Source organism: Narcine bancroftii, chromosome 2 (genome assembly GCF_036971445.1).
Source record: "Narcine bancroftii isolate sNarBan1 chromosome 2, sNarBan1.hap1, whole genome shotgun sequence".
Classification (NCBI taxonomy): Eukaryota; Metazoa; Chordata; class Chondrichthyes; order Torpediniformes; family Narcinidae; genus Narcine; species Narcine bancroftii.
Window position 1 is genome coordinate 368,354,889 of NC_091470.1, and position 144,179 is coordinate 368,499,067.

Sequence of the window (144,179 nt, forward strand, 5' to 3'; positions counted from 1 at the left end):
AGGATTCTTCAAGACAGGATCCATAAGCATTTGGAGAAGTACAGTCTACTCAAGGAGAGTGAGCATGGTTTTGTGAAGGGAAGGTCGTGTCTCATGAGCCTAATTGAGTTTTTTGAGGAGGCTGCAAAAGAAATTTATTAGGGTCAGGTGATAGATGTAGTCTGTATGGATTTTAACAAGGGATTTGACAAGGTCCCTCATGACATACGCGTTCAGAATGTCATGGGTTACGGAATCCTTAGAACTTTGTGTGGATAAAAATTAGCTTGCAGGTAGAGAGCAGAGAGTAGCAGTGGAAGGAAGGTTTTCTGCCTGGAGTTCAGTGACTAGTGGCGGGTGCCGCAAGGATCTGTTCTGGGACCCCTTCTCTTTATGGTTGTTAGAAATGACCTGGATGAAGAGGCGGGAGGTTCGGTCAGTAGGTTTTGCAGAAGATACGAAGGTTGGAGGAGATTACAAGTGGATATAGATAGGATGCAGAGTTGGGCAGAGAAGTGGCAGATGGAGTTCAATCTGGATAAATGTGAGGTGATGCACTTTGGAAAGACAAACCAGAAGGATGAGTACAGGGTTAATGGTTGGTTACTTAAGAGTGTGGACGAACAGAGGGACCTTGGGGTCCAAATCCATACATCTCTAAAGGAGGACACACAGGTTGATAGGATAGTGAAGGAGGCCTAAGGGACGTTGGGCTTCATTAATAGGGGGATTGAGTTCACGTTACAATTCTACAAATCTTTGGTAAGGACATACTTAGTGTTCATTTATGGTCACCTCATTACAGAAAGGACGTGGAAGCTATGGAGAGGGTGCAGAGGAGATGCACCAGGATGTTTCCTGGATTGGGAAACATGTCTTATGAGGCAAGGGACTTTTCTCTTTGGAGCATAGAAGGATGAGAGGAGACTTGACCGATGTCTACAAGATTATGAGAGGTGGACAGCCAGTACCTGTTTCCCAGGGCAGGATCAGCAAACATCAAAGGATATTGTTAAGGGATGGGTGTTTTTTATACAAAGTTGTAGGTGCTTGGAATGCCTTGCTGGGGATGATGGTGGAGGCTGAAACATTGAGGGTATTTAAGAGACTCTTAGTCAGACATGTGGAGAAAAGGAAAATAGATGGTTATAGATAGGGGGGGTTTAGTATTTTTTTAAAGAAGGAATATAATAGGTCAGCACAACATTGAGAGCCAAAGAGCCTGTACTATGTTCAATGTTTGCTTTAAGACTTCGGTACTCCAAGTGCACGGGAAAAATTCTGACTTGCGTCCATTTCGAGAGATGACCGATCCTTCGGTCCCAATAACGGTTGTAAAACGGGGAGAACCTATATTGTGTTCATTTCTGGTCGTCTCATAATAGGAAGGATGTGGAAGCGATGGAGAGGGTGCAGTGGAGATTCACTAGGATGTTGTCTGGATTGGAGAACATGTCTTCTGAAGCAAGGTTGACAGATCTCGGACTCTGTGGAGTGAAGAAGGATGAAAGGTGACTTAATACAGGTTCTTCGAGACTACGAGAGGCATAGATTCGGGCGGAATCAAGCTCCTTTATCCCGGGAGGAGAGTAGCAAACACCAGAGGACATCTGCAGAAGATTAGCTGAGGAAAATTTAAGGAAACATCAGAGCTAAGTTTTTTTTTACACAGAGAGTAGTGGGTGCCTGGAAGTCATTGCTGGGGGTAGCGGTGGAGGCTGGTACAATAGGGATATTTAAAAGACTCTAAGATAGTCTGAAGGATACAAACAATATGGAAGGTTGTGTGTGTAATATAGTGAAGGTTGAGTTTGTTGAACAGGTTGCTATTGGTAAGCACAACATCAAGAGCTGAAGGGCCTGCGCTGCGCTGTAATGTTGCAGGTGCTTCGTTCTACACTTGTTCAGTGGAACCACAGATCTGGGTTCAATCCTCGAAAACAGTGAGCAGATGGATTTTACAATGGTCCCATTGTTCTATACAATTACATTGCTACCACTTATCTATTTTTTCCCCCATACTCCAGATTTCTTTAATTACTTGGATTTAAATTCCTGCGCTGCCATGGTCGAACTCTTGTCAGACACTTAACCACTTCACTCCCATGGACTCATCACAGCGTTATTCCTCTTTTCATCGAACGCCACGTACCTTGGAGACATTTCTGTTGGGACCAACAGTGAAGCCCAATTTTCAGTAACCTTCTCCATTGTTTTCTCCACCAGCTTCCCCTCCCCCAATCCCCTAATTTCTCCAGTTCCTCCTCTCTTCTTTCCTCTCCCCCACCCTCTCTACCTGCCCGTCACCCAGACCTTCCTTCAGCTCCACACCTTAAAAGGGTGGTGCAGCAGGGTCAATTTTGTCATTTAAGGGGGGGGGTGGGATGAGTACATGGATGTGAGGGAACTGGTGGGTTATGGAGAGGGAGCAGGTAGGTAGGACTAGTGGAGTTCACTTAAATCAGTGCACTCTAGAGGGGTTTTAATGGCCTGTTTCTGTATTGTAATTGTTATATGGTTATATGGTATAAAGGACACTGACCTGCTGAGTTTTGCCAGCACGTGTGTTTTTACTTCAACAGATTTTCATGTTTTACTTCTTTCTCCTGCTCAACTCTGTGAAATCTCTTTGAGGGATGCGAAAATGCCCCCCTTCACCACAGTACAGGGCCCCAAACGGGCCTTTCAAGTGAAGCAACACCTCACTTATGTATCTGCAGGACTGATTTACTGCATCCGGAGCTCCCTTTGTGGCCTTCTCTACATCGGAGAGACTGGGCGGAGATTGGGAGATCGTTTCACTGAGCACCTTCACTCAGTCCACACCAGTGACAGGGATCTCCCAGTAGCCAACCATTTCAGTTCTATGTCACATTCCCACACTCACATGTCTGTCCAGGGCCTTATGTCCTCCCCACCAATAATACCCGATTTTCCATCTGGTCAACTCGCCAACCAAATGGCATTATCATCGACTTTTCCGGTTTCCCCTCCCCTTCCCAGTTCTCCTCCCTCCCTTTCCCCTCTATTCACCCAGCCATCCCTCCTTCCCTTGATCACTGCTGTACCATCCCTCCTTTCTCCACCTGTATCTTCCAGCCTTTGTGACCTCACCCCCCTGCCTACTCTTTTGTTCGGACTCCTGCCGACATTTTCCCGTACCTTGATGAAGGGCTCTAGCCCGAAATGTCAGTCATGTATTTTTACCTTTGCTCTATGAAGAACACTGATTGATCGGATGAGTTTCTCCAGCATCGTTTGTTTTTAACCTTATCTTCTCTTCTCCTCTAAGAGTCCCTCTTCAAGTTCAGGTTCAAGTTTATCATCATCTAATTGGACATATAAAACTGGATAAAAGGGCATTTCTCTGGACTACGGGGCACACATATACACACACAATGCATTTCACATAATATCACACAGATACATACACATATAATTGTAAATAAATAAATAGAAATATTTTGGGATGGTTTACTTGGTTACAGGACACCATTCATCAATCTGACAGCCTCGGGAAGGAGCTATATTCCCCTGCTGGGCTATGCTGATTTTGATGCTCCTGTACCTTCCTCTTGATGGCAGAGGTTCCTCAATAATTCTTTGAACCCTGTTTAAGAGAAGTTCCCGGTGAATGTCCTCAGTAGAGGAAAAGGAGACCCCAGTGATCCTCTCGGCTGTTTTGATGATCCTCTGTACGGACTTCCGGTCCTATGCTTTGCAGCTACCGTCCCACACAATGATGTAGGCAGAGAAGAGAGTTTCAATTGTACTTCTCAGCCCTTTGCCACTTCCTCCTATCACCTCCTGGTTTCTTCTTTTCCCATTTCTTACCCCCCAACCCCTCACCGCCACACGTGCATCCTTCTCCACCCCTCCCTTTTAATATGAGCGCCTGTCCATTTCTTGCTCTTCCTGATGGAGATCTTTCAGACTGAAACGTGAACTGTCGTTTGCCTCCCCAGACCTTGCCACGGGATGTGCCGGATTCCCCTGTAATGAGGCATCGTCAGTCTGGGGTCTCAGCGCCGGGGATCTCATGCTTTGGTAGAATTCTCTCATCTGGAAGTGCAGCTGACGTGTTTGCCTTCTCACCCCAGTTAGCCTGATGTCAGTAGTCGGGAAGACGTTGGAGTTGATTGTCAAGGATGAGGTTACGGAGTACTTGGAGGCTCATGACAAGATCGGCCATGGTTTCCTCAAAGGAAAATCTTGCTTGACAAATCAATTAGAATTCTCTGAAAAAGTGTCAAGCAGGCTGGATAAGGGAGATGAAGTCGATGTATGTATTTGGATTTTCAAGGTGCCGCCATGAGCCTACTGTGGTAGACCACTGTTGCATGTATTTGTCAGGTTGGGCACGCCCATTGGCCGGCTGTACCTATGGCCCCTCCGCACGGGCTCCTGTATAATGGTGACTGTCCCACAGCCCCTCCTCAGTGCAGGACAGTCAGACAGCATGGATGTGTCGTGGTTCTTCAATGAATACAAGCCTATTGTTTTCTCAACCTCAGCCTTTGAGTAGTTGATGGTGAATCATCTGTTTAACAAGATAAAACCCCATGGTATAACAGGAAATATACCAGCATGGAGAGAGCATTGGCTGATTGGCAGGAAGCAAAGTGTTGAAACGGAGGGATCATTCTGATTGGCTGCCAGATGCTCGACAGGGATTGGTGTGGGGGCCGTTTATTTTTATGTTGTGATCAGGGAATGAAATGGCTTTGTGGGATTGGGTAATAGGGGCAACAGTTAGGGCCATCCAGTGTTCTGACGGCAGGATGTGGGAAGTCAGGGACAATACATTTGTAGCCGATGACGTCACCTGCAAGAGGTGCATCCAGCTGCAGCTCCTGATAAACCGAGTTAGGGAACTGAAGCTGCAGTTGGATAAACTTGTGATTGTTCGGGAGGCAGAGATAGAGAGGAGATTTAGGGGGAAAGTTAACCCTAAGAGTCAAGAGTCAAGAGGCAGGCAGCTGGGTGACTGTTGGTGGTGAGAGGAAGAGGCAGAAGAAGCAGAGAACCCCTGTGGCCATTCCCATCAACAATAAATATACCGTTTTGGGTACTGTTGGTGGGGACGAACTACCAGGGACCAAGTTGTAGTGGTCACATCTCTGGACCCTCAGCTCAGAAAGGAAGGAGGGAAAAGAGGAGAGCAGCAGTGATAGGGGATTCGATAGTTGGGGGGGACAGATAGGAGGTTCTATGGGACAGATCGAGTGTCTTGGATGGTCTGTTGCCTCCCTGGTACCAAGGTCCGAGATATCTCGGATCGAGTTCTCCTGATTCTAAGATGAGCAGTCGGATGTCATGGTCCATGTAGGGACCAATGGCGTGGGTAGAAAGGATGAGGAGGTCCTGCTAGGAGAGTTTAGGAAGTTAGGTGCAAAGTTGAAGCACAGGGCCTCCAGGGTGGTGATCTCAGGATTGCTGCCTCGCCACGTGCTGGTGAGGTTAGAAACGGGAAGTTGAATCAGCTAAACACGTGGCTAAATAGATGGTGCAGGTGGGAGGGCTTCATGTTCCTGGACAATTGGGCTCTGTTCCAGGGAAGGTGGGACCTGTTCTGATGGGACAATTTGCACCTAAACTAGAGGGGGACTAGCATCCTTGAGGGTAGGTTTGCTAGTGCTGCTCCAGGGGATTTAAGCTAGATTGGCAGGGGAGGGGAACCCGAGTGTTAGTGAGGTGGAGGAAGGTAAGGGTCATGCAAGGACTACATGTAAAGACAGAAAGCAGAGGTTTGTACATGATAGAAATGAACTCACATGCATCTATTTCAATGCAAGGAGTATTGTCGGGAAGGCAGATGAGCTTAGGGCATGGATTTGCACGTGGGATTATGATGTTATTGCTATTAGTGAGACTTGGTTGCAGGAGGGGCAGGACTAGTAGCTCAATGTTCCGGGGTTCCAATGTTTCAAGCGTGATTGAGGGGGAGGGATGAAAGGGGGAGGAGTGGTATTGCTAGTCAGGGAAAATATCACAGCTGTGCTTAGAGAGGACAGCACTGTGGACTCGCCTACAGAGGCCTTATTGGTGGAGCTAAGGAACAGGAAAGGTGTGAGCACACTAATGGTCTTGTACTATAGACCTCCCAATAGGCTGAGAGAATTGGGGGCAGAAATCTGTCGGGAGATGGCAGACCATTGTAAGAAACAAAGTTGAGGTAGTAGGAGATTTTAACTTTCTGCATATTGAATGGGACTCCCACACTCTAAAAGGACTGGATGGCTTGGAATTTGTCAAATGTGTACAGAAGTTTTCTAAAGCAATATACAGAGGTACCAATGAGAGAGGATGCAATACTTGATCTCCTATTAGGGATCCAGGCAGGTCAGGTAGCAGAAGCCTGTGTAGGTGAGCATTTTGGGTCCAGTGTCCATAATAGTCTGGCCCTCAAGTTGAGGTTCTAAATTAGAGAAAGGCCAATTTTGTGGAAATGAGAAAGGATCTCAGAAGAGTCGATTGGAATAAGCTGTTTTTTGGCAAGGATGTGTCCAGCAAGTGGAAGGCCTTCAAAGGTGAGATTGAGGGTGCAGAGTTTGCATGTTCCTACCAGGATTAAAGGCAAAATTAACAGACAGAGGGAACCTTGGTATTCAAGGCATATTGGTGATGATTAAGAAGAGAAGTGTTTAACTGGTATAGGCAACAAGGAGCAAATGAGGTAATTGCAGAGTATAGAAAATGTATAAGAATACTAAAGGAGGAAATCAGGAACCCAAAAAGAAGGCACGAGGATGCTTTGGCAGATAACGTGAAGGTAAATCCGAAGGGTTTCTACAAGTAAGAGGTTAACAAGAGGCCAAATTGGTCCCCTGGAGGATCAGAGTGGTCAACTATGTGTGGAGTCTCACAAAATGGGAGAGATCTTAAACAGTTTTTTTGCATCAGTATTTACTCAGGAAACTGGCGTAGTGTATACGGGTGGAAGGGAAACAAAAAGTGTCATGAAACATATGGAGATTAAGGAGGAGGTGATTGCTGCCTTACAGTGAATAAAGGTAGACAAATCCCCTGGGTTGGATAAGATATTCCCTCAGACCTTGAGGGCGACAAGTGTTGAACTTGCATGGGCCCTGACGGATATATACAAAATGTTCTTAGCCATGGGAGAAGTGCCAGAGGATTGGAGAGTAGCTCATGTTGTTCTGCTGTTTAAGAAAATCTCAAAGGGTAAATTAGGTAACTATAGGCCAGTGAACCTGACGTAAATTATTGGCAGGAGTTCTGAGAGATAGGATATATAGATATTTTGACAGCATGGGCTGATTAAGGACAGTCAGCATGGCTTTGTGTATGGTAGGTTGTGTTTAACTAATCTTGGATGTTGTCTACATGGACTTTAGTCAGGCCTTCGACAAAGTCCCACATGGGAGGTTAGTTCAGAAGGTTAAGACACTAGGTATCCATGGAGAAGTTATAAACTGAATTCAAAATTGGCTGTGTGGGAGAAGCCAGAGAGTAGTGGTGGATGATGTTTCACAGACTGGAGGCCTGTAATTACTGGTAGGCCTCAGGGATCGGTGCTGGGACCATTGTTGTTTGTTGTCTATATCAATGATCTGGACGATAATTGGATCAGCAAGTTTGCAGTGGCACAAAATTTGGAGGCACTGTGGACATCGAGGAAAGTTTGCAGAGGGATCTGGACCAGCTGGAAAAATGGGCTGAAAAATGACAGATGGAATTTAATGCAGACAAGTGGGAGGTGTTGCAGTTTGGAAGGACAAACCAAGGTAGGACATACACAGTAAATGGTTGGGCACTGAGGAGAACCGAGGAGCAAAGGGATCTGGGAATACAGATGCATTGTTCCCTGAAGGTGGAGTCACAGATGGACAGGGTTGTAAATAAAGCTTTTGGCATCTTAGCCTTTATAAATCAAAGTATTGAGTACAGGAGTTGAGATGTTATGGTGAGGTTATATAAGTCATTGGTGAGGCCAAATTTGGAGTATTGTGTGCAGTTTTGGTTACCAAATTCAGAAAGATTAAATGAGTGCAGAGATTTATTAGGATGTTGCTGGGATTTCAGGAACTGAGTTACAGGGAAAGATTAAACAGGATAGGACTCTATTCCTTGGAGCAAAGAAGAAGGACGGGGAATTTGCTAGAGGTTTACAAAATTATGAGGGGTATAGACAGAGTAAATGTGAGTAGGCTCTTTCCACAGATTAGGAGGGATAAATATTTAGGGTGAAAGGGGAAAAGTTTAGGGGGAACCTCTTCACTCAGAGAGTGGTGGGAGTGTGGAACGAGCTGCCATCTGGATGAAGACTCAATCTTGAGTTTTAAGAATAAATTGGATAGATACATGGATGGGAGAGGTCAGGAGGGTTATGGAAAGGGAGCAGGATATTGAGACCAGCTGAACAATGGTTAGCACAGGCTTGAAGGGCTGAATGGCCTGTTTTCTGTGCCGTAACGTTCCATGATACGAAGATAGGTGGAGAAGCAGGTAGTGTTGAAGAAACAGGGAGGCTGCAGAAGGACTTAGACAGATCAGGAGAATGGTCGGAGAAGTAATAAATGAAATGCTATGTTGGAATGTAATGCCATTTACTTTAGTAGAAACAATAAATGGGCAGATTATTTTTTAAATGGGGAGAAAATTGAAAATACACAGATGGAATGGGACCTGGGAATCCTCATACCGGATAACCTCAAGGTAAACTTGCAGATTGAGTCAGAGGTGAAGAAGGCAAATGCAACGCTGGCGTTCATTTCAAGAGGTATAGAATATAAGTGCGGGGATGTGATGCTGAGGCTTTACAAGGCAGTGGAGACCTCACGTGGAGGATTGTGAGCAGTTTTTAGGCTCCCCGTTTAAGAAAGGATGTGTTGACATTGGAGACAATTCAGAGGAGGTTCACGAGAATGATTCCGGGGATGAAAGGGTTATCATTTGAGGAGCTTTTGCCTGTACTCGTTAGAATTTAGGAGAATGAATGAGGGGGGAAGAAATCACATTGAAATCTTTTGAACGTTGAAAGGTGTGGACAGAGTAGATGTAGAAAGGTTGTTTCCCATGATGGGAGAGTTGAGGGCAAGAGGGCACAACTTCAGGATTGAAGGGCACCTGCTGAGAACAGAGATGCTGAGGAATTTCCAACCAGAGGGTGGTGATTCTGTGGAATTTGTTGCCACAGGTGGTTGCGGAGGCCGGGTCATTGTGGGTATTTAAGGCAGAGATTGATGCGTTCTTGAAGGTTATGGGGAGTGGGGCTAAATGAGGAAATGGATCAGCTGAATTACCTATTTCTGCTCCTATGGTCTAAGGGTTTTTCTGGTCCTAGTTTGTTTTTCTTAAATTTTGGAGATACAGCGTGGTAACAGGCTCTTCCGGCCCACGAGCCCACAGTGCCCAAATACACCCATGTGACCCATCATTTGCTGATTGAGTTGGACAGTTCATGCATCTTTGGCTCTCTCAAAGATAGCTGCGCTCTTCCGAAGAAATATCCTAAATAAATGTTGCTATTCAGTTCAGAGGCCTGCAGCAATCCTTGTGTAACTGAAATTGATCCATGCATTGCAAAAATCCTTCCTCCCTTTGGGGGGATTTCCTCTCAGGAGTAATGAGCTCATCTGGGAACTGGCTTTGACATATACCCCAATGAAAGCATCCTGTCAGGGTGCTCCCCCAAGACCACAAGAATCACACACACACCATTACACACACACCCCTCCTCTCCATCACACACCCCCTCCCCTCCATCAACTCCATCATACACACCCCCTCCCCTCCACCAAGTCCATAACACACCCCTCCCCTCCATCCACTCCATCACACACTCCCTCTGCTCCATCGACTCCAACACACCCCGTCCCCTCCAACGACTCCAACACACTCCCTCCCCTCCATCGACCCCAACACACCCCCTCCCCTCTATCGCATCCATCACACACACCCCCTCCCGTCCATCGACTCTATCACTACCCCTTCCCCATCCACTCCATCTACACCTCCAGCTGCCATAGATAAACAGCCAATGTATTAAAAGTCCCATCCCACCCTGACCGCACACTTTTCACCCCCACCCCCCCCACCCATCAGGAAGAAGATTCACAAGTGTGAGATCACACATCCCTAGATTCAAGGACATTTTCTTTATTGCTGTAATCAGACTCTTGAATGAACCACACACTGACAATGCCATCTTCACTCTGTACCAACTGATCTCTTGGAAACTCTGCATTTCTGTATTGTGTTTCCCTTGTTGTACTGTATCTGAGATGTATAACTGGTCTGCTCACCAAGCAAGCTCCATCACTCTACCTTTGGCAGTCTGCCCCACCATTCCATCACTCCCACTCAGTCCCCCTCCCTGCCTTCTCCCCATAATACCCTGACTATTTAGATCCCTATCAATCTCTGCCTTAAATACACCCAATGCCCTGGCCTCTACAGCCACCTGTGGTAGCAATTTCCAGAGGTTCATTGGTTTCTGGCTGAAGAAATTCCTCCGCATCTCTGTTTCAAATCGGCACCCTTCAATCCTGAAGTTGTGCCCTCTTGTCCTAGACTCCCCCACCATGGGAAACAACTTTGCCACATCTACTCTGCCCAGGACTTTCAACCTTCAAAATGCTTCTAAGAGGTCCATCCCTCATTCTTGAACTCCAAGGAGTCCAGTCCAAGAGCCGTCGAACATTTGTCCTATGCTAAACAGTTCATTCTGGGAATCGTTCTTGAGAGTCTTCTCTTTACCCTCTCCCATGGCAGCATATTCTAAGTAAGGAGCCCAAAACTCCTCAAGTGAGGCCTCACCAGTGCCCTATAAAGTCTCAACAGTATGTCCCTGATTGAATCGTGAATTTGATCTCTCGTTTGTGCACAAAGCAGAATTGACCGTGTCAGAGGGAATGCTTACAAAAGAGGTCCTCCCATTTCTAAGGGAACCACACACATGAAAACAGGTCCTTCAGCCCATCGAGTCTGCAATGGCCATCAGTGACACTAATTGCATTCTGTTCTGTCTCCAGTGCGGTCTATGTAGAGTTTGCATGTTCTATCTGTAATCACATGGATTTCCTGGAATGCATTGCTGGGGGATGGTGGTGGAGGCTGGAGCAATGGGGACATTCAAAAGAGTCTTAGATGCAAGAAAAATAGAGGGTTTTGAGGTGTGAGGTAAGGAAGAGTTAGATTGTTGAGAAGGTTTAAAAACATAGGTCAGCACAACATCGAGGGCTGAAGGGCCTGTACTGTGCTGTAATGTTCTATGTTCCTCTGGGTGTTCTGGGTCCCTCCCTCAACCCAATTAGGTGTGGGTTAATCAACCCTCAGTGTAAAGGTGAGGGGTAGCATCTGGGATGAGGGTATGTTGTGTGGGGAGGAAAAGGTGGCCTCCTGGCCTATGTATTGTGGATGGTCATGTGTCCTCCCCATCTGAAACTTATTCGGAAGTCACACCACCTGTCAATCAAGGTTGGACTCTGGCTGCCCATTAGTGCACATCTTGCCATTGGCTAATTTAAATCACCTGGGGTCATTATCAGCTAGAAGCACAGATTATCACTGTACATAACACCAATACACAGCACATTCTTTCTCTCTGCCTTGTGGTCCAGGCCCTGGACATTGGTCCATGCCAGATTGCTACTGTGGATATTGCTGGAAGTGTCGTGGGTAAGGTGCGCACTACACTGAAGCTGAGCCATTAGTACCGCAATAGATTGGTATTCTCAGAGAGCCATGTTCCTGTTGATCAGGGAACTGGGTGTGTGTGTAAGAGTTCCTGTTTGTAGTGTTTAGCGGGTCGAGAATAGATCTACCATTGTCACAGTCCAACTGAAGTCCAAGGAGGTGAATATCTATATTGATGTACTATATTGTTGTTGAAGTAGTGATACAGTACCCCTCCATAAATCTTCGTCCGCGAAGCCAAGACAAAGAAAGATACAGTACCGTTTAACGTTCTTCCCTATTGGTCTCCCGAGTGTTAATAAAAGTTACATATGATGACCGTAATGAAAGATTTGCCATCAGCAGAAATTGCCTGATGCTCCTTACAGTAAGAGAAAAAGAAGCAAAACAGACCCCTTCAGAGTCCCCGGGTTGTCCGTGGATTCATCTCAAGGCCTCTGCAGCTGCTAGACTTTAATCCAAACCATTGGCGACCCAAACTCCAGATCTGAACCTCTGATGCAATCAGGAAGCTATCAACACCTCGGGAGCCCCTCTAGTCTTCACCACCCTTTCACATCCTGGTTCCAATATTTGGTTCTCGTGAGCCAGTCGGCAGTAGCCTGGCGTAAATCCTTTGACTGCCAGGTGCCAGCAGCCTGCAGCCTGCGTGGATTCCTTGCCTCGTGTCGCCGACGCCTCTGCCCTGTACACTAAATACACAAATCCTTTTTTTTCCTTTGTCTGCCCTGCAAAGGTACACAAAGAGCGGCCAGCGCCCGACCAAGAGGAGAAAGAGAAGCCAGCGAGCATCCCCTCAGAGGCACCGGGTGTCCACAGATCCTGCCACCCCTCCCTATTCACCCCCCCCCCCCCACTTCCTGTGCCCCCAGTAGCTCTGTAGCCACGTGGCCTCCTGTCTGGTCCCCCAGATCCAGAACTCTGGGTCACCCTCCGAACCCCTCGAAGCACTCAGCGTCCATGGCCTCTGAGAAGCCTACAAATCAGTCCTTTCCACCCACATCCCACTTTAAGTAATCCCTGTGCCATCAGTGCTCTGTGATTAGCAAGGGATTGCTTAAGGTGGGATTTGGGTGGGAAGAATAAATTTGAAAACCACTGTTTTAATTGTACCCAATGGACTCGTTATGTGCCCGGTTTCAGATCTCCAAAGGAAATGGGCCATTTTTCTCAAGCCAAATATTTCAGTAACAATTGGGTCTAGAGCAGTGATTCTCAACCTTCCCACTCACATCCCACCTTAAGCAATCCCTGACTAATCACAGAACCCCGATGGCATAGGGATTACTTAAAGAGGGATGTGAGTGGAAAGAACCACTGATCTAAATGAAGGATTTAATTTGCAAAGAACTTGGAAAAGAGCAAATGTCTTCACTGGGGATGAAAAAACCTTAACTGGCAACTCCTTAAAAATCGGTGATGCTTTGATGTTCTAATCGGCTGTATTATTTTAACAGTAGGAATAATTTTGGTATTTGCTTGGTAAACTCTGCCCTTCCCCCAGCCAGAGAGAACAATTAGGACAAATTAGTTTGTTAATCAATTGCATTTCTTTCCCAAATGAAAACATGCAAAGAATTGTCATATTTTAATTGAAAGATCCTTTGAAGTATACAGTCCAAATTGCTTCGTCTAATGTTATGCAGCAGGATATTGTGATAGGTTTTGACTCTAAGTGAGATTTCTGTCAGGGCGCATCTAAAAATAGTGTTGCCAAGGCAGGCTCTCTGCATCATTCCTGTCACACTCGATCTCCACCCGAGGTATTGGCTCCACCAACAGCAGAAGGTGCCAGTCTGTGGGGAGCTGGAGGAGTGTACGGGGGAGGGAAAGTGGCAATGGTTTGGAGAGGCGTGGTGGAGGGGGTAGTAGATGGCCGGGGGAGGGGGTGGACAGTGGAGGCTGCGGGGTGCACGAGAGGGCTGGGGAGAGAGCCAGTGGGTGGGCAAAGGGTGTTGTGGTGGGGGAGGGACTGAGAGGGGAGGAAGAGCAGGGGGTTAGGGAGATTGATGGAGTGGGGTAATAGGTGGTTCAGGGGTCCATGGAGCTGAGGGGCAGAGGAGGAGTGGAAGGGAGGGTGGGGGAGAGAGAGAGAGAGAGAGAGAGAGAGAGAGAGAGAGAGAGAGAGAGAGAAAGAGAGACATTGGGTGGAGGAGGAGTAGAAGGGAGGACTGGAGACAGAGGAGAGAGTCTGTGGGTGGGGAAAGGGGTGTTGAGAGCGCAGAGGGACTTGGAGGGAGGGAAGGGGAGGGGGTTGGGGAGATCGATGCAGCAGGACAAGGGGGCAGTGGAAGGTGTGGGGAGGAGGAGAAGGAGTGGAAGGGGGCAGGACATTGGTGTCATGGAGGGGATGAGCTTGCATGGAGAGGGAAGGGAGAGCGAGTACTGGATTGGACAGAAAGAGGGAATGTGTGAGTGAAGGGCAAGGGGCTTGGATGGGGAGAAAAAGTGGAGGAAGATAGAAGGGGAAACAGCAGAGAGAGAGGAGAGTGGATGGGCTGTGGCATGAAGGGGGAGATACTTGGAGGGAGAGGGGAGTGAAAGGGAAGAGAAAGTGGAGGGCTGGGTTGGTAGGCAGGAAGGTAAGGGAGAGATTCAAAGTTCCTTTATTGTCGTGAACACAAACACATCATTATTTGTCCTGTATAGACAGAGTCCAGCACCCCTGTCGAGACAAGAACAGGAGTCTCTCCACAGACATTGAAAATCCATAGATCCCATCTTCTCTGCCGATACTGCTCCCTCTTACACCCCCATGACCTCCATAGCCGCACGGACCCCTGTCCAGTCCAGCGGTGACATCAAGCTCCAGGCATCTGTGTCGCTCTCCTTGACCCCTCCCCCCCCCAATAAAATCAGGGAGCTATTGTCAGCACCCGAGGGCCTTCAGGAGCCCTCCTTGCTGGGCTCCCACGAGCCGGACTCGAGCAGCCCATGTTCTGTATGATTCGTTCGGCCTCCAAGCCACTTGCTGGTCCGCTGTCATGGTCTCTTCCCCTGTAGGACCCTTTCCCAAAGTTCTTTTCCTCAGTGTGGGGGGTGGGGGGGGGGGGGGTTGTTCTCCTGCTCTGGTGTCCAGGTACCCAACATTCCCTGTGTAAAAACCAATGAGCCTCGGAAATATCCCTTAAATTCTCCCACTCGCACTCTTCTACCACCACTATTTGTCTTCAATGGCCGAGCCAATTTTGAACCGTTTCTGCGGATCCAGTCTCTTAACCTTCTGGATCAGCCTATCACGAGGAACCTTGATCAAACCTTCGCATGGACAATGTCCACTCTTTGTCACATGATTGACACAAATTATTGCAAGACATCTTGGCACGTATGCCAATTGTTGCAGATGGTATGTTGCACCAGGGATTTTATTGGTTAAGGAAGATTTGTGAACAGGTCTGAGCAATGTAACATAGAACACAGATCAGGCCCTTCGGCCCACAATGTTGTGCTGACCTTTGTAAACCTATTCCACAACACTACTTCACACCCATAACCCATTTTTCTTAAATACATGTGTCTATCTTAGAATTTTTTAAATGTTCCTGTTGTACCAGCCTCCACCACCAACTACCCACCCCCCTCATCCAGGCATCTGACATCTCTCCTAAATGTTCCGCCACTCACACTAAATAGGTGCCCTCTGACATTTGCAACTTTCACCCCAGTAAAAAGTGCTGGCTGTCCTCCCTATCTAAGCCTCTTATAATCTTATCATGGCTTGACTTCGCGAACGAAGATTTAAGAAGTGGGGTGTCCACGTCTGCTGCAAGCTTGCTGGTGGCTGACAAGGCCAGTACGGGACAGACATGCCCGGCCGCAGTGGCTGCAAGGGAAACTCTGTTCAGGGTTTGGCACTGCTATTCATGGTTCTTCCTCCGAATCCTTTTGTCCTCAAGGCCAGTCCTGCGTGGGTTCCTGAAGGAGGAGACAGACTGGTGAATGGTGTGTCGCCAGGCTGCACGATTGGAGGCTGGAGCAGACCACTGCCGATGGTCAATGTGACAGGCACCAAGGGATTTCTTCAGCGAGCCCTTGTCCCTCTTTTTCGGGACCTTTCTGTCACGAAGAGTTTACCTTACAGCACAATCTTGGGCAGGCGATGATCCTTCATCCTAGAGACATTCCCTGCAGGTGTGTCTTCAACAGCCTGGTCTCGATCCTGGTAACCTCCACCTGATCGAGGACTTCAAGTCACTCCAGTGGATGTTGAGGGTGGTACGGAGGCAGGGCTGGTGGGAGCACTCAAGGAGTTATAAGTGATGATGGTAGGTGACCCACAATTCAGAGTGGTACAAGAGGGCGGTCAATGCAACATCTCTGTACACATTGAACTTTGGGTCTTTCCTCAGATGCTTATTGTTCCAGACTCTTGCACAGTGGCCAAATGTGCTGTTTGCCTTTGCCAGTCTGTTGTCAACCTCTTTATCAATCCTGGCATCTGACGAGATAGCGCACCCCAGGGAGGTGAACTGGTGGACTGTCTTCAGCTCAGTCCCGCCGATGGTAACACAGGGAGGCTGGTCCTCTTCCTGAGGTGTGGGCTGATGGAGAACTGTCTTCTTCAAAATGATTTTCAGTCCTAAGAGCTTGGCAGCCTTCACCAAGCAGGATGTTATCCGCAGCAAGGCTGTCTCTGTGTGGGCCACAAGGGCAACATCATCGGCGGTGAGTAGCTCTCAAATGAGTTGCTCCATTGTCTTGGTGTGGGACTGTAGTTGCCTCCAGTTGAACAGGTTCCCATCGGCACTGCATCAGATGTTCACACCGTCCTCGTCATCAAGGGCTTCTGTGGCCCTTTGGAGCCATAATCTTATACATCTCTATTAAGTCACTCCAAACAGAAAAACAAAGTCTCATTGGACTGATCTGGAATGTGAAGGTTTAGCTCACGGGAAAGGGTGTCGGATGATTCCTCAATGGAGTTGGATGAGAGGCAACCTCATTGAAACATGTACAATTCTGCAAGGTAGATACTGTTCATCATGGATGGAGTACAATCTCAAGTTGGAAATGGAATTGAATTGTTTGTTGCCATATACAGCAAGATACAGTGCAGAGCTTTTTATTTCCTGAGATATCCAGGCAGGCTAACTTGTGCTTAAATATAGCAGGTAGTGAAATAATAATGCAAAAGTGGAGGTGTAATGGTGAAGTCAACTGTGAGAAAGACAAATTCAAGTCTTCTTTCACCTGACTATATATGTACAACTAAACAAAAGAGCATTTCCCCAGACCACAGAACACTGACACACCGAAGCACACACACATGCAGACGTGCCCACACACACACCCACGCACACACCCACGCGCACACCCACGCACCCCCACACCTTAATCACATATATAGAGAAAGATCTATTTTAAAATTGATATCTACAAATATTTTGGGATTATTTTCTCAGTTACAGAATACTGTTCATCAATCTCACAGCCTATGGGAAGAAACTATTCCCTGCCTGGCTGTCCTGATTTTGATGCTTATTGATGGTGGTGGGTTAAAGATACAGTGTGTTGGATGGAAAGAGTCCTCTATAATGCTTTGTGCCCTGTTTAAGCCATGTTCCCATTAATAGAGGATAGGGAGATCCAGTGATCTTCAAGGGCATTATGATCATTCTCTGTATTGACTTCTGGTCTGCAGTGTTGTGTGTAGTTAAAATGGTTCAAATCTTTTATCTGTGAGAGGTCCATCTTAGAGCTAGATAACAACTGGAAAGAAACTGACCTTGAATCTAGAGGTTTGTGTTTTCAAGCTCGTGTGCCTTTTGCCTGATTGAAGGTGGCAAGTAGGGAGTGTAGCTGGGTGGGATGGATCATTAATCTTGAGACAGCAGAGTTAATATCGGCCGCCATCATGTCAGCTTTCTACAAGATCTCTACAGTTTTGCAGAGAAATAGATCGGAGGTTGATCCACAGGACCATAAGAGCGGCAGAGAAGATCACTGGAGTCTCCCTCCCGCACAACAATGTGATCTAGTATACTGTCTAGGCGCTCTCTATCCAGATGGCATTAACGAAGCTCTCAGATTTCTGCCCTCCCTCCCCTCCCCATCCCTCTGTCTTCTTTCCTCCAGCTCTCCACACCCCTTCCCTCTCCAGTCACAGAGCCAGACCCCCTCCCTCCCCTTATTTGCCAGTTGCCCTCCCTCCCTTATCTGCCTATTGAGATAGTCCAGATTCTATCCCCAATGTGTCTATGTACAGATGGTCGTGTAGGATGACTGTGATTGGCTGAGAGTGTAGCACCACCTACTGGCAGGTCTTAAAGGATTGCTCCGAGCCAGACCAGGTCATTCTGGACGGGTCGACCTACTTGTGATACGCTCCAGTCTTCTAGTTAATAAAAGCCTTCGTTTGGATCAACAAGTCTTTGGTTCTTTCAACGCACTCTACACCTATTACTTCCAGCCCGTGGGACCGCGCCCCCTCCCCCCACCATTTTGTTCGGACGCCATACCTTGATGAAGGGCTCGACCTGCCACATAAAGTACACTGTCTGACCTGCTGAGTTTCTCCAATGTTGTGTTTTAACTCTGGTGAGTGTTTATTGATTTGACAACAAGATACTTGACAATTGTGATTCCAGATTATCCAGAACTCTTGCAAGATCACAAAAAATATCATATCTTTGCTCAATATCTACATGATTGTTCACTTTTGCTCTGAGGTCACTTTGCTGATCCCTGAAGTCTCCTTCTGATCTTCCTCCTGTACTCTGTTTATCTTTAATCTTCTATTCTGCCTCAACAATCCTGGTCCGTCATCAATAGAGTGGCACGGTTGGCATAGCGCAACAGCTTTACAGCGCCAGGGATCGGGACCCAGGGTTCGAGTCCCGCGCTCTCGGTAAAGAGTTTATTTGTTGTCCCAGTGTCTGTGTGGATTTTCCCCGGGGAGGCTCCGGTTTCCTCCCAACGTTCGTAACGTACCAGGGGTGTAGGTTAATGGGGTGTAATTTGTCCAGCACAGTCTTGTGGATCAAAATGGCCTGTTACCAGGTGGTATGTCTAAATTTTTAAAAATTAATTTAAACAGGCTGTTCAGCCCACCAAATCCATACTATCCAAGGTTATTCACAGTTCTTGCACTATGGAGTGAATATTTTTTACCTATCTTTTGCATTTATCATCTACTCTTAATTTATTTTGATGTATACTATTGAGGTTAGGTGTTTTTTAAGCAAAATACCTGTTTGGCTGCAGCAGATGCTGGGGTCAAGTGCAACACAAAAGCGCAGGAGAAAATCAACAGGTCACGCTGCATCCGTGGGAAGTAAAGGACAACCAATTTTTGAGCCTGAGCCCTTCATCAGGTATCAGGAGTTTGTGGAGGTTTTGTATGATATCAGAAACCCTGGCAAATTTCTACAGAGGTTTGGTAGAAAATGTACTGACCGGCTGCAAACGGTTGAGTATGGGGACATCAATATCCCCGAGCGTAAAGCCCTGCATAAGGTAGTGGATGTCATGGTACAACCCTCCCCACCATCGAGAACGTCAACGGGGAACGCTGCCGTCGGAGAGCAGCAGCGATCATCAAGGATCCACACCACCCAGCACCCGCTCTGTTCTCGCTGCTGCCATCAGGAAAGAGGTGTAAGGGCCACAAGTCCCGCACCACCAGGTTCAGGAACAGCTGCTCCCCCTCCGCCATCAGACTCCTCAACGACAAACTCAATCAGGGCCTCATTTAAGGACTCTCACTTCGCACATTATTGGTTGTTTGTTTTCCCCTCTCTGTATTGAACAGTCAGTTGTTTACATTTTTTTATTTGCTTACAAGTGTACGCTGGATAGTTATATTTTGCACTTCCTATATGTAGTAATTCAGCCTTGCCCACAGGAAAAAGAATCTCGGGGTTGTCATTTAAATTTGTTTTAATTAAAATTTGGCCATACAGCACAGTAACAGGTCATTTTGGCCCATCACTCCCTGCCGCCCAATTTACACCCAAATAACTTACAAACTCCCCCACACCCCCATATGTTTTGAATGGTGGGAGGAAACTGGAGCCCTCGGCAAAAACCCGCACAGACATGGGGAGAAGGTACAAACTCCTTACAGACAGCGCTGCGTTCGAACCCTGGTCCCAGTTGCTGGCGCCGCAACAGCGATGCGCTCACCGCTACGCCAACCATGCCGGGGGTGGGGGGGTGGGGGGGTGGGAAGCAGGCAGGTGTCTGAATTAAAAAGGTTTGAAGAGAGAGGGAGGGAGGGAGAGAGGGAGAGGGAGAGGGAGAGAGGGAGAGAGGGAGAGAGGGAGAGAGGGAGAGAGAGTCATAGGTGGATACAGGCGGGAGGGTAGAAGAGAGGAAAGCTGAGATGTGATGGTGGGTGGGGGGGGGGGGGGGGGAGGGCCAGCTCTCTGAATACAATGGCAGAGTTGAGTAAAAACATGACACTAGAGCAACTCAGCAGGGCAAACAACGTCCTTTAGACAGCAAAGGTAAAAATACCCACTGTATCTTGATGAAGAGCTGAGTACGCTGCAGAAATGCCACCTTAAGCATGTCGTATGGGAGATTACCATCCAGATCCACTAAGACATCCTCCACTTCACAGGGCCATCTGCTCTGGAAGACGCTCCAGAAGTAAATGGAACTTCGTCTCCTGGCTCGTCACACTGAGGGTTAAAGCGCGCTTCAAGGATTGTGAACCTTGTAGGTGCATTATTAATAAAAGGGGAGGGGGGGAATCTTTAGTTTGACCTCCCCAACTACTCCTATAAGGGGTTTATTCTCATCAGTATCCATTTTAAATTAGAAGGTTCTGTGAACTCGCTTGTAACAGCACTGATTTACCACAGGTTACAAACCCAATGAAGGGTACGCTCACCCGTTCCACCGTGTAGTCGACTTTATTTATTCACTAGACACAACATTGCATCCTTCAACTCCCCGAACACCACCCAGCTGAATTCCTCTCACCGCCACACGGGTAGATCCTGACACTCTCACTCTCCTCCTCCTGCATCTGAGGTCCATCACCCGTACACTGACGCATAACACACCCGCGGTATTACTCCCACCCATCGCATCACTTGACATCAGTAGTGGCTCCCACCATAGTAAGCGACTGCTACAATATGACATTCCTAGCAAATTTCTACAGAAAGTGTGCTGACCAGCTGCATCACCGTCTGGTCAGGGGACACCAATACCCCTGAATGGAAATCCCTCCAAAGGATAGTGGGCACAGCCCAGGACATCACAGGTAAAACCCTCCCCACTGTCGAGAACATCTACGGGGAACGCTGCTATCGGAGAGAAGCAGCCATCAGCAAGGATCCCCACCACCCAGCTCATGCTCTCTTCTCGCTGCTGCCATCAGGGAAGAGGTGTAGGTGCCACAGGACTCAGCCCACCAGGTTCAGGAACAGCTGCTGCCCCTCCACCAAACTCAATCAGAGATTCTGATGCACCATCAATAGTCACAAAAGACTGGATTTGTGACACCGATAGGCTTTTATTAACTATAGACTGGAACAGCCGTCAACCTCATTGACTGATCGAGGCAGAGTGGAATGGGGACCATGCAAAGGGCTATGGGTAGGATTGGTCTCAGGAGGCGAGTCCAGCCGGCAGTAACAGTGGTTTACCACAGACTCACTTAATTGATTTTTTTTCTGTATTGCGCAGTGAGTTTGTTCATCTTTGTTTGTTTACGTGTGTACATTGAGTACAACCTTGTGCTCTACCAATAAGTAGAAATTCTACTCTAATAACAAATCTGAATTTTGGATGTCCCACTGTAGATCTCCAACAACTGATTTAAAAAAATGATACTTAAGCTACAACTATTGAGCAAATTCAATGACAACATGGACGCCAAAGGGTAAACATTGAGTTAGTGAATGTACTTGGTCATGTTGTAAACAAAATCAATGGAAATTAATTGTATTACAGCTTTATGGCCATAGGGGTGCATTGAAGATTGCAGCTTCACGCTGGAAGGTGCAGAGTTTGTATGTTCCTGTTTGGATTAAAGGCAAAATTACCAGGGAGAGGGAACCCTGGTTTTCAAGGGATAGTGACAATCTTCTTAAGAAGAAGAGGGAGGTGTAGAGCAGGTATAGGCAACAAGGAGCTAATAAGGTTCTAGAAGAGTACAGAAAAAGCAAGAAAATACTTAAGGAGGAAATCAGGAAGGAAAAAAGAAAGCATGAGGTTGCTATGGCAGATCATGTGAAGGTACATCCAAAGGATTTCTACAAATATATTGATAGTAAGGGATAAAATTGGTCCCCTAGAGGATCAGAGTGGTCAAATATATGTGGAGCCTCATGTAACGGGGGAGATCTGAAACAGTTTTTTTGCATCAGTATTTACTCAGGAAACTGACGTAGTGTATACGGAAGGAAGGGAAACAAACAGAAGGGTCATGGACATATGGAAATTAAGGAGGAGGAGGTGATCGCTGCCTCACACCGGTCAGATCTGATATTCCCTCGGACCTTGAGGGAGACTAGCGTTCTTAGCCACGGGTGAGATGGCAAAGGATTAGAGAGTAGCTCATGTTCTGTTGTTTAAAAAAGGCTCCTAAAGTAACCCAGGTAATTATAGGCTGGTGAGCCTGACGTCAGTAGTAGGCAAATTATTGGAAGGAGTTCTGAGAGACAGGATATACAGGTATTTGGACAGTCACGGGCTGATTAAGGACAGTCAACGTGGGTTTGTGTGTGGCAGGTCGTGTTTAGCGAATGTTGTCGAGTTTTCTGAGGAGGTTACCAAGAAGGTGGATGAAGGAAAGGCTGTGGATGTTGTCTACATGGACTTTAGTAAAGCCTTTGATGAGGTTCCACATGGGAGGTTAGTTCAGAAGGTGCAAACACTAGCATATCCATGAAAGGGTTGTAAACTGGATTTGAAATTGGCTGAATGGGAGGAAACAGAGAGTAATGGTTGATGATGCTTCTCAGGCTGGAGGCCTGTGACGAGTGGTGCTTCAGGGATCAGAGCTGGGACCATTATTGTTTCTTGTTTACATGAATGATCTGGATGATAACATGGTGAATTGGATCAGCAAGTTTGCTGTTGGCACTAAGATTGGAGGCGTCGTGGACAGCGAGGAAGATTTTCAAAGCTTGCAGAGGGATCTGGACCAACTGGGAGAATGGGCCAAAAAATGCCAGATGGAGTTTAATGCAGACAAGTGTGAGGTGTTGCATTTTGGAAGGACAAACCAAGGTAGGACGTCCATGGTAAATGGTCGGCCACTGAGGAATGAGGAGGAGCAGAGAGATTTGGGGATACAGGTACATTGTTCCCTGAAGGTGATGTCACAGGTGGGCAGGGCTGTAAAGAAAGCTTTTGTATCTCAGCCTTTATAAATCAAAGTACTGAGTACAGGAGTTGGGATGTTAAGTTGAGGTTCTTTAAGACATTGGTGAGGCCACATTTGGGAGTATTGTGTGCAGTTCTGGTCATCTAACTATAGAAAGGATAACAGTGAGATTGAAAGAGTACAGAGAAGATTTATTAGGATGTTGGTGAGTCTTTAGGAGTTGAATTATAGGCAAAGATTAAACAGGTTAGGACTTTATTCCTTGGAGCGAAGAAGAATGAGGGGAGATTCACAAGATTATGAGGTATAGGCAGACTGGATGCAAGTAGACCTTTTCCACTTAGATTGGGGGAGATAAATGCGAGAGGTCACAGTTTTAAGCTGAAAGGGGAAAGGTTTGGGGGAACATTAGGGGGAAGTTCTTCATTCAGAGACTGGTGGGAGTGTGGAACGAGCTGCCATCTGATGTGGTGAATGTAGGCTTGATGTTGTGTTTTAAGAATAAATTTGATAGACACATGGGTGGATGAGGTCTGGAGGGTTATGGAATGGGAGCAGGTGAATGGTACTAGTGAGATGATGGTCAGCACAGTCTAGAGGGGCCAAATGGGATGTTTTCTATGTTGTAGAGTTTTATGGTTCTAAGGTGAGACTATCATCCAAATAAGTTGTGATAAGTGTTCATCCCTTAGCTTTGCCTTCTGTTCGACCTGGAGACACGAGCGCTGATGGAACACAGAAGGTCGGTCAGCACCTGTGGAGGGAAATACACAGTCGACAATGTGAGCTAAGACCTGAATGAGTGGAGGGCGGGATAGTGCAAGTTCATTACCGTCTGATTGTGCATATTTCTTCTTTTCTTCTTTCTTTGGCTTGGCTTCGCGGACGAAGATTTATGGAGGGGTAAAGTCCATGTCAGCTGCAGGCTCGCTGGTGACTGACAGGCAGGCACAGTTGCAGCGGTTGCAAGGGAAAATTGGTGGGTTGGGGTTGGGTGTTGGGTTTTTCCTCCGTTGTCTTTTGTCAGTGAGGTGGGCTCTGCGGTCTTCTTCAAAGGAGGTGCTGCCCGCCGAACTGTGAGGCGCCAAGATGCACGGTTTGAGGCGATATCAGCGGTGGTCAATGTGGCAGGCACCAAGAGATTTTTTAGGCAGTCCTTGTACCTCTTCTTTGGTGCACCTCTGTCTCGGTGGCCAGTGGAGAGCATGCCATATAGCACGATCTTGGGAAGGCGATGGTCCTCCATTCTGGAGACGTGACCTACCCAGCACAGTTTGTACATATACAACTTGAAAAAACAGCGCCCCTCTAGACCACGGTGCACGGAGAAAAACCCACAGTACATAATGATCATGTAAATAATCAACATAAGTATTTGAGGTGATTTTCACGATTGGAGGATCCGATGCATTTGTCTCACAGCCTGCAGCAAGAAGCTATTCCCCACTCTGGCAGTCCTACTTTTGATGCTCCTGTACCTCCTTCCTGATGTTAGTTGGTTGAAGATACCGTGTGCTTGATGGAAAGGTTCTCCTCTCATTCCTTGGTCCCTCTACAGGCAACACCCCCCCTAAGGGAAGCCCCAGTGATCTTCTCGGCTGTTTTGATAATCCTCTGCACAGGTTTCTGGTCTCTAGCTTCACAACTACCGTCCTGCACAATGAGGCAGCCTGACAGGACACTCTCGATTGTGCTCCAGTGAAAGGTTGTCGGAGGTGTCGGGGGAGGGATGAGGTAAGGGCTCACAAGATATAGGTGAGGAGGGAATGATGGTCAGGTTCATGACAGAAACAGCCAACATGTTAAAAGTTCCATCCTTCCTGTACATGTGGCAGGAGATACAAGAGCTTGAAAACACCTACCACCAGATTCAAGAACAGCTTCTTAATGATGATGTGAACGAGTTTATTGTCTTGTCCATTTGTAGTGTAGATTGTGGAGGGTCATGTGACCTCTCTGACCAGATCATGGTGGGATTGTGGATTGCGGAGAGTAATGTGACCACTCGTTGGAAATCAGTTCACCTGCCAATCAAGGGTTTGCTCTGCCCACAGGCGAAGCTGATGCACGATTGGTCCTCGCAGGTTACATGGACGGGTCCTGCATTGAAAAAGCCGAGCACGTGCAGCCTATGCCCTCTCTTCTCTTTGTTTGTTACTGCTGCATGGAGACCATCACTGAACTCCAGGCTGCAGGCCACGGGCAGCTCCAGAGGGCTGAGTGCAATGGGCCTGCCCTGGATCCCAAGCCGTGGCTGATGCTGGAGACCAGGTTCATTTCCTATACTTGTTCGTTGTAATTAATTTACTGATGTTAGTGTGCTTTGCCTGCTAGAGATAGAGAGAGTTGGTGGTACTGTGTGCTTAACCCTAGCGTTCCCAATCGGGAGTTGAGAATGATTAGTAATAATTTATTTGCACCCAATGTGTAGTTATTTATGTATTATTCCTGGTTGGTCTGTGTAAGTGTGTGCCCTTTTCCCCTGTGCACGTCCACATGTCCAGATTTGATTCTCTTTGAACCCATCAAACCTATTCTTGAATACAAGACCTTTGTACGTAGAACATGAAGTGAGGGGGGGAGGACAGTTTAGGGGAGATGTCAGAGGTAAGTCTTTTACACAGAGAGTTGTAGGTGCCTGGAATGCCTTGCCAAGGGTGGTGGTGGAGGCTGGTACAATAATTTAATAGACTCTTGGACAGCCACATGGGCATAAGAGGAATGTGAGGGTGGGAAGGATTAGATCGTTGTGGAGCAGGTTTATATAGGTCAGCACAACATCGTGGACTGGTTGATGTTCCATGTTCTAAAATTCTTACCTGCTGCAGCTGAATAGTTACTTGTTAAAAAGAAGAACAACGACATAAGCAATTAGATAACAACTTGAATAGTGGATTTAGTTGAATGAGAAGAGAGAATAAATGCAGAAAATAATTTATCCTAATGCAAAACATGGTGACTTTGCAATTGTCAGTCCTTTTGTGATGTCGGAGCAGACCCTGATCAGTGCAATAAGGGGGAGCTTCAAGAGCCCGATGGCTGTTGGAAACATAGAGGGGCTGGTCTTCAGGCTTCTGCACCTTCTCCCCGAAGGAGCAACGTGAAGAGGTTGTGACCGGAGGGATGGGGGTCCTTTATGAGAGCCATTCTCTTTTTAAAAATATTTTATTTTAGAATTTTCATCTACAATGCAAACATTAAAAATAATTGCATAAATTATTAATCATCTATACATTTCATTGTCTTTTTAACCCCCCCCATCCCCAACCCCACCCTACTAATACATAATTCTTTGCAATGTCATATATAGATCTCTCTCAAGGCGTATCTAACATAAAAAGTAAATACATCAATTAATAATCATTAATACATTGCATTATATTCATTCCCCCTTAATAAAAAAATGTAAATGAACAAAAATTACTTCAAAAGCACTCAGCAAAACTTGCTGACATACATAGATATCTTCCAATAATTAAGTCTTACTTCTAAACAACTCCATCTATTCTTGCAATCTGAACACAGAAAAAGACCCAAAAGAATTATTATTACCACAATGTTATTATAAACGTGTCTTTCAAAAAAAATTAATTAACCTCTAATTAATATTTAATTGCAATAGAACTCTCTTGTTTGTAAATAATCTCATATGACAGCCATTCTCAAACTTTTTTCGGCCATGGCCCCCTTACGACTCTGCTCAATGTCTATGGGCCCCCTCCCCTGTGAAGCCGTCGTTTAGTTGGTTTGTTCCATTCTTCTCCCCTACCGACGGCATAAATTTTTCAAATTTAGACGTACAGAACAGTAGCAGGCCCTTTCAGCCCACGAGTCTGTGCCGCCCAATTTATATCCAATTAACCTACATCCCCCAGTACGTTTGGATCGGTGGGAAGAAACCAAAACCTCCCCCCCGCCAGGAAAAACCCACGCAGACACGGGGAGAACATACAAACTCCTTACAGGTAGTGCGGGATTCGAACCCCAGTCCCGATCGCTGGCGCTGTAACAGCGTTTTGCTAACCTCGATACCAACTGTGTATGGGTTGGTTTGACAAGATGGCAAAAATAAACAATTCATTTAATCCAGCACCTCACTGTGCTTCTTTCAAGCATTTTATTTTTGAAGATGCTTAAATCCTCCTTGTTTTCTGAGAAAGACGCCCTCACCTTTTGATTTTGAAGTGTTAATCACACAACTTCACGGTTTTATTGTTCACTGTTAAAACCTCGTCAGAGAAGGAGAGATCAGAAACTAATCCAAGATGATCGATTCAATCAATGCTTGCCTTCTGAGGCATTGATCGGCCGGACACTAGCTGTCAGAATCAATCATCGTCAGTCGTCATTTAGTCAGAGGGAAGGCAATGCTCCAATTACATTCTACACTTTGCTTTCTGTTGATCTCCAGGTTGCGGTAAGGTCACTTTGCTGGCTGTATATCTAAGGAGAATGAATCAATCCACTTGTCTTTAATCTCGACCGGTTTACAACTCATTCAAACTCACAAGACTCGTTCCTCCAGGTTCAGGAACATTTGTTACCCTCCACCATCAACCTCCTGCACGACAAAGTCAATCAGAGACTCATGAAAGAACTCTGACTTCGTGGTGATATGACCACCAACCTACTGCAGGGGCTGATCACTGTACCTGCAGGAAGACCACCTAAAGGGGCTGACTCCACGCGGCCAGCTGTCAATCAGCCGACCTGAGCCGGCCCCTCCTAAGCCAGTCACATGTGAGCTACCAAGGCTTGAACTGGTGTTCAGACTTTTACTGAAATAAAGCCTGTTGTACAATCTTTTGAGTTTGTGCTTGCTCGCTGCTACCTCAGCGCACCCGGGAGAGTGGGGAGTGGAGACGCAGCGCTGTTCTGAAGGGTTCAACTGCTTGGTCCTAAAGCAGGCAGCTCCGTACAGGCGTTAAACAGTCTGCTAAAGGAACACATGGCAAAATCCTGCAACCGTGGGGTCTTTCCCAAGTTGGTGACGCCCGTTCTTGGCAGCAGCCACGAGGGGCGGCAGACTTCGGAGGAGCAGTGGACCGGCGCAGGGCACAAGAAATTGAGATAATTTCCACCCCCTCCCTCCCAAGGAGAGAAGCAGAGGAGATGATCCTGCAGGACGGGTGACCATGGCAGCATCCAGCAAGGGGCTCAGCAGATGAAGGGCCCACACAGGCTGTAGGTGGATGGAGACTGGCTGATGGGGACCAGGTATCGAGGGGGTGCTGAGGGCAAGAAGGGCTCTGGAAGGGCCTCGGGTGCTGGAAGTTTGATGATTGTACTGGGGGTTTGTATCTGCAGCTCGTGGTTCCAATGGATCAAACCGAAGATTGTGTGACTGCAGAAGCTGCAGGAACGCGGGAGGCGAATCCACGGACACTTAGTGATTCTAGAGGGACTCCCTTTTAACGTCGCTTTCTCCTATTATGAGGGGCACCGGGCAATGCTCATGGCAATTCTTGGTTTGCCTTATGGCAGGAAAATGTTGAAGTACATCATAACATAACATAACATAACATAACAATTACAGCACGGAAACAGGCCATTAGGCCCTTCTAGTCCGCACCGAACCAAACACCCCTTTCTAATCCCACCTCCCTGCACAATGCCCATAACCCTCCATCTTCCTCTCATCCATATACCTGTCCAACCTTTTCTTAAATAATACAATTGACACCGCCGCCACTATTTCTCCCGGAAGCTCATTCCACACGGCTACCACTCTCTGAGTAAAGAAGTTCCCCCTCATGTTACCTCTAAACCTCTGCCCCTTAATTCTTAACTCATGTCCTCTTGTTTTAAACTTTCCTCCTCTTAACGGAAATAGTCTATCCACATCCATTCTGTCTATCCCTTTCATAATCTTAAATACTTCTATCAAATCCACTCTCAACCTTCTACGCTCCAAAGAATAAAGACCCAATCTGTCCAATCTCTCCCCATACTCCAGATGCTTAAACCCAGGCAACATTCTGGTAAACCTTCTCTGCACTCTCTCCACTCTGTTTATATCCTTCCTATAATTAGGCGACCAGAACTGCACACAGAACTCCAAATTAGGCCGCACCAACGTCTTATACAATCTCAACATCACCTCCCAACTCCTATATTCCATGCAATGATTGATAAAGGCCAGCATACTAAAAGCCTTCTTCACCACCCTATTCACGTGAGTTTCTACCTTCAGGGAACGATGTACCGTCACTCCTAAATCTTTCTGCTCTTCTGTATTCCTCAATGCTCTCCCATTTACCACGTATGTCCTGTTCTGATTCTTCTTACCAAAATGAAGCACCTCACACTTACCAGCATTAAATTCCATCTACCATTTTTCAGCCCACTTTTCTAAGCAGCCCAAATCCCTCTGCAATCCTTGAAAACCTTCTTCATTATCCACTATTCCACCTATCTTAGTATCGTCTGCATATTTACTAATCCAATTCACCACCCCATCATCTAGATCATTAATGTATATAACGAACAACAATGGGCCCAATACAGATCCTTGAGGCACACCACTGGTCACCGGCCTCCAACCTGACAGACAATTATCCACTACCACTCTCTGGCCTCTCCCTTTCAATCCATTTGACTATCTCAAAATTTATACCTAAAGACTGCACCTTCCTAACTAACCTTCCATGTGGTACCTTATCGAAGGCCTTACTGAAGTCCATATAGACAACATCCACTGCGCTACCCTCTTCAAAAAATTCAATCAGATTGGTCAAACATGACCTTCCTCCTACAAATCCATGTTGAGTGCTCCTGATCAGACCCTGTCTATCCAGATGTTTATAAGTACTATCTCTAAGAATTTTCTCCATTAATTTACCTACCACAGACGTCAAACTTACAGGCCGATAATTGCCAGGCTTCCTCCTTGAACCCTTTTTAAATAACGGAACCACATGCGCAATGCGCCAATCCTCCGGCACTATCCCCATATGTAATGACATTTGAAAAATTACCGCCAGAGCCTCTGCTATTTCCTCCTTCACTTCTCTCAATGTCCTGGGGAAGATCCCGTCTGGTCCCGGAGACTTATCCACCTTTATATTCTTCAAAAGCCTTAAAACTACACCTTTTGTAATCTCTATATTCCCCATATTTACCCAATTTGCTTTTTTTATCCCACATCTCCCAATATCCTTCTCCTTAGTGAATACCGAAGAAAAGAAACTGTTCAATATCTCCCCCATTTCTCTAGGTTCCACACACAGTTTTCCACTCTGATTTTCTAAGGGACCAATTTTGTCTCTAGCTTTCCTCTTACCATTAACATATTTGTAGAACTCTTTTGGATTAGTTTTCACCCTGCTTGCCATAGTTTTCTCGTACCTTCTTTTAGCTTTCCTAATTCCTCTCTTAAGATTCCTCTTACATTCAATGTATCTTTCAAACATCTCCTTAACTCCATGCTTCTTATATCTAATGTACGCCTCCCTTTTTCTTCGAACCAAGTTTCCAATATTCCTTGAAAACCACGGCTCTCTCAAACCTTTTGCCCCTCCTTTTAACCTAACAGGAACATAAAGCTTTTGCACTCTCAAAATCTGATCTTTAAAAGACTTCCATCTCTCTACTACATCCTGCCCATAAAACAAATTGTCCCAATGCACACCCTGCAAGTCCTTTCGCATCTCCTCAAATCTAGCTTTTCCCCAATCAAAAACCTCAATCCTTGGCCCTGATTTCTCTCTTTCCATAATGACATTGAAGCTGATGGCATTATGATCACTGGACCCGAAGTGCTCGCCAACACTAACCTCCGTCACTTGACCCATCCCATTTGCCAACAGTAGATCTAACACTGCTCCTTCTCTGGTCGGCACCTCTACATATTGTTGTTAAAAACTATCTTGCACACATTTCACCAACTCTAACCCATCCATTCCTTTCACAGAATGTGTTTCCCAATCTATATGTGGAAAATTAAAATCTCCCATAATTACAACCCTGTGCTTATCACAAATATCTACTATCTCCCTACAGATTTGCTCCTCTAGGTCTCGGTCCCCTCCGGGTGGTCTATAATACACCCCTACAAGTGTAACCTCTCCTTTCGTACTCCTCAGTTCCACCCAAATAGCCTCCGTGAACGAGCCCTCTAATCTATCCTTCCTAGGCACCGCTGTAATATTTTCCCTGACAAGCAATGCAACCCCACCTCCTCTTGCCCCTCCGACTCTATCACACCTAAAACAACGAAACCCAGGGATATTCAGTTGCCAATCACATCCCTCCTGCAACCATGTCTCACTAATCGCTACCACATCATACTTCCAAGTATCAATCCACACCTTCAGCTCATCCACCTTTTTTACAATACTCCTGGCATTAAAATATATGAATTTCAGGGATTTCCCAATTTTTAATCCCTGTTTTTCCTCATCTTTAAGAACAACATTAAGAACAACATCATGTTGTACTGATATGTTTTCCTCCACTGTAGAGTCCCTACCAGCTACTGCACATATGAGGCTGGCCCTAAGTCTCCTCCCCTTTTGCTCTGGTTATAAAGGTCGAGCTACAGGGTGTATTAAGAGCAAGAGGATAATGAGGGACAAAATTGGTCCCCTTGAAGATCAGAGTGGTCGCTTTGTATGGAGCCAAAAGAGATGGGAGAGATCTTGAATGTTTTTATTTCATCAGTATTCGCTCAGAGTGCTGAAGGAAGTAGCCCAAATTTTCCAAACCTCTTTAGATACTGGATTAGTTCCTGAGGATTGGAGGGTGGTCAACGTAATCCCACTCTTTAAGAAAGAAGAGAGAGAGAAACCGGGAAACTACAGACCAGTTACCCTGACATCGGTCGTAGGGAAGGTGCTAGAACCAGTTATTAAAGATGCAATCGCAGTACATTTGGAGAGTAGTGGTATCATCAGACGGAGTCAGCATGGTTTTCTGAAGGGAAAATCGTGTCTGAGTTTTTTGAGGATGTAACCAGTAAAGTGGATAGGGGTGGGGGTGAAAATCAGTGGATGTGGTATATCTGGACTTTAGTAAGGCATTTGATAAGGTTCGCAAAGAAGACTAGCATACAAACTTGAAAATGCACGGTATAGGAGGTATGGTATTAAGGTGGATAGAAAATTGGTTGATGGACAGGAAGCAAAGAGCAGGAATAAATGGTTTTTCTTTGGAATGGCAGCCAGTGACTAGTGGGGTACCACAGGGCTCTGTGCTGGGACCACAGTTGTTTACAATATACAACGACTTAGATGTGGGAATAGATAGCAATATCTCAATATTTGCAGAGGACACGAAGTTGGGTAGCAGGGTTGGTTGTATAGAAGATGCTAGGAGGGTGCAGAGTGATTTGGACAAGTTAGGCGAGTGGGTCAAGATGCAATATAATGTAGATAAATATGAGGTTATCCACTTTGGAGGTAAGAACAGGAAAGAGGATTATTATTTAAATGGTATCTGTTTAGGAAAAGGGGAGATGCAGAGAGACTTGGGTGTTGCTGTGCATCAGTCATTGAAAGTGGGGGTGCGGGTGCAGCAGGTGGTGAGGAAGGTGGATGCTATGTTGGTGTTCATAGCGAGAGGATTTGAGTACAGGAGTACAGAGATCATGCTACAGCTGTACAGGGCCTTAGTGAGACCACACCTGGAGTACTGCGTACAGTTTTGGTCGCCTTATCTGAGGAAGGACATCCTCGCCATGGAGGGGGTGCAGAGAAGATTCACTAGACTGATACCAGGGATGGAAGGACTTGCATATGAAGAAAGGTTGGATAGACTAGGCTTGTATTCTCTGGAATTTAGAAGATTGAGGCAGGATCTTATAGAAACATAAAATTCTTAAGGGTTTAGACAGACTAGATGCAGGAAGGTTGTTTCCAATGCTGGGAAAAACTAGAACCAGGGGTCACAGTTTAAAGATAAGGGAGAAGTTTTTTAGGACTGAGATTAAGAAAAATTTCTTCTCTCAGAGAGTGGTGGATCTGTGGAATTCTTTGCCACAGGAAGTAGTTGAGGCTGGTTAGATTTGGCCCTTGTGGCTAAGGGGATCAAGGGGTATGGGGAGATGTCAGGAACCGGGTTCTGATCAGCCATGATCATATTGAATGGCAGTATAGGCTTGAAGGGCCAAATGGCCTACTCCTCCTATTTTTCTATGTTTCTATGAAACCAGCACAAAGTCATGGGAAGGAAGGAACAAGCAGTGAGGTGAGGATCCTATACAGATTAAAGAGGAGGAAGTGCTTACTGCCTTAAAGCAAATAAGGGTGGATAAATCCCCAGGGCCTCACAAGATATTCCCTCAGACCTTGAGGAAGACCAGTGTAGAAATTGAAGGGGTCCTGAGTGAAAAAATCAAAATGTCCATAGCCACACGTGAGGTGTCAGAGGATTGGAGGGTAGCTCATGTTATTCCATTATTTAAAAGAATGCTCCAAATGTAACCCTGGAAATTATAGGTCGATGAGCCTGACATCAGTGGTAGGTAAATTATTGGAAGGTGTTCTAAAAGATTGGATATACAATTATTTGGATAGCCAGGGACTGCTTAGGGATAATCAACATGGTTTTGTGTGTGATGGGTCGTGTTTACCCAATGTGATCGAGTTTTTCGAGGAGGCTATACGGAAAATTGGCAAAGGAAAGGCTGCGGATGTGGTTTACCTGGGACTTTGGTAAGGCCTTTGACAAGGTCCCACATGGGAGGTAAGTCAGGAAGGTTCAGACTCAACCCATTCATGATGAAGTCGTGAACTTCTTCACACACAGAGGGTTGGGAGTGTGCACTGTATGTCCAAATTTCATTTAATTTGTAATTTACCTAGGAGGGCAAGGAGTAAGATAAATAGGAACATGTCCCACCTTTAGCAAACAGTGCAAATTTACTTTGGGAGTTAGAGAAAATAACTGTTGGTGCTTTTTTCCGGTGAAGAAAAATACAATGAACGTTATTACCAAAGTGGGTGTAAGATAATGATTCATGGTGTGTTTTACAACAGTACAATTTCTCCTAGGATTAAAATCTTTCTGCATGCTTACCTCATGCTGGGACAAAATGATTTCAGCCTGAGATTAACAAAATAGGATTTGTTCCCAGCATTGAATCCTTGGATGTTTGAGTCATGGGCGGCAGGGTTAAAGTAACAGTTAGCGCAACGCTATTACAGCGCCAGTGACCTGGGTTCAAATCCTGCGCTATCTGTACGTACCCCTGGTGTCTGCGTTGGTTTTCCCCAGGTGTTCCGGTTACCCTTCACAACGTGCGAGTTTTGTAGGTTAATTGGTGTATTTAGGGCAGCGTGGGCTTGTGGGCCAAAAAGCCTTCTTAAACTTCAGGCCAGGGCATCCAAGGTTATGGGGAGAAGGCCAGGGAGTGGGGCTGAGTGGGAAAATGGATCAGCTCATGATGGAATGGTGGGGTAGACTTGATGGGCTGAATGGCCTATTTCTGCTCCTATGTCTTATGGTCTAATGGTTACCATGCAGTATGTCTAAATTTAAATTTTAAAGAAGTATAAAATTCATCATGTTGTACTTCAAAAGCCATGGAGTTCATGTTCAAGTTTATTGTCATCTGTCAACCCAACAAAACAGTGTTCTCCGGTCCTCAGTACAAAACATGCAGACATAATACATAATATACAGGATAAATATACAGTACATTCTGCATATACAAATAAGTAAATAAATATTGTTTCATGAATATGCGAGTCTCGGAGGGTCAGTGTGAGTAGTTCCTTTGGCCGTTCAGCGTTCTCACTGCCCACGGGAAGAAGCTGTTCCTCAGCCTGCTGGGGCTGGCTCTGATCCTCCTGCCTCTCTTCCCCGACGGAAGCAGCTGGAAGATGCTGTGTGCAGGGTGGAAGGGGTCCTCAATGATTTTACGCCCTCTTCTATATGAAGTCACACCGTGGCCCGACAGCCAACTGCGTCCATGCCAACACAAGAACAAGGGGAGATTTAATAGAAAACTATGAGGGATATAGACGTAGTAAGTGCAAGCAGGCTTTTTTCCACTGAAGTTAGGTGAGAGAAGAACTAGAGAACGAGAGGGTCCTGTCCGGCTGCGTCATAGTGTGGTACAGTTGCTGGAGAGGAATGGATCAGAGGGCCATGAGAGTGGTAGAGAGGATCACTGGAGTCTCCCTCCCCCCATCGACATGATCGACCGGGATCGTTGTCTGAAGAGGGCGCGCAAAATCATCGAGGAGCCCTTCCACCCCGCACACAGCATCCTTCAACGCGGCCGCATAGGACAAACTTCAGATGTTTGAGAGCTGCAAGACGTGTAAAAGATATTACAACGCTGAATCTCTGAAATCAGATTCTCCAGATTCTCCAAAATCCTCAGTTATCCAAAATTTTTTTTAACGTTTTGTATAAATGAAGATATCGGAAACAAATCATAAATCCTCTTTTTTTGGAGCTGAACTGAACGGGGAACATCAGGTTCCCAGCACTAGCAACGCAGACTTTGAGCTCCCAGTGGTTGGGGGGGGGGGATGGGGACCTCAAGCTCCCAGGCAGGAACGGGGCCCTCAGGGTCCCGGCACGAGCGGGGCCTCGATGAGGAAGCGTCGGGGTTTGGCGGTGGCCAGCATATTTTGGTGAGAATTAAACTTCATTTTAATGCTTAAAAGGCCTTCCCTTGTTTTTTGTTGTTATGGATTCGCTGTTTTAAGTGGACTGTTTTTAAAAAAATGACCAGTTCTCCATAAAAAACTGTTTATCCGAAGTGGGCCCGGTCCTGACCATTTTGGATAATCGGAGTTGTACTGTAAATATATCTTTTTACTCTTACATGCACATTTTGTGACCAAAAAAAAATAAAAATTAAGGAATACACATACATATTAATATTAATTCATCGATGCAGTTTTTAAACTGCTAACTTGCATTAGTTTCAATAATCAAAATGGACTCATCGTGTGTCAAATTTTGCGGACCAATTTTTCGGGTAAAATTTGGTCGATTATTACACACATCGAACCTTTGTCTGCGGTAAGTACCTGAGTCGATCGAGGCATCAGGAGCTCCGGTGGGTGGCTGGGCAGCCAGGACCCAGGCAAGAGTCCAGGTTGGGATGTTGGGAGCTTCAGTGGACGGGCGGCCGGGTCATCAGGAGGTCAGGTGAGCGGATAGTCAGGAAGGTGGTGGGGTGTTGGGAGCTCAGATAGGCATCCAGGGCATCAGGAGCTTAGACGGGCAGGAGGCCTGGGTGTGGGGAGCTTGGATGGAAGGGCAGCCTGATCACACTTCGCTTATTCCACTGCTTGCAACACAGCCACACCAGCCACAACGCGCTCAAGTGATCGATAGCCACGCACACTAACATGACCCAGCCAAAATGCCTTCTCAAGCCAATCATTCCCATGTCATAGAGCTGCATGCGGCTCAAGAGCCATGGTTTAGCCACCCCTGCTACAGAACGATTAGCTTAACTTCATCTTCAGAGGTTGGGAAGCTACTGGAGTTCATTGTAAAGCATGAGGTTACAAAGTACCTGGAGGTGCAAGAAAAGATAGGCCAAGTCAGCATGGTTTCCTTGAAGGAAAATCAAGCCTGTCAAAACTATTGTAACGTTCTGAAGAGATCACAAGTAGGAGAGACAGGGGAGATGCAGTGAATGTTGGACTTTCAAGGTGCGAGATAAGGTGAGAGCCCATGGAATTGCAGGAAGGATCCTCTCATGGGTAGAGGATGGACAGGAAACAGACAGTAGGAATAAAGGGATCCTATTCTGGTTGGCTACCAACTACCGGGGTGCTCCACAGGGGTCAGTGTTGGGGCCACATCATTTTTTTGTTGTATATAAATGGTCTGGATTATGGAATAGATGGCTTTATGTCTAAATTTGCAGATGATTCTGAAATAGGTGGCAAGAGAGGTGGTGCTGAGGACACCGAAAGGCTGCAGGGAGACTTGGATAGATTAGGAGAACGGGCAAAGGTGACAGATGAAATACAAAGTTGGAAAGTGTACGGTCACGCACTTTGGTCGAAGAATTTGACGGGCAAACTATTATTTAGATGGGGAGAAAATTGAAAATGCAAAGGGACTTGGAGTCCTTGTGTAGGATGCCCTAAAGGATGACCTCCAGGTTGAGTCGGTGGTGAAAAAGGTGAATGTAATTTGGCATTTAATTCCAGAAGAATAAGGATGAGACTAGTGAGTCCTCACCTGGAGCACAGGGTACAGTTTTGGGCTCCTTATTTGAGAAAGGATGTGCCGGCGTTAGAGAAGTTTAGAGAAGATTTACTAGAATGATTCCAGGAGTGAAAAGGTTAATATATGAGGAATGTTGTCAGCTCTTGGACTGTACTCTTTGGATACAGCAGCATGAGAGGGGATCTCATAGAGGCTCTTCAAATGATGAAAGACCTGGCTAGAGTATATGTGGCAAGGACGTTTCCCACGGTAGGGGATATTAGGTAAAGGGGGCACAAGTTCAGGATAAAAGGGCATCAATTTAAAACAGAGATGCGGAAAAATTTCTTTACTCAGAGGGTCGTGAGTCTGTGGAACTTGGTGTCGTGGAAGTGAGGTTGTTGAGTCTATTTGAGGAAGAAATTGACAGGTATTTGATTAGTCAGGGCATCACAGGTTATGGCGAGAAGGCCGGGGAGTGGATGAGCTCATGATTAGAATGGTGGAGCAGACTCGATGGGCCATCTTCTTGGTGGTATGAAGATAAGGAAGCTGCGTGATGGATGGTAGGGATCCTCGATGATTTTTGACCATTATTCAAGCAACGTTCCGGGTGAATGTCATCAATAGAGGAAAGTGAGACCCCAGTGATCTTATCAGCCATTTACCTGTCTCAATAGATGTTGAGACTATTTCACCAAATCCACGCTTCAGAACTGAGAAACAGACCAACCATCTTTTGAATGTGACTAAACTGAGGTTCTTTCCACTCTCTGCATCTGATATTCCCTGATGCTGCTTGGAACAAATGCAAGAGCTTTGATCCCTTGGATGATTTGATTTTCCCAATCATCCCATTCAGGAGTATCTGCCCACGATCGCATTCCTGTTTGGGAGATCTTCCTGGGCACTCTTTGGCTGCCATGCAGGTGATCCTGTCTTTGTGGAAGAAACCACCAGAAGGCTTCACATTTAGTTTTTAGTTTAGTTCAATGTTCTTGTCATGTTCTGGGATACTGTGAGTAAGTTCGTTTTGCGAGAAGTCCAGCAACTACATAAGAACACTTTCAAAAAAGTACCGGGGAGTGTAGGTTAATTGAGTGTAATTGGGTAGCACAGGCTTGTGGGCCGAACAGGCCTGTAACCGTGCCGTTATGTCTAAATTAGAGTGCGGTTACGGAGAGATCAGTTGGAACAGAGCAAAGAATGCAGGATTTTAATATTTTGGGGTGCTTTCAGGAGTCTGGTAATGGTGAGGAAGAAACTGTCCTTGAATCTGAGGTTGCATGATCTCACACCCATGAATCTTCCAGATGGGAGAGGTGTGTGTGCGTGCGTGCGTGTGTGCGTGTGCGTGTGCGTGATTTTTCAGGTGAACCACTCACTTGACAAGGAATGCAACGAGCTGGAGCCAATGCCCCAACCCCACACCTTCCATCCGAAACATGGTACTAGGGACTTTGTACGCGTGTTCATCCAGCCATCCTCTTCACACCTTGAATACTTTTACCGGGTCACACAGTCCCTTCAGCCCTACTCATCCCTGCTGGTCAAGTTGGCAGTCTGGCCAAGTTCCAGTTGCCGACATTTGGTCCATATCCTTCTAAAGCCTTCTGAGCCATAAATCTGTCACAATATCTTATCGTCACAAGTTTCTCTTAAAAAGATCTGCGGGCATGTTAACCAAAACTCTTGCTGTTAACTCAGCAGAGGAGGTGCTTGCAATTTGAATCACAGCACCATTATTGAAATTGAAAAGGAATTATCCACCCAGAATAATTTCATTCAAACATCCCATCACACAGTTCTTTCTGGCTGACAAAAGAATCAGTCAGGTTGAAAAGGAATGCACCTCTGCTTTCTGATGCTTTTGTGCTGGGTCTGAGCTGGTTTGTTCATCTGTCAGTATTTCAAAGATGAAAACAGTAGGGTTCTTTGTCCCTTCAACACCTCCTCCCAATGTTCACCCTGGACGCACTCCGCCCAGCACACGCCCTGTTCTTGCTGCTGCCATCAGAAAAGAGGTGTCGAGGCCACAAGACTCGCATCATCAGGTTCAGGAACCTGAGCTGCTCCCCCTCCACCGTCAGACTCCTCAACAGCAAACTCAATCAGGGACTCATTTAGGGACTGGTACTTTGCACGTTATTTATTACTGAATATTTAGTTTCTGTATTTGCTCAGTCAGTTTTCTTTCTTTGTTCACATTTCTCTCTTTTGGAAGTGTTTACAGCAAAGATAAGGCAAAATTCTGCCTTGGTCCCTGGGTAAAAGAATCTTAGGGTTGTATGTGACGTCAACTTTGTTCTCTGAAAACTGAACTTTGAACTTTGAAAGGTCGCGACCTGAAGTGTCCACTTCCCTCCTCAGATGCTGCCTGACCCACTTTAATATATTTAAATGTTTTCATCATCGTTCTGACATTAGTTATCACTGAATATTTATTTTTCAGGAGTTGCTCTGTCATTTGCTTACATCTTTCTTTGCACTTATCTCTTTTGTACGCATATCTTGTCTTGAGTGGAATTCTTTGTCCTACTGAGAAGTGGAAATTCTGCCTGGGCTGGCCTGCAGGATAAAGGGATCTCAGGGTTGTAGGTGATATTAAATATGTTCTCCGACAATAAATCTGAACTTCGAACAAGTCTGAACATCGATAACGTTTCAACAGGAGCCGCACAGTCAGCACAGCGGTTAATGCAAGGCTATTATGTCTCCATATCTGCTGCTGTCTGTACGTTTATGCATTCTCCCTGGGTCCGCATGGGTTTCCTCCGGTTGCTCCGGTTTCCTCCCACCCTTCAAAATGCGGGGTTGTGGGACAATTGGGTGTAATTGGGCAGTACAGGATAGTGGGCTGAAAGGGCCTGTTATCGTGCTGCAGGCCTAAATTCAATTAAATTAAAATTAATCAAAAAATTTGGAGTTAGTGGCATCCACAGTATTCTGATTTGAACCATTAGGATCTCCTCTGACCAGAATCCCTGTTTGCATTCTCTCTGAACTTAAGCTGTTCATGCCGGGCATATCTTGAGTATGGCAGGTATGACACGTGCCTTGGGCGCCACTTGAAGGGAGCGCCATTGAGTATTTTCTGCCCCCGGTGGTCTCCATCACCGCCTCATTTCCCCCAGTGGACCCTGCACCTCCCCCGAGGACTAGTGGGGACCCATTGAAGGAGGCGCGATTCATCTAGACCAAGTCAGATTTCCCCCAACCCCCAGCCAGCGCCTTCTCCTCCTCAGCCAGCACCATTACCCCCCACCCCCGCCAGCACCAATCGGCCAACCCCCCCCCCCAGCCAATGCATGTTGGAGGTTTAGACTTGGAGCTTGGGTTGCTAGTGGATTGAACTGAACTGGATTCTTGTGTGACTGCAGAGGTTGCGGGAGAACTGGAGGCGAGTCCACGGACACTCAGTGACTCTGGGAGACTCTCTTTTGCTTCTCTTTCCCTGACTGTAAGGGGCGCCAGGAAATGATCATGGTAATAGCGAAGTTTTGTCAGCCTTATGGCAAACTAAAGGCTATTTTGTGTAATATTACATCTCTGTTTGATTGCATGGCAATAAATGGTACCTGGTCTGAGAAGCTGATATTGATACCATCTGGTTGGAGACTGCCAAGGCAGAATACAAGGCATTGCTCCTCCAGTTTGCCGATGGCCTCAGTTTGGTAGTGCATGAGGTCATGGACAGACCTGTCGGTTGGGCGACGGGGCATGGAATTGAAGTGGAGGTCCTTGCTATTGCAACAGGCAGAGCGAAGGTTCTCAAAAAATCTGTAGATACTGTGGTTGAAGTAAAAACATAATAAGCTGGAGAAACTCAGCAGACCAAACAATGACCTTTATGTCGTGGCTCTCCCTCGAGGTCAAGATGATGGTTTTCGTTTCTATAGGCTCTCAAGTGGATTACGAGTCCAATTTTGGAAAGTGGCCCACTGAGTGAAGACGCTTGTGTAACGTGTACTTGGTTGCACTCCAAGAAGCACACGATACTTCACAAATCACCCAACGAGTTCCAATGGCGCGGAAACCACAACGTTCGGAGCTGATGGACTTGTTGCAGCCCTCCTCCGTCTTCACAGCCATTGAGTTCAGAGTAGCTTCATCCGACTGTTCCACCATTGAGGTCTTGGTTGGGTTGTTCTTTGTCAGGGACCTCACCCTTGACCTTTCCGCCATGGGTGGCCCTACCAGGGGCACAGCTCCAGATGGTATCACTCTCGGGATCTCACAACCACATAGGCTTCTCCACCACGACAACATGGCAAGCCAGGGAGAAGACTTTGCTACATTTATGTACATAACTGACATTTTGGACTTGACCCCTTCATCAAGGTATGGAAAAAATGTCAGCAGGCATCTGAACAAAAGGATGGGGGGGAAATAAAGGGGAGGTGGCAAAGGCAGGATGGAAGATAGAGAATGACTGAGCGAGGAACATAGCCATTTATGAAATTGGCCACAAAATGATATCTGGATACCTCTTAAATGCTGAGAAAGTGAAAGATATGGTCCAGAGTGGCCAAGATATTCATGCACACGGGTCACTGTTCCTTGTCGATGCTACTAGCTGCACCTATTAGGATCCTTGTTACCACTTCTTCAACAATAAGCCTGAGAATTTTCTCTGCTACTACCGCACCAGCGACCTGGGTTCAATCCGATGCTGTCTGACAGGAGGTTGTACGTTCTCCCCATGACCTATGAGGTTCCCCGGTTTCCTCCCACCCTCCAAAAGCATACGGGTTTGACAAGTTAATTTGGGTGTAATTGGGCGGCACGGGGTTCAATGGCTGGAACTGGCTTCTATCATGTTGTGAATTCATGTGGACATACGCTGGCTTAATAGATTCATAAAGGCTCAGTGATGTCGTTGTCACAGAGGCGCAAACATCAGCTGAGGGAGCAAATGTTGATGTAGCTGTCCCCGCACCCTCTCCCCGTGCCATTCAATCACCCCTCTCCAGTAGGCTTCTCATTACCTTTGCACGAGCACCTTCTGTGGATTTTCATTGACTTATCTGCTCTTCTGGTGGAAGCCTGAGGTGAGGAGTCATCATTATTTGAGCTTCATCAGCTCCACTTCAAACCACCTGGTGTCTTGGTTGTCGTCTGCAGTATCTTCGCCATTTCTCCCTTGCATGGTGATGAGGGCTAAAAGAGGATATGAGGTGTCAAACAAGGTAAAGGAAACCACCCCCCCCTCCCAAGAGATATATTAGCAAAAAGAGAGCAAGGGCCAAAACCTGTAGACCAGAATGACACATGGAAGCAAGAGATGGTTTTTTGCATCTCTATTTACTTGGTGAGACAGTGTCTATAGAGGTCAGGCAACATCTGATTGTAGAAGTACATCCCAACGAAACAACGTTCTCTGGTCCTCGCTGCAAAATCACGCAAACGCACAACCAGACATAACACACATCAGACACACAATAAACATGTAGGACAAGTATTTCATCTCTACAAATAAATAAATTTTGGTTTGTGCAAATGTTGACAGGAGCAATAAATCCCCAGGACCTGATACAATATTCCAGCGGAATATTTAGGGAGGCTCGGGCAGAAATTGCAGGGGCCTGACATATTTATACAATGTCATTCACCATGAGAGAGGTGCCGGAGGATTCGAGGATGGCTAATTTTATTCCATGGCTTGAGAAACACTCCAAGAATAACCAGGTAATTATAGGCCACACATCAGTAGTGGGTGAGTTGTTGGAAGGTGTCCCTAAGAGACCAGATGTGTAACTACTTGGATAGACAGACACAGATTAGGGATTGTTCACAAGGCCTTGCGTGTTGTAGGTCACATCTAACCAATCTTATAGAACCGATCGAGGAGGTTACCAGTGAAGTTGGTGAGGGAAAGGCAGTGAAAGTTGTCGACATGGACTTTAGTAAGGGATTTAATAAGATCCTGAATGGGAGGTTGGTCAAAAAGGTTCAGTCACTCACAGGGGTGGCTCAAGAACAAGTGTTAGAGGGGGGCATTAGTGGGACCGGGGTGGGCTCAGAGCAATGCTTGTAAACTCGTTGGGTGGAGGATGGGTGTGATGTGGGTGGATGCTGAAGCAGGCATTAAACTTTCTAATCCGGACACATAACGCTCATTCCTGTGGCTGAGATTAATTTCCTTTACAATCATCTACATAGAATCCACGACATTTGTTGTCCTCTTCTTGTTCTGTAAAGACAGACTGGTTTAGTGCTCCGGTCAAGAAAAGAAAGAGTCCCTCCAGAGACAATGAGTGGCCGTGGATCCTGTCACCTCCTCCGATGACACCACCTCCTGCACCCCTCTGACCGTCGTAGCTGCATGGCCTCTTGTCCAGCGGGGAACCTGAGCACCAGGTGTTCGTCTCCCTCCTTGCCCCTCCCTCCCGGTTCCCTTTGTCCCTCGGTGTTATGCTGACCTATATATTCCCACCAAGAAATAAGCAATAAATTAAGTGCCTGTCAGACTGCATCGAGAAGGTATTTTGGTGCATACGTTCATCGTATATGACAATAAACTCAATATCAATATTCAGCAAAAGAAGGTGGGCAGGCGGGGGGGTGGAGGTTTACAGATGAATGCCAGTGGGTGGGGGAAGAAAGGAAAGGAGCTGAGAAGTGATAGGGAGAGGGGCAGGGTGGGGGGGGGGGGGAAGCTGAGAGATGCTCCATGACCTGCTGAGATCCCCCTGCACTTTTGTGTGCTGTTCCATTTCTCCAGCTCCTGCCATCCCCTTGTTCAACTCCGATCCACCTTTGACCGTGAAGATGAGATATCTGGCTTTGCGTTTGGCAGAACATAGAGTCAGAGCCCAGGACCCTGATGCATCCTCAACCAGTGCGATACACAAACACACTGGAGGAATTTAGCAGGTCATGTAGCAGCCAGACTAAGTAAAGGGGAGCCAACGTTAACTTGGTCAGGTCTAAACAGAAGCAGGCGGACGCTTGAATAAAAAGGTGGGGAGAGAGGGAAGAGCGATGAAGGGGAAGAGAGATTGAGCTCCTAGGTGGGAGGGTTGAAGTGAAATAACGAAGAAAGCTCACCAACGGCTATACTTCGTGAGGAGTTTGGGGAGGTTCGGTTTGTCGCCAGAGATTCTTGCAAATTTCTACAGAGAGCATTCTGACTGGTTGCATCGCTGTCTGGTATGGAGGGGCCAACGCGCAGGATAGGAAAAGACTACAGAGAGTTGTGAACTCGGCCAGCGCTATCACGGGCACCGTTCTCCACTCTGTCGAGGACGTCTACAAGAGGCGGTGTCTCAAGAAAACAGCCTCTATCCTTAAGGACCCCCACCACGCCAGGCCATGCCCTCTTCACTCTGCTACCATTGGGGAAAAGGTACAGGAGCCTGAAAACGAGCACTCAGTGGCACAAGGACAGGTCTTCCCCTCCACCATCAGATTTCTGAACAAACAATGACCCCCAGACACTGCCTCACTCTCTCTTCTTTTTCACTCATTTATTTATTTTTAAATAGTGTATTTCTGGAATGTTCTTTACAGCAATTTTTGCACCTGTGATACGTGTTAATGACAATAAATTCTGATTCTGATTCTAAGAAGTGATGGTGGGAGGTGGTAGCTCTCTAATGGGAGAGGAAAGGGGGTGGGATCAAGAAGAAAGGAGGCAGAGGGAGAGAGAAAGAGGTTCAACAGAAACTGGAGGAGTCGACGTTAATGCCGTCTGGTTGAAGAGTGTCCAGACAGAATATATAGTGTTGTGATCAATCATTATCTTTCCAACTCAACTGCTGATCTTTGCACCAAGACCCAGGTCCTCAGCTCAACGTTGCACAGGTTTCTACTGAGGTGACGGGTTGAGCAAATTTAAGTTCTTGGGGACCACTATCTCACAGTTTCTTTCCTGACCCAACACACCAATGGTATTGAGAAAAAACCACGTCAGCGCCTCTACTTCCTCAGGAGTTTGTGGAGGTTTGGTACGACACCAGAAACCCTGGCAAATTTTGACAGAGGTGTGGTGGAAAGTGTGCTGACCGGCTGTGGTGATACACCACTAGCCTACTGCAGGGGGCGACCACCGTACCTCCAGGAAGACACCGGGCCAGGTGTCAATCAGCCGACGTGAATGGACCAAACCCACCCGGCTGGCTTCTAATCATTCGCCTAGGATATAAAATTCTGGCAGGACTGGACAGAGTGGATGCAAATGGGATGTTTCCAAGGATGGGAAAATCCAGAACCCGGGGCCATGGTTTGAGGATAATAGGCAAACCATTTAGGACCGAGATGAGGAGGAATTTCTTGACCCAGAGGGTGGTGAATCTGTGGAATTTATTGCCACAGAGGGCAGTAGAGGCAGGTTCATTAAATCTATTTCAGAGGGAATTAGATCTATTTCTTCAGTATAGGGGTATTAAAGGTTACGGAGAGAAGGCGGGGACGGGATACTGAACTTTAAGATCAGCCATGATCTCGTTGAATGGCGGAGCAGGCTCGAAGGGTCGAATGACCTACTGCTGCTCCTATCTTCTGTTTCTATGTTTCTATAAGTCACATATGGTCCCTCTCGAGGTCAGTCACTCAGGAGCAGGGCACAGCTAAGCCACAGCAGAGACTTTAAGCTGAATAAAGCCTGTTGTTTCAGTCTTTGAATCTTGCGCCTGCTTAAAGTCACAACGGTGCGTCGCACTGGCTGCCTCACGGTCTGCTATGGGGACATCAATGCCCCGAGTGTAAAGCCCTCCAAAATCTAATGGTCACAGTTCAAGGACATCACAGGCAATACCTCCCCACCATTGAGAACATCTACAGGGAACGCTGCCGTCGGAGAGCAGCAGCGATCATCAAGGATCCACACCACCCAGCACACGCTCTGTTCTCGCTGCTGCCGTCAGGAAAGAGGTGTCGGTGCCACAAGACTCGCACCCACCAGGTTCAGGAACAGCTGCTCCCCCTCCACCATCAGACTCCTCAACGACAAACTCATTTAAGGACTTTTACATGTGCACTTTACTGATTTTCTATTTGTTCTCTCTAATGCACAGTTAGATCCTCCGAGATAGTGACTCCCAAGAACTTAAATTTGTTCAGATCCCCCAGTGATCACTGGATTGTAAACCTCTGGTTTCCTTTCCTGAAGTCAACAATCAGCTCCTTAGTTTTGGTGACATTGAGTGCGAGGTTGTTGTTGGTGCACCATTCATCCACGTTTTGAGTCTCTATCCTGTACGCTGACTCATCCCCTTCCTTTATACACCCCACTACCGTGGTATCGTCGGCAAATTTGTAGATGGTGTTATTGTCGTACTGAGATACGCAGTCGTAGGTGTAAAGCGAGTAGAGCAGGGGACTAAGAACGCAGTCCTGTGATGTTCCGGTACTGATGGAAATTGTGGAGATATTCGCCAATCCTCGCTGATTGTGGTCTGGAGGTGAGGAAATCCAGGATCCAATTACACAGTAAGGTGTTGAGTCCCAGGTCCTGGAGTTTTCTGATTAGTTTTGAGGGTCCGATGGTGTTAAATGCCGAACTGTCGTCGATAAAGAGCGTCCTGATGCATGCATCTTTGCTGTCCATGGCTTTGTGTAGAGCCACGAGCGGTCATTCTGCCCGGCTGGCAGCAAAAAGAACCTCAGGGTTGTATGTGAAGTTGTGTATGTGCTCGGACAGTAAATCTGAAATCTGAGACACTCAGTTATAAATTCATCAGCTCAGAGCTCAAAATATATCAATTCATCAAAATGGGCTTGGAAGGCTGCGGTCTGCCTGAGTAATTAGACGCAAGGCTGGCATCAAAAATCTGTCAGTAGAACACTGGAGCAGAGAAAAAGAGATTGTTTTTTACTGTCTCTTCAGAGCTTAAAAAAAATCTGTTGGTGAAGGCAAAGCGTTTCTCCCATGCAGGAGGCCGTAAGAGAATGATTAATGAGTGGACCATAAAAATGTTTGGAAGAGGGAGGCCTGTTTTAGAAGCAAATCACTTGATGGAAACCCATGCTTTTATGCTGTTAACTTCGTGACTCCTTTCTCAATTCTGCAATTATGGAAATCCATTGCTGCTTTGCGCAGTCCAGTCAGTTTGGATTTGGGAAGTGAGTTGTTAGTTTTCAATGAGGTGCTGTACTTAGGCAATGATTAATTCTGAAGCTCGAGTTCATCAGAAACCCCAGCAGCTCTGGCAAGCTTTCCAGTGGACCATAGAACTTAGAAATCTACAGCACAGTATAGACCCTTCGACCCACAGTATTGTGCCAACCTAATAACCTACTCTAGCACCTGCCTTGAATTTCTTGACTGCATAACCTCTGTTTTTCTAAATTCCATGTCATTATCCCTGTCTCCACCACCATTGCTGGCAGTGCAATCCATGCACCCACCACACTCTGTGTGGAAAATCTTACTTCTTTCACCAACCCCCCCCCCCACCGTAATTAATCAAAGCACCTTAAAACGATGCCCCCTCGAGTTAGCTGCTTCAGCCCTGGGGGAAAAAGTCTCCAGCCGTCCATCCGATCAATGCCTCTTATCGTCTTGCCCACCTCCATCAGGTCACCCCTCACCCTCCGTCTCCTGAAGGAGAAAAGACCTTTCACTCAACCAATCCTCATAAGGCGTGCTCTCCAATCCAGGCAACATCCTTGCATTTCAAATTTACACATGCAGCACGGTAACAGGCTATTTCGGCCCACAAGTCCGTGCCGCCCAATTAAGCGACAGCCCGGGTATATTTCGACCGGTGGGAAGAAAATGGAGCCCCCGGGAAATACCACGCACAAACTCCTTACAGACAGCCCGAGGTTCAAAGCCCGGTCCCGATCGCTGGTGCTGTAAAGGTGTTGCGCTAACCACTGTATATCTCTTGTGCACGCTCTCCTTCGCATCCACACCCTTCCTGCAGTGAGGTGACCAGAAATGAACACAATATTCCATGTAGGGTCTAACCTAGGTATTATCTAGCTGCAGCATTACCTCACGGCTCTTGAACTTGATTCTACGGTTCATGAAGGCCAACAACCCATATGCCTTCCTAAAAACACTATCAACCTGTGCTTTATGCGTCCTGTGGACACGGACTCCAAGATCTCTCAGTTCCGCCACACCGCTCAGAGTCCTCTCATTAACATTCCAACCTGCCTTCGAATTTAACCTACCATTTTAATCGAAGGACCCAAAATTCAGGAGCGTATATTTGAAGTAAAATCATAAAGCTGGAGAACTCAGCTGCCTAAACACTATTCTTTCTGTCGCAAAGATAAAGGTACATAACTAATGTTTCGGACTTGAACCCTTCCCCAAACATTGATCATGTATCTTTGCTATATAAAGGATACTGTTAGTCCAGCCAAGTTCCTCCAGCGGTATCTTAACGGAAATCTGTAGACACCCTGGTTGAAGTAAAAATGCTGGAGAAACTCAGCAGGCCAAACAGTGTCCTTTAATGCAGCAATGGTAAAGATACAGAACTGACGTTTCAGGCTGAGTTCCTCCAGCATTTTGTGCTTTTACTTCGACCATGGTGTCTGCAGACTTTCATGTTTTGCTTTCCCCATACAGTCGGCTGCATTCAGTCACCTTTGGATGCCTTTAAGGCAGAGCTTGAGAGGATCGTGATTAGCCAAGCCATCAAAGGTGGTGGGTAGAAGGCCAGGCAGAGGGGCTGAGGGGGAAAATGGATCAGCCCATGACTAAATGGCGGGGCAGGCTCGCTGGGCTGAATGGTCTACCCCTGCTCCTTTGCTCACTGCGGACCAGGCTCTGAGGGTAAGGGGATGACTCGGCTCCTGTTAACTGGTTGAACGACCCTGTTCTCTTGTTCTCTCAAACATCTTTTCTCATGTGAAGATAAAGAAAGCAGAGGAGCAGTCTTGCAGAACATTAAAGTCGCCACTTCAAAGAACTGGAGGCTGTCCATGGTAAGCATCTCTCATTTGTCAAGACCACTTCATTTTAGTTCAGTTACATATTTTTACACTGCATTGTATTCCCTATAAACACAGACGGCATTCCAGTGAAGAAATCGAACAGCACAGGACCTTCTTATAAATAAATTCCAAGTTGAAAGGAAGCCAGAGATAATATAGCAACTGTCTCCCATTTTAGTCAAACACAGTCGCAGATTTAAGGGGAGGCTTTGTGAAAATATTTCACACCCACCTTCTCAAACCTGGGTCAGAAGGTTGAGGGTTCAAGACGTTGTCCAGGACCTTACAATTTGTCCGATAACACAGTTGGGAGATGCATGATGTTTACAACATGACAGCACAGTACAGGCCCTTCAGCCCACAAAGTTGTGCCAACCCATACACGCCCACCTCTATTTTCTGCTGTGTTGGAAGATCCTTTGCTTAGTTACAAGGTCCTAAGGCAATGAAGGAGGCCCTTCTGCTGACCAGTGAGTATCCATCCCTACTGATCTAATTCCCCAGCACCTGGTCTGGGACCTTCTGTACTTCTAGGGATTTAAGTATTGGTCTATGTAATTTTATTTTCACTTAATGGAGGTGGTTTATTCAGTGCTTAAAGGAAATCACATTAACTCAATATCAATAGTTACACACTATTTCCAGAAATTTCGATTATGGCCTTCCCCGTCCAGAATGCACTCAACCTCCTGAAGTGTTCCAGATATCCCTCGTTGAACCCATGGACACCGTGGGCTCCTTCCCCAGGGATACACAGGCTTGGACATAACTGCTGGGAGAGGGGCCGACAGTCAGCCCCGGGTCAAATTCTTGACTGCCCACACCCTGCACCCATGAGTGGACATCTTGGCCAGGCCCAGAGGCAAGCCGACCAGAAGACCCACCCCCCACCCAAAGACTCACTGCCCTCCCCACCAGCTGACCAAAGATCAGGAGTGTGGGACTGAAAAGCAGCCAGAACTTGATGAGCAGGCCCTTTCAGATATACAAAGGGAGGAGGCAAACTCTCACACCGTGTACTCGTAGTACATTGTCTCCTCTAGGACACAGAAATGGCAGGCAGTCAGGGAGTCTGTAAACTGACTTAAAAATCTGTTATGCTGTACAGGTTCTCCTCCCCAGGTCTCCAGTGTAACGGGGAGGACTCCTTCATAAAGAGACCTCCACTGAGGACCTCCCTCAGCCAAAATGAACTGCAAGGATGTGTCTGGATGGAAGTGTTTGGTGTGCAGGAGCAGTTGATATAACACTCACCTAGGTGCATCACAAAATGGCACAGGGGGCTTCTCCACAAGATGGCTCATGTTGTATGGGACTAGCACCCAAGAAAGACTTGGTCATAGGTCCAATGGGCAATTTTGCCTGCCCCAGGATTAATCCACAGTCCTGAGGCCCCTCAATACCTACGGGATGGGGGTGGGGGTGGGGGGGGGTGGGAGCTTATCCCACAGTCAGAACACTCCTCTCTGCAGACAGAGGAGAAATCTGGAGGCTACTGTACCCCATACACGCAGTGATCAAGATGTTATGAGGCTCTACCAACAGCCCATTTGTCTTTCACTGCCCCACCAACAGTCCAATGGTCCTTCACTGCCCCACCAACAGCCCCTTAATCCTTTAGTTCTCCACCAACAGCCCATTGGTCTTTCACTGCCCCACCAACACCCCATTGGTCCTTCACTGACCCATCAACAGCCCATTGGTCCTTCACTGCCCCACCAAAACCCCATTGGTCCTTCACTGACCCACCAACAGCCCATTGGTCCTTCACTGACCCATCAACAGCCCATTGGTCCTTCACTGCCCCACCACCAGTCCATTGGTCCTTCACTGCCTGACCAACAGTCCATTGGTCCTTCACTGACCCATCAACAGCCCATTGGTCCTTCACTGCCCCACCACCAGTCCATTGGTCCTTCACTGCCTGACCAACAGTCCATTGGTCCTTCACTGCCCGACCAACAGTCAAATGGTCCTTCACTGCCCCACCAACAGTCCCTTGGTCCTTCACTAACCCACCAACAGTTCAATGGTCCATCATCAGTGGTTGAAGAACCAACATCCAATGGTTCTTCATTGCTCCCCCCACCCTCCACAATCCAATGACCCTTTTACAATTGGCCCACCAACTCTCATTGTCAGGGGTCCCTCTGACAATGTGGTCCTTCCTCAGTATTGCCTTCACCGAGATTCGATGAAGGGTTCTGGCCCGAAACGGCGACCATTCTTTTTCTCCCACGGATGCTGCTCCACTGCTGAGTTGGGCAGATTGCTTTTTTTTTGCCAGTATCTGCAGTCCCCAATATATTAAAAGACCCCGGCCATGTTCTCTTCACCCCCTCTCCACCAGTCAGGAAGGAGATTCATGAAGGTGAGATCACACACCACCAGATTCAAGGGCAGTTTCTTCCACCCTGTTATCCAGCTCGTTATGTACCTCACACCAGTGATATAAAGTTCCTCTGTTCTCACTGATCTGAAACTAGCTTTGTTAACGCTGTACCCTGTCCTGTGTTTTTACTGCAGCCCTTTGTGTGGGCTGTCTGCCTGTACTGCTCTCCAGAAAAAAACTTTGTCACTCTATAAGGTCCCTACACCATGGAAACAGGCCTTTCAGCCCAACTTTCCCATTCCGACCAAACTATCCCACCCCCATTAGTCCCGCCTGCCTGCCTAAACACAGGCTGCGGACGACTTGCGATAAGGGTCCCCCAAGTGCTGCGTGCGGCTGGAGATTGGCTCATGGGAACCAAGGATCGGAGCCGGGATTCGACAGGGTGCTGAGGGCAGGTTGGGCCCCTGAGAGGACTCAGGCACTGAAGGCTTCCGGATCAATTCAGAGGTTTGTATCTCTTTCTCTCTTACTCTAAGGGGCGCCGGACAACACTAAGGGGAATTCTTGGTCTGCCTCGCTGCAGGCAGAAGGCAATTCCATGTAACATTACATGTTCTGTCCTATTACATTGGAATAAAGGAATCTTGAATCTTATCCATGTATCTTTCCAAATGTTTCTTAAACATTGCAATAGTTGCCTCCTCCAGCAACCCGTTCCGTACACCAATCACCCTCTGAAAAAACTTACCCCTCAGGTTCTTGTTAAATGTCTCCCCGCTCACCTTAAACCCATGTCCTCTGATTACCGATTCCCCGACTCTGGGCAAAGCGCTTCTCAGGGTTCACCCAGTCTCTTCCCCTCAAAATTTTGTCTGCCTCTGTGAGACCACCCCTCATTCTTCTGCGTTCCAAGCCTGCTCAACTTCTAGCCAATAAGACCGTAAGATCTAGGAGCAAAAATAGGCCAATCAGCCCATCACGCCAGCAGATCCATTTTCCCACTCAGGCCCACTGCCCGGCCTTCTCCCCATAACCTTTGGATGCCCTGGCTAATCAATCTCTGTGTTAAATATACCCAATCATTTGGCCATCTGTGACAACAAATTCCACAGATTTACTACCCTCCGGCTGAAGAAATTTCTCCACATCCCTGTTTGAACAAAGGAACTGCTCAGACGAACCATCTGAGACTCTCATGTGTACAAAACAATATTTATTTGTCGAGATGAAATACTTGTCCTGCTTGTGTATTGCTTGTCTGTACGTGTGTTATGTTTGGTTGTGTGCCTGCGTGTTTTGCACCAAGGACCAGAGAACACTGTTTCATCGGGTAGTACTTGTACAATCAGATAACAATGAACCATGACGCCCTTCAAACCTGAAGTTGTGCCCTCTTGTTCTGGACTCTCCCACCATGGGAAACAACTACTCTGTCCACGCTTTTCAACAATCATGTCCCGGCACCATCCTCGAAACTCAGTGTCTGTGCCGAAAAAATGGAACGATCTCCCTGGTGGGCCAAATTGCAGCTCATCTCATCCCGAATGGTTGACTCCTCGATTGAGAGGCTCTTTGGCCTTGAGTCCATCAGAATATCCGCATTCCCCTCCATCGAGAGGTTTCATCGGAAGGGAGGTACAGAGGTGAGTGAAGTAGGTTCTCTGAAGGCAATCAAACTACCAACTCCCTCCAGATGCCCGCTAATTCAATCATCGCTGCTCAAACTCGTCAGCTTATTGCCAAAGGTTAAGTCATTTATGAAACAGTTGGCCAGGCAATTTTTCAGAAGCACCCATTTACTTTATTACACTTCAATTAAAAATAATTTCTTGCTGTTTAAGAGACGTTCATTTGATGCAGCGGGATATGAGATAATCATAAAAGCATAATCGTTTTTGATAAGCGGCCTTAGTCCATTACTTCCTTTTAAATGACATGAAAATAACATGCAATACACATGAGACATTAGGAATTCGCAGGGCGTTTGGACTTTTCATTTCTGCTTTCATCTATTTACCCCTCGTTCACCCGAGATTCACCGATGTCTATCTTGGGTATACGATGATGCACTGGCCCTCTTGGGCAATGAATTTCAATCATTTGCTCATCATAAATGGGCAGAATGGGCTGGCGTAGCGGTCAGCGCCACGCCGTTACTGCGTCAGCGATTGGGATCGAGGTTCGAATCCTGTGCAGTCTGTGAGGAGTTTGCCCATTCTCCCTGTGTCTGTATGGGCTTTCCCCAGGGGGTGGGGTTGCGGGTTTCCTCCCACTGTACCAGGGGGTGTAGGTTACATAGGAAGTAGGAAGAGGAGGAGGCCAAAAATGGCCCATCGAGCCTGCTCCGCCATTCAATACGATCATGGCTGATCTAATTTATGACCTAACTCCACTACCTGCCTTCTCCCCATATCCCCTAATTCCTCTATCATGTAACAGGGTGTAAATTGGGTGGCATGGACTCGCGGGCTGAAGTGGCCTGCATGTCTAAACGTTAAAATAAAATGGTTTTAACAACCCCTGCCATACTGGAGAATCACAGCAGCTGCAGAGGAGGGAGCCTCGAGCAAACAATTCGCTGCTGGAGGAACTTTGCGAGCTGGCACAACCTTAAACCCAACACCACCAACAGTAAATGTTCTGATTTTAAGTAATCCTCACCTCTACCTGGATCAGAATCAGAATTTATTGCCATCAATATGTGCCACAACTGGTGTTGTTCTGCCACAGGGTTATCCATGCGTTACAGGTGCAAAAATTGGGGCAGCCCAGTCAGCGCAACGCCATTACAGCACCAGCGATCGGGGCTGCGGTTCAAATCCTGTAGTGTCTGTAAGGAGTTTGTACATTCTCCCCATGTCTGCATGAGTCCCACCCCCCCCCCCCCCCCTTCCCAGGAGCTCCAGTTTCCTCAAAGTGTCCCGCGGTTTGTAGGTCAATTGGGTGTAATTGGGCGGCACGGGATCATGGGCTGAAAGGACCTGTTACCGTGCTGTATGTCTAATTTTTTTTAAAAATTTCACTATAAATTGCATTTCTGTAAATACACTATTTAAAAAAATAAATAAATCAGTGCGGAAGAAGAGAAAAAAATTGAGGCCGTGTCTGTGGTTCATTCAGAAATCTGAAGGCGGAGGGGAAGAAGCTGTTTTTGTACCATTGGGTTCTTGTTTTCAGGCTCCTGCACCTCCTCCTCGATGGTAGCAGCGTGAAGAGGGCAAGGTCTGGGTAATGACCCTGATGCTTTCTCAAGGCCCTGCCTCTTGTAGATGTCTTTAATGGCACCATAATGGCACCGGCCGGGTTCACAACCCTCTGTAGTCTTTTCCTGTCCTGAGCATTGGCACCTCCATCCCAGACAGTGATGCAACCAGTCAGAATGCTCTCCACGGTCCACCTGTAGAAATTTGCAAGAGTTTTTGGATTCCAAATCTCCTCACGAAGTATAGCCGCTGGCGAGCCTTCTTCGCGATTGCCTCGACACAGAGGCCTCAGGACAGATTTTCAGAGATGTTGACATCCAGGAAATCAGAAGTTCTTAACCCTCCTTGTGTAGCCTAAACAGCACGCTGCACACTCGCTGCAAGTAGACCTGATGGGCATTGTGAAAGTCGCGGAATGACCTTCTCAATGCAAAATGGATGGCGTAAATTTTGAAAGTATGAAATTTACAGCCAGCATGAGTTTTATCGGTGAACATTGGAGAATATTGTAGGCTGGCCTTTTGAGGTTTGTCAGAGAGATTTTATTGCTTAAAACTGAAAGGAAAAAAAATCAAACACTGTGAATAAAATAAGACAAACTTGTTTTAATGGATGTCAAAGAACATATTTGCAGTGTCAGCGGATCCTTGAGTTTGAACAGGAAGATAGATCCATAAAAATGCCTAAAGTGGGGTCATTACCATATTAATATCATAATATCTTGTTTCAATAAGATACATTACTTCATAATTAACGATTAAATTTGTGCCGCAAACAGTGCAATACAATTCTTTTGGGGGAATAATTATTAGAGGAGAGGGAAAAGCAGTAAGGATGCCAGCTTTAATAGTCCAGTAGCAATTGGTCAAGTGTCCCTCATACCTCTCTACCTCAAACAAATGGTGATGAGTCTTTAAACTTAAATGTTAATTTAAAATTTCGAAATTTTATATTTAGATATACAACATGGCAACAGCCATTTTGGCCCACAAGTCCAAACTGCCCATTTTACACCCCATTGACCTACAACCCCCTGTATATTTTGAACGGTGGGGAGAAACTGGAGCCCCCGGGGTAAAACCCACACAGACACAGGTCCAAACTCCAATCTCTGCGTGGGTTTTCCCCAGGGGCTCCCACCGTCCGAAACGTACCGGGGATCGTAGGTTAATTGGGTGTAAATGGGCGGCGCGGAGGTGAGATGGCCTGTACGTCTAAATTTAAATGTTTCAAAATGCAAACACAGGAGCTCTCATTATTTCCCAGCTGAACTGAGTGCAGTTAATGCAGTCCCATCATTTCGCAATTAAAATTGATTCCATTTCCCCTCACAGAATTCAAGGCATCATTACCAAGACCTGCATTTATGACCCATATGTTACTGTCCCTTGAGACGGTGGTGGTCAGCCATTTTCTTTCACTCTTATTACAAAATGGGTTTGATTCGCAGCAAAAAAAAATGAAGCCCCAGGTCTTGTCACATTCATTGTGTCCATATTTATATTTTAATTTTAATACTGTGCCTCGCAGTATCGGTCATTTGTAGCAAAACCATGGCCAATGAGGTCCCACCCCAGGGATTCACCCTCTTCTATTGTTCGAGGGGCTTCCCTGCCAATCGCAGCCCCTCAATGTCCAGTCACGGACGGTACAGTTGGAGCAGCGGTTGGACCTGGGTTCGAATCCCGCACCGTCTGTACGTTCTCCCCGTGTCAGTGTGGGTTTCCTCCGGGTGCTTCTGTTTCCACACACCTTTCAAAACATACCAGGGGTGTAGGTTAATTGGGTGTAAATTGGGTGGCACGGGCTCGTGGGCCAAAATGGCTTGTTACCGCGCAGTATGTCTAAATTTTAAAATTTAAAATTAAAGACTTGGGACCAGCCATCCTCAATGGAGGCCCTACACCTCCTTTCCCCCCATCCCTCCGGGAGCCACTATACATTTAGGTAAAAGCCTTGTTTTCGCTTCAGTTCACACAACATCAATATTTTTAATGTTTTTTTAATGGAGAGAGGTATGGAAGAAACCAAATCTTGACAGCGACACAGGGAATGGGGCCCATAAACTCAAAGCAGACTCCGAAAGGGGGCCAAGGCCGAAAATAAGGTTGAGAATGGCTGCTCTTGGCTACGGTCCTTCCCCATGAAGCCCTCGTGCTGGCCGAGCCAAGCCTCAGCGCGGCCCTCGGAGCGTGCGCGCCCCTCAGCACGTACCCCTGCAGCCTGGAATGACCCATTCAGCAGCGTTCCCTCACCAAGATCGCACTGTGCCGGGCAACCAAAAGGTTTTGGGCAGACCAAAGGCTGCCTTTCACCAAACTGGTCTCCCAGCTGCAGCCTTTCTGGTGAACAGCGGTGTTGAAGAGGGAGTTCCAGGATTTCAACCCAATGTTGCTCAGGTATTTCGGGCTGGTGGGTGAGTTAAGGGAGTTCTTGCAGATAGAGTTCTTAATAGAATGGTGTTTTATTTTCAGTTTATTTTAATTTAATTTAGAGATACAAGGCAGTAACAGGCCCTCCCAGCCCACATACCTGTGCCTTTCAAATACACCCCCATGGTCAATTAGCCTACAAACTATGTCTTTGAAGGGTGGGAGGAAACTGGAGCATCCAGAGGAAACCCACACAGGACAGGGGGAGAACGTAGACAGCGCCAGATTCGAACCTGTGTCACTGGCACAGTTGGAGCGCTAACCCTGCTGACCCAATAGGAAATTGAAAATATTTCTTCCCTCTTGCTTCTTAAGACAGTTCCTTCCATCAAAGACTGTGAGGGTCATAGACAGCAAGAACAAGCAGTGCCCTTCTACCAGGGCAGCAATAGCCAATTCCAGAGGGGATGAATGAGCACATGTGGTCAACCTCTGTTTATATATTTGGACGTGCTAGGACACACAGCCCTTGTTGACCGTGCCCGAGGCTCCTCCCACTGCTCCCTGAATAAAGGCAACTGCGCCACAACCCGCTGCTCAGTCCAGGGCAGTCGACCAGTATGGACGGGCTTCCATTCTGTTGTGAATGAAAACCTGTCAGTTTCTAGTCTTTGAAGTTATTGATGGTGCATCGACATGAATGAGCAGGGAATGGAGGGAAGACGTGCTGGCCGGAGAGATTTAATTGTCTTTGGAATTGTGTCCAGTGCAGACTGATGGGCTGAATGGCTTGTTCCTTTGCTACTTTGCATATCAGACTGAGACATGAATCTGTTCCTGGCACAGGAGGAGGTAGGGTCAAAGACTTATCCAAGTGAAGTGATGCATTTTGGAAGGTCGAACCTGAAGGCAGATTATGTGGATAATGCTTGGATATGCATTAGTGTGCAAGAACAGATCGACCTTGGGGCTCTCAAGGTTGCCACGCAGCGGATAGGATAGTTAAGAAGGCCTAAGGGATGCTGGGTTTTATTATTCGAGGGACTGCATTTAGGAGTCTTGAGGTAATGTTGCAGCTCTACAAATCTCTGGTGAAAACACGCTTCAAGTAGCATGTTCATTTCTGCTCACCTCATTTAGAGATACAAGGCAGTAACAGGCCCTCCCAGCCCACATGCCTGTGGAAGCTATGGAGAGGGCGCAGAGAAGATTTACCAGGATGCTGCCTGGATTGGAGAATGTGTCTTATGAGGCCAGGTTAGCAGAACTGGGACTTTTCTCTTTGGAGCGAAGAAGAACGAGAGGTCTACAAGATTCCGAGAGGCATAGATAAGGTCGACAGCCAGCACCTTTATCCCAGGGCGGGGAGTAGCAAACACCAGAGGAGGTCTGCCCAAAGTGAAGGGAGGGAAGTTTAAGGGAGATGTCAGGGAGTGGTGGGTGCCTGGAATACATTTGCAGGGGTGGTGATGGAGGCTGGAACAATAGGGGCATTTAAGAGACTCTTGGATAGGCAGATGGATGAAAGAAAAATAGAGATTTTGGGCGAGGAAGGGTTTAGCTTTTGTTGGCCCATATATATGGGTCAGCACGACACCTGAAGGGCCTGCACTGTGCTGTAATGTTCTAAGTATTGGAGAAGGGATGAACAGATGAGGATTGGAGATCAGCATGGTATCGAATGCAACGATCCTGGCTCCAAGATCACTGACTATGTCTCAGGGAACTGGGATCAGGGCCCATCCAGGGAATGGAAAACGAAGGTGACCATTGAACTCAAACCAAAATAGGTTAAGGGAAAACAAAATGGTGGCGTTGCTGGAGCTGTAACGACAGCACTGCCACTGGTGTGGGCCCGGGAGAGTGGGGAGCGAAGACACAGAGTCCATCTGCCCAGTCGTGTTGCCAATGGTTTTGTACAGGCTCCTAAACAGGAGCCCATGGTGTTGCTTTAAAAGTCCTGCAACTGCAGGGCCGGTGCCCAAAATGGCAGCGCCTGCACTGATCAGCCGTCACAGGGGACTGCAAGCTCCATGGGAGGGGGGGACCCACGCGGGGCACCAGAAATAGGGATAACCCCTCCTGCTGAGAAGGAGAAGCATGGGAGACGACTCTACAGGGCAGGCAGCAGACCAGCGAGGGGGGGGGGCTCACGGCTGAGGAACCTCCATGGGCTGCGGCAGCTGGAGACCCCGCTCATGGCAACCAGGGATGGGAGCCGGGATTCGAGAGGGCACTGGGCTCTCTCCCCGTCGGAGGTGTGGATCTGGAGCTCGGGGTGACCGATGGATCGAGCAGGAGACTGCGCAGCTGCAGAGGCTGCGGTGGGGGGGGGGGGTGGGGTGGGAGGTGGGAGGTGAATCCACGGACCCTTGGTGAGTCTCAGGGGACTCTCTTCTGCTTCTCTTTATCCTATTGTTAAGGGCGCTGGGCACTGCTCCCGGCATCTCTTGTGGATGACACAAGTCGAAGTATGTCATGTATATTACAATTTTAATGTGGCAATAAAAGGAACCTTTGAACCTCTTCCTCTCCTACCCAACCTCAAGGCAGGAACTGTCATAACTGATCAGATGATCAAGCACAACTTTTTTACTGGGGTTAATCTGTTGTAAGTTTAACAAATAAACATTAATGCCAAACAATGTTGCCTCTGGAGCTGAGTGTTCAATTTATTCAACCAACTCGTGGTTGAAAACGCAGCCTTGCATGTTGCTTTGAAAGTGTTCTGTCATCTGCCTCACACCCTGTCACCAGCTTCAGAACATGCTGACTAACTTTGATTCTGCATCTCCCTGCTTGCTTTTTCTCTCCGCCGAGACTAAACGAATCCATGGGGCAGTAAAGTCCATCTGCTCCATCAACCTGCTCCAGTCCCACTGCTGGGAGCTTCGAGATTCAAGATTCATTTTTATTGTCATGCAATAATGCAAAAAAAGTTTCATGCGCCCGAAATCCACGTTTGCCTGCCATAAGGCAGACCAAGATCCTCCATGAGAATTACCCGGCGCCCCCAACGATAGGAGAAAGAGAAACAAAGGAGAGTCCATTCAGAGTCACTGAGGGCCGATGGATTCATGGCCAGCACTCCCACGGCCCCTGCAGACGCACAATCCGAACACGCTCCCTGGCCAGACCTTCCCTGGAATTCCCCCTCCAAGCGCCAAATCCATGTCATCTCCCACAAGGGATGAGAACCAGAAGAGAAGAGTAAAAGGCCTTTTTATGGAGCGATGAGGGGGGGGGAGAAAAAGGCGGACTTGCCTTTTATGGAGAAGGCCGATAAGGCCGCTCCAACGTTGTTTTTAATGGAGAGCAGCGTTGGGACCTATCGCCCAGAGCTGAGGAAGGCAGGGCGAGAGGTGCAGTATTCTAATATATCCTAATTTCAAGGTATCATTTTCCAAAGCGTGAGCTGCGATATCCCAAATTTCAATCTTTTTAATCCAATAAATCAAACTCTGTGGCTATTACTTTATGTAGTTTTAATTCGTTGACAAAACATAAATGTTTTGCATAGCTTCGCGACAAGACTTTAATAAAAATGAATAATGAAGCATTTACTGTATAAAGATAGTCCTTTAGACTCTAATTTACTCAAAAGTTGTCGTAACAAAAGCAATAACTAAAGACGCCAGTGGGCTGATATCGCCTCAAACCGTGCATCTTGGCGCCTCACAGTTCGGCGGGCAGCAACCTCCTTTGAAGAAGACCGCAGAGCCCACCTCACTGACAAAAGGCAAAGGAGGAAAAACCCAACACCCAACCCCAACCAACCAATTTTCCCCTGCAGCCGCTGCAACCGTGTCTGCCTGTCCCGCATCGGACTTGTCAGCCACAAACGAGCCTGCAGCTGACGTGGACTTTTACCCCCTCCATAAATCTTCGTCCGCGAAGCCAAGCCAAAGAAGAAGATATGGAGATACAAAGTTTAAAGAAAAAATTTCTCATACTCACGCTTCCTTCACATCTTGTAGAATAAGAGCAAGCCGTTAGCCTGGATGGATATTACAACATATTACATTGTAGTCACTTTGGTAACACGACAAACAATAGTTCTCTTAAAGAGACAGGTTCAATATTAACTAAGAATCAAAACACAAGGTTTTAATCTTTACACTGCCCGCTGCCGAGAGGTCAAACATATGTGCTGAGCAATGGCCATCTTCATTACCCATAATCCCCCATGCAGCTGGAACCGCTCTGGGAAATACAGAGGGGTTCCAGCTGCGTGGGGGATTATGGGTGACGAAGCCAGCCATTGATCCTGCATTAAAACAAAAAGAGGTTCTCGGCATAAAAAGTTCCTTCTTCTAGCTCTTCTGCCCAGCGCTGCCCCTCCGGCAAGCTAAGCCTGGCTCTTCGCTCCCTTCTTGCATCCATCGGACTCCCCAGCTCTGCTTCTCCATCTCTACTCCTCAGCCTCTCTCCTCCTTCCTCCCAGGCTGTCGAGATCACCACCCAGGTCCCTTCGCCCTCTGGCCCCGGTGGCACGGCGGGCTCCGACTCTCCTTGCCCCCCTGCTGGGGCTCCACACTCCTCAGGCTGGACTCCCTCCACTCCCTCTCACCTTACACATCCATTCCCGCTCTCTCCGGCTCCTCACTGCCCTCCTGCTCCTTGGTCTCGGGGGCCTTAGTGAAGGAGCGAGGGGCAGAAGGGGGAACAGGAAGAAGATAATTCTGGGTGGGAGGAGGGAGCCCAAACCCCAGCACCAATCAGCGTGGGAGCCCTGGTGGAGGCTTCTGGGTCGCAGCTGATGGCGTCATCGCCACATCATCAGTCCTTCAGCGGCATTGTCTTTATGAAGCGCGGTGGAGCGACTCAGTTTGCCTGTGGGACTACCCCCCCCCCCACCGTCAGATTGGTGTCCACATCCAGCATCTTCCATTGGTGTTTTTATAAAGGAGGGCAAAGCATTGTAAAGGTGGAGAATATCTGCCTTTACATTCGCTTTTTTTCCCCCCACTATAAAAAGGACTTAAGAGAACTCTCTGTAATGTCAAAACATTGTAAACGTGAGGTGGAAGATTGGGCCAGTTTCTCCTTTGAACCTGGTCCACCACAGCAAAATCTTGAGAAGAATAGATCGGGTGTGCGCAGAAAGTCTTTTGCCTAGAGTAAGGGCATCGGTAACCAGACAACAAGGGTTTAAGGTGAGGGGGAAGAGATTTAACAGGTATCTGAGGGGTAACGTTTTTACACAGAGGGTGGCGGGTGCATGGAACGGGCTGCCGGAGAAGATGGTCAAAGCAGGTGCTATTGCACCTTTTCCTTGCTTTAATATTATTTTTATTCATTTTTGTTATGTCTCGGTGTGACTTGGGGGGCTTCTTAAATATCTTAGAGATGCAAAAATTCAAATAACAGGAGAGAACTTACTTACTGATGCCTTACCCCATCTCAAGAAACTGTTCACACACTCTCTATACATATACATACGCTCCACAGTGGTGCACTACAGTTACTACAGTGAGAAGGGTGTACTCTTACGCAGTTACAAAATAGTTCACATTATCCTGACTATATAACAGTTTTAAACATTACAAATTTAAAAATACAATGAAAATCCATTAGGAAGCATCATTCAACAATCAGTGCATCTAAACAAGTGAATAAATTGAAAACCATGTCTACAAATTATAGTCCAAGTGGTATTAAAACAGAACAAAAAAAAGAAAGAAGAAAAAGAGAGAGAAAAGATAAAAAGATAAAATCCAAGCCCTATCCCTTCCCACCGTTGAATGATGTTATATGGATTTAACATTGAAATAATGGCAAAAGAAAAATAAAAAAAAGGAATTAAGGGATTAAAGATAAAGATATCAGTCAGACAGTCAAATTATGCTGAGAAATTATAAAGTGGGGAAGTAAGTCATGAATGACCCCCGCAATGTCTGAAATGTTATACCTGAATTATGAACTGAATACCAACTCATTCCCATATTCAGACAGGACATTCAGACAGGACATGATGGCCCCCAGCCATTGACCGTGAGTGGGCGGGGCAGCATCCTTTCTTTTAAGCAAAACCCCACGTCTTGCCGACAGAGTAGCAAAGGAAATAGGATGACTCTTAACTGAAGTCAAAGGAACGCCATCCTTTCCAGTCGTACCAAAGAATTCGGCGCTCATTTTATAATCAGAATTAAGGATAGGGTGTAGAAAAATCTCTCTTCAGTACTTTTCCAGACTAGAACATGTGAATTAGGGAAGCTTCTCCTCTCTTATACCTATCACAACAAGAACTTATATCAGGATAAAAGTGAGACAATTTAAGCTTTGGACACATGCGTTCTGTTAGCATTTTGAATTGCAATAAAGAATAACGAGCACATACCGAAGACCTCAAAAATAGCATTCCAATTTTCATCTGAGGAAATCAAATTTAGCTCCCATTCCCAGGCATTTTTTTATTTTAGGTAATGAGGGCTGTTTTAAATGCAATAGCTTCTTGTAAACGATAGATATTAAACCTTTACAAAAGGGCTGAAAACTTTAAAAAAACTCATCAGCAAAATTTGTTAGAGAAATCAGAAATTTGAGACTGTAAAAAATGCCAGATTTGCAAATGTCCAAAAAGATGAGAAATAAGCAAGTTAAACTTATCAGAAAACTGATTAGATGATGAAAAGCTACCTTCAATGAAGAGATCTTGAAGGCATTGAATACCCGTCTCTACTCCATCTAAACAATACCATGCAAAAAAGTTGAAAGAAGGTGATTAGCAAGAATAGGCCTTAAGAGAGAAAAATTCTGAAATGTACAATGTTTTCTGAACTGTGTCCACATTCTCACAGAATGCTTAACAACGGGGTTGTCTATCAACTTAATTGAAAGAAATGGAAGTCTGGAGCCAAGAAGCACTAAATCAGAGAGATTTTTAGGGGAATTCGGCTCCATGGACACCCATAATGGACGTGAGTGGGGGGGGCAGCATCCTTCCATTTAAGCAAAATCCCATGTCTCGTGGGATTTGAAACCCGAGGTAATATGTCAAAAATATGACCAAAACGTAAGACATCGCATATTGACCGCCCTGTATCACTTTTAAGAAACATTTGGATGGATCCATGGATAGGATGGGTTTGGAGGGATATGGGGCAAGCACAGGGAAGTGGGTGTCAGTGTGAGCAAGATGGGCTAAAGGGCCTGTTTGACTCTCTTCGTGAGAGCTCATTACTGATCCTCTGCCCTCATGGCCAATCTCAAGATCCACCTGATCTCTCAGTGTCCAAAAAAATATCTGTTGATTTCTTTCTTGAATCTTCTCAATGACTGGAGGGGAAATCTCCAAAGATCCACAAGGCTCTGAGTGAATAAGTTTCGATTTATTTCTGATCTAAATGGCAAACCCTGATCTTGATTTAATGATTCCTACTTACAGAGGAAAAGGGGGAAGGTATCTAATTAGCCGATGCCTCAGGCTCTCTTAAAAATCTCGTCTTGTGGTTCCCTGACTTGTGATCTCAACCAGATCTCGGAATTTAGTTCACGAGATAAGAAGGTGTGCGGTGCGGTTGGCATGGCGGTTAACGCTATCCCATTACCGCACCAGCGATCGGGACCGGGGTGCGAATCCCACGCAGTCTGTAAGGAGTTTGTACGTTCTCCCCGTTTCTGTGTGGGGTGCTCTGGTTTCCTCCCACCATTCAAAACATACTGGGGGAGTTGCAGGTCAATTGGGTGTACTTGTGTGGCTGGAAGAGCAATATGCCTAAATTTAAATTTTAAAGTAAAATATATTTTAAATTGAAGACATAAGATAGAAAGGGGCCCTTTGGCCCATCGAGCCTGCTTGCTCCATTTCAATCACCATTTTCCATCCACCCACTCAGCCCCACTCGCTGGCCTTCTCCCCGTAACCCTTGGTGCCCTAACTAATCAAATACCTGTCAATCTCTGGCTTAAATATCTTAATGTGTTGTTGAATTTAAACGTATATATTGATATATTATATTGCAAATTGATATTGATAATGTCAATAACATTACTAATGTTAAATTTATTTTACGATAATATTATTGCTAACATTAAATATAGATATATAATATTGATTTTATCTCAGGTTTTATATTTTTTTTAAATTTAGACATACCGCACAGTAACAGGCCCTTTTGGCCCATGAGCCCACGCTACCCAATTTACACCCCATTAACCTACACCCCCCCCCAGTACGTTTCAAACGGTGGGAGGAAACCGGAGTTCCCCCTGCACAGGGAAAACTCATGCAGACGTGGGGAGAACGTACAAACTCCTTCTAGATAGCATGGGATTCGAACCCTGGTCCCGGTCGCTGGTGCTGTAAACGCTAAGCCAACTGTGCCGATTCCCCCCCCCCCCCCAAATCAGTGCTTAGTGTGCTTTACTAACGGTCATAGACTGAGAATGTGGACGAGCCCCTTCACAGTCAGTAGAGGATCTGGAGACACGTTGGGGTAAGGATCGTAGATTGTGTGCAAGATGCAGAGGGAATTAAATGAGGTTTTAAGCCAACATTCCAGTAGTTTCCCATTCATGTAGCACAGAAACGGGCTTCACCCCTCCGTGTCCACACCCACCATCAGGCACTGATCACCAAACCCTACATTAATCATTTGTTCACCCACCTTCATTCTCCTTTCACAGCCTCTGATGTTTAATTCATGCCTTTCATTTAAGCTGAATTTAAATTCCCTCACTCTCACGATGGGATTTGAACCCTGTCCCCAAAACGTTGAGAAGATGGAGATTGGAAAAATGGGGCATAGATAAAAGAAAAATAGAGGATTACAAGGTAGGGAGGATTTAGCAGATTTTGGGGCAGTACGGTTAGTGCAGCGGTCAGCACAACGACTTTACAGCGAAAGAGGGTTTGAATCCCGCACTGTCTGTAAGGAGTTTGTATGTTTTCCCTGTATCTGCTTCAGCTTTCCCCCAGAGACTCCAGTTTCCTCCCACTGTTCAGCTCAGCATGGAGTTGCGGAGCAGACTCGATGGGCCGAATGATCTACTTCCTTTATCTTCTGATCTTGTGAAAATATACTGGGGGGGGGGGGGGTTGTAAGTGAATTGGGCGTAAATTTGGCGGCACCAAGCCATGGGACGAAATGGCCTGTTATCGTGCGGTATGTCTAAATTTAATTTAAAAGTTAAATTTATAAAATGGCACAATATTGAGGGCCGAAGGGCCTGTACTGTGCTGAAATAGTCTATGTTCTATCTTCCATGGATCCATGGGTTCATCTTCTTCTCCACTCCCCAGAGCTATTGGTTTACTCCTAGCCAATTTCTGTGGCAGCCAGTTACACCACACGACAGCCTACCATCCTCAGGCAAACTGCCTTGTCGAATGTTTCCACCGCCACCTGAAAGCGGCCCTGAAAGCTTAACTACAAGGCCCTAATTGCATGGACGAACTCCCATGGGTGCTGTTGGGAATTCACACAGCATCAAAAGAAGACCTGCCAGCGTCGTCAGCCGAGATGGTGTACGGCTGGCTCCCTGCTTACCCTCCCAGCTCACAGCCCAGTACTCTAGATGTCTTCCAGAGAATGAGGCAACAAATGGGTATGCAGAAACCTCCGCCATCTTCCCGACATGGCTCTCCACCCTGCCACATCCCGGCGAACCTGCAATCAACCAAATTCATTTTTGTGCCAAATGGACAGCAAGGGGTACCCCTACGATGCCCTGCGAAGGCCCATCAAGGTGTTGCAGTGTGACAGTGTCGTTTTCACCTTGGACATTGGTGGGCGGCAGGACCACCTCAAGGCAGTGCATCTGGTCTCAAAACCACGAGGGATTCAAAATAAAGTTCAGCTGCTGGATCCTTCCCCTTTCAGGAGGGTTGCCGTTAGCAGACGCGACAGATCCTCGTTACCACCTTGGCATCTAATGTCCTGAGAAGACAGTACCACGGCCCTCATGAACCAGTTTATTTTTGCTTCCCAGTCAGACCACTTTGACAGCCCACAATGAGAATATGCTGGCCCTCCAAAGCATTCCAAGTGATGGATGTTGAGAAATATTCACAAGGGCTTTCTTCATTTGTGAAGCTTTATGATGCAGTGAATTCTTCCGCTATCAATTCATTCCCTGAATACTTCCTGCACAATTTCCCACGTACATGAGGCTTTAAATTGCCATTGACCTCAGCGGGAACTGATATGGGATGATTTTTACCCTTGCTGGGAATTAACTCTGGCAAACAAAAGAGCCTTTGTGTCGTGCTATCTCTCCAGAATGCCCAAACACATCCACATGAACAACACCACATTTGTTACTGAGTCCCAGTGACATACAGGGTTCTTGTTACCCAAATAATTCCCATGAATATGGAAAAGGAAAAGAAACTGTAAAGTTTGAGAGTGTGTGAGGTGGGGTTGTGGGGAGGGGGAGGGAAGAGTTTTGCAGCTTTTGTGGTTCCAAACCTCCGGTTTGCCTCAATCTTGCCTTGCTGGCTGGCCCAATTACAAATGTTATCGAAACTTTTCAAATGTTGAAAGGTGTGGACAGAGCAGATTTAGAAAGGTTGTCTCCCCACAGTCTGGGACAACTTCAGGATTGAAGGACGCCCGCTTAGAACAGAGACGTGGAGGAGATTCTTTGGCCAGAGGGTATTGAATCTATGTGAAAGCCGGGCCATTGGGTGCATTTGCGACAGAGTTTGATAGGTTTTGATGAGCCAGGGCATCATAGGTTATGGGGCAGTGGGGCTGTTTGGGAAAATGGATCAGCTCAGGATTGAATGATGGGACAGACTCGATGGGCTGAATGGCCTACTTCTGCTCCTATGACATGGTCTTTCCCACTTGGGAAACAGAAAATGTAAGCACAGGACAGAATCTTCGGCACACGATGTAATCTTTCAGGCTCCCTCAAAAATAAGCTTCCTCCCCTCCATCTTCCCCCAGGCCAGCACACTGAATGACCCATCACACCCCGGACACACTCTCTTTTCCCTCCTCCCATCGAGGACAAAGCTTCAGAGGATGAGAGCATGTACCAACAGGCTTCAAGACAATTTCTCCCTGCCACCATTGGGGTCTTGAATGAACCTCGCGGCAGTGCTCTCCTGCTGCTCTTGCTTGGCTCGTCTTGCTACTGAGGTTAGGGAAGATCAAATCTAGAGGGCATGGGTTAAAGGTGAAAGGGGATAAAAATTAACTAAAAACATATAACTTTAAAGCACAGCACAGACCTTTCAGTCCACGATGTTGGACCAACCGATATATATAAAGGGTCTCATTGAGACATAAAACATGCATGTGGAAAGAATGTTTACAATGTTGGAGAAGTCCAAAACAGGGTGTCACAGTCTGAGGAGTGAGGAAAATCTATTTAGTACTGGACTGACGTAAAACTTCTTCACTCAGAGAGCTGTGAACTTGTGGAACTCCCTGCCACGGAATGCAGTTGAAGGCGGTTTGTTCGATCTATTCAGAAGGGAGCTGGCTGTGAATAGGTCTTCTTTTGTCCATAGCATAGAGTATAGGAGCTGGGAAGTGATGCTGTGGCTGTTTAAGGCATTGGTGAGGCCAGGTTAGGAGCATTGTGTTCAGTTCTGGTCTCAAAATTATAGAAAGGATATAGATAAGGTGGAGAAGGTGCAGAGAAGGTTTCCAAGGATGTTGCCTGGTTTACAGCATCTGGATTACAGGGAGAGATTAAGGAGACTGGGACTTTATTCATTGGAACATAGACGACTGAAAGGGGACTTGATAGAGGTATTTAAAATTATGAAAGGAATAGATAGACTAGACATGGACAGACTCTTTCACCTGAGAGCAGGGGAGGTTGGAACAAGAGGGCATGAGTTAAGGGTAAGGGGGCAAAACTTTAGGAGAAATATTAGAGGATGCTTTTACACTCAGCAAGTGGTGGCAGAATGGAATGATCTTCCAGAGGAGATAGTTGCGGCAGGATCCCTTCTGTCATTTAAGTGAAGGCTGGATGAGTACATGGAGGTGAGAGGGTTGGAGGATTATGGGTGGAGAGTGGGAGGGTTGAGCTAATGGAGTTGTTCAAATGAACCAGTGCGGACTCGAAGGACCGACATGGCCTCTCTCCATGCCATAAATGGTTATATGGTTCTGAATAAAGGGATGGGTGGGGGGGGAGAGAAAGCAAGAATGGGGGAATGAAGTCGCAAGATCGGCCATGAACGACAGAGCAAATTTGAAGGGTTGAATGGCCCTCGCCTCCTATATTCTACGGCAGGAAATGAAAAGACAACTCTAATTGGACAGGCAAACAAACCACCCTGATGATTGAACATTCAAGGCTTTTTCTTATCCCCTGATAATTTCATGCATTTTGCAAAACTCTTCATTGCAGATTATTTAATTAGCCGAACTTAAATCCCCCAGCCACTGAGCTGTGTGAGTAGTCATTTCTGGATCATTAGTCCGGGCCGCACAGTTACGCAGCCGCTGCTTCCCCGGATCCCCCCTCAACGCATTAAGAATTGGCGATTGCATCTGTAAATGCAAATGCACACTTTGCTGCTCTCGGCAAACATAAATCAGTCGAACCATAGCTTGCCTCGTTTTTATTTTAAATGCTTGTGCTTTGCTCGAAGCCAAAATGATACTTACCCTTGTTAAATCTATTGAATAAGTAATTCGGCAAATACGGTAAACCAGCCACAATCTAAATCTGATGAATACTATGGGACTTTTGTTTCCTGATATATAACAAGCATGGAATCACTTAAACCAGCTGGCAGGCTCTTGCTTCCGAACGCTTCCTGTTCACCGATAATGCAGTCACAAATGTAGTGGGCTAAGCGCCTGGAGAGATTCTGAATTGGCTTTATACAAATTACACTGTCCTGCTGGAGAGAGAGTGAGCATTATTAGCGTCATTAAGTAATAATCACCCTCAATTATAAAACTGTAAGAAGAGCCCAGCAAGCCAATGAATGTGGGCATTGTTTACGTATTTTGACACTCATTTATCAGGATCCAGCAGTTTGAAGCTCAAACCCATTTTATAGATTTTAACAAGTTCAGGCAATGCACAAAATGGTATTCCCCCCACCCTTGGGAGGTAAGGAGGCCTCACAGCGCTGCGAGATAATCTCGACGAGCAGATGAAGATGAGCATTCAATCTGCGTTCAGGCTCAGAGCAGGTTTTGTGGGCTTCTTGTCTGCCTTTAGCCTTCCACCCAAGGAAGGCGCGTGCTTTCAAACCCGCGGGGTTCGCATCCCGGCCCTGTCCGTGTGCAGTCCGCACGCTCTCCCCGTGACCTTCTGTCTAGTAGTCCGTGCTCATCCTTCCCCCCCTCCCCCCCCATTCTTCCCTCCAGCCTTCGAATACAGATGCTAATCTTGCACATTCACTCGCACCATGAAGAAGGGCTCAGGCCCGGAATGTCGTTGTCCATCTCCACCTCCTATGAACACTGTGAGAGACCTGCTGAGTTCCTCCGTGTGCTCCGGTTTCCTCCCGCCCTCCAAAAGCATATGGGATTAGGTTAATTGGGTGTATTTGGGCGGCTTGGGCTTGTGGGCCGGGAGGGGCCCTGTTCCCGTGCTGTATTTCTAAATGTAATTTAATGAAGTTTGCAGGCACTGTTATTCGGGTTTAACATGCAAACTGGAGATGATCTTCAACATTCAGATGAAGCAAAGATATAGAGGCAATGTTTCAGGCCCTTCATCAAGGTATATTAGCGTTGGATATGTATATATCTAATACTGCTTCCTGTGATGTGCTATATTTCTCCAGCTTACGTACATGACATCACATACAACCCTGAGGTTCTTCTTCCTGCAGGCGAGACAGAATTACCACCTATTGGCAGTGCCAAAAAACTGCACAACGTACACATGTAAACAAATAAAGAAATGTAAACAAACTGACTGTGCAAAATCAAGAAAATAAATCGATAAAGGTGACAAGTAAGAGTCCTTAAATGAGTCCCTGATTGAGTTTGTCGTTGAGGAGTCTGATGGTGGAGGGCGAGCAGCTGTTCCTGAACCTGGTGGTGCAAGTCTTATGGCACCGACACCTCTTTCCTGATGGCAGCAGCGAAAACAGAGCGTGTGCTGGGTTGAGAGTGGATCCTTGACGATCGCTGCTGCTCTCCGACGGCAGCGTTCCCCGTAGATGTTCTCGAAGGTGGGGAGGGTTTTGCCTGTGATGCCCTGGGCTGCGTCCAAGACCTTTTCCAGGGCTCTCTACTCGGGGGTATTGGTGTCCCCATACCAGACCATGAGGCCAGCGCACTTTATCACGTATGTACTCTGTAGAAACTTGCCAGGGTTTCCACTGTCATACTGGACGGCCGCCAACTCCTGAGGAAGTAGAGGCGCTGACGTGCTTTCTTCACAATGACATTGCTCTTTGGAAGTGGTTTGCATTTTCGAGGTTTTTGAGCACATTTCCACATAAATGTTGCTGTTCCCTGGTGAGGGGGGGAAGAAGGACCTCTTGAAGCAGAAATAACGTGCATTGGCGAGCAGGATCTGGAGTGGATTCCAGTTGGTGGGTCCATCTTCCTATATTCATCCAGGACTGGCAGGAAGAGCCTCATCAAGGTGTCATGCTCTGCTACAGCACAGAGGGAGGTTATTCAGCTCATTCAGTCTATGTTGCCTTCTCGTCAAGAGAAAGGGTGGCCACTTCCAACTTTCCAAAACAGGTGACATGCAGGGTCAGCGTCAGAAACTCTCTCAGTTGGGGGGGCACAGACACCAGCGGACACTCACCCTGGGCACCCATAAGCAGCAGTAGGCACCCTCCATGGCACACATCAGTGCAGCAGACACCCATCCCAGGCACCCACTGGCAGAGCAGACACCCATTGGCAGCACCAGGCACCCACTCTGGGCACACAGGTTGGATTGCGGGTTGCAGGTCTGGGCCCACACAGAGTGCTGCAGACACCGGCTTCAGGTGGCCACTGGTTGATGGGTGCAGGACACATTATCTCCTTTACCCACTCACCGCCGCTGTACAGCACCTCCCCTCCGCCCTCCGTGTCCACGGATCACTGCCATCTCCCCAATGGCCCGGCCTGATGTTGATCAAGGCACGTCAAGCAGCAGGCCCGTGCACCTGTTCCACCACATCTCACAGCGCAGCAGACCTACCACCACGTGCCTGCACGTTATCAAAGGAGAAGGGCTTGAACGGGGTAACAGCGATGGCGTGAAAAAAACATGGCCGTGCACTGGACGTTTGGCCACCCTCCCGAGCCATAATGTCATAAAGTCACGGTTATACAGCATGGAAACAGGTCCATTGGGCGGCACGATTAACGGAGCAGTTATCACAATACTATTACAGCCTTGGCGACCCGAGATCGAATCTGGCACTGTCTGGAAAGAGTTTACACCATTTCCCCATGTCTGCAGGTGTTTCCTCCTCATGTTCTGGCTTTATTCAAAAACGTACGGGGAGGGGGGTGTGGTGGTGGGGGCAGTTGTTTGGGCAGCACGGACTCGTGGCCTGTTATCGTACTCCATGTGTTTTGATGGCTTGAATGAGGAAATCTGCTTCCACTGGCAGGAAGGTCGATCGGCAGAGGTCATTCTTGATCCTTGAAGTGCCCCAACTGGAGGAGGAGAGGAGAGGGGAGGGAATCCCAGAACGTTAGTAGCCGATGTTCAGGGGGAGTCTAAGTGTTCCTGTGCATGAATCACAAACAGTTAATGGGAGATCCAACAAGTAGTTAAGAAGAGAAAAGGCATGTTGACCTTTATTGAGCATAACAAATAGGAGCAGGAGTAGGCCATTTGGCCCGTCGAGCCTGCTCCACAATTCAATGAGATCATGGCTGATCTGGCTGTGGGCTCGACTCCATTTACCCATCTGTTCCCCATAATCCTTTATTCCCTACTGTGCAAATGAACATCTGCATTTTAAATACATTTAATAAGGCAACCTCTACCGCCTCCTCGGGCAGAGAATTCCACGGATTCGCTACTCTCCTGGAGAAGCAGTTCCTTCTCATCTCCATCTTAAATCGAGAAAAACACTCACACACGATGCTGGAGAAGCCCAGAAGGTAAAACAGTGTCCTTTATGTAGCAATGGTAAAGATACAGAACCGACGTTTCAGGCTGGAGCCCTTCATCAAATTACGAGAGAATGCCGGCAGGCGTCGGAACAAAAGAGTTGGGGAGATGGGGGGCGGAGAGGGGGGGTGGTAAAGGCAGGAGATGATAGGTGGAGAAAAGAGAGAAAGGGACAGCAGCAATGAGGGGGCGGTGGGCTGACCGGGTGGGTGGGAAAACTGAAAAGACGGGAAAAAGGGAAGGGGAAAGAAAAGGTGAGCGGGTTTAATGGGAAGCAGTAAAGTCGATGTTCATGCCATGTGGCTGGAGGGGACCCAGACTGAAACTAAGATATTGTTCCTCCAATCTGTGGCTGGTCAAGGTGGGATAGTACACAAGGCCATGGACAGACAAATGAATGGGGGAGTGTGATTCAGAATTGAAATGGTTGGTTACTGGGAGGTCGCTATGGTTGCGAACGGAACAGAGGTGCTGAGCGAAGAGATCTCCCAGTCTGTGACCGGTTTCTCTGATGTAGAGAATACCTCAAAGGGTGCACGGGATGCAGTAAATATGTACAAGTGAAGTGTTGATTCACATGAAAGGCCTATTTGGGGCTCTGGACCATGGTGAGGGAGGAGGTGTGGCCACAAGTTTTGAACCTTCTGTGGGCACAAGGGAATGTGCTGGGGGTACAATGGGTGGGGAGGGAGGAGTGCACGAGGAAATCGCGGAGGGAGTGGTCCCTGCGGAAGGCCGAGATGGGAGGAGAGGGAAAATGTGTCTGGTGGTGGGATCCTTTAGTAAGTGCTGGAAATCCCAACATTTGGATGCGGAGTGTGGTGGGGTGGTAGGTGAGGGTGAGGGGATTCTCTGTTTGTTGTTTCTGAGGGCAAGGGGACAAGGGCAGATGAGCGGGAGATGGAGGAGTTGGAGGTGAGGCGTGAGTTGACGATGGTGGAGGGGAAGCCACATTTATGGAAGAAGGCAGACATTTCTGAGGCTCTGGACTAGAAGACCATCTTGGGAACAGATGCAGCGTAGTCAGAGAAATTGAGAGAAGGGGATGGAATCCTTGCAGGGGACAGGGTGTGAGGAAATGTAATCCAGGTAGTTGTGGGATTTTGTAGAATATGTCGATGGAAAGCTTGTCTCCCGAGATGGAGTCAGAGAGATCCAGGAAGGGGAGAGTGTTATCAGAGATGGACCAGGTGAGTTTGAGATCAGGGTGGAAGTTGGCCGCAAAGTGGATGAAGTTGACAAGCTCATTGCAGAGCCTGAAGCAGCCGCGATGTAGTCATCGATGTACCGGAAGAAGAGTTAAGGGGTCTTGCCTGTGTAGGCTTGCAGTACGCATTGTTTATGTGTGTGGTAAACCATTGTTATGCTATGATTGGCTGCTGCCAGCTGGACCCGCCTCCCAAGACCAATCCTACCCATAGCCCCTTGCATGGTTCCCATTCCACTTTGCCTCGATCAGTCAATGAGGTTGTCGGCTGTTCCAGTTGAGAGTTAATAAAAGCCTGTTAGTTTCACAACTCTAGTCTTTTGTGATTATTGATGGCGCATCAATTTTATTAACTATATTTTTCAAAAGAAGCATGGAGCGGTACCTGAAATCTGAGAAGCTCAACATCAACCCTCAATCATCGGACGCCCCAGACACGTTCAAATTCTGGCTACGTTCTTTTGAAGACGTCATGGCGGCGGCCACAGACGTTATCACCATGGATGCTAACGGAATGAGATTACTCTTCTGTTGAGTCAGGCCACAATTATTCCCGACGATCAGCGACGTCAGCTCATACCTAGCGGCTATGGAGATCCTGAAGGACCAGTACTGTAAAAAAGTAAATGAGGTCTTCGCCAGGCACCTCCTGGACACCAGAAAGCAGTGACCTGGGGAATCAGTCGCCAAGTACCTGCGGGCCTTCCAAAGCCTATTAGCAGAGCGTAAACCCATGACAGCCACCCAGAATGCTGAGGACTTCATCCGGGATGCTTATGTGGCAGGTATCCGCTCTGAGTGCATAAGACAGAGACTCTGGGACCAAAAGATACTTGACCTTCAGAGGGTCATTGAGCTGACAGAGACACTGGAGGTGGTCCACCAAAACTCGGATGATTACTTGGTCACTGTGGGTGCCACTATCCTGGAATAGGGGATCGTCCTTTGTTGTGAGCGACTGGTTGCCCATACTATCCCACTCCTCTAGTGACCTGACCTCAGCCACCATTGCGGGTGATCTGCACCAATTACTACTTCTACGGGCAGGGTAAGCACACGAGGAAACGCTCCCCTGCCAAGGAGGCGGTATGGGCTTAGTGCAGGAAAAAGGGACATTATGCCAATGTTTTCCAGTCCAAACCATCAAGGAAACCTAGCAGTGCCCCCTCAACCTTCTACGCTCCAATGAATAAAGTCTCAGAATACTCAATCTTTCTTTGTATTCTAGATACTGCAATCCAGGCAGCATTTTAATAAATTTTCTCTGCACCCTCCCTACCTTATGTGATAGAGGTATTTAAAATTTTGAGGGGGATAGATAGAGTAAATGTGAATAGGCTCTTCCCCTTGAGGGTAGGTGAGATTGGAATGAGGGGTCATGTTAAGGGTTGGGGGCAAAAGTTTAGAAGTAATATGAGAGGAAGCTTCTTCATTCAGAAAGTGGTGGCTGAGTGGGATGACCTTCCGGAAGGGGTGGTTGCAGCAAGGTCAATTTTGTCATTTAAGAGAAGGTTGGATAAGTGCATGGATGAGAGGGGATTGGAGGGTTATGGGCAGGGAGCAGGTAGGTGGGACTAGAGGAGTTCACTTAAAATGGTGCAGACTAGAGGGGCCGAGATGGCCTTTTTCCGTACTGTAATTGTTCTATGGTTATATATGGTTATATGGTTATCTTGAAGAACGGCTCATGCCCGATACGTCGCTGATAAATCTTTACCTCCTATGGACACTGTGAGACCGGCCGAGTTCCTCCAACATTCCTGTGTGTTTTTACTGCAATCACGGTGTCTGCAGACTTTTGTGCTTCACTAGGTTTTGTTGCAGTTGGGCAGAATGCTGGTGAGGCCAACCCTGGAATATTGTGCACAGGTACGGCCATCGTAGCACGGGAGGCGGTCCAAAGGCAAATTCACCAGGCTCATTCCTGAGATGGAGATGTTGCCCAAACAAGGGAAACTGGACAGTTTGCAGCTGCCCTCCTGGGAGTTTGGAAGATTGAGGGGTGTCCTAATGGAAACACTGGAGATCATGAGGGTGCTTGACAGGTGAGATGATTTTCTTCATGGAAGAGTCATGAAGGGGTGAACAGGCATTATTGTCCAGTCATTTAAAAGTGAGCTGCATAGATTCATCATCTCCTCAGTGTGGGCTGAACCTCTAGAACTCTCTCTCCCCAAGGCTATGGGAGGAGGGGGGTGGTGGAAATCATTGGATATATTTAAGGTGGAGTTATAGAATAATTACAGCACAGAAACAGACCACCTCGCCCCCTCCAGTCTGTGCCAAATCATTTAGTTTTGTCTAGTCCCACTGACCTGCATACCTTTCCGTATCCCTCCCATCCATGGACCTGTTCAAATTCTTCTTAGATGTTAAAACCTCAGCTGGCAACACCTTCCACACTCCCACCACTCTCTGTGTGAAGAAGATCCCCCTCATGTTCCCCCTAAACCTTTCCTCTTTCACCTTTAACCCATGTCCTCTGGTTTGTCTCTCACCCAACCTCAGTGGAAAAAGCTGACCGCCATTTACTCTGTCCACCTCATAATTTTAAATACCTCTATCATATCTCCCCTCATTCTTCTACTCTCCAGGGAATAAACTCCTAATCTGTTTAACCTTTCCCTGTAACTCAGTTCCAACATCCTAATAAATCTTCTCTGCACTCTTTCTATCTTATTGATATCCTTTCCTGTAGTTAGATGACCAAAACTGCACACAATACTCCAAATTTGGCCTCACCAATGTCTTATACAACTTTACCATAACATCCCAACTCCTGTACTCAATACTTTGATTTATGAAGGCCAATATGCCAAAAGCTCTCTTTACAACTCTATCCACCTGTGACGCCACTTTCAGGGAATTATGTATCTCTAGTCCCAGATCCTTCTGTTCTACTCTATATCCCAGTGCTCCACCACTCGCCAGGGAGGTAGACAGATATTTGGAAAGAAACACAAAAGTCTGCAGACCCTGTGATTGCAGTAAAAACACAGAAATGCTGGAGGAACTCGGCCGGTCTCGCAGCGTCCATAGGAGGGAAAGATATATCACTGACGTATTGGGTCTGAGCCCTTCTTCAAGGCACGAAATGTCAGTAATATACCTTTACCTCCTGTGGACGCTGCATCATCGAGGATGTCTGAGTTTCACTGGAATTTCTGTGTTTTTAATATATTTAGAAAGATTGAGGTATTGAGGTTTATGGGGAAGTGGCAGGAAGTGGAGATTTCAGATTTCAGATTTATAGTCAGAGCATGTGCATGAAATCACACACACCCCTGAGATTCTTTTTCCTGCGGGCCAGGCAGAATGACCACTTATTTGTAGTGCAAAAAAACTGTACTCAACATGCGCGTGTAAATAAAGAGATGTAAACAAACTGACGGTGCAATGCAGAGAGCAAAATACAATCAATAAAGTGCAAAAGTGAGAGTCCCTAAATGAGTCCCTGATTGAGTTTGTCATTGAGGAATCTGATGGTGGAGGGGAGCAGTTGTTCCTGAACCTGGTGGAGCGAGTCTTGTGGCACCGACACCTCTTTCCTGATGACAGCAGCAGGAACGGAGCTTGTGCTGGGAAGTGGGGATCCTTGATGATTGCGGTTGCTCTCCGACAGCAGTGTTCCCTGTAGCTATTCTCGATAGTGGGGAGGGTTTTGTCTGTGATGTCCTGGGCTGTGTCCACTACCTTTCTCAGGGCTTTATGCTCAGGGGTCCCCATACCAGACTAAGATACAGCCGCATATCTGTAGAAATTTTCCAGGGTTTCCGGTGTCATACTGAACCTCCGCAAACTCCTGAGGAAGTTGAAGCGCTGACGTGCTTTCTTCACAATGCCAATGGCGTGCTGGGTCCAGGAAAGATTCTCTGAGAGGGGACCCCCCCAAGAGTCTAAATTTGCCCACCCTCTCCATCTCCGATCCCCCAATGATCCCTGGATTGTACCCCCACCCCCTGACTTTCCCTTCCTGGAGTCAACATTCAGATGAAGCCAGCATTGATCAGCCATGAACATATTGAATGATGGGGTAGGCTAAAAAGGGTCAAATGGCCTCCCTCTGCCCCCACTTTCTTGAGGTTGGGGGACCAAGCAGCTGAAGGATGAAAATCAAGGATGAGCAAGATCCCACAATTTGAGGAGCTCGCAATTCCTCCACGGTCTTTCAGCGCGGGAGAAGTTGCAGCGAGCAACTCTAGTTATTGAATTCATTTCTGGAAGCAAAATTGCTTCACGTCTTTCATTTATTTTGCAATTATAATTGTGGGTTGGGTACAAAACATCATGGTTAACCCAATAATGCTCGCAAAATCAAAGATGTTTACACTAGAAGTTTGCGCATATTCCCAACACGCATTAATCTCTATTTTCTGGTAATCTTAAGAGATGTAAAAATACTTTGTATGCCAAAATGACAGGAGCTCTGCTTCCAATATATTTTTAAGGCTACATTATTGTGAAACAGAGCAGCATAAATCATGAAGGGAAGAGATTTGTTCCTTCTTTGCCACAGCATCATTATCTATCTGGGTTTTTTCATTTAAAGAAGTTGACAATTCAAAGTCTTAAAGACCGACCTGTCAACCAACTCTTCTTTTGCAGATGACTCCAGAATCCGCGGTTCTTGTTTCAAGACTTGCATGAGACTGATAAGCCTAAAAAGATTTATTTTAATTCCAAAATATACAGAGGTGGCAAGATACGTGTAATTCAATATTATTTCTCTCAGCCATTCATTCAGATATAGCGTCCATCATCCATCAATGCCAGAAATATTGAGTCAGTTCCATAGATCACTGATTACTGAAAATTTGTGCGTCTTCCAGAGGTATGGATTGTTGAATAGGTATCCCAAAGCTTCTCCTGCAAAGGGAAATATTTTCCCTCAGAATTAATCTCAGAGGCGGGAAGATTCGCTCAATTAAAAGAAAATCATCTATTGCAATGCAGAGGTTCGCTGTGCACAATTCATCATCAAACTTGCATCCCTCCAGGCTTGCCATCTCTGGGGGGGTTCAGCGGACAGGTGCCGGGCACCAGGGTGGGAGGGGAACCCTCTCCCCCCCTCCCCGCCCCCTCCCCCCGCTACCACCCCTCTGCTGAGCAGGGGAAGCTGAGGAGAGGATTCTACAGGGGAGGAGGCAGTGGCAGTGGTCCAGCTCGGGGGCTTGGTCTAAAGGAGTCTCGCAAACCCACAGGGTGCTGGAGAACGGCTCATGGGAACCAGTAAAAGCACACCTTCAAGAAAGGCTCAGGCCCAAGACGTCGTCTCCTGTAGGCGCTGATTGCGTAGCGGTTAGCGCAATGCATTTACAGCGCCAGTGATCTGGACCGGGGTTCAAATCCCGTGCTGTCTGAAAAGAGTTTGTTCGTTCTCCTCATGTCTGCGTGGGTTTTCCCCGGGGGCTCCAGTTTCCTCCTACTGTTTGAAACATACCAGGGGTTGTAGGTTAATTGGGTGTAAATTGGGCAACACGGACTCTTGGGCTGAAACGGCCTGTTTCCGTACTGTATGTCTAAATTTAAATTTTAAAGTATTTAAAAGACCCGGCTGAGTTCCTCCAGCATTTCGGTGTGTTTTTAACTGCAATCAGCGCGTCTGCAGACTTTCATGTCTCACTCATGGGAACCAGAGACCGGAACCCATGATGGTACCGGCGGTGAGAAAGGCTCCTGCAGGACCTCGGGCACTGGCCACTACCTGATCGTATCGAGGGGGTTTGGGAACCGGGGGCCGTAGAGGAAGTCTCAGACTCCTGGAGCTTGGGGTCACCGCTGGGCAGGACAGGAGACTGTGAAGCGATTGAGATCACGGGGGGGGGGGGGGGGGGCGCAAGGCGTGGCGTCATCGAAGGAGGTGGAGGGTTCCACGGACACGGTGACTCTGAGGGGGTGCACATTTTCTTCTCTTTCTTGACTTGATGGGGATTCTAGGCTAGGAATGGCTCTTTACACAATAAAAAAAAAGGAAAACACATTTTTGTGCATTTGTGTATGTGACAATAAAGGAATTCTGAATCTTTTCCTATTAAACATATTTATTATGAGAAAAACATCATCCTGATTTAATTACACAGAATTGCAATGACCTTGTAAGCAAGGGATTTGATCATAGGCTATATGAAGAGAAATAGGCCTTTCAGTCCATCGGGTCTGACCCGCCATTCCATCATGAGCTGCTCCATTTCCCACTCATCTCCACTGCCCGGCCTCCGCATCGCCGTTCTAAGAGGACGCCCTCCAATCCGGAAGTTGTGCCCTCTTGACCTCGACTCTCCCACCGTGGGAAACAACCTTTCTGCATCTAATCTGTCCCTGCATATCAATATTCGAAATGTTTCAATGAGATTCCACACCCCCCCCCCCACCCCATTCTCCTAAATTCCAATGAGGTGTCAAAAGTTACTCATGTTACCCTTTCGTTCCCGTAATCATTCTCGTGAACCTCCGCTGAACCTTCTCTAGCATCAGCTCATTGTTAGTGAAATGAGAAGCCCATATCTGCTCACAATATTCCAGGTGAGGTCTCCCCAGTGCAATATAAAGACTCAGCATCACATCCCTGCCCTCACATTCAGATCGCTGAAATAAACTCGAGTGCTACATTTGCTTTCTTCACCACCGACCCCACCTGCAAGTTTACTTTCAGGTGATTCTACACCAGGATGCCCAGGGTGCTTTGCATCTGGGAATTTTCAATTTTCTCCCCATTTAAAAAAATCTCTGCCCGCTTATTTCTTCTGCCAAAGTGCGTGACCATACACATTCCAACATTATAGTTTATTTGCAACTTCTTCGCCCATTCTCCTGCTGCGCCCTCCCTGTTTCCTCTCCACGACTTGCTCCTCCACCTGCCTTCGTATCACCTACAAACTTGGCCACAAACTCATCCATTCCATGATCCAACGCAACCATTCTCAGTGAGCGCCCTGCTGCCCCGCTGGGGGCCACAGCACATTTAAGTAGAAGCCTTGCTTTCTTTTCTCCTCAGTAGCATAAATATTGTTTATGGTTTTATTTTGTGTAGTCGGTAGGAGGGAAGTAAGGAAGAAACCAAAACCTGACTGGTTTACGGGCATAAACTTTGACCAGAATCCTGTGGAGGGAAGGAGAACTGAAGGAAGGCTGAGATTGGGGTGGCATGGTTAGCGTAGCAAACTACCTGGACCGGGGTTCGAATCCCGCGCTGTCTGTAAGGAGTGTGTTCTCCCCATGTCTGTATGGGTTTCCTCCGGGTGCTCCGATTTCCTCCCACTGTTCGAAATGTTGTAGGTCAATTGGGTATAAATTGGGCGGCACGGACTCGTGGGCCAAAAGGGCCTGTTACCATGCTGTATGTCTCAATTTAAATTTAAAAGGCTGATTGTTCCCAAAGGTGACGATGACTTTTATCCGTTAGTAGGAAAGATCCAGGTAAATGGTCAGGTGGGGGCGTTTGCGTGATGTTCCCAGCTGCATTCACCACCTTCTGCAGCTTCTCCTGATCTTGAGCTGAGCAGCTCCCGACCCACGGGGCTGTAGAAATTGTTGGGGGATGGGGGAAGGGTGGGGGGGGAAGAGGAAGACAGGGGGAAGCGTCCTGGCCGGCTGTGTCACAGTGTGGGTACAGATGCTGCAGAGAAAGGGATCGGAGGTCAATCCACAGGACCATAAGAGTGGCAGAGAGGATCACTTGAGTCTCCTCCCACCCCCCCACCCCCGCCCCCAGGATCCTTCATGGAAGAGGGGAGCGCAAAATCACTGAGGACCCCTTCCACTCCGCGCACAGCATCTTTCCGCTGCTCCCATCGGGGACGAGATCCAGGAGGATCAGAGCCAGCCCCACCAGGCTGAGGAACAGCTTCTTCCCACAGGCAGTGAGAACGCTGAACGACCAAAGGAACTGCTCACACTGGCCCTCCGAGACTCTCAATTCACAAAGCAAAATTTATTTATTTATTTATTTGTACAGATAAGTTAAGAATTAAGGGGCAGAGGTTTAGAGGTAACATGAGGGGGAACTTCTTTACTCAGAGAGTGCTAGCCGTGTGGAATGAGCTTCCGGGAGAAATAGTGGCGGCGGAGTCAATTGGATTATTTAAGAAAAGGTTGGACAGGTCTATGGATGAGAAGAAGATGGAGGGTTATGGGCATTGTGCAGGGAGGTGGGACTAGAGAGGGGTGTTTGGTTCGGTGCGGACTAGAAGGGCCTAATGGCCTGTTTCCGTGCTGTAATTGTTATGTTATGTTATGTTAAATACTTGCCCTACATATAGATTGTGTGTTATGTCTGGTTGTGTCTCTTCCAAGGACCGGAGAACATTGTTTCATCTGGTTGCACTTGTACAATCAGATGATAATAAACTTGACGGCTTGAAAAAACCTTCTTCTGTTTTCTGAGAAAGTGGTACCGTTGTTGTGTGTTCTTCCTTATTGCATCCTATACCCAATAGAGCAAAAACAATGCTGGAGGAGCTCAGCAAGTCAGATCTGATGTGAGATGAGGGTTTATTTTCATACACATTGATACACCATAAATAACACCAAAAGACTGGAGTTACTAGACGGCAGGCTTTTATTACCATCAGACTGGACACATGCTCCTGTTGTCGACCCAATTCCAGGATTGGGGAGTTCCAGGGGGAGGAGTTACAGGGAGGAGGAGGGCCAGCCACACACAGGGAGACAGTCCCAATAGCATCACATTCACCCCCTCTTTTACAAGAAAGTCCGGAGGGGTGGAGTGGGTTCAGTGTCCATCACAAGATCAGCCAGTCCAGTGGGTTCAGTGTCCATCACAAGATCAGCCAGTCCAGTGGTCTTCTATGTCTTAGGGATTGCTGTAGTGCAGCAGCTAGTTCCTGGATGATTTGGAGCATGTTGGCAGCTGGGTTAACCCGGTAATTGGGGCATTCACAGGATCTCCTGTAGACGCCAGGTCTTGGACCAAGACGATGTCTCCGTGCCCATCCGGGTATGCCATGTAGATGTATTGGGGGTTGGCATGGAGGAGGTGGACCTTCTCGACCAGTGGGCCACGCACATACTTCCGGAGCAGGACCAGTTCTGGGGACATTGACCACGATGGAGCATTGTCCTCGACGTGGACTTCCTGGGGAAAGAAAACATTTGTTTATGTGGCATGGTGTTGGTGATTGTACACAGGAGGGATCTAATCGCATGGAGTGCCTCGGAGAGGACCATCTGCCAATGGGAAATGGGTGGGCCTCTTGATTTCAAGGCTAGGAGGACTACCTTCCAAATGGTGGTGTTCTCCCGTCCCACCTGCCCGTTCCCCCGGGGATTATAGCTGATGGTTCTACTGGTGGCGATGCCCCATGCCACAAAGTACTGATGCAACTTGTCGCTCATGAAGGAGGACCCCCGATTGCTGTGGATGTAGCTCAGGTACCAGAATAGGGGACAGAGTTGATGGTGGTGGAGGGAAATCCTCATTGTTTGAAGAAAGAGGACATCTCTGATGACCTGGCTTGGAAGTCCTCGTCCTGAGTGCAGATGCAATGGAGACAGACGAATTGAGAGAATGGAAAGGAATCCTTATGGGGAAAGGGCATAAGAATCTGCATGGGTGAAAGACCCTGATTGGAGTTGCATACTTTGTCTTGGCTTCGCGGATGAAGATTTATGAGGGGTATGTCCAGGTCTGCTGCAGGCTCGTTGGTGACTGGCAAGTCCGATACAGGACAGGCAGGCACGGTTGCAGCGGTTGCAAAGGAAAATTGGTGGGTTGGGGTTGGGTGTTGGGTTTTTCCTCCTTTGTCTTTTGTCAGTGAGGTGGGCTCTGCTGTCTTCTTCAAAGGAGGTTGCTGCCCGCCGAACTGTGAGGCGCCAAGATGCACGGTTGGAGGCGAGATCAGCCCACTAGCGGTGGTCAATGTGGCAGGCACCAAGAGATTTATTTAAGCAGTCCTTGTACCTTTTCTTTGGTGCACCTCTGTCTCGGTGGCCAGTGGAGAGCTCGCCATATAACACGATCTTGGGAAGGCGATGGTCCTCCATTCTGGAGACGTGACCTACCCAGCGCAGTTGGATCTTCAGCAGCGATGCTGTCGGCCTCTGCCATCTCGAGTACTTCGATGTTAGGGATGAAGCCTCTCCAATGAATGTTGAGGATGGAGCGGAGACAACGCTGGTGGAAGCGTTCTAGGAGCCGTAGGTGATGCTGGTAGAGGACCCATGATTCGGAGCCGAACAGGAGTGTGGGTATGACAACGGCTCTGTATACGCTAATCTTTGTGAGGTTTTTCAGTTGGTTGTTTTTCCAGACTCTTTTGTGTAGTCATCCAAAGGCGCTATTTGCCTTGGCGAGTCTGTTGTCTATCTCTTTGTCAATCCTTGCATCAGATGAAATGGTGCAGCCGAGGTAGGTAAACTGGTTGACCGTTTTGAGTTCCGTGTGCCCGATGGAGATGTGGGTGGGGGGGGGGTGGTAGTCATGGTGAGGAGCTGGCTGATGGAGGACCTCAGTTTTCTTCAGGCTGACTTCCAGGCCAAACATTTTGGCAGTTTCCGCGAAACAGGACGTCATGCGCTGGAGAGCTAGCTCTGAATGGGCAACTAAAGCGGTATCATCTGCAAAGAGTAGTTCAAGGACAAGTTGCTCTTGTGTCTTGGTGTGAGCTTGCAGGCGAACTACAAGCCTCCAAAAAATGGTGTTCAAACTTCAAGGGGGGGAGGGGGAGAATGGAGAAGGTGTGCAAAAAGGGCAATGTAACATGGTCAATATGCAGGTTGATTGGGAAAAACAGATTGGTGCTGGATCCCAAGGGAAGGAATTTGTCAAATGCCTTCAGGATGGTTTCTTAGAACATCTTGTGGCTGAGCGAGCAGGGGAATGGTAATTCTGGATTGGGCATTGTGTGATGAACCAGAGTTGGTAAGGGAGCTGAAGGTAAGGGAACCCCTAGGAGGCAGTGATCATAATGTGATAGAATTTGTCCTGCAGTTTGAGAGGGAGAATGCCAATATACCAATGGAACAAAGGTACGAGAGAGGATCTACAAAAGGCACAACTGCAGGGAGAATGTCAAAGCAGCAATGGCTGGGTGAAATACGGAAGGTGCAGGGCAGGTATACTCCAAAAATGAAGAAATGTTTGAATGGAAAAATAACACAACTGTGGCTGACTAGAGAAGCGAAAGTAAAACAAAAGAGAGGGCAGACAAGGAAGCAAAAATGAGTGGGAAGGGTCAGGACTGGGAAGCTGTTCAAAGCTTATGGAAGGCAACTAAAGAAGGTCATTAGGAAGGAAAAGATCAACTTTGAAAGAAAGATAGCAATTAATATCTAAAAGGATGCCAAAACATTTTTAAAAATATGTTAAGAGTATAAAAAGAGGCGAGAGTAGATAGAAAATGATGCTGGAGAGATTGTAAAGGGAGACAAGGAGATGGTGGAGGAAGTGAATGAAGATTTTGCATCAATCTTCACAGTGGAAGACATTAATTGTATAGGAGACAATCAAAGGAGTCGGGGATGAAAGGTGAGAGCAGTCACGGTCACCAGAGAGAAGGTGTTTGGGAAGCTGAATGGTCCAAGAGTGGATAAGTCTCCCGGGCCAGATGGAATGCAGCCATGAGCTTTAAAAGAAGTAACTTTAGAGATTGTGGGGGCACCAAAAATTATCTTCTAAGAATCAATGGATTCTGGCAGAGTTCGGGAGGGAGGACAATTTCAAAGTCACTATGTTCTTTGAAAAGGGAGGGATGCAACAGGAAGAAAATTATAGACCTGTTCACCTAACATTGATGGTTGGGGAGTTGTTAGCGTCAATTGTCAAGGAGGATGTTATGGAGTACCTGGACGTGCATGACAAAATAGGTCAAAGTCAGCATGGTCTCCTTAATCATATAATTACAGCACAGAAAGAGGCCAGTTCGGCCCTTCTAGTCCATGCTGAATACCTTCTCCCACCTAGTTCCATTGATCAGCACCCAGCCCATAGCCCTCCACACCTCTCTCGTCCATATACCTATGCAACTTTTCTTTAATTTTTAAAAAAATTATTTATTAAATTATGATGGATATTTTGAACATACAATTAATGAATACAACTAAAAAAGAAAGACAAAATACATACATTTCTTTTAAAGCGAATCCTCTACAACCCCCACTCCCCTTCCCTAACCCACCCACCCCTTCCCACCCCTCTCTAATCTACCCCAAGAGAAGAAAGGAAAAAAAAAGAGGTGATCACATAACAAAATTCGTCAATCAATTACCATTGTTCGGAGCAATGGGGATTTAATAATTCAACCCCATATAATCCAAAATCGGGCTCCAAGTTTCCCAAAAAAGGAATAATTATTACATAAATTATATCTTTTCCAATGGAATACAAGATCACTTTTCTTTAAATATTAAAATTGAGCCCGTTTCTACCACTTTGGCCTGAAGCTCATTCCACACTCCCACCACCCTCTGAGTGAAGAAATTCCCCCTCATGTTTCCCCTAGACCAGTGGTTTATTTTCCATTCACATCCCACTTTAAGTAATCCCTCTGCCATCGGTGCTCTGTGATTAGAAAGGGATTGCTTAAGGTGGGATGTGGGTGGGAAGAAAAAGTTTGAGAACCATTATTTTAATTGTACCAAATGGACTCGTTATGTGAATGGTTTCAGAACTCCAAAGGAAATGAGCCAATGACCATTTTTCTCAAGCCAAATATTTCAGTAACAATTGAGTCTAGAGCAGTGATTTTCAACCTTCCCTTCCCACCCACATCCCACCTTATGCAATCCTTTACTAATCACAGAGTACCAATGGCATGGGAATTACTTAAAGTGGGTTGTGAGTGGAAAAAGGTTGAGATCCACTGCCCTAAACTTTACCCCTTCAATCTCAATCCATGTCCTCTTGTTTGAATCTCACCCATTTTCAATGAAAAAAGCCTCTCCACTTTAATCTATCTATCCACTTCATAGTTTTAAATACCTCAATCTTCTACGCTCCAAGGAGTAAAGTCCAAGCCTATTTAACCTTTCCCTGTAAGTCAAACCCTGGAACCCAGGCAACATTCTTGTAAATCTTCTCTGAACTCTCTCTATTTTGTTGATGACCTTTCCTTTCTATAATTCAGCGACCCAAACTGCACACAATATTCCAAATCTGGCCTCATCAATGCCTTATACAACTTCAACATGGCATCCCAACTCCTGTATTCAATACTCTGATTTGTGAAGGCCAACATACCAAAAGCTTTCTTCACTACCCTGTCCACATGTGATTTCACTTTCAGAGAATTATGTACCATAACTCCCAAATCCCTTTGTTCTACTGCATTCCTCAATTGTCTACCATTTAATGAGTATGACCTTTCCTGATTATTCCTACCAAAATGTAGCACCTCACACTTATCAGTATTAAACCCCATCTGCCATCTTTCAGCCCACTCTTCTAACTGTCCTATATCCCACTGCAGGCTTTGAAACCCTTCTTCACTGTCCACAACACCACCAATCTTAGTAAATGCCTACTGACTAATCCAATTTACCACTCCATCATCCAGATCATATGACAAACAACAATGGACCCAGTTCCAATTCCTGAGGCACTCCACTAGCTAACGGCCTCCAAGTTGACAAACAATTTTCCATCGCTACTCTCTGGCATCTCCCATCCAACCATTGTTGAATCCATTTCACTACTTCAACATTAATACGTAATGCTTGAACCTTCCTGATTAACCTCTTAAGCAGAACCTCATCAAAGGCTTTACTAAAGTCCATATAGATAACATCCGCAGCCTTCCCTTCATCAACCTTCTTAGTAACTGCCTCGAAAAATTCGATAAAATTTATTAAACTTGATCTACCATGCACAAAACCATGTTGACTACTCCTAATAAGTCCCTGGTTAACAAAATAATTGTAAACTCCATCCCTAAGAACGTTCTCCATTAATTTTCCAACCACTGACTTCAGACTCACAGGCCTATAATTATCAGGTTTACTTTTAGAGCTTTTTAAAAACAGCAGAACATGATCCACCCTCCAGTTCTCCGACACCTCCCCATAGCCAGTGACATCAGATCCCCCCACTATTTGTACACTAACCTCCCTCAGGGTCCTAGGGAATATTTTGTCAGGACCCGATTTATCCACCTTGATTCTCTTTAAAATAGCCAGTACCATCTCCTCGTTAATCTGTATATTATCCCTGGCCTCACTAGCACATTTCTCCACTTCATCTGGCTCAATATTCCTTCCCTTAGTGAAGATAAAAACCATTTAAAATGTCCCCCATCTCTTTTCACACTTCACGTACCCGACCCCTCTGATCCTCAAGGGCCCAAATTTTATCCCTCACTATTCTTTTACTTTTAATGTATTTGTAGAAATCCTTTGGATTTATTTTTACCTTGCCTGCCAAAACAGCCTCATTTCTCCTTTTAGAAGTTTTAATTTCTTTTTTAAGATTTTTTTTGCACTCTTTGTATTCCTCAAATACCTCAGCTATTCCCTGGTGTCTATCCCTGTGTTCACATCCCTCTTCTTCCAAACCAAATTCCAAATATCCCTTGAAAATCAAGGCACCCTATATTTTCTAACCTTTCCTTTAATCCTCCCAGAGACAGACTGACTCTGGACCCTCAAAATTTCCCCTTTGAATATCCTCCATTTATGTTACATCCTTCCCAGAAAATAAATGATCCCAATCCACACCCGCTAAATCCTTCCACATCGCCTCAAAATTAGCCTTGTTCCAATCAAGAATCTCAACATGAGGCCCAGCCCTACCCTTCTCCACAATTAACCTAAAACTAATAGTATTATGATCACTAGACCCAAAGTGTCCCCAACACAAACCTCCGTCACAGGACCCATCTCATTCCCTAATAGGAGATCCCATATGGCCCCCTCTTGAGTCAGTAAGCATTAAGGGGAAAATTTTGCCTGAAAAACCTACTGCAATTTGGTGAGGAGACCAAAGAAAATGCAGTGGATGTTTGGGACAGAGTATATAGATAAGTTTTTGGGAGATAAATTGGGAAAGGTTTGTTAGAGTAGGTCACATACAAACAATTTAAAACAGATCTTATTTGAAATACTGGAGCTCTGCCCCATGCTAGACATATCGAGGCCTTTTGCAAGAACTTTGAAGAGTGCTCAAGAGACTTCACTAATGGATTGTTGTTTACAAAAGGCAACAGATGAAAGATCTTGTAGGAGCCGCTTTCTGTCTGGAAGAGAACTTAGAGGGTCATGTGAATCCAAGCAGAGAGAGTCAAACAGTCTTTTCTCTCTGTGAGTGAATGAGAGAGAGAGAGAGAGAGAGAGAGAGAGAGAGAGAGAGAGAGAGAGAGAGAGAGAGAGAGCGAGAGAGAGAGAGAGAGAGATATCAGTTCTGCAGTGTTACAGCCAACAGATGGGACTAGAACAGGACAAGCTCACAAACTTGTAGAATTCCCCGTTTTGGAAGACGGCCTGGTCAAAGCCCTTGTGATTCATGCAAGAGGAGAGGACTGGCTGTCTAATGTTTCACTTGGAATAAGAGAAACAAGAAGGAATTGTGGTTGACCTGAAAGAAGGAGGTTATCATCTGGAGAAGCCTGACAGGGCAAGTTTCTTCGGCAAGACACTGAAGTGGCTGATGGAAGTAAAAGGAACAACAAATCTCTCTCTGAAAACTGACAAGAACCTTCCTGAGCAGTAACCATTTACCTTTCAAACACCAAAACCTGGTGAACTCTAAAAATGTTAAATTCCGTGCACAGTCTAAGAATTGCCTGCAACCAGTGAACTTGGAGGAATGAGAAGCGAGATTGGACTGTGAATCAAAGAACTTTTCTGAGCATACACACACAATACATAAATGTCCACTTAGAATAAGAAGGGGGTTAAGTTAAGTAAGTCAATAGTGATAAGTTAAAGTTTGATTTTATTTTCATGTTAAAAGCAACTTTTGTTTAAGTAACCATTTATTGAGATGGCAAGTATTTCTGAATTTGAATAACATCAATTTTTGTTTAGGTGGGATATAAATTTGTTACAACAATATAATGTGCCTATACTAAAACATTTAATGAAGTTATGGATAAAGAAAAATAAAATGACAGGCTCTAGGGGTAAATTATTGGCTTTGACTCCATTGTATAATAATCAACTTATTTCTTTTTCAATACATAATCGAAGTTTATTGCATTGGAGATTTAAAGGTGTGAAAAATTTGGGAGATTGTTTTAAAGAGGGTAAGTTTTTGTCTTTTAATCAGATGAGGGAAGGTTTTGGTATTGATAAGAATTCTTTTTTTCTTTATTATCAAATTCGATCTTTGGTAAAGCATGTGTTTGGTAGAGAGATGATTTTACCTAAAATGACTAAATTTGAGACTTTTCTTATGAAGGTACCAGAGAAGGGTTATATTTCATTTATGTATCAAATATTACAGGATGGTATGGATAAAAAGGGTTGGGATAGATCTAAAATTAAATGGGAAGCGGATATTGGTTTTACTTCTTCTGAAGAGGATTGGTTAGATATTTGTTATAGTGTAACTAGATTGATAAATGTACGTTATGCAATGATTAATTACAATTTTTTACATCAATTATATTTGACACCTGAAGAATTTAAAAAATATGGTTTTAATGAATCAGATTTGTGTATTAGATGTGGTGATTCGGTTGGAACTTTTTTTCATGCTCTTTGGTCATGTATCCATATACAATCTTTTTGGAAGAAAATTCAATAGTTTTTAGAATATCTGTATAAGATTAAAAGAGTTTTAGATCCAACAGTATTTTTATTGGGTAGTTTGCAATCTCTGAAAGGCTTGGGATTAGATAAGTTTCAGCTTGCTTTTGTATATTTAGCTTTATCCGTAGCAAAGGAATGTATTGCTAGTACGTGGAAAGCTACAAGTATGATTGATATTAATAGATGGGATAATGAGATGAAATATTGTTTAATAATAGAAAAAATTACATATATTTCGTATGATCATTATAATTTTTTTATTAATAAGTGGCTGTAATACTCAGAAAATTTACATTTCAATTTATATTGACTAGATTTTAATATGTATATTTAACTTTTTCTTTAATATTCTTTCTTTTTTATTTCTTTATGGCTCTCCTTAGGAGAGTTGGCTGAAGGGGGGGGTCTTTTCTTTTCTTTTTTTCTATATAATAAAAAATGTTCATGTTGCATATGTCATATATTATTTGATTTTTGAACAAATAAAGTTTTTTTAAAAAGTAACCATTTATCTTGGTGAATATCTATAGCTGCTGGGTTTTGGGGTCCGCTGGGCTCATAACACTGTTGTACATTTAGATTTTTGAAAGGCCTTCGACAAGGTGTCGCACATGAGGCTACTTAACAAGGTGAGAACACATGACATTACATGGAAGGATACTAGCATGGGTAGAGCATTGGCTGATCGGCGGGAGACAGAGAGTAGGTATAAAGAGATCCTATGCTGGTTGGCTACCAGTTACCAGAGGTGTTCCGTGTTGGGGACAGATCTTATTACATAGTTTGTTAATGATTTGGAATAGATGGCTTTGTGGCAAAGTTTGCAGGTGATACAAAGATTGGTGGAGGGGTAATGATGAGGAAATGCAGAGAGGCAAATGAAATACAATGTTGAAAAGTGAACAGACTTGCACTTTGTGTAAAGAATAAAAGGGCAGTCAGTCCATTATTTGGATCAGGAGAAAATTCAAAATTCAGATATGCAAAGGGGCTTGAAAGTCCTCGTGCAGGACCCCCTAAAGGTTGACCTCCAGGTTGAGTCAGTGGTGAAGAAAGGAGTTCATATCCAGAGGAAAGGGATACAAGAGCAGGGATGTGACATTGAGGCTTTATCAGGCACTGGTGAGGCCTCACGGGGAGTACGGGGTACAGCTTTGGGCTCCTTATTTAGGAAAGAATGTGCTGGCATTGGAGTGGGTTCAGAGATTTACAAGAATGTACTCCTTGGAGTTCAGAAGAGTGGAGGAAGAACTCATAGAAGCCTTCCAAGGAATGCTTGCATAGTCTTAATGAGGTACCAGTGTCCTAAATTGATGTAAAACTGCATCTGGGCATTCATATTCTACAGGGAAATACATCTACCTATTTCTTACTCTTGTACGTAAGTCCGCAGTCTTCCCTGCCTTGGTAATTCATGAACTTTCCAAGAAGCTTCCTGAATGCCCAAATCCATAGATCTCTCAAGGTTGCCAAAGGGTAATTAAGAAGGCTTATGGAATGTTGGCCTTCATTAGTTGGGGGGATTGTGTTCAAAAGTTATGAGGTAACCTTGCACTCCATAAAACTCTGGTTAAATCACACTCAGAATGTCATGTTCAGTTCTGGTCACCTCATTGCTGGAAGGATGCGGAAACTTTGGAGAGGGTGCAGAGGAGATTCACCAGGATGTTGCCTGAAATGGAAGAATGTGTCTTCTGAGGCAAGGTTAATGGAGCTGGGGCTTTTCTCTTTGAAGGATGAGAGGTGACTTAATAGAGGTTGACAAGATTATGAGAGGCAGAGATTGGGTGGACAACCAGCAATTTTTTTCCCAGGGCAACAGAAGCAAACACCAGATCTATACAAGGTGGGAGGAGGAAAGTTTAGGGAGACATCAGGGTAAGTTTTTTACAGAGAGTGGTGGGTGCCTGGAATGCATTGCCAGAGTTTATGGCGGAGGCTGGTAGAATAGGGACATTAAAAGATTCTTAGACAGACACATGGATGTAAGAAAAATAGAGGGTTTGGGGTATGAAGGAGGGAAGGGTTAGATTGTTGAGTAGGTTTATATGGGTTGGCACAACATTGTGGGCTGAATGGCTTGAACTGTGCTGTAATGTTCTATGTTCTTGAGTATCTACCTTCCCTATTTCCTCCAATCCACTCCCTGGGGTCCTTATTGAATCTCCCTGTGCCTTGTTGCCTATAACACAACAAGCAACCCCTCTTTGTGACTGCAAAGGGATCTCCTGGACCTTGTGGAAAGTGAGGGTATGGGTCCTCTATGTTGACTCCAGACCTACCAACATGGCTGGATCTCCACTCCCAGCTCATTTCAAGTTCAACTTTGTCATCATCTAACTGTGCATCGTCTATCTGAATAGTTATGGGGAGAAGGCAGGGTAGTGGGGCTGAGTGGGAGAATGGATTGGCTCATGATGGAGTGGCAGAGTGGACTTGATGGGCCGAATGGCCTACTTCTGCTCCTATATCTTATGGCCATATAGACATCCAGATGAAACAGCATTTCTCTGCACCACGGTGCACACACATGCACACACAAAAGACATCACATAATAATCACATACTGTACATAAGGATATAATTTATAATACAGATAGTCCCCGACTTACGACCGTAATTGGGACCGCAGGATTGGTCGCAACTGAGGTTGGACGTAAGTGGGATTCGCCCACTGTGCATTGCTTAACGAGGTCTTAAAGCAATTTTTAAAAAAGCTTTTCAACAAACGAATCTGTAATAAAGAAACTCAACATATGAACTTCTCACAGGGAGTGGAGACCTTGGGCACCACCCCGCATTTTCCGTGTTATGACGGGAACCACTGTGTACAGGACTTTTAATACAAAATATGAACTTGTAGTTTTAATAAAGATTTTTAAAATTTTTGTCGTACACGCGCGTGGACATAATTCGCGTAGGTCGGAAGTTGAGGACTACCTATAACTACATATACATATTTTGGAATAATTTATTTGCTTCATCTATAACAGACACATGGTTGCAGGATACTTTTTACGCTTCTCACTGCTTGCAGGAAGAAACTATTTCCGGAATCAGAACTTATCGTCATGAACATGTCGCAAAATTCGTTGTTTTGCCGTAGCATCACAGGGCAAACATTTCTATAAACTGCCTTTCAAAATGAATAGAATATTACAAGAAAAGAAAAGGTCAAAGTGAGGCAGTGTCTGTGGTTCATTGATCGTTCAGGAATCTGATGGCAGAGGAGAAGAAGCTGTCCTTGTGCCGCTGAGTGCTCGTCTTCATGCTCTGTTCCTTTTCCCTAATGGTAGCTGAGCGAAGCCTAGTTGGTGGGGGTCCTTGAGGATAAGGCTGTTTTCTTAAGACACCGCCTCATGTAGATGCCCTCGATGGAGAAAAGTCTGGTGCCTGTGATGTTGCAAGGTGAGTTAACAACCCTCTGGGGATTTTTCCTGTTCTGAGAGTTTGCACTTCCATACCAGACTGTAAAGAAACGATTGGGAAGGCATCAGGATGTGCTAACTCATAGCTGGTGATCAAAGTTCTCAGCTTCTCCAATGCTAGCCTGATGTTAGCCTGGTGTGGAATGTACACTGCTACCAGGATGATGGTGGTGACCTTTCAACCTGACGGTCCTGACTTTGATGCTCTGGGGGCAATGAGAGACAGGCAAAGAGAGGCTGGCAGGAAGGTCCACAACTTGTCAAACAAATTGAACAAAATGAATATACCAGGAGATGAAGGGTCAAGGTACTTCACCTAATGGCCAAGAATGTCCCTTCTTGCTTGCATGCTGCATCACTGTCTGGTATGGGGACACCAATTTCCCTGAGTGTAAAGCCCAGCCAAAATGTAACTTCGGCCTGAAAATCACAAGAAAAACCCTTCCCACAACTACAGCATGATCAATAACCACAAGCTGGCTCAAAATGAGCGACTAAAGGCTTTAATGACCAGAAATGTCAGGCATGTCTTTACATACTGCTGGCCCTGTTCCAAGGAGGGAGGACACTAGGGCTATCAGCCTTTATTGGGAATCTTATGTGGAGGACTTAGGAAGGAGTTACAGGGTTGGAGGTGGCCCAGCCTGTATAGTGCATAGAGGTCACCTCCTGCTCTACTGTGTTCCACCACATTCCCCCCTTCATTTAAGATAAAGTCTGGCAGGGTTGAAGTGGGACAGCATCCATCATTACCGATTGTGCAGACTTTCATAGTTCACAGATTCAGCTGGTCTGGTAGCTGTGATTGCCGCAACACTGGTGGCATTGTCATTGACTCCTGCAGGCCGGTGACCTGCATGGTGGATTGAATGTCTGGGGCCTGAACTGTGTTAGTCCAAGTGGGTTCTGGGGTTTGTGGGGTGCTGGGGGTTCAGTTCATGATTGTAAGGGTGGTGGGGGAGGAGGTCAGAGGTGTAGTAATGGTGGGTTGAAATGGTCAATTGTCTGGACGTTACTACTGACATGGTCTTTGCCCTCAGACAGCTCCAAGAAAAGTGCAGAGAACAAAACAAAAGACTCTACATCACCTTTGTTGACCTCACCAAAGCCTTCGACACCATGAGCAGGAAAGGGCTTTGGCAAATACTAGAGCGCCTCGGATGCCCCCCAAAGTTCCTCAACATGGTTATCCAACTGCACGAAAACCAACAAGGTCGGGTCAGATACAGCAATGAGCTCTCTGAACCCTTCTCCATTAACAATGGCATGAAGCAAGGCTGCGTTCTCGCACCCACCCTCTTTTCAATTTTCTTCAGCATGATGCTGAAACAAGCCATGAAAGACCTCAACAATGAAAACGCTGTTTACATCCGGTACCGCACGGATGGCAGTCTCTTCAATCTGAGGCGCCTGCAAGCTCACACCAAGACACAAGAGCAACTTGTCCGTGAACTACTCTTTGCAGACAATGCCGCTTTAGTTGCCCATTCAGAGCCAGCTCTTCAGCGCTTGACGTCCAGTTTTGCGGAAACTGCCAAAATGTTTGGCCTGGAAGTCAGCCTGAAGAAAACTGAGGTCCTCCATTAGCCAGCTCCCCACCATGACTACCAGCACCCCCCCACATCTCCATCGTGCACACAGAACTCAAAACGGTCAACCAATTTACCTATCTCGGCTGCACCATTTCTTCAGATGCAAGGATCGACAACGAGATAGACAACAGACTCGCCAAGGCAAATAGCGCCTTTGGAAGAGTACACAAAAGAGTCTGGAAAAACAACCAACTGAAAAACCTCACAAAGATAAGCGTATACAGAGCCGTTGTCATACCCACACTCCTGTTCGGCTCTGAATCATGGGTCCTCTACCGGCATCACCTACGGCTCCTAGAACGCTTCCACCAGCATTGTCTACGCTCCATCCTCAACATTCATTGGAGCGACTTCATCCCTAACATTGAAGTACTCGAGATGGCAGAGGCCGACAGCATCGAATCCACGCTGCTGAAGATCCAACTTCGCTGGGTAGGTCACGTCTCCAGAATGGAGGACGATCGCCTTCCCAAGATCGTGTTATATGGCGAGCTCTCCACTGGCCACCGAGACAGAGGTGCACCAAAGAAGAGGTACAAGGTCTGCCTAAAGAAATCTCTTGGTGCCTGCCACATTGACCACTGGCAGTGGGCTGATATCACCTCAAACCGTGCATCTTGGCGCCTCACAGTTCGGCAGCCAGCAACCTCCTTTGAAGAAGACCGCAGAGCCCACCTCACTGACAAAAGACAAAGGAGGAAAAACCCAACACCCAACCCAAACCCATCAATTTTCCTTTGCAACCGCTGCAACCGTGTCTGCCTGTCCCGCATCGGACTTGTCAGCCACAAACGAGCCTGCAGCTGACGTGGACATTACCCCTCCATTTAATCTTCGTCCGCGAAGCCAAGCCAAAGAGAAAGACATGGGACCAGCTGGTCACTGATGAGGGCTTCTGGGTACATGTACTCTGCCGGGGTCCCTGCTCAAAACAGGGCCCGGATGAACACCATGCCGCCCGTCTGGCTACCACATGTCGATATATTGGGGGTTTGCATGCAGGAGGTGCACTTCCTCGGCCAACAGATCTGCCTTGTGGGTCCTTTACATGTCTGCAAAGTAGCACTGGCCCTGGGGTCGTCAGCCAGACTGGCAGCGTGGTTCCCAATGTCGCCCTTTGAGGGAAGTAGAACAGTTTCTCATGTGGGGTGGCATTTGTGGCTGTACAGAGCAGGGACATGGTGGCGTGTAGCACCTCTGGAAGGACCTCTTGTCACTGGGTGATGGGCATCCTTTTTCGCTTGAGGGCTGAGGATTGCCCTCCAGATCGTGCCTTTCTACCTGCCTGTTTCCCCAGGGATTGTAGCTGATGGATCTGCTTGTGGCTATGGCCTTGGACAGGAAATACTGGCGCAAGTCTTCACTCATGAATGAGGACCCCCCGATCACTGGGAATGTAACTGGGGTATCTGAACAAGGTGAAGATGTTGAGAGGGCTTTAATGACCGTGGGCCTGGTCATATCAGGGCAGGGGATTGCAAGTGGGAAGCGCGAGTACTCGTCCACAATGTTGAGGAAGTACACTTTCCGATTCATGGAGGGAAGGGGGTGCTTGAAGTCCGAACTGAGGCATTCAAAGGGATGAGTGGCCTTGATTGGCTGGTCTCTCTCCGGCCAGTAGAAGTGCGGTTTGCGCTCCACGCAATCCAAGCAATTATGGGTCAGCTCCCTGATCTCCTCCACTGAATAAGGGAGGTTGTGGACTCTCACAAAATGGGTCTACCCCAGAGTAGCAGAGGCTACCATGAAGGTGATCTACCTGTGCTCTGGTGCAGGTTCCCCGGGACAGGGCATCGAGTGGCTCATTGAGATTCCCAGGCCGGTACAAGATCTTGTAATTGTAAGTGGACAGTTCAATTCTCCACCTCATGATCTTGACATTTTTGATCTTCCCTCGCTATTTATTATTAAACATATATGCCACGGCTCTCTGGCCCGACCAAAGAGTGCCTCTAGTGGCGCACAGTCTCCATTATAGCCTGGGCCTCCTTCTTGATTGCTGAGTGCCTAAGATCAGGGTCCTGGAGGGTGCGGGAAAAGAATGCCTTGAGCTTGCCTACTTGGTTCAGCGTGGTGGCCAGGGCGCAATCACTCTCCATTTGGATTCTTCAATGGCGTGCATCGCCACTTTGGCCATCTCATCCTTAATGCTCTCAAAGGCCTTCTGGGCCTCCACCAATGGGCGAAACGTGGTGGTTTCACCAGGGGGTGGGCCTTACACGCATAATTGGGGAGCCACTGGGTATAGAAATGAAGAACCCCAAGCACCTTTTCAAGGCCTTGAGGTTTGGAGGTAGTGGGAATTCCAGTAGGGAGTGCATGCGCTTGGAGTCGGGGGCAATGACGCCATGCTCCGGTATTGCCAGACACAAAGTGGCGAGCACACACTTTTTCTGTTTGTATGTATATTTCAGGGCTTTAGAGGTGGCCAGGAACTTCCGCAGGTTTGATATGTGGCTTTTAATTTATTGTCATCCACCATGCGGTCCATTTCCCTTTGGAACATGAACACTCTATTTATAAAGGCAAATGGGATCCACAGGAAATGGTGGAGGTGGCCATTTGCTTTGAACACCATGTATGGATGGTCCTCTGGGCAGATCGGGATCTGGTGTTATACTGACTTGAGATCGATGGTGGAGAAAACCCAGTACTGGGTGATCTCTTTCACAGGGGAGGGGGTAGGCATCCAATAAGGTGATGGTCTGGGTGGTCTGGTGCCTCTCCCCACTCTTAACCACCACAACTTGTGCCTCCAGGGGCTGATACTGGGGTCTATAATGCCCTCCATTAGGAATCACTCTACTTCAGCTTTTAGAAACTCTCTGTCCCTGGGGTTGTAGCGCTTACTTTTCATGGCGACCAGTTTGCATTTAGGGGTGAGGTTCTGGAACAGGGAGAGGTGGAGGGACCCGGAGGGTGGGGTTCAGGCCACATTTGGAGAGGGAGGTAGACCATCCAGGAATTTATTGTTTCTGACCATGAGAGGAGGATGGGGTCCATCGAACAGTATGAGTACACTCTTTAGCTGGCGTCAAAAATCTAGCCCCAGTATGACGGATATGCAAAGGTTTGAAGTTCTTATACTTCATGCCCCTCATGGTTAGGGTCACGGTGAAGCACCCAGGGATTTCCTTGGTGTGGGATTTGGATGCTAGAGTTACCTTACACTTTGCAGGGGACACTGCAAGGGAATAGTGTTGGACCGTGCCCAGGCGTATAAAACTTTCAGTGCTCCCCGTATTGAGTAGGCAGCCCGAGGTGCATCCGTTTACCTCTATGTCTTTCATAGAGTACGTCAGGAGGTGTGGCTGGGTGTCCTGTTCTGGTCCAGCATGAAGGAGGCCAGAGTTAGCTCGTTGTCGGAGTCGCTGCTACTATAGTGTCGAGATGGCTGCCGCCAAGATGGCTGCCCTGGAGATCCTGAAGATGGCCGTCCCCATGGATTGCATGCAGTGGAGTCCAGAAGGTATGCCAGATGTGACGTCATCCTGTGATGTCTTCCTCCTGTTCCCGCCGTTGAGTTTGTGGCCGCCTGAAGTGGTCGATTCAAGATGGAAACACAGGTTGCGGTCCGCATGTGGCACTGTTGGGGGTAGGTTTAGAATGGCATACCTTGGCTAGTGCCCCTTCCTCCTGCAGTTCAAGCAGCTCGTTCTACGGGTCGGGCAGTACTTCCGCGGATACTTGGTCTGGCTGCAGTAGCTGCACCTTGTGTGCTCAGCAGCGGCAGCTGCAGTCAGGGACCCTGAGTCCCAAGATGGCCACTTGTTGGCCTCATGGCTCGCAGAGTAGCCTCAGTGTTCTTCTTGACTGAAATCTGCACGATTTCCTATAGGGTCCGATTGCCCTTCTCCAGGAGTCCCAAGTAGATGTAGTTGGAAGCTGGCCACTAGCCCATCACGGATGAGCTCCTCTTGATAGACCGCCGTGTTCACATCCACACACCCACAGGCTCATCCCAGCTCCCTCATGGCCCCTCAAAAAGTCGTAGACAGACTCACCGGCGGCTGGCATCAGGTGACCAGCAGGTCACATGCATACGTAGGGTTCACGGGAGCACTGTATTATTTGGTGAGCTCAGTGGCCCACCGATGAAAAGTGCAGATCATACTTGTCTATGTCCACAGAGATCTCGTGGCATCTCATGTAGGCCTTTAAGCAGTGCAGCCACATCTCAAAGTTGACGGAGGCCTCTGGATCCCTGGGGGTCGGCTTCCAACTTCTCCATGCAAATCGCCTTATCCATGGCAAGTAATCGGGTTATTAAATTATAGCATGATCAATAACCACAAACAGATTCGTAGCAAGTGATTAAAGGCCTTAATAACCTGAAATGTCGGCAACTGGTTTATATGTTGCTGGCCTGCACCCAAGGCTAGTATGAAGGGAGGAGACTAGGGCTGTCAGCCTTTATTGGAAATCTTACGGGAGGAGTTAGGGAAGAGTTACAGGGTTGGAGGCGGGCCAGCCTGTACAGTGTAGTGAGGTCTCCTCCTGCAATACCGTGTTCAACCATACCAATGATAACATCGACAGGGAACGCTGCCGTCAGAGAGCAGCAGTGATTATCAAGGACTCACGCCACCCAGCACGCGCTCTGTTCTTGCTGCTGCCATCAGGAAAGAGGTGTCGGTGCCACAAGACTCTCCCTACCAGGTTCAGGAACCTCTGCTACCCCTCCAACATCAGACTCCTCAATGACAGACTCAATCAGATTTCAGATTTCAGGTTTCAGATTTATTGTCGGAGTTCATGCATGAGATCACATACAACCCTGAGATTCTTTTTTCTCCGGCTGAGGCAGAATTACCACTTATTGATAGTTCAGAAACAGGAATCTCAGGGTTGTATGTTCACAAGTTAAAGGAGCAGAAGCAGGCTATTAGGCCCATCGAGTCATGTGATCTCATATATGCGCTCTGACGATAAATTTGAACTCTGAATAAAAAGTTATGCCATTGGTCATTCTATTCTAATTTTTTTTTAATTTAGGCATACAGCACGGTAACAGACCATTTCGGCCCACGAGTCCATGCCACCCAATTAACAAACACCCTCTAGTACGTTTCGAACAGTTGGGAGGAAACCGGAGTCCCCAGGGAAAACGACGCAAACACGGGGAGAGCGTATCAGCTCCTTGCATTCAGCACAGGGTTCGAACCCCGGTCCTGATCGCTGGCGCTGTAACAGCGTTGTGCTAACCGCCACGCCAACCGTGCTACCCTCATTGCTGATGGGGCAAAATTGTATTGAGAGTTCAGCTTTCCTTATTTGAGACTCTGTCCATCTGTTGTACAATCCCATGGCTTCATTGAGACTGGCATGTACTAATATGCTTAATGCATGCATTAGTCTCGCTGTATTGCCTGTCGGCAGCGTAATTGCTCATTAAGGGAGATGCACAGCATGTAAAAGGCCACAAACGTCATGCTGTCTGCTGTCAGTTCCCACTGCCTGCAGGTTGGTCAGTGAGGGGAAGGCACAATCTCCAACCGACGCAGAGCCAAGCCCGACAAGTAGTCACGGATCACACTGCATTCAGCCCTTCTTGTGCGTGCTAGCCCAAGCACCGATCTGCCTGAATGTCCGCTGTCTTCTATGCTTCAGATTGTGTTTGAGAGGGTCAGCCTCCAAAAACCCCACCTTCCAGACTACCAACTGCCTTCGCTGTAGGATTTTCCTGGGTCAATTGCCCCTACATCGCAGCAGGCAACTTTAATTCACAGCATTGAAGTCCTGCAAAAGGCGAGTCTCACCTTTCCCTTCAATCTCAAAGGTGGCTCGCCAGCAGTATACTTTGTAAGGAGTTTGAGGAGATGCGGTACATCACCGAAGAGGTGCGAGGTGGGGAAGGGTCCGATTGTTGAGTAGGTTTATAGAGGTCAGCACAGCAGCATTCTGTGTTCAATGAAATTGACCACTCTTCTCTCACTGAGGAGAAGGATATTGGGAGATGTGGGATAAAAAAAAAGCAAATTGGGTAAATATGGGGAATATAGAGATTACAAAAGATGTAGTTTTAGGGCTTTTGAAGAATATAAAGGTGGATAAGTCTCCGGGACCAGACGGGATCTTCCCCAGGACATTGAGAGAAGTGAAGGAGGAAATAGCAGAGGCTCTGGCGGTAATTTTCCAAATGTCATTAGATATGGGAATAGTGCCGGAGGATTGGCGCATTGCGCATGTGGTTCCGTTATTTAAAAAGGGTCCAAGGAGGAAGCCTGGCAACTATCGGCCTGTACGTTTGACGTCTGTGATAGGTAAATTAATGGAGAAAATTCTTAGAGATAGTACTTATAAACATCTGGATAGACAGGGTCTGATCAGGAGCACTCAACATGGATTTGTGGGAGGAAGGTCATGTTTGACCAATCTGATTGAATTTTTTGAAGAGGTGACTAGGAATGTGGATGGGGGTAGTGCAGTGGATGTTGTCTATATGGACTTCAGTAAGGCCTTCGATAAGGTACCACATGGAAGGTTAGTTAGGAAGGTGCAGTCTTTAGGTATAAATTTTGAGATAGTCAAATGGATTGAACATTGGCTGAAAGGGAGAGGCCAGAGAGTGGTAGTGGATAATTGTCTGTCAGGTTGGAGGCCGGTGACCAGTGGTGTGCCTCAAGGATCTGTATTGGGCCCATTGTTGTTCGTTATATACATTAATGATCTAGATGATGGGGTGGTGAATTGGATTAGTAAATATGCAGACGATACTAAGATAGGTGGAACAGTGGATAATGAAGAAGGTTTTCAAGGATTGCAGAGGGATTTGGGCTGCTTAGAAAAGTGGGCTGAAAAATGGCAGATGGAATTTAATGCTGATAAGTGTGAGGTGCTTCATTTTGGTAAGAAGAATCAGAACAGGACATACGTGGTAAATGGGAGAGCATTGAGGAATACAGAAGAGCAGAAAGATTTAGGAGTAACGGTACATCGTTCCCTGAAGGTAGAAACTCACGTGAATAGGGTGGTGAAGAAGGCTTTTAGTATGCTGGCCTTTATCAATCATTGCATGGAATATAGGAGTTGGGAGGTGATGTTGAGACTGTATAAGACGTTGGTGCGGCCTAATTTGGAGTTCTGTGTGCAGTTCTGGTCGCCTAATTATAGGAAGGATAGAAACAGAGTGGAGAGAGTGCAGAGAAGGTTTACCAGAATGTTGCCTGGGTTTAAGCATCTAGAGTACAGGGAGAGATTGGACAGATTAGGTCTTTATTCTTTGGAGCATAGAAGGTTGAGAGGGGATTTGATAGAAGTATTTAAGATTATGAAAGGGATAGACAGAGTGGATGTGGATAGACTATTTCCGTTAAGAGGAGGAAAGATTAAAACAAGAGGACATGAGTTAAGAATTAAGGGGCAGAGGTTTAGAGGTAACATGAGGGGGAACTTCTTTACTCAGAGAGTGGTAGCTGTGTGGAATGATTTTCCGGGAGAAATAGTGGCGGCGGAGTCAATCGTATTATTTAAGAAAAGGTTGGACAGGTATATGGATGAGAAGAAGATGGAGGGTTATGGGCATTGTGCAGGGAGGTGGGACTAGAAAGGGGTGTTTGGTTCGGTGCGGACTAGAAGGGCCTAATGGCCTGTTTCCCTGCTGTAATTGTTATGTTATGAGTCCAGCAGGTTGTGTTTGTTGCTTCTCGTTGTCTTGCAGACGGCACGTCACACCACACTACCACACTTCCAACCCAAGACACAAGGAGGCCACGGAAGTGAATGGGCCGCGGCTCATTTACTGCCTGTTGGAAATGACTGACAAACCACAGACATAATCAGGACCCTAACCCTATCCGTAAGCCTAAACAACAAACCCTGACCGAGAGAGCAATTTTATAAAATTCTGATGGCGTCTTCTTCCAGCTGCCCACGCCCTGCAGATCTCCTTGCAACTCTTGGAGAGTCCAAAGCAATGCTCACACGATGACACGATATCGGAGCAGAAGCAGGCCGATTGGCCCATCGAGTCTACTCCGCTATTTTATCGCAAGCTGATCCATCCTCCCCACTCCCCGGCCTTCTCCCCGCAACCCTTGATGCCCTGACTAAGCAAAGACCTGTCAATCTCACCCAATGACCGCGCTTCCGCAGCTGCCTGCGGCAACAAGTTCCACAGACTCACGACCCTTTGGCTGAAGAAACTTCTCTGCATGTCAGTTTTAAATTGATGCCCTTCAATCCTGAAGTTGTGTCCTTTTGTCCTGGATTCCCCTACTATGGGAAACATCCTTGCAACATCTACTCTGTCCTGACCTTTCAGCATTCGAAATGTCTCTTTGAGGTCCAATGCAGGAGAGTGGGAGAGATGATTTGCATTTCTGTACACGCTCCGGTATTAAAACTAGCATCTCTGGTATGTGCAATGGTCAAAATTTACCCCTGGAGCCCTCCAGACCACACCACAAAAGCTAGAAGACCATTTACACTCACACAGACTTTTGCTTTGATGGTTTTGAACGTGCCAACAGAGAGAAAGGGAAGGAGGGGGGAAGGGTGAGAGGGAGAAAGAGGAAGGAGAAAAAGAAAGAAGAGAGAGGGGTGAGAGGGAGGGAGAGGAGATAAAAGAGAGGGGGAAGAGAGGACTGGGAGAGATGGAGAAAAAAGAGGAATGGGAGAAAGAGGGAGAGAGAACAGAGAGGGGTGACAATTAACAATTAAGAAAAATTTGGGCAGGTACATGGATGGGAGGGGTATGGAGGGCTAAGTCAGTGGGGCAAGACAGAATAATAATTTCGAACAGACAATAAGGGCCAAAGGGCCTTTTTTCTGTGCTGTAATGTTCTGTAAGGGAGAGAGTGCGAACATAGAACAATACAACACAGTACAGCCCGTTTGTCCCTCGATATTCTGCTCACTTCCCCATAGCTTCTATTTTTCTTTCATCCATGGGTATGTCTGAGTCTCTTAAATGCCCTGAATGTTTCAGCCTCCACCACCATCCCTGGCAAAGCATTCCAGGCCCCCACAACTCTCTGTGCAAAACAAAAACTTACCCCTGATGTCTCCCCTAAACTTCCCTCCCTTCACCTTGTACAGATGTTCTCTCCTAATCCTGTCCTGGGAAACAGGTGCTGGTCGTTCACCCCGTCTATGCCTTTCATAATCCTGTCGACCTCTAAGAAGATGGTGGTGATGACAGAGAGCTGCTGCAGTGAGGGAGTGGAGATGCAGCGCTCCTGTGGGGTCCAGCCACCATGTCGCCTGCCATTGGCTTCACAAGGACTTTGAACACTCCATTGAGGGAGCCGATGGTGGTTTTAGATGAAATCACGCGGCCTCGGGGTCTGCGCCCAAGATTAATCGACAGGGGAAGTGGAGGACTGGGCAGGGCACCAGAGGTCTGAGAGGGAGAGATGGAGGAAACGACCCGCGGGGACGGAGACCACAGTGGCGAACTAGTGAGGAGGCTCTGTGCCTGAGGAACCAATGCACTCAGCAGCTGCTGGCAACTTGAGGTGAGGAAATCACGGAAGCTGTGGGCTGCTGGAGACCACTGTCGAGAGACTCGCGCCGGGCTGCAGAACTGCTGGAGAATGGCTTGAATTAGCTAGAGGGGCACCAGGTATTGGAACCGGGACGTGAGGAGGTGCCGAGGGCACTGAAGGATCCCTGACCGTGTCAGAGGTTGGGATGTGGAGTTCAGGTCGCCGATGATTTGGACTGGACTTTGGGTGGCTGCAGAGGCTGCGGGATCGCTGGAGGCGAATCCACGGACACTCAGTGACTCTGTAGGGGGTGCTGCCGGTGGTGAATCTGTCGGCCTTGCAGCAGGCAAAAAGGAATTTCATGGAATATGACACTGTTTTATAACCTTGACAATAAAGTAAATCTTGAATCTTGAAGTCACCTCTCATCCTTCTTCATTCCAAAGAGAGAAGTCCCAGCTCCGCTAACCTTCCTTCATAAGACATATTTTTCAATCCAGGCAACATCCTGATGAATCTCCTCTGCACCCTCTCTAAAGCTTCCACATCCTTCCTGTAATGAGGTGACCAGAACTGAACACAATACTCTCACCAGAGATTTGTAGAGTTGTAACATATTAATGAAGCCCAGCATCCCATAGGCCTCCTTAACTAAACTATCAACCTGTGCGGTGACCTTGAGGTCCCTCTGTTCATCCAGATTCTTAAGTAACCGATCATTAACCCTCTTCTCAGCCTTCTGGTTTATCTTTCCAAAAAGCATCACCTCACACTTATCTGGATTGAACCCCATCTGCCACTTTTCCACCCAAATCTGCATCCCGTCAAAATCCACTTGTAACCGACAACCTTCAGCTCCATCCCCAACTCTTCCAACCTTCGTGTAATCTGCAAACTTTCTGACCCATCCATCCGCCTCTTCGTCCAAGTCATTTATAAAAATCACAGGAAGCAGGGGTCCCAGAACAGATCCTCGAGGCACTTGACTGGACACCGACCTCCAGGCAGAATACTTTCCTTCCATTACTATTCTCTGCTTTCTTCCTGCAAGCCAATGTTTTTTTTTTATCTGCACAGCCAAGGTTCCACTGGTCCCACGTCTCATGGCTTTCTAGATGAGTCTCTCATGCAGGACCTTGTCAAATGTCTTGCTAAAATCCATGTCGACCACATCTACTGCCCAACCCTCATCAATTTCTTGAGAGGAGAGAAAGGAAAGAGGAGGGGAGAGAGACAGAGGTGGAGGAGTGATAAAGAGAGAGAAAGAGAGGGAGAGAGAGAGAGAGAAGGAGAGGAAGAGAGAGAGGGGAGAGGGAGAGAGAGAGAGAGCAGGAGAGGGAGAGAAAGAGAGAAGGAAAGGGAGAGAGAAGGAGAGGGAGAGGGAGAGAGCAGGAGAGGGAGAGAAGGAAAGGGAGAGAGAGAGAAGGAGAGGGAGAGAGAGAGGAGAGGGAGAGGGAGAGAGAGAGGAGAGGGAGAGAGCGAGAGAGAGAAAGAGAGCAGGAGAGGGAGAGAAAGAAAGAAAGAGAGAGAGAAGGAAAGGGAGAGAGAAGAAGCTGCTTCTGCTTCTGCTCTACAGAGATTGAGTGTCCTGTCAATGTGAACCAATACATCAAACTCAATACACAAAGCAATTACTTAGCAGAATCTCATCCCTATCATCTGTTATTTCAATGTCAATTTTATCAGAATGCTGAGAAATATCAGGAAGGATCCTAAGGTATTTTCACACTGCCTAATGATGTCAATAAATCAAAGACTCTTCCACTGAGTCCAAGAAAACAGCATTTGGTTTCCGATCAAATGGCTTATCCTGCTTCCATCTGTCAACCAATAACAATTAGTTTTGTGGAACATTTGGCAACTCGTCCCATGACGTTACCCTTTTCATTGTATTTGTGGAGGGCCCGGCCCTAATTGCGAGTATTTTCACAAGCTGAGATTTGTCATTTCCTTTTATCTGTTTCTCCTTGCATGGAGTTCATCGTCCTGGTTCTTGACATTAAGAAAAAAGCCCAGTAAGTTGCCGAAGTCTTATTGAGAATTTTTAGCTCACAGCAGGTTGGGCATTTTGAGGAAAGATGTTCTCAGCAGGCTTGTACAGCACTGTGGAGAACGATCTGTTCTGCAGCATGCCAGGATTCCTGTTCCACGCCGGTGCATCATGGAAGGAGGATTACATAATAATAGGACCAGGAGTCGGCCATTCGGCCCGTCGAGCCTGCTCCACCATTCCGTAAGTTCACGGCTGACCTGATGAGAGGCTCACCTCCACCTACCTGCCTTTTCCCATATCCCTTAATTCCCCAACTAATCTATCCAACCTTGTCTTAAATATATTTACCGAGGCCTGCTCCACTGCATCAAGGGGAAGCAAATTCCCCACCACCATCTGGGAAAAGCAGTTCCTCCTCATCTCCGGCTTAAATTTACTCCCCTGGATCTTGAGACCCTGTCCCCTAGTTCTAGCCTCCCCCACCAATGGCAACAACTTACCTAACTCTATCTTACCTATACCATTGAACGCCGTCTGAGCTTAGGTCACACGTCAAGCACAAGGCCAACTGTGCGTATCTCCAGTGGACCGGGGAGGGCTGTTGCCAGCAAGGTGAAATGATGACTAGAATCATGTGAAATTCCAAACAGGAATGCAAGCAGGCAAGTTGGAAGATGCATGGAGATCAAACCTGCCAGCTACAAATGTCACAGTTACAGTAAGACTTTGTAGCTCACCGCATTCGGGGGTGGGAGTCAATAACTCAGCTGGTCAACAGAACGAGGACGTAGCACTTTGCATCTTCCCTTTTCATGTCTAGACTTAATCCTTATCCATCTATCTGAATTTCAGGGTGGTAATTGAGTGTAAGACGGGGCGTCACAGTTGGCGCAACACCTTCACAGCGCCAGCGATCAGGACTGAAATTTGAATCCTCCGCTGTCTGTAAGGAGTTTGTACGTTCTCCCCGTGTCTGCGCGGGTTTCCTCCAGGGGCTCCGGTTTCCTCCCACCCTTCAAAAAGTAGTTTGTAGGTCAATTGGGTGTAATTTGGACAGTACGGGCTCGTGGAGTTTAAGAGGCTCCTGGAGAATCATAGGAGTGTGCATCATGTACAAGCAACAAAGATAGAGTGCAATTTGGACATCATGTTCAGCATCGTCATTGTGGGCCGAAGGGCCTGTTTCTGTGCTGTTTGGTTCTGTGTTCTATATGATTACTGTTACCAAGATTTTCTTTCTTTGGCTTGGCTTCGCGCACGAAGATTTATGGAGGGGGTAAATGTCCACGTCAGCTGCAAGCTCGTTTGTGGCTGACAAATCCGAGCGGGACAGGCAGACACAGTTGCAGCGGTTGCAGGGGAAAATTGGTGGGTTGGGGATGGGTTTTTCCTACCAAGATGCTCTCCTGCTAAAAACCCAGTCACCTGACCAAGCAAATTTCCTAGCACAAGGTCTAAGGTGACTCCATCACAGGATTGGACTAACTAAACACTTCGTCAAGAAACATCTAAAATGTTCTGCCCCATCTAAGCCTCCTGCACTGAGGAAATCCCAGTCAACATCGAGGACATTAAAGTTACTCACCATGACAACGTTGTTGATTTTACTTCTTCCTGCATCTTTGATTGTCTGTCTCCAACTTGCTTTCAGGAAGCCTGTAACATTAGCAAATCTAAGGAGCTGGTTGTGGACTTTCAAGAAGGGGAAATCAGGGGAACACGACCCAGTCCTCATTGAGGGGTCAGCAGTGGAGAAGGTAAATAACTTCAAATTCCTGGGTGTCAACATTTCCGAGGGTCTGTCCTGGGGATCTCCATGTTGATGCAATCACGAAGAAGGCTCGCCAGTGGCCATACTTCGTGAGGAGTTTGATGAGATGTAGTGCATCACCGAAGACTCTTGCAAATTTTTACTGGTGGAGAGCATTCTGTCCGGTTGCATCACTTTCAGGTATGGAGGGGACAGGAAAAGACCACAGAGGGTTGAGAACTCGGTCAGCGTCATCACGGGCATCAGCTGTCACCCGATTAATGTAAACTACAAGAGGCGGTGGCTCAAGAATGCAGTCCTCACCACCTAGGCCTTGCCCTCTTCTTACTGCTACCATCAGGAAGCCTGAAGATGAACACCCAGTGGCACAAAAACAGCTTCTCCTCCTTGACCATCAGGTTGGACAATGAACCATGCCACAACCTCAAGTTCTCTTCCTTTGCCCTCAGAGTTCACTGAAGGTGGATTCCATGTAGACAGGGTGGTTAAGAAGGCATATGCTATGCTGGCCTTCATAAATCATAGTCTAGAGTATAGGAGCTGGAAAGTGATGCTGCAGCTGTTTAAGGCGTTGGTGAGGCCAGGTTTGGAGTATTGTGTTCAGTTCTGGTCTCCAAATTATAGAAAGAATATAGATAAGGATGTTGCCTGGTTTACAGCATCTGGATAACAGGGAGAGATTAAGGAGACTGGGACTTTATTCATTGGAACGTAGATGACTGAGAGAGGATTTGATACAGGTATTTAAAATTATGAAAGGAATAGATAGACTAGACATAAACAGACGCTTTCCCCTGAGGGCAGGGAGGTTGGAACAAGAGGCCATGAGTTAAGGGTAAGGGGGCAAAACTTTAGTGGATGCTTTTTCACTCAGCGAGTGGTGGCAGAATGGAATGATCTTCCGAATGAGATAGTTGCGGCAGGGTCCCTTCTGTCATTTAAGAGAAGGTTGGATGTGTACATGGAGGTGAGGGGGTTGGAGGGTTATGGGCGGATAACGGGAGGGTTGAGCTAGTGGAGTTGTTCTAGTGAACCAGTGCGGACTTGAAGGGCCGACATGGCTTGTTTCCGCTCCTTAAACGGTTATATGCTTATATAGTTATTTATTTATTTTTAAAATGTAATTTATAGTAATATTTGCAGCCGGTGTGCTGCTGGTACGTTAACGACAATAAATTCTGATCCTGCTGGGAGAACTCAGAAGGCCGGGCAGCATCAGCGGGAGAAAGAGAATGGTCGATGCTTTTTTGAGCCGAAACCCTGGACCTGCTTCAATAAGGGATTTGGGCCTGGAACATTGGCCACCTTTTACTCCCATCTGACACTCCTTGACCTGCTGAGTTCCTCTGGCAGATTGTGTTTCGCTTCAGATTCCAGCATCTTCAGTCCCCTGCCTGTCTCTATAAATATAATGACATGGCTGTTTCTATTTTCTCCCAAAACTTGTCAAAACTGACATTGAATAGGTATAACAGAGAGACAGGTTATGTAAATTGCGTCAGAGCCCTTGACTTCAATCAAGGTACAGATGAGTTAATTGAGGTATGGGAGATACTGTCTGACATAGCAGAGAAAGAGACCTTTGAGTTCATTCCCATCTTGGCTATTGAACAAACCTGTCCAATTAGTTCCTCACCTCTGATGCCTTTGCACACCCTCCACCACCCACACCCCACTTTAGGATATATATTCAAATTCCTCTTGAAAGTTCTTGCCGAATCTTCATCTGCTACCTTCAGTGTCACAGCTACTTGCAGAATAAATTCCTTCTTTCTCCTTCTTCCTTTACATTTATGTCTCTCTGTTCAGTCGCCTGGAGTAATGAGCAAACCACCCAGCACACTGAGCGACAGCAGTGGTGGGAAAAGAATGGGGTTGAGGCCTTCATCAGGACAATCTCTCTATTCCCCGGAAATGGATTTTATCCCTTATTTGCTTTGCCTTCTTGATCTAACCCTGGGATTCTTCGTCCTGTGTAAAACTCTGGCAAAGGCAATCCAGCATCGATTCAATGGGCAGAATGCCCTCCTTCTATGCTGTCAAGAAGTATGAAGGACAATTTTTGAATTGATTTCCACGACGAGCAACAACCCATTTTAGGGGAAGCTGAAAACTTGGTATAATTAGTGTAGCAGCTGGTCCATTACAGTGGCCTGGGTTCGAATCCCGCTGCTGTATGAAAGAAGTTTGTAGGCTCTCCCCATGTCTGCATGGATTTCCTCCGTGCACAGCAGGTTCCCCCCCATTCAAAACGGAAAGGTTTGGTAGGTTAATTGGTTACATGGGTGTATTTGGGCGGAGCGAGCTTGCGAGCCGGAAGGGGGTGTTACTGTGCTACATTATTAAATTAAAACATTTAAAAAGAGAATCAAGAGAATGAGGATCAGGGTGGGACAGCAAAGAGGGAGGTGAACCGCGCTGGGAAAACTGGCAAGATTCCAGTCTGAGATTTGAATTGAAGTGCGGACTGGCTCACGTGTGCCCCAGTATCGGAGCCGGGATTCGAGAGGGTACCAAGGGCAAGAAGGACTTCCAGAGAATCCTCGAGCGCTGAAGGCTTCCTGATTGTGTCGGAGGTTGGGATCCAGAACTCGGGCAGCCGATGGAGCGCTGGAGGGAAATCCACGGGCACTCGGTAATGCTGAAGGGATTCTCTTTTGCTTCTCTTTCTCCTACTGTCAGGGGCGTCCAGCCACACTCGTGGCAACTCTTTGCCTGCCTAGTGCCAGGCCAAAGAACATTTCAATAATATTAGATTTTCTGTTTTATTTAAATGACAATAAAAGAATGTTGGATCCGGAATTTCTCAAAAGCAGATAAGAATGCCATTGCCAACACAGAGGATGCAAATAGCCAGCCCATCAGGTCTTGCCAAAACTAATCAAAGCTGCTTCAAATACAGGAGGTGAATCATCTCTGGCAAATTTGTTTCATTTTACACTGAGCCACAGGCATAATTTTGAGATGGAGTAATTATTATTAATTAGCTGCAAATAATAATCTGCTCACATTCACCCGTTCAGTCTCAGCCCAAGTCCTTGTTAAAATCATCAATTGTGCGTGTGAAAAGGCCATGTGGCCATTGTGCTTTTAAGGACTTCCCTATCTCTTTAGAGTCACAGAGCAGGGAACAACTCATCCATGCTGGTAAACATGCCTCAAGTCAAGTGGAGTCAATCTTATTGTCATCCGATTGGACAAGTACAACCTGACGAAGCAGCGTCCTCGGTGCAAAACACACAGACGCACAACCAGACATAACTCATGTACAGACACACAATACACATGCAGGACAAGTATTTCATCTCTACAAAAAAACATAAACATTGTTTCATGAATATGAGAGGCTCGGAGGGTCAGTGCGAGCGGTTCCTTTGGTCGTTCAGCGTTCTCACTGCCTGTGGGAAGAAGCTGTTCCTCAGCCTGGTGGGGCTGGCTCTGATCCTCCTGGATCTCTTTTCCCCGACAGGAGCAGCTGAAAGATGCCGTGTGCAGGATGGAAGGAATCCTCATCGATTTTGCACGCCCTCTTCAGAGAATGATCCCAGTAGATCATGTCAATGGGAGGGGGGGGGGAGGGGGGAGGGAAACTCCAGTGATTCTCTCTCCCACTTTTATTGTCCTGTGGATTGACCTCCAATCCATTTCTCTGCAGCAACCGTACCACATTGTGTTGCAGCCGGCCAGGATAGATCTCCTGTAGAAGGTTGACACCATGGTGGCTGGTAGCCTTGCCCACTTAAGTCTTCTCAGGCAGTGCGGTCGCTTTTGCGCCTTCCTGACAAGTGAGGAGATGTTGAGTGTCCATGATAGGTCACTAATTAAGAGAACTCCAAGGAACTTGGTTCTCTCCACTCTCTCCACTGCAGAGTTGTTGGTGTGTAGTGGAGTGTGGTCATTCCTGGTCCTAAGTCCACGATCATCTCCTTCGTCTTGTCCACATTGATCCTCAGGTTGTTCCTCTCGTACCATTTCATGGAAAGGGAACAGTCCCTTTGAACCGACTCACCTATGGTGGTAAAGACACTTATTGGTTCCATTTGCCTGATTTGCTACATATGTTTCAAAGTCTTTCCACTTCATCCATTTGCCCAACCTCATTGCCTGCTATGAACGGAAACACAAAAGTCTGCAGACTTGTAAAAACACAGAAATGCTGGAGGAACTCAGCAGGTCTTTCAGCGTCCATAGGAGGTAAAGACTCACCTCCAACATTTTGTCCCTGAGCCCTTCATCAAGGTATGAGCAAAAGGCGCCTGAATGAAAAGGCTGGGGTGGTGGGGTGTGGGGGGGGGGGGGGAGGAGCACAGGCCACGGATAGCAGGACCGTAGAGGAAAGGTGGGAATTGATCTGGGAGGGGGCGGCTCTGTGAATGCAGATCTGGGGGGAAAGGAGACAAGAGTGTGACAGAGTATATAGGATGTGTTTTTGGGATATAAATTGGGAAAGGTTTGTTAGAGTAGATTACGTATAAGCACTTCAAAACAGATCTTATTTGAAATATTGGAGCTCTGCCCCATATTGGGGGCTAATAGTCTTTGCAAGAGCTTTGGAGAGTGCACAAGAGACTTCACTAGTGGATTGTTGTTTACAAAAAAGGCAACATTGCAGCTCTCTAAAGCTGTGGTTAGACCACACTTGGAACGTTGTGCTAAGTTCACGTCGCCTCATTACAGGAATGATGTGGAAGCTTTGGAGGGGGAGCCCCTTAGCCCCTTAGCCTCAAAATTCTTCTGGTTCCCAGGAGCCAGTCTCCAGTTGCAGCCCGTGTGGATTCCACAGCCACTGAGTCCCTCGCTGATCCGCCACCGTGGTCACCATCCTGTGGGATCGTCTCCTCTGCTTCTTCTCAACGGGATTGGGGGGGGGGGGTCAGTCCTCCCCGTTTCTGGTGCTGGTCCACTGCTCCCCAGGTGTCTGCAACCCCTTCTGCCACTGCCCAGCATAGGCACCACCATCTTGGGTGCAGATCTCTGTGGTTGTAGCTTCAGCCCCTCTAATTGGCTGTTTGAAGTCTGATGGAGCCATTGTGGTGACACACATAATTGATAGTTGGGCGAATTGGCTCCGTGTGTTACGTCAAAGGTGATGCTGCGTGGTCTGTCTTTTCCGGCAGAAGCTCGGGGCCCGCATGCGCGGGGTCAGCACGCTTGCATCGCTGTGACGGGGTTTTCGGAGCATCTGTATCTGCAGTTTCTGGTGGGTTTCCCCGATCTTATGTTGGTTGGCCTGGGTTGCCTGCGAGGGGCTGAAGAAAAATGGTGACGCAGCCAGAACTGCTGTAACGGCAGCTGCCATTCAGGGGTCTATCTAGGAAAATGATGCCTACAGCAGGGGTGGCGTAAAAGTAAACAAGGAGGTCTCACGAGAGTGGGCCTTGGTGGCCGCCATGTTGTAGTTGGCTTCGGCCTTTTCATAAGTTGAGCGAGAGCGAGAGGACGAGGAAGGGTCGATGGAGAGGAGAAGAAAGAGCCCTTCATCAGGTCAAAACAAGCAGATGTCTGAACAAAAAGGGGGAAGGAGAAGAGAGAGGAGAGGAGGGAGTAAGGGGCAAAGGAGGAGCACGGTCTAACAGGTAAGAAGTCACAGGTGGATACAGGTGTGAGGTCCAAGCTCAAGTCAAGTCAAGTCACCTTTATTTATTGTTCATACCATGCTTGCATGGTAAAGACTAGATCCATGGAGCATAATTTCATAAATATAAGTTAGAATAGTTAAACACATTGAAATATTAAAATATTAAGACGTATACAGTAAAAGTCCACAGTATCCTATCCAAATCTGTTCTGGGAATTCAAGAGTCTGATGGCTTGGGGGATAAAACTGTTGCCCAATCTGGATGTAAGGGCCTGAGAGCTACGGTACCGCCTACCAGATGGCAGAAGGGAGAACAGTTTACATGAGGGGTGTGTGGAGCCCTTCACAATGTTCATTGCCTTTCTCCTGTATCAAGTGTTGTAGACGTCCTTCATGGTAGGAAGAGATCCCCCAATGGACTTTTCCGTTATCCTCTGCAGAGTCTTACGGTCTGAGGTGGTACAGCTTCCAAACCAGGCGGTGATGTAGTTGCACAGGAAGCTCTCAATACATCCTCTGTAGAATGTAGTGAGGACGGAGGGTTGGAGATGGACTTTCCTCAGCCCTCACAGGGAGTAGAGGTGCTGCTGGGCTTTCTTGGCTGAGGATGAGGTGATGGGGGGAGACCATAGTAATGGACCAGTGATGGGTTCTGCGGCTGCAGGATCTACACAGGCCGCAGGCCGTCGGTGACTCGAGGCGAGGAATCCACACAGGCCGTGGGCAGCTGGGGATTGGCTCGAAATTGGCTGAAGGGGTACCAGGTATCAGAAGGGGGTGCCAAGGGTGCTGAAGGGTCCCCGACCGTGTCGAAGGTTGCGATCTGGAGCTTGGGTCGCCGATGGTTTGGACGAGACTCTGTGTGGCTGCGGGGGCGCTGGGGCGAATCCACGGGCACTCGGTGACTCTGATGGGTCTCTCTTTTGCTTCTCTTTCTCTGACTGTAAGAGATGCTTCGGGCAATTTCTGCCGATGGCAAATCTGTCAGCAGGAAAGAGCAAATTCTTGTAATATAACACTGTTTATATTACATGACAATAAATTGAATCTTGAATCTTACAATAGGAGACAGAAGGAGGAAGGGAGCTGCAGGAAAGGAAGAGCGAAAGGGAAGGGGAGGTGAACGGAAATTGGAGGAGTCGATGTAAATGCCATCTGGGTGGACAGTCCCCCTGACCACTGAGGGGCAATGCAGAATTGTGGGGCTGAGTGGCCTTCTTCCTGTCCCAGTAATCCTGACCTTTGCTTTCACTTCCCACAAAAATCCTGTCGGCGCAAAAGCAGAATCTCTTTCGACAATCCAACGAGAACAGCTTGTTGGATGATTGAAGTCCCAGCCATCTTAGCTTTGGGTGAATCTGTCCCCACCCGAGCTTCAACACCAGGGGAATGTATTTTTCCGAAGCTATTTTTGTTGATCAAGGGAATATGCCAATGTCAAGCGGCTAACAACAAGTAACTTGTGTCAAGTAAAAGAACCTTTTGAGCAAGTAGTGACAAGTTCCGAATGTCCTGTCATCTATCGCAGGGAGTGGAGGAGCTCAGGATATAAAGAATAGATTGACCTTGCTGTTAACTTTTACAACAATGTTCCCAGAGCTAAGATTAAATCCCTAAACAGCTCCCTGACTTGTTTGAATTACATCAAATAGTTTAAGTTCAACTTTATTTATCATCCGATTGTACAAGTATGACACGGCGAACCAGCGTTCTCCAGTCCTCGGTGCAAAAGCATGTAAACACACATAGAGACAAACAAAACTTTGCAGCAGATATTAACATATATAAAAATAAATAAATGTTGTTAAATAAGTCGTAGCATCTCGGAGGGTTTGTCTAAGTAGAACATTACAGCACTTTGGCCCACAATGTTGTACTAACCTATGGAAACTTACTTTACAACAATCTAACCCTTCCCTACCTCACCTTCTATTTTTCTTACATTCACGTGCCCGTCTGCGAGTCTTTTCAATGACCCTATTGTACCAGCCTCCATCACAGACAACCCCCCTTCCCCCTTCCCCTTCCACCCCCTCCGGCACCCACCACTCTCTGGTGAGATCGTATGTTCAGTTCTGGTCACCTCGTTAAGGGAAGTATGTGGAAGCTATGGAGAGGACATTGACCAGGAAGTTGCCAGGATTGGAGAATGTTTCTTATGAGGCAAGGTTAACAGAGTGAGGGTTTTCCTATTTGGAGTGAAGAAGGATGAGAGGAGACTTAATTGAAGTCAAAAAGATTATGAGAGGGATAGATAGGATGGACACCCAGCGTCTTTTTCCCCGGGGGAAGAGTAACAAACACCAGAGGACATCCACACAAGGTGAGGGAAGGAAGGTTTAGAGGAGACGTCAGGGGTAGGTTTTTTTTACACAGAGTACTGGTTTCCTGGAATGATTTGCCGGGATGGTGATGGAGACTGGTGCAATAGGGACATTTAAAAGACTCTGGTGGCCCTTTCACAATCCCCTTAAAAGACACAAGAATTAACCACCTTTTAACCACTTCACTTACCTGTAAGAATGCAATGAAGGTGGGATCCGCCAAGTTGATGCGTTTCGCATGGGCTCCTGTGTAAAAAGCTTACCCACCTTCCCGGGACAACAATGCAGATCCCGTCTCCTTTTGCACTGGGGTGCTGGGGCCCTACGTAAAAGGTCACTCCGACCTGGCTTTAAAACATGGTCGTCCATTTGCTGTAATGTTCTATGTTCTTGATGCACCATCAATCACTCAGGAGACTATTGTGGAGAAACCAATAAGCTTTAATTCACTTGAGAACATGGCATATCCCAACTATTCAACTGTCCTGCACTGAGATCACTAGATCACAAGATAAAGAAAGAGAAGTAGGCCACTAGGCCCATCGAGTCTGTTCCGTGACTCTACACTAAGCTGAACTATGCTCACAGCTAGTTCCAATTTCCAGCCTTTTCCCATATCCCTTGATACCCTGACTAATTAGATACGTATCCATTTCCTGTTTAAACTCTCCCAGTAATCGGGCCTCCACCGCTGTAAGCAGCAGTGAGTTCCACAGATCCGTGACCCTCTGACTAAAGAAGTTCTTCCTCATCTTGGTTCTAAAAGGATAACTTCGAATTTTAAGACTGTGACCTCTTGTCCTTGTGATGCGCTATCGAGCAGAAAAGCAGACACAAAACATAAAGTCTGTTCAACAGGCCTTATTCCATATAAACTTCCACAGAGCTGGCTGTGAGAGTGGCTGTGCAAGCTCTGAGACTGACTTCGAGGGGCCAGATCTAGCTTATATTCCGGAGGGTGATTGGCAGCCAACCGGGTGGGGCTTGGTCCATTCAGGTCGGCTGATTGACAGCCGGCCAGGTGTTGCCTTGTCCTCCAGTGCTCTTCCTGCAGGTACAGTGGTCGCCCCGTGCAGTTGGCTAGTGGTGTATCACCACATTCACCTCCTTCTTTAAAATTGTCCCGGTGTGGGGTGGGGGGGGGGGGTGGTGGGGAGGTTACATTTCATGTTCTACAAAGCCCCAAACATATATACATTATTATACATTATTTACAACTTTAGACAGTCCGGCGGCCATCTGAGTCTCTGTAACAGTCGCAGGGTTGGCTCCTGGTCAAAGGTCGGCGAGGGTAAGTGGGGGCTAGTCAGGGGGGTGGGGGCGGGGTCCAGAGCGGCTGGCGTGCTGCAGCACGGTGGGGTGGTCGGGGCTGCCGGAGTTGAAGTGTGTGTGAGGCATTGGATGAGTGGGGGTGGGGTTCGTCCCCTACGGTTGGAGTGAGTTCAGGGTGCCCGGGGTGGGAAAGGCACAGTAGGCCAGCGGGGTCTTGGGTGTCCAACAGCTGTCCGGGGTCGGGGGAGTGCGTCGGGCCGGTGTGGTCGTGAAATGAAGGATGGTGTTGTGCTCCCGCTGGTGCCAGGGGCAGGCAGAAGAAGCAGGGCTTGTATTCTGCGCAGACCCAGCATGCCTCGGTCAAGGTCCTGACGTCCATGACGGTGTACGGGAAGTTTTGGGGCTTGATAAAGTGGTATGAGCGGGTGACGCCCAGGTGGCAGAGGGACTCGTGTAGTGCCTGCAGCTTTTTGTTGTGGAGCGACGTGCAGGTCCGGGAGAGGGCGTTGGGGGAGTCATAAAACTTCCCTGGTCAGTACTAGATGCCGTAGCTGTATGTTCCCAGCTCGATTCTCCAGCGCAAGATCTTATCGTTCTTGATCTTACCTTTGTGGATGGTGTTGAACATGTACGCCACAGCACACCGGTCGGTGAGGAGGATGAACCTCCTGCCAGCCAGCTAGTGGCACCAGTGGCGGACCGCTTCTATGATCGCCTGGGCCTCCTTTTCAATGACGGAGTACTCTAGCTCAGAACCGTGGAGGGTCCTGGAGAAGAAGGAGACCGGGCAGCCCCCCTTGACTGAGGATAGCGGCGAGGACTACATCGGAGGCATCACTCTCCACCTGGAAGGGGGAGTCCTCGTCCACAGCATGCATCTGCGATGTCTTGCCTGATGTGCATGAAGGCTGCTTGCGCCTTAGGTGGACTTTGTCCGAGAAGCGAGGAACCCACTATGAGTAATCGGAGAAAAAGCCAAGGCACCTGTGGAGGGCCTTGAGCATGTGGAGAAGGATCAGCTCCATTAATGGGCACATCCATTCTGGATCTGGGCCAATAACACCATGGGCCACGATGTACCCCAGCATGGCAAGGTGGGTGGTGCTGAACATGCACTTCTCTTTATTGTAAGTGAGGTTCAGCTCCTCGGCCGTCCAGAGAAATTTCTCCAGGTTTGCGTCGTGGTCCTGCTGGTCGTGGCTGCAGATGGTGACATTATCCAGGTACAGGAAAGTCGCCTTTAACTTGTGCTAGTCTACCATATGATCCATCTCCCGCTGGAAGATGGAGACGCCATTTCCAAATGGAACTCAGCGGAACTGGTAGAAGAGCCCGTCTGCCTCGAAGGTGGTGTAAGGCTTGTCCCGCAGGTGAATGGGAAGTTGGTGATAGGCCGACTTTAGGTCATTTGTGGAGAAAACCCGGTAGTGGGCTATCTCGTTGACCATGTCGGCGATCCTCGGTTAGGGGTAAGCGTCCAGCTGGGTGTACCGGTTGATGGTCTGGCTGTAATCCATGACCATCCTGGCTTGCTGCCCCCCCCCCCTTTGACGACCAGGACTTGGGCTCTCCATGGGCTGTGGCTGGGCTCTCTGACACTTTCCACCAGAAGCTGCCGCACCTCCGCCCTGATGAACTCTCTGTCCGCGGCTCAATAGCACCCACTTCTGGTGGCTATTGGCTCACAGATTGGCGTGAGGTGTGAGAAGAGCGCGGGAGGGGCGATGTGCAGCATGGCAAGGCTGCAGGTTGGCCGGGGCTGGTTGGACGGTGCGCTGTGGAGCGTGAGTGGGGGTAGGGGCCCCTCGAAGGCAAGGGTGACGTGCTGCAATTGATGTTGGAAGTCTAAGCCCAGGAAGACTGAGTCGCAGAGTTTGAGCATGACCAGAAGCCTGAATCCAGTGTATGTTTCCCCCACCCCCCCCCCCCCCAATAAGATGAGCAAAGCAACGCCCGAGAGTATTAATAGTTCGGTCCTGGGCGGCGAAGGCGATAGAAAAGGTGGTGGGGTGGATTCTGAGTTTTAGGGAGTGGGCCACACTTGGGTCAATAAAGCTCTCGGTGCTGCCACTGTCGATTAGGCACCGTTACCTGCCCATTGATTTTGACGTCCATCATGGAGCACCCGAGGCTGTGAGGGATGTCTCTGGTCAGTGTGGTGGCCACTAGGATCATCTCGGGGTCCGAGTCGTCATTCCCCGACGGCGGAGGTGAGTTGTGGCCGGCAGCGTCCTCTGCAGGTGTGGGGTGCATCGTGAGAGGTAAGTGTTGGCCGGTGGCATTCTCCGTAGGTGTGGGGTGCGTCGGGTGGCGATCGCCGGCGTCTGGAGGTGTGGGGTGAGTAGGTAGGGTGGCCTGGTCAGCGCCCGTGTTGACCACATCGTCATCGTCATCGGTGCTGTGTTCGTTATAGGCCTGAGAGGGCCCAGGTGGCCATGGAGGGTGAGAGTAGCTGTGGTGGCTCTGAGACTGACCTCGAGGGGCCGGATCTAGCTTATCCAGTAGGGTGATTGGCAGCCAACCGAGTGTTGCCTTGTCCTGCAGTGCTCTTCTTGCTGGTACACTGGTCGCTCCCTACAGTCGGCTAGTGATGTATCACCACAGTCCTTGATTCACCCACCAAGGGAAAGAGCTTATCTACTCTTGTCAAAACCTTTCAAAATTCTAAATGTCTCTATGAGATCCCCTCTCATTCTCCTATACTCCAACCACTACAACCCAAGAAGTGCCAAACGCTCCTTATTTGCCAGCTTCTGCATTCCGGGAACCATCCTAGTAAATCTCCTCTGCACCCTCTCCAACAACATCGCATTCTTTCTAAGAAAGGGGGCCCAAAACTGCACACAGTTACTCCAAATGGGGTCTCACCAGTGCCCCATAGACCCTCATCAACACCTCTTTACTCTTGTGCACTATTCCCCTTGGAATGAATGAGTTCCAGGGGTGCTGTGGAACAGCCACCTTTATACAGGAGCCTGTTGGGTGGGGCCGATACAACCGGCCGATAGGTGTGCCTGACCTGACCATTATACATTACACTGGTTCACCACATTTCCATGTTCATACAATTACATTCTGTGCCAAAGTTCCTTTAGTTTTGTGGTTTGGGAATGACCCCACTGTGTGAGCCGTTTGAAAGGGGTGCTGAGAGGGTTCCAGATGTGACGTTGTGTGGTTTAACCTTCTTCACTTCATGTACCAGGGCCCTCTGCACGCCCTTGTTTGAACAATCTGCTCTGCAAAAAATAATGAGACCAGTTGCAACAGAAAATGACTCAATTTGAAAGTTAGCTTTTCACCAATTCTTTTTCTCTCCATTCACGTCTGGCGGCGTAGCTGATGCCTTTTCATATGAATAGAACCTGTGATGTCCCAGGGCGCAGAAGGCTGAGGTGAATGACAAAGTCACAGACTTCTATTCCTGTTCACCTTTCACAGGAACACAAGAAATAAACCTCAAGCCTTCTCCGCCTTGTCAAGGTGACGATGGTGCTGTGGGTAGAGCAGCTGTTTAGAGCGCCAGGGACTGGGATTCAATCCTGACCTCCGGCGCTGCTTGTGCAGAGTTTGCACGTCCTCCTGGTACAAAGCGTGAGGGGGACCACATCTGGAGCACTGTGTGCAGTTCTGAACGATATCGATAAATATGGGAGGTGCAGAGGAGCACAGGGAGCGAGAATGCTGAACGACCAAAGGAACTGTTCATACTAACCCTCCAAAACTCTCATATTCATGAAACCGTATTTATTTATTTGTGAATGTGAATACTTGTTCTGCACCTGTATTGTTTGTCTGTACGTACGTTATGTCTGGTTGTGTGTCTGCATGTTTTGCACCGAGGGCTGGAGAACGCTGCTTCACTACAAACTGGACTTGACTTGAGAAGATTCACCAGGAGGTTGCCAGGACTGGAGGGAGTGAAACACCCAAAGTATGCAGACACTGTGATCGCAGCAAAAATACTGAAATGCTGGAGGAACTCAGCCAGTCTCGCAACATCCATCAGAGGTAAGGGTTACAGGAAGAGGAATAGGCTGGATCGTTGTCCCCTGGAGTCCAGGAAGGTGAGGGGTGACCTTAAATCATGAGTGTTCACAGTCTTTCTCCAAGGGAAAACAATTCTAGAACGAGAAGGCGTGAGGGGGGAACATGAGGGGGATTTATTTTCATTCAGAGGGTGGTTCATAATGACTGAGGTGCCGGAGGACGAGGGCAAAATTACAATATTCCACGGAGTAAAGCACGAAAGGGGTTGCAGATGCAGAGTGAAAACACAACACTGCAGAAACTCGGCAGGTCAAACAGTGTGAAGGGGGAGAGCGTTAGAAAGCATAGATAAAGATACATAACCGACGTCTCGGGCTTGAGCCCTTGATGAAGTTGTGGAAAAACGTAGGGGGGGAGGGAGGGGGAGGGGGAGCACAGTCCCACAGGCAGGAGATAATAGGGTAAGGGAGCCCTCACCTCCCTGCACACCAGCTAACAGGGGAGGGGGAATGGCTCTGTGAATGGAGAGGGAAGGGGGTGGAGAGCTGATGGAAAGGGGAAGGGAGGGAGAATGGGGGGGGGGGTGGGGGGGTGGGCTAACAGAAACCAGATAAGTCAATATTCAGTGGGTTGGAAGGGTATGGGCCCACACCTTGGGCAATTCCTGCCGGTGGCGAATCTGTCTGCCTTGCAGCAGGCAAAAAGAAATTTTATGTAATAGGGGCAATGATTTCTTCCTTGCGACAATAAATAAATTGAATCCTGAAATGCAGGCAGATGTGACGAGCCCGGAATGCTGACTTGGCTAGCATGGGCATGATGGGCTGAAGGGCCTGCCCTATCCTGCACACCTCTATGAGTGAAGCAAATGCTCCTCATCCAGTCCTGAATGGTTCGGCCCAAACTGCACCTCCTGAAATGAGACCTCTCCGTGGGGAGACGTCTTTCTTTTATCTGTGTGTTGAATATCACAGAGAAAAATTTGCCTGCTGGTTTAAACTGATGTTCCGTAACTAGTGGCCTGCTCTTCCCAAACACCTCCCACAAAGCGAGATGATTCTGGTTCCCTGTGGATTGTAGAGGCATTATTGGAATTAAAATATTTACTTCAGATTTATTGTCAGAGTACATATATGATCGCATACAACCCTGAGATTCCTTTTTCATCCAGGAACAGCAGAATTACCACTAATTTGTAGTGCACTCCTTATAACTTACTCAACCCAGGTGCATTATTCCACACCTCTCTCTCAAGAGATGATCCGAGTTTTTAAAAAAAATTTTGTCAGCTTTTCCAAGACTGGTCAGGACATGCCAGAAAAAAAGTTTCTGGAGCAACTCAGTGGGTCAGGAAGCGTCCAAGGTGAGCAACAGACGGTGGTTGTTTGGGGCTGAGAATCCTTCCTCAGCAAGCAAGAACCGGCCAGATGTCCAGGTAAAAAGATAACTGGGGGAGAGCGACTTCATTCTCCACAACGTCCTCCTACTGTGAGACCAGCTGTGGTCCTCCAGCATTTCTGCTTGTTTTGGCTGTGATTCTCTCCTTGACGAGGAATGCATTTGATGCGATGTACCTGACCTTTGTCAGACTGCAAAACAACCTTGGGAGTTTGCGGGATTCACTATCTTGGAGGATCTTTCCTGGACCCAATGCACTAACGACGTTGTGAAGAAAACACGTCAGCGCCTCTACTTCCTCAGGAGTTTGCAGAGGTTGGGTTCAACACCAGAAACCCTGGCAAATTTCTCCAGAGGTGTGGAGGAAAGAGTGCTGACCGGCTGCATCATGGCCTGGTATGAGAACAATACCCCTGAGCGTTAAGCCCTGAAAAAGGTAGTGTAACACAGCCCAGGATGTCACAGGCAAAACCCTCCCCACTATTGAGAAGATCGACAGGGAACGCTGCCGTTGGAGAGCAGAAGCGATCATCGAGGATCCACACCTCCCAGCACACGCTCTGTTCTCGCTGCTGCCATCAGGAAAGAGGTGTCGGTGCCACAAGACTCACACCATCAGGTTCAGGAACAGCTGCTCCCCCCCACCATCAGACTCCTCAACGACAAACTCAATGAGGGACTCATTTAAAGACTCTCACTTGTGCACTTTACTGATTTTCTTTTTTGTTCTCTCTGTATTGCACAGTCAGTTTGTTTACATTCGTTATCTGTTGACAGTTCCTTGTTTTCACGTTTACACTGTGCACATTTTTTGCCTTTTGCACTGCCATTTAGTGGTAATTCTGCCATGCCCACAGGAGAAGAAATCTCAAGGTTGTATGTGATGTCATGTATGTACTCTGACAAGAAATCGGAAATCTGAACCCTCCACTGGCACCCTCTAACTCAGCCATTCTCCACCTTTTTTCAGCCGTGGCCATCCCTTAAGACTCTGCTCGAAGTTTGGCTTGGTTTCTTCCGTACTTCTCTGCTGCCGACACCGCGGATGAAGGACACACACCCACGTGGCGGGTGAGCCTGCGGCTGACATGTTTGCGAGAAAACCTTGCAGGCCGCACGCGGGCTGCTGGAGGCTTGAGGTCAAAGGACCCGCACTTGGCTACGGGCTGCTGAGACCGGCTCATGAGGAGTGGGAATGGGAACCGACGTTTGAGAGGACGCTGAGGGCAAGAAGGGCTCCCGAAGGGCTCTGGGCACTGAAGCCTTCCCGATCGTGTCGGGGGTTCGGATCTGAAGCTCGGGGTGGCCGATGGATCGAACAGGAGTCTGTGCGGCTGCCAAGGCTGTGGGAGGTACTGGAGGTGAATCCACAGACACTTTTGATTTGCTTCTCTTTCTTTGACTGTAAGGGGCACTGGGCAATGCTGATGGCGAACCTTTGTCTGCCTTCTGGCAATTTCAAACATTATGACATTTCTGTTAATGAGCCAGGGGAGAAGGTCGGGCAGCAGTGGGGATTAGTGGGAAAATGGATTGGCTCATGATGAAATGGTGCGGCAGAACAGCCCATTTCTGTCTTATAAAGAGTATCGGACCTGATCTGAAAAAAAACATTAAAATATTTAAGATGTGTGAGGTGAAAAGAAAACAGGGCTTCAACGTGCTGTGCCCCACCCCACCCCCCCCACCCCACCCCAAGGGAAGCCTTAGGGACCCGCTGAGAATGGCTGCTCACGTGAGCTAATTGTATTGGCATCATTGTCAGGCCAGCGTTGACGGAACTGCCCTCGAGAAGGTGATTGGGAGAAGTTTCTAGAAAAGCTGCAGGTGTACTTCGAGGCCCCTTCGGCCCAACTTACCCAGAACAATTACCCACTGTTCTTTCTTTGGCTTGGCTTCGCGGACGAAGATTTATGGAGGGGGTAAAAAGTCCACGTCAGCTGCAGGCTCGTTTGTGGCTGACAAGTCCGATGCGGGACAGGCAGACACGATTGCAGCGGTTGCAAGGGAAAATTGGTTGGTTGGGGTTGGGTGTTGGGTTTTTCCTCCTTTGCCTTTTGTCAGTGAGGTGGGCTCTGCGGTCTTCTTCAAAGGAGGTTGCTGCCCGCCAAACTGTGAGGCGCCAAGATGCACGGTTTGAGGCGTTATCAGCCCACTGGCGGTGGTCAATGTGGCAGGCACCAAGAGATTTCTTTAGGCAGTCCTTGTACCTTTTCTTTGGTGCACCTCTGTCACGGTGGCCAGTGGAGAGCTCGCCATATAACACGATCTTGGGAAGGCGATGGTCCTCCATTCTGGAGACGTGACCCATCCAGCGCAGCTGGATCTTCAGCAGCGGGGACTCGATGCTGTCGACCTCTGCCATCTTGAGTACTTCGACGTTAGGGATGTAAGCGCTCCAATGGATGTTGAGGATGGAGCGGAGACAACGCTGGTGGAAGCGTTCTAGGAGCCGTAGGTGGTGCCGATAGAGGACCCATGATTCGGAGCCGAACAGGAGTGTGGGTATGACAACGGCTCTGTATACGCTTATCTTTGTGAGGTTTTTCAGTTGGTTGTTTTTCCAGACTCTTTTGTGTAGTCTTCCAAAGGCGCTATTTGCCTTGGCGAGTCTGTTGTCTATCTCATTGTCGATCCTTGCATCTGATGAAATGGTGCAGCCGAGATAGGTAAACTGGTTGACCGTTTTGAGTTTTGTGTGCCCGATGGAGATGTGGGGGGGCTGGTAGTCATGGTGGGGAGCTGGCTGATGGAGGACCTCAGTTTTCTTCAGGCTGTGCGCGTTGAAAGAACCAAAGACTTGTTGATCCAAACTAAGGCTTTTATTAACTAAAAGACTGGAGCAGATCACAAGTAGGTCGACCAGTCCAGAATGACCTGGTCTGGCTCGGAGCAACCCTTTAAGACCTACCAGTAGGTGTGGCTACGCTCTCAGCCAATTACAGTTATCCTACACTATCAGCTGTACATAGACACATTGGTGATAGAATCTGGACTATCACACCCACATAAGTGTTTTTTTTTAATTTAGACGTTCAGGCCCTTCCGTCCCATGAGCCCGTGACACCCAAGTACAATTACCTACTACTCCCGTACATTTTGGAGAGTGGGCGGAAATCTGAACCCTTGGAGGAGACCCATGCAAGGCATGGGATAAATGCACAAGTGGATTCGAACTCGGGTCAATGGTGCAGTAACAGCGTTCCCTTCACCTTCTATGCTAATTTCCCAAATGCGTTGATTACTCTGGAGGCTGAAGGGGGAGGAGGGGGTGCGGTGGTGGTGGTGGGGGGGTGGGGGTGACCAGAGAGATGTTTATAAAATTATGAGCTGCATAAACAGGATGGACAGTCTGAATCTTCTCCGCCAAGATGGTGAATGGGGAGACGATGACTCTTCCAATTGGCGGGCCGAGAACTTGACGCACTGTTTAAAAAAAGCATTTCCCACTTGATGTCGAAATGAGCTCAAGCATTATTCTCAGAGGGTCGTGAATCTGTGGAATCCTCTCCTTCAAAGAGAGGTGAAAACAACGTTTTTGAATAGACCATCAGACCGGAATTAGACCACTCGGCCCATCATTCCATCATGGCTGATTGACTCTCCTTTTCAACCCCATTTTCCGCCTTCTCCCCGTGACCATTAATTCCCTCCCTAATCCAGAACCTCTGCCTTAAATGTACCCAATGACAGCCTCCAAAGCCATCCGCAGGAATGAAATCCACAGGTTCACCACCTCTCCCCCCACCCAACCTCGATAAAGAAATCATCTCTGTTTTAAAGGGACGTGTTTGTATCCTGAGGTTGTGCCATCTGGTCCCAGACTCCCCCACCATAGCAAACATCCTCTCCACATCCACTCTATGCAGGCCTTTCAGTGTTCAATGGGTTTCAATGAGATTCCCCCTCCCAGCACCATCAAATGCTCCTCATGAAATCACCCTTCCATCCCAAGAATTATTCTAGTTAACCTCCTCTGGACCCTCTCCAACATCTGGACGGCACGGTTAGCATAGGGGTTAGCGCGACGCTCTTACAGTGCCAGCCTCCCGGGTTCGAATCCCCGTGTCTGCATGGGTTTACTCCAGGTGTTCTGGCTTCCACCAACCCAACAAAGCATACTGGGATCATTAGTTAATTGGGGTACTTGGGCGGCATGGGCTCATGGACCTGAAGGGCCTGTTACTGTGCTGTATGTCTAAATTAAATTAAATCCTTTCTTGGATAAGGTGCCAATATTCCAAATGTCTGAGGAATGCCCAACGAAGCCTCACTTTTATCTCCACTTTCACTTCTAGGTTCCTGATAGGCAAAGGGTGCGAAAGGTTACAGAATGTGGAATTTATTGGGTAACTCCTAATATGCAGACTTCCATGTCCATGATACAATCTGTTCTTGCAATGCTCTACACGATGCTTGCTGAATCAATTCCCCCAGGCCCCTTATTGATGATGTCCAGCATTCTAAAGGCAGATTTAGTTCATCATCACTCCTTGATCCAGGGTTGATGCAACATTCATGAAGCTGAAGAGAACCTGTAACTTGCTCCCAGTACATCTCTGCCTCCTCTGCTCTCTGCATTCATTTGGGTCTAAATCGTTAGTCCAACTGAGCCTAGCTGCATGATATACGTGCCTGTATATGATGTTAACTTTTATGATGCAGTTTATGTCGAATGTCACTCCCTTGGTGAGGGAGTCTTTCATATTTTCAATGAAGTTGGTCTGAGGCACGACTTGCTTCCGATGCCGCAAAGCCTCTGCACCACCACAAGGCGTGAGGCACAGATGTGATGGAGCGAAAAACCATGGAACAATACAGTGCAGAAACAGTCCCCTTCAGCCCTTCTAGTTTGGATCAAGCCATTTTTTGCCGCGTCCCACTGACTTGCACTCATAGCCCTTCATACCCCTCCCACCCATGTACCTGTCCAAATTCTTCTTCAATGTTAAAATTGAGCCCGCATTCACCATTTCAGCTCATTCCCCATTCTCATCATTTTCTATGTGAAGAAGTTTCCCCTCATGTTCCCCCTAAACTTTTCTCCTTTCACCCTTAACCCATGTCCTCTGGTTTGCATCTCACCAACCTTCAGTGGAAAATGCCCATCTACATTTCTTCTGTCTACCCCCCTCATAATTTTAAATCCCTCTATCAAATCTCCCCTCGTTCTTCCATGCTCCAGGGAATAAAGTCCAAATCAGTTTAACCTTTCCCTGTAACTCCGTTCCTGAAGTCCAGACAACATTCTAGACTCTGCACTCAGCACCAACCACTCTCAGGAAGCTCAACACCATCCAGCCTCTGTCCTCAAGAACCCCCACCACCCAGGCCATACCCTCTTCTCACTGCTACCATCAGGAAGGAGGTATAGGAGCAAGAAAAGAAACACCCAATGGCACCCACCCAGGCCATGCCCTCTTCTCACTGGCCATCAGGAAGGAGGTATAGGAGCCTGAAAACAAACACCCAATGGCACAAAAACAGCTATGTCCCCTCTGCCATCAGATTTTTGAATGGACAACAGACATTTGATTTAGATTACTGTTGGAGAACTTTCATGACATCACATAGAGCCCTGAGGCAGAATTACCACTTATTGGTGGTGCAAAAAAACTGTACCCAGGGTATACATGTAAACAAATAGAAATGTAAACAAACTGACTGTGCAATGTAGGTAGAAAAAAATCAATGCACAAGCACGAGTCCTTAAACGAGTCCCTGATTGAGTTTGTCGTTGAGGAGTCTGATGGTGAAGGGGGAGCAGCTGTTCCTGAACCAGGTGGTGTGGGTCTTGTGGCACCAACACCTCTTTCCTGATGGCAACAGAGGGAACAACTGGGTGATGTGGATCCTTGATGATCACTGCTGCTCTCCAACAACAGCGTTCCCTGTAGATCTTCTGGATGGTGGGGAGGGTTTTGCCTGTGATACCCTGGGCAGTGTCCACTACCCTTTGCAGGGCTTTCCACTCAGGTGTATTGGTGTCCCCATACTAGACCATGATGCAGCAAGTCATACATCTATAGAAATTTGCCAATGTCATTCCAAACCTCAGCAAACCCATGAGGAAGTAGAGGCACTGACGTGCTTTCTTCATGATGCCATTAGTGTGTCGGGTCCAAGATAGTGACTCCCAAGAACTTAAATTTGCTCACCCTCTCCAACTCTGATCCCCAATGATCATCTGATTTACACACTACCACACTTTTATTTTCTTTTTTTTGCACTATTTATGTAATTGATAACAATTTTTGGCCCCTGTAATGCTGCGGGAAAATAACATTTTGTGACACGAAGCAGCCTGCTGGATTCGCACCCAACCCATCACCCTCCCTCCCTCCCTCAACCTCATAGGGGTTGCATTGTGCTCAACAGACATAACGGACCTCCTCCGCTACCCTCACAGCACCTCAGAAATCTGCGAACTCTGGGCCATGAAGGTCAATGGGAATACCACTGCTTGAAGTTTCCCATTCAGGTCATCCGCCTCCCTGACGGGGATATATTGCCTTTTCTTCTCTGTCCATGGGTCCAAATCCTTCCCCAATTACACTTGAGGACCTCCTTCATCACAAGGAAGACCACTCCTTTCTACCTCCTTTCTTCAGAGGAAATTAAGAACTGGGGGAACAAATGCTGAAGAACCAAACAGAATGTTGAGTCCATCTGGGTAGAAATTAAGAACATTAAAGGGGGAAAAAAAATCACCTATATTGGGAAAAACAAGTTGGTCGAGGGAGTCTGGAGGATGACTTCATAGAATGCATCTGTGATAGCTTTCCTGTGCAGCATATTAAGGAACCAACAATGGAAAATGCTATTTTAGATCTAGTATTGTGCAATGAGAGAGGTAAAATTAACGATCTAATAGCTAGGGACTGTTAGAAGCCCAGAAGACCCCAAAACCCAGCACCAATAGAAATTCACCAAGACAAATGGTTACTTAATCAAAAGTTGCTTTTAATTATCTTTAAACATGAAAACAGATCAAACCTTAACTTATTACTATTATCTTAACCTAACTTAACCCACTTCTAATTCTAAGCGCACGTGTACGTAATGTGTGTGTGCATAAGGTCAGAAAAGTTCATTGATTCACAGTCCAATCTCACTTCTCACTCCTCCAAGTTCACTGGTTGCAGGCAATTCTTTTACTGTGAACAGAATTTAACATTTATAAAGTTTCACCAGGCTTTGGTGCTTGAAAGGTAAATGGTTACTACTTAGGAAGGTTCTTACTGGTTTCCAGAGAGAGATTTGTTGTATGCTGGACACCCACAACTGATTCCTTTTTAATCAGCCACTTTAGTGTCTTGCCGAAGAAACTTTCCCCCTCAGGGTTCTCCAGATGATAACCTCTTTCTTTCAGGTCACCACAGAGTGCCTTTTTGTTTCCCTTATTCCAAGTGAAACATTAGACAGCCAGTCCTCTTCTCTTGCATGAACCATAAGAGCTTTGACCAGGCTGAAATAAGCACTCACAACTTGTCTTCCAAATGGGGTTTTACACAAGCTTGTCAGCTTGTCCTGTTCCAGTCCCAGCTGCTGCTGCTGACTGTAAAACTGTAGAACTTCTCTCTCTCTCTCTCTCTCTCTCTCTCTCTCTCTCTCTCTCTCTCTCTCTCTCTCTCTCTCTCTCTCTCTCTCTCTCTCTCTCTCCCCTCCCTCTTGCAAATTCACCTGACCCTCTTAGTTCCACTCCAGACAGCCTACGACTCTGACAAGATCTTTCATCTGTTGCCTTTTTGTAAACAACAATCCATTAGTGAAGTCTCTTGGGCACTCTCCAAAGCTCTTGCAAAGGCTTTTGGCACTGGCCTGTCTAGCATGAGCAGAGCTCCTGTATTTTAAATAAGATTTGTTTTATAGTGTTTGTATGTGACCTACACTATAAAATATGCCCCAATCTATCTCCCCAAAACATATCTATAATCTGTCACAGGGATGCTCTTGGAAAAAGCGATCATACTATGGTTGAATTTCTCATAAAGATGGAGGGTGCGAGAGTTAGATCTAAAACTAGTGAATTATGCTTGAACAGGGGAGACTACAACAGGATGAGGGAGGAATTGGTCAGCGTGGACTGGGAGCACAGGCTAGATGGCAGAACAGTTGAGGAATATATATTCAACAAAAATATATTCCCACTAACAATAAGGGCAGTAAGAGAGGGAAGGGTCAGCCTTGGTTAACTAAGGAAATAAAGGAAAGTGTAAAATTAAAAGTTCATGTGTACAAAGTAGCCAAGAGTAGTGGGAAATTGAAGGATTGGGAAAACTTGAAAAGGCAACAAAGGAGAACTAAATGGGAAATAAGGGAAGGGAAGAAGGATTATGAAGGGAAATTAGCACAAAATATAATAAATGATAGCAAAAAAAAAGCTATATAAATATATAAAACAGAAGAGGGTGACTAGACTCTACATAGGTCCCTTGGAAGATGAGAAAGGGAGATTGATATTGAGTAATGAGGAAATGGCCGAGGCATTGAATAAATATTGTGTGCTAGTCTTCACGGTGGAAGATTCGTCCAGCCTGCCAAAGAGTGGTGAAGGGGATACAACAGGAGGTGAGGGCCCCAAAAAAATGATTTTACAAAAGAGGTTGCAAACTAATGTGACTGAAAGTGGACAAATCCCCTAGTCCTGATGGGATGGATTCCAGGATAATGAAGGAAATGGCAGGAGTTATAGTCAATGCGTTTGTAGTCATTTACCAAAATTCTCTGGACTCTGGGAAGGTCCCAGCAGATTGGAAGTCAGAAAATGCCAAACCACTTTTTAAAAAGGGATACAGACAGAAGACAGGTAACTATCGGCCAGTTTGCTTGATGTCTGTAGTTGGGAAAATGCTTGAAGCTGTCATTAAGGATGAAATAGTGAGATATTTAGAATGAAGGGGTTCCATCAGACAGATGCAGCAGGGAGTCAGAAAGGATAGATCTTGTTTCACAACATACTGTTCTTTGAGGATATAATGGGGGCAGTAGATAGAGGGGAACAGGTTGATGTTGTATATTTGGATTTCCAGAAGACATTTGATAAAGTGCCACACAAGAGACTTATCAATAAGATACAGATGAATGGAGTCGGGGGAAGTATATTGGCATGGAGTGAGGATTGGTTAACTGACAGAAGGCAGAGAGTTGGGATAAATGGGTGTTTTTCTGATTGACAGACAGTGGTAAGTGGGGGGGGGGGGGGGGCAGGGGCCGGTGCTGGGTCTGTAGCTGTTCACCATTTACAATGATGATGTGGAAGAGGGGACAGAGGGTCGTGTAGCCAAGTTTGCGGATGATACTAAATTGAGTGGAAAAGCAAATTGTCCAGAGGGTGTGGAGAGGCTGCAGAAGGATATAGTTAAGTTAGGTGAGTGGGCAAAGGTCAGGCAGATGGAGAACAATGTTAGTAAATGCGAGGCCATCCACTTTGGCAGGAAAAATAGAAGAGCAGATAATTATTTAAATGGTGAAAAACTCCAGCATGCTGTAATGCAGGAGGACCTGGGAGGGCCTGTACATGATTCGCAAAAAATTGGGTTGCAGGTACAACAGGTTATTAAGAAGGCAAATGGGATGTTGGCCTTCATCGCTAGAGGAATTGAATTCAAGAGCAGGGAGATCATGTTGCAACTGTACAAGGTCCTGGTGAGGCCGTACCTGGAGTACTGTGTGCAGTTCTGGTCTCCATACTTGAGGAAGGATAGACTGGCCTTAGAGACAGTCCAGAGGAGGTTCACCAGGTTGAGCCTGGAGATGAGGGGGTTGACCTATGAGGAGAGACGAAATCATCTGGAATTATACTCACTCAAATTCAGAAGAATGAGAGGAGATCTTATAGAAACAGATAAAGATAGAAGCAGGAAAATTGTTTTCACTGGTAGGTGAGACCAGAACTAGGGGACACAGCCTCAAGATTCAGGGGAGTAGATTAAAGATGGACATGAGAAAGAACCGTTTTCCCAGAGAGTCGTGAATCAGTGGAATTCTCTGCCCAGGGAAATGGTTGATATTTCATTAAATATATTTAAGGTTCAATTAGATAGATTTTTTCATAAAAAAAGAAATGAAAGGATATAGGGAAAAGGCAGGTGGAGCTGAATCAATTATCAGATCAGCCGTGATCTTATTGATTGGTGAAGAAGACTCGACGGGCAAGATGGCCGACTCCTGCTCCTATTTCTTATGTTCTTGTTCTTATGTTACCTGCTCATGTAATGTACTTATCTCGGTTCTATGCCATCCCAGGCTGTATCTCCGCTAATCTCTGCTGTCCCAGTCTGTATCTCCCCTCCACCGCTACTGTCTCTGGCTGTATCTCCCCTACACCTGTGCTGTCCCAGGTTGTATCTCACCTAATCTCTGCTGTCCCAGTCTGTATCTCCCCTCCACCGCTACTGTCTCTGGCTGTATCTCCCCTACACCTCTGCTACCTCAGGTTGTATCTACCCTTCATTCCTGTGGATGTTGAGATGATGATGTGCTTTCTTCCCAATGCCATTTGAGTGTTGGGACTCGGAAAGGCAATGAGAACACCACTACGTCACCCAGCACCCTGACTTGATGCTCTTCCTTTTCCGTCAGTGGGTTCAAATCCTTCCCTAATGGCAGTTTAGAACCCCCCCCCCCACTTCACCACAATGAAGACCACTACCTCCTCAAGGGAAAATAAGGAGTGGGGGAGCAAATGGTGGCCTTGCCAGAGATGTCGACATCTCTAAATTGAGAATGAAAAGAGAAAGGCTTTTATCGTAGCATGGAACAAACTCAATAAACCAGACCCGTGCATTAACTTTCACAGATAGAATCAAAGAGAGGATTAGCACAATGGGGGTGAACCCTCCCAGTAACTCTTTACACGGCTGAAGGGCCTGTTCATGTGATGTAGTTTTCTTTCTTCTATGATCTAGTATCTCATCATTTATAACAACGACAGGGATACCTAATGCCATTGTGCGTGAGAGATACTTCACAGAAGTACCAGTTTAAAGGGTCTTTGCAATTGATGGACAGAGGGATGTTATTCTACATGAACAACTACAATCATGGAGTCAAATAGCACTGAACTGATCCTTCTGCACAACATAACCAGTACAGTATAGAAACAGGCCCCTTCGGCCCTTCTTGTCGGTGCTGAACCATTTTTCTGCCCAGTCGCACTGACGTGTACCCAAATCATATCCCTCCATACCTCACCCACCCATGCACCTGTCCAAATTCTTATATATTAAAATTGAGCCCACATTCACCACTTCAGCTGGCAGCTTGTTCCACACCCCCACCGACCGCTCTCTATGTGAAATGTTCCCCGTAAATTTTCCCCTTCACACTTAACCCATGACCTCTGGTTTGTATCTCAGTGGAAAAAAACAACCTACATTTACTCTGTCTGTCTCCCTCATCATTTTAAATCCCTTGATCAAATCTCCCCTCATTCTTCTACGCTCCAAGGAATAAAGTCCAAACCTGTTTAACCTTTTCCTGAACTGAGAGGACCACGATCGGCTGCAGACTTTGTGATTGTAGTCAAAACACCAAAATGCTGGAGGAACTCAACTGGTCTTTTTAGCAACTAGAGGGGACAAAAATATATTTCAGGCCTGAGCCCTTCTTGAAGGAAAAATCAGGATATCAGAACATCTCAGAATTCAAACAATGGGGGAGGAATCCAGACCAACAAAAGGTGTTGATTGGATGTGATAAGGGAGGAGGTGTGAGAGGAGACAGGGAATGGAGAGACAAAGGGGGAAAGCAAGGGGGTGGGGAGGGGGAATTTAACAAAAGCCAGAAAAGTCAATATTAATGCCATCCGGTTGGAGGGGGCCCAGTCGTAAAATGAGGTGTTGCTCCTCCAATTTACGGTGGCAGTACATGAGACCATGGATAGACTTGTCAGCAAGGGAAGGGGATGGAGAATTGAAATGGGTGGCCACTGGGAGATCCACACTTCAGTTCCTGAAGTCTGGCAACATCCTAGTAAATCTTCTCTGCCCTCTTTCTATATTATTGATATCTTTCCTGTAGTTCGGTGACCAAACACTAAATTTTACCTCAACAATGTCTTATACAATTTTACCATAACATCCCAACTCCTGTACTCAATACTTTGATTTGTGAAGGGCAATATACCTAAAGCTCTCTTTACAACCCTATCCACCTGTGATGCCACTTTCAGGGAATTATGTGTCTGTATTTCCAGATCCCTCTGTTCTACCGCACTCCTCAGTGCCCGGCCATTTACCATGTTTGTCCTTCAAAAATACAACACCTCACCCTTATCAACATTAAATTCCATCTGCCATTTTTTGGCCCATTTTTACAGCTGGTCCAGATCTCTCTGCAAACCTTCTTCACTGTTCACAACGCCTCCCATCTTAGATTCATCTACAGATCCCTCTGTTCTACCGCACTCCTCAGTGCCCGACCATTTACCATGTTTGTCCTTCCAAAATACAACACCTCACCCTTATCAACATTAAATTCCATCTGCCACATTTTGGCCCATTTTTCCAGCTGGTCCAGATCTCTCTGCAAACCTTCTTCACTGTTCACAACGCCTCCCATCTTAGATTCATCTACAGACTTGCTGATCTAATTATCATCCAGATCATTGATGGTAAACTGCAATGGTCCCACCACCGATCCTTGAGTCACAGGCCTCCAGTCTGAGAGGTAATCATCCACCACCGCTCTCTGTCTTCTCCTGTATAGCCAACTTTGAATCCAGTTTCCTACTTCACCATGAATACAGAGCATCTGAACCTTCCTGATTCATAATGGTGAGATGCTTAAAGGGAACATTAAAATTTGGATATTGATAAAGGTTCTGGGAAAGTTGAATCTGCATCACATTCTACTTTGGACTGGCAAAGAAACAAATTCCCTTTGGTTGTTGGTAACTTCTGATGAAGTCCTTTGGACCAGAACATGCATTTCCCCCCCCCCCCCCCCACCAACCCCCCAAGAGACCATAAATTAGGGCATTTACCACAGCCTGATGGGCCCATGCAAAAATTAATGCGCCTCCCTGCAAATCTTGTGGATATAGAACTGAAGGCTGCCATAGGTTACAGCACAGGATATTGACAAGATGAAGAGTTGGCAGATGGAGTTCAATCTGGGTAAGTATGAGGTGATGTATTTTGGAAGGGGTGCAGAGAAGATTCATCAGGGTTACCAGAAATGGAAGGGTTGAGTTAGAGCAGTGGTTCTCAACCTTTCTCTTTCCACTCGCATCCCACTTGAAGTAATCCCTATGCCGTCGGTGCTCTATAATTTGTAAGAGATCACTTAATCTGATACGTGGATGGAAAGTGTGACAGATGATGTTATATTTTATATTATGTATAGATATGTTTTTGGAAGATAGATTGCGGGGTTTTAGTTGGATCACAAAAAGATACAAACACTTCAAAACAGATCTCATTTTAAAATGCAAGAGTTATGCATCAAGTGGTCCCTACAAGTCTGCAAAGGCAATAGACTCCTGTGCTGGAGATTTTCACAAGGAGCAAATGGAAGGGCCCATCTCAGGAAACTGATAAGATCTCTTGTGAATTGATTTTAGGATTCAGTGGAGTGTGCTGTTTTAGGAAGGTCATGTGGTTTTGCAAGCAGAGAGAGTCAAACAGGTTTTTCTCTAAGTGTGACAGAGAGAGAGAGAGGGAGACTGCTAGTTTTCTGCAGTGGCTTTTGGAAGTTTGTTAAAAAACCCCATTTTGAAGATGGGTTGTGAGTTCTTATTTCAACCTGTTCAAAGTCCTCGTGGAGATCGCTGGGTGTATAATGTTTCGCCTGAGATAAGGGAAACAGAAAAGGAACTCTGTGGTGACCTGAAAGAAAGAGGTTATCATCTGGAAAACACTGATGGGGCAAGTTTCTTCGGCAAGACACTGATGTGACTGATTGGAAGGAATCAATTTGTGTGTGTCCAACGCACAACAAATCTCTCTCTGAAAACCGACAAGAACCTTTCTGAGTGGTAACCATTTAACTTTCAAGCACCAAATTCTGGTGAAATTCATAAATGTTAAATTCCGTGCACAGTATAAGAATTGCCTGCAACCAGTGAACTTGGAGGAATGAGAAGTGAGATTGGACAGTGAATCAAATAACTTTTCTGAACTTACACACATTACATCCACGTGCGGCTAGGATTAGAAGGGGGTTAAGTTAGATTAAGTTAAAAGTAATGTTAAAGTTTGATCCTGTTTTCATGTTTAAAGATAATTAAAAGCAACTTTTGTTTAAGTCACCATTTGTCTTTGTGAATTTCTATCACTGCTGGGTTTTGGGATCCTCTGGGCTCATTACAAAAGAAAAAGTTTGAAAACCACTTTTTTAATCGTCCCTAATGGACTTGTTATGTGGACCGTTTCAGAACTCCAAAGGAAATGGTCCAATGACCATTTTTCTCAAGCAAAATATTTCAGTAACAATCGGGTCTAGAGCAGTGATTCTCAACCTTCCCTTCCCACCCACATCCCACCTTAAGCAATCCCTTGCTAATCACAGAGCACCGATGGCATTGGGATTACTTAAAGTGGGATGTGAGTGGAAAGAAAAGGGTTGAGAACCACTGATTTAGATTATTGAGTAGGTTTCTATAGGTTGACACAATATCAGGTGCAATGCTGCAATGCTGTATGTTCAATATTTCAGGCACCCACCACTCTCCGTGTTAAAGCCTTGTCACACAAATATCCCCTCTTGCTCTTCAATCTCCAGCCAATAGAATCTCAACCTGTCAACCTGCCCTTTGTAACCTATCACTCCAGAAAATCTGCCTTGAACTGTTTCTAATACTTTACGTTCTTGTTAACGAGAGACCGATAGTGCCACAGTACTCCATATGTGCCCTAACCCTACACAACTGCAGCGTAACCTATGTTTGCATTCAGTTCTCCTCAGAATAAACAACGTCACTAATTCAAGTTCAGACCATTACGCAAACCAACCATCAAATTTCCTGTTTTAAGATTCCTTTTTTTGTCATGTAGTAGAACAGAAGATCTAATCTTGCAGGAAATTGCCTTCTGCCTATCGCAAGGCAGACAAATAGTCACCTGATGTCCCTATCAATAAAAGAGAAAGAGAAGCAAAAGAGGCACTGAGGGTCTGTGGATTCACCTCCAGCGCTCCCTCAGGCTCTGCAGCCGCACAGGCTCCGGCTCGATCCACCGGCCACCCAAGCTCCAGATTCAAACCTCCAACACCGTCAGGGAGCCCTTCGAATGTCCTTCTTGCCCTCAGCACCCTCTCGGATCCCTGGTTCGGATACCCGGTTTCCATGAGCCAGTCTCCAGCAGACCTCACTCCAGGCGGGTCCCCCAACCGCAAGTCATCAGTAGCCACTGAGCCGATTGCTGGTCTGCTCCCCGTGGTCACTGCCCTGTTGCAATGTATGTTGAGAAAAGCAGGTGAAGAGTTCACTACTTTCTGTCCTCCAGCCTCCAATTACCTCCCCATTATTTTTTTGCCTTTCTCTCACATCACACCTCCTCCCCCATACCCATTCTCATTTCCCTCCCCCTTTTGGTTCCATCCTCTTCCACCCACATTTCGTCCACAGGATTCCACCCCCCCCCCCCCCCCATTTTGGTTCCCGCTGGTGACTTCTGTCCTCCATTTTATCACCAGCATGATCTTCTGCATCCCGTCAGGTACTCTTTGTTTCCACTGATCACCCAGCCCCTGCTCTAGCCATTTCCTACCATCTTGTATGTCTCATCTTCACCTGACACCCTTTTCTTCTCACCTCCAATCATCTATCCTCACTTCCCCATCTGTCGGTCATGCTACTTCCCTCCTTTGTCCACCAGTCCCCTGTCCAAACGCCTCTAACCCTATCTTCATGGCACTGTCGATTCCCCCTCTCATGATTATAATGTTGATGATAAGATCATGAGAGCAGAAATGGCCATTCAGCCCATCGAGTCTGCCCCACTATTCAACCATGAGATGATCTATTTTCCCACTCAGTCCCCACCTCCTCCCCAAAAACTTTGACACTCTGGCTAATCGAGAACCTATCAACTTCTGCCCCAATGACCCGGCCTCCACAACTGCCAATAGCAACAAATTCCCTAGATTTACCACCCTCTGACTGAAGAAATTCCTCCACATCTCTCTTCAATTCTGAAGACGTGGCTCCCTCCGTAGGAAACAACCTTTCTATATCTACTCTGTCCACGCCTTTCATCTTTTGAAATTTTCAATGAGATTCCCCCCATCCCATTCTCCAAATTCCAATGAGTACAGGCCAAGAGGTCCTCATGTGATAACTCTTTCACTTCCGGAATCATCCTTGTGAACCTCCTCTGAACCTTCCCTAACGTCAGCACATCCTTTCTTCATTGAGAAGCCCAAACCTGCTCACAATACTCCCAGTGATGTCTGATCAGGGCCTTATAAAGCCTCAAGGTCTCTATTCTTACATTCATTTCCTTTTGAAATGAATGCCAGCGTTGCATTTGCCTTCTTTACCATCGAGTCACCCTCAAGTTTACCTTCAGGCTCTCCTGCACAAGGACTCTCAGGATGCGAGGTCGGAGCCAGTGATGGATCTGGCCACATATCCTACCCAAAACGTCCACTATTCTTTTTCTTCCCCCAGTGCCCCTCGATGTCCTGAGTTCCGGCAGAATGTTAGTTCGCCCAGAATTCACATATCTTTCCAGTCAGATGAAGGACTGACCTGCAGTTAACCAGTTCTCACACTTCAGAACAATTTTTTTAAATTTAAATTTAAATGTAGACATAACAGCACAGTAACAGGCCATTTTGGCCTACGAATCATGCCATCCAATTTACACACAATTGATGTACAACCCCCGGTACATTTCGAACGGTGGGAGGAAACCGGAGCCTCTGGGGAAAACTCATGCAGACTTGGGGAGATCGTACAGTCTTTTTACAGACAGTAGGGGATTCGAACCCCAGTTTTGATCGCTGGGGTTGTAAAGGCTAACCAGTACTCCCCTTGGTTTTTTCATCAATTAATGCTCTGTCCCAAGAGACAGCAACAGGCAAAAGGGATTTGGCCAAATTAAAAATAACTAATCAGTCATGTCCTTGACTTTCACCGCTGTGTCTTTATTAGAACTGGCAAACATTTGGTTGTCTGCATGAGGTGGAAAGGTATTGACAAATTATGAAACTTCTTCCCTAGAAGGGATCAGAAACCTATCACATCACTCAAAGCAACAATGGTTTGTCTGCCCTGTGGCCGTTTCCTGCACGCAATAGTTAGATGAATTGGGGAGTTGTGCAGGGCATTCCAAAACACTTAAAATCCATGCAATTATCATAGAATAGAGAAGGAGCCCATTCAGCCCTTCAAATCTGTCCATCGTTCATGGCTGCTTTCTCTCCATCCCCCTTGATCCCTTGTGCCAATAGGGCTACAACCTGAATATATCCAATTTGTTACAGCACAGAAGGAGGCCATTCTGCTCATCACTTCCATGCCGGAAGTCCTTCATCTGACTGTTTAGAAAGATATGTGAATTCTGGGCGAACTAACATTCTGCCGGAACTCAGGACATCCAGGGGCACTGGGGGAAGAAAAAGAATAGTGGACGTTTTGGGTAGGATATGTGGCCAGATCCATCACTGGCTCCAACCTCGCATCCTGAGAGTCCTTGTGCAGGAGAGCCTGAAGGTAAACTTGGGGGTGAGTCGATGGTAAAGAAGGCAAATGCAACGCTGGCATTCATTTCGGCAGGGTTGGTATCAGAATGATGAGCCCCGTCACACTGAGCACTGGGGCACCTCAGGGCCGTGAGTTCAGCCCGCTCCTGTTCACGCTACTGGCCCACGAACTGCATCACCAGATCCAACTCCAACAGTGTCATCAAGTTTGCAGATGACACGACAGTCGTCGGCCTCATGGGTCGCTCTAGAGAAGAGGTGGAAAATCTCGTGAAATGGAGCGAGAGGAACAACCTGAATCTCAACGCGGACAAGATGAAGGAGATGATCGTGGACTTCAGGAGGACCAGGAACGACCACCCTCCACTGCACATCAACAACTCTGTAGTGGAGAGAGTGGAGAGAACCAAGTTTTTCGGAGTTCACTTAAGAAGTGACCTCACTTGTCAGGAAGGGCCAACACCATCTACACTTCCAAAGAAGACTGAAGCAGGCAAGGCTACCGGCCAGAATTATGTCAACCTTCTGCAGGAGCTCCAGTGGGAGCATTAAAAAAGCATGATGCTGGAGAAACTCAGCAGGTTAAACAGTGTCCTTTATCTTTGCTGTATAAAGGACACTGTTTGACCTGCTGAGTTTCTCCTGTATTGTGTTTTTACTTCAATCAAAGAGCCTGCAGACTTTCATGTTTAACTTCTATCGAGAGTGTCCCGGCCGGATGCATCACAGTGTGGTGCAGTTGCCATAGAGAATTGGATCGGAGGTCAATCCACAAGACCATAAGAGCGTCAGAGAGGATTACTGGAGACTTCCCCGCCACCGCACCACACCACCACCCCCCCCCCCACCCCGCCGCCCATTGATGTAAGCTACAGGGATTGTTGTCTGAAGTAAGCATGCAAAATTGATGAGGACCCTTCCATCCTGCACATAGAATCTTTCAGCTGCTCCCATTGGGGAAGAGATACAGGAGGATCAAAGCCAGCCCCACCAGGCTGAGGAACTGGTGGGCAGTGAGAACGCTGAAATGCTCACATTAACCATCCGAGATGCTGATATTTAATAAAGCATATTTATTGATTTATTTGTAAAGATGAAATACTTGTCCTGAATATGTATTGTGCGCCTTTACGTGCTTTATGTCTGGTTGTGTGCCCGTGTGTTTTGCACCGAGGACCGAAGAACGCTAGTTGTACTTGGGCAATCGGATGATAATAAACTTGAACTTGAGCTTCTAGGGATCTAAAGTAAAAATAGAAAATGCTGGAAAAACACAGCAGGTCAGTCTGCGTCTGTAGGAACAGAAACAGAGTCGATGTTTCAGGTCAAGAACCCTTTGTCACAAATGGGAAATGGTTCGTAGAGAGGGTGGTGAGGAGGGGGAGAGTTGTCTCTGATGGGTTCAAACTCAGGTGACCATGGGTTACCGGTCATTGAGTGAATAGGAACAATTTGAGGGTGAGAGCACAGGTGAGACAGAAGAATGTGGGAGGACGGTCAATCTGGGCCAATCCTCCACTCCCAGAGAGGTAAAGTAAAAATGGGCTGAAATCAAGATCACAGATGGAAGAAGAAATTTACTACATCCCCATGGTCGTCCTGCTCTCATCTGCTTGCCAACCTCTAGGTTCAAGACCAGCATTTTTCCCACAGTTATCAGGCTTTTGAACATCCCCTACTCCCATGATCCTTGACCTAAGCTCCTCCAGGACCATTGAAAGATCCGTCTGCACTTTTATTTTGCACTAATTGCAACGGTTGATGGTCATTTATCTGATTTTTATTGCCTCTCTTTCTCTCTCACATGACATGTGATAACTTAATTTATGCTCGTGTTGTTTCTGAACACAGTATATCACTTTTTCAGTCTTTTTATTAAGTATATTGTAGGTAAACAAGACATGAGGAGAATAATCGAAAATGTATATTCTCATCTTCTCAAATCTTCAAAAAAAATTTAAAATTATTATATAAAACCCCAGCTAATGTAAAAAAAATTGAAAAAGAAGAAGAGCCGTCAGCCTATCCTGAGAATTTTACTTTTGAAAATTTTATTTAATTTCACATATGCATTAAAAAAACTTGTAGATGAATTTCTTATTCGAAAATAATGAAAAATTTAATACATAGTGATTTTTAAAAACATTCCGCCTCCCTCCCAACTACCCAATAGGAAAGAAGGAGTCAAAAGGATGGACGATTACCACTTAATACCTACAATTTGAAAATATGATTCCCAAATTTTTTGAAAAATTTCAAATTTGTTTCGTAAATTATATGAGATCTTTTCAAGTGGTGCAAAGCTCTCTGTTTCAGTCTGGCCATCTACCCATTCCCAAATACACATCTGATTTCCAAGTTACTGCCACACATTTTCTAGCCCCTGCTAGTTTAACAAATTCTTTTTGATATTTATTTAATTTTAATTTTAAATTTCAATTCTGTGTCAAAAAATATTTCCAAGTAAAAAAATATATATTTGGATCTTGAGGAAACTTTGGTAACTCTTCCCAAAAATAAACCCACTTCTGACCAAAAGGGACTTCGTTTTGAACATTCCCATGTAGAGTGTAAAAAAGTACCTGTGTCGAGCTGGACATGGCCAAGAAAGACTCAGCCACCACATTGAAAGGCGTTAATAAGTGTTTTTATTCAAATTCAGCGCGCGCCCCTTTTAAGGGCAGCGTGAGCTCAGTCACCTCGTGGATTGTGACTTCATAATCACTGCCCCAGCCGCGCTGAGCAGGAGACTTGAGGCAGGGAGAAACCCTGACAGCGCCATCTTCCCATGGCTGCCCCGCCACGTGGCGTTACACGTGGGGCTGGTTCGCCATGAGAGAGTGCGCTGCCACACAACTCCCCCAGAACCGGCTACGCGTCCCACCACTTGGGTGGGCGGCCCCGGCGTGTGGGCATGGCCATCTGCACTGGCCATGATAGGTCTAAATGCACCGCCTTCAAATGGTCCACGGTGAAAAGTACCCCTT